The following is a 144,179-nucleotide window of genomic DNA, read 5'->3' on the forward strand; positions in this document are numbered from 1 at the left end:
ATGTAATGGTGGTCTTCAGTGGCACAACACAACTCAGAACACTGTCAGAATGAATACTTGTAAAATAAATGGCACTGACAAGCCCGTTATATGGGCTTTTTTTTTGTTTGTTTGTTTTTTTGTTTTTTCTTGAGAGATTATGGAAAAAAAAATGGCATTTCTGGTAACTTTTTTTGTCATTTTTTTTTGGTGTTTTACGTCTGCAAATGGGCATTCTTTATTGGTCATAAGCAATCAAGGCACTAAGATATATATTTTTTTTAATTCTTCCTTAAATTAAATTTATTTTTATCAGCTATTTCCAGCAACAGTATTCAACTGGGAGATATGAAGCTACATTGCTCTACGGTAGGTGAGTGAGACAGAGCGACTGAAATAACCAGTGAATGCACAGCGTATGGCGTATTTTATTTTAGACTTCCAGCATAAGCCACAGTTGTTTCACCATTAATTCCCATGAAAAGGTTCACTAATAATTACTGCCACCTATGTCACCTGACAGATTCTGCATATGAAATACATACATGGTTCAGAATGATTGTTTTGTAAAAATTTCCCTTAAAATGTTTCCTGTTCTGTGTTTCTATTAGTCAGAATGGTGACAATCTTGTTTCAGTTCCCAGTTACATGAGAGTAAATATACTTCCTACATGGGGAAAAAAGTGATATGCAGACCATTATTTCCATCATTGCCAGAAATGCTTTGGCACTTGGCTGCCCTGAGGAATGTGAACTTATAGGAAACAAGTGACTAAATTTACAGGTTGGAGGGAATATTTCTGGAAGTTTCTGCCAGCCTTTTCTAAATACCAACAGAGCTTAAGTGATTTACCTGGCCTTTGCTTCATGTTGTGACAGGTGGAGGAGAGGGTGAATCTCATGTGCCCTGGTAGTCAGCACAAGAAAATTTTAGCAGCATGAGATTACTTTAACATTAATTCTACAAACTTTTCCAGGGGTATGGTTCTCAGAAAATCTACTGTGAGCTTGCATATTTTAATGTGCAGACATATGCCTGTTTAATATAATAGAGATTTTTAAAAATCTATGAATTGAATTACATAATATTGCCATTATTTGGTTTTATCTACGAGTTCCCATGCAAAATGTGTCTCTATTGTACACTAAAATGGCCCTTTTTAGTAGTTCTCAAAAATAAATAACAAAAGCAAATTTCTATGTCTTGATTTTATATATAATCTTATATGAATAATACAAGCCTCACAATATATTTTAAAAGGGTATTTCTATGGAATTTTTTTTTAGAAAATTAAAATTACTTATGATTGTGAAATGCTGTGTCAAAAATAGGCCTACCTAAAAGCCCTTTATCTCTCACTGCAGCTACACCTACAGTTGTACGGTAAAACAAATAAGATGAATTTTAGCAGCACCAAATCCTAGGTAGCACTAGGTAGTGATCCCCATAAGAAAGGTGCAGATTGTCCATAATGATACGAATGGTTTGACCTTTTCTGCTTAAGTTATCTTTTTTTTTTTTTTTTTTGGAGGGGGGTGGGGTGGGCAGAGGGGTGAGGAACAAACAAACAAACAAAAAAACTCTAAAGAGGTATAAAAGTATTTAAAATAATAATTAGAAAATCTAAGTGGTCAGCTGTTCAAGTCTGTTGCTTCTAGCTTTGTAAGTACCCCTCTGAAGTTCATGAATAAATTATTCATGAATAGTTGCCAATCTAAAATCAAATAACCCAGTAGGTGCTTGCAAAAATATGAAAGGATTATCAAAAAAAATGAACAAAGCAGTAACGCAGATTTACCCATCCCTAGCACAATACTGTAACTCCTCTATCTAGAAGCAGTTTTTAAAGTAGGTACTACACTATAAACTAGAAGGCAAGTAAGCACAACTATACCTCTATGTATACCCAGAAGTGAAAGTGAATGAAATATTTTTCAGTATTTATAAAGTTTTTCAGTAAAGACAAATTGTTAATGTAACCTGCGTTTTGCTTTTGTTTCCATTTTTAATCCTGTGGGACAGCAACCTGTGTCTTCCAGTTAAGATAGATATATTCTTAATACATTTTGAGAAGATTAATAGGTCTTTTCATGGTGTGTTTCTTGATTTCACCTGGTTTTATAAAGGATTGTATGATATCTTAATGCAACAAATTTCTTGCTAAAAACATTCTTTGGAGCTACTATGAAAGTTCATTTTACTGATAATGTTCTGAAATTAAGTATAATCACTCTGCCCAGCTCACTACAGACAAGTACACTTCCCCTTAAGCTTATCTGAAATAATTAGTTCCTTACTTAGGTGCTAACGAGGTACATTTTATATAACCCAACTTCACCTCATCTGGAAGCTTTTTCATTTGCATTACAGGCCAATCGAAAATGATATGTACAATTCCAAAGTAGTGCAGTTGCATTTGACGTGTCAAGAATTAACCATCAAAGTTTCCCTGTTAGAAAAGAGAATACAAGAAAAGTGCATTCATCTCCAAGGTAGTGAAAAAAATAGTAATTTTTGAAACCAGTGACAAAACGATATCATTAGGTATCAGAATGAGAGTGACTATATCCTTGCTGTGATATAAGCAAAAGTGCATTAACATACTAGATAAGTGATTTAAGTCTATTTTTAACTTGCCACAATAAAAAAATCCTTCCACTTATTCAACTAAGCACAGAAGTTTGAGGTTCAAACCATTACACTGATAGCAAGCAGTATGCATATTTTGAATAAATAGTCATTTTTGTGTAGGTGTTTGGTAGTTTTGTTTGCTCCTAAAAATAAAAATAGATTGTGTTTTCAAAAAACACTCAGCTTTGATCTCAGTCATGTCCAATTATGTCCCTGATAAACCTCTGCTTATTTTAATGGAGAAAGTGTAGCCGATGGACAAATTTTGACGCAAAATCTATCAATCTAAGATGCTTATTTCATCATTATATTGATATATGGGAAAGAACCACTGGTTGCATGGTTGGAATTACTGAATATGTCTGCACATAGATGCAATGTTTTAAAATGTGAGTGGGGCATAAAGGTAACAGCAATCACTGCTGCCACCTAGGTTGTAGGTATGGGGCCGGTCCAGTCAGCCCTGTATCTGCACAAGTCCCCATGTAAAGTTACTTCAGGCAAGTATTTTGTGTGAATTTCCTCTTCTGTTTCCAAGTTGACATACAAGTAAAGCAAAACGTTAGAGACTTGTGGGGAAAAAAAAAAAAAAGTCATTTTCTTATCCCTGTCTGCAAGAGATGGTTATTAAGAGACCTTACGATTATTTCTTATCTTCAGAAATGCGTTGGCATTTCTCAGATGGGAAATAGTGCTGCCCTGCTGGAAAACATGTCCTTTGTAGTGGGACAAGGTTTTTGCATATTCAGTAATCTTGTGTAAGTGGAGGATGGAAGAAAATGTAAACTAACACATCTAGAGACCTAGTTTTAGATTTATATTTGTAAAATAGTTTATTATTGAGCACTGTAGGGACATATGACTTTAATCACTCACAACACTGATTCTAAGAGTAGGTGTGAATTTCTGTATACCATGCTGGCACTGTCTTTTGGACAAGGGGTCAACAGAAAAGTGCAAGGAGCACACGTGTGGTCTCTCCCTTTTCTTCTCTGCTTTCACCCCACTATTCCCTTACCACTTGATCTGATCTGGGGAGGAAAATGTGTTTGCCTATGGGAGAGGTTTCCATATGCTGCAGCCTGCAGGGACAAAAGGATTTGTGCTGGGGAGAAGATGGAGACACGTGCTTTCAGTCGTGTCGTGCAGGATGGGTTCCCTGACCTTCTCTAAGCTTGTGAACTGAGAAGCTCCTCATGGGGTGGAAGAGGAAGAAGCCCTCTGTCCCACTGGCCCGGTGCAGATGCATGGTAGGACCAGGAAACTGCAAGTCACCAGCCCAGCCACATGTCCCCCCTCTCCATCTACCCCTACACCCGGCAGATCATGCACACACTGCAACAGAAGCAATCTGAAGTTGAGTGCGTGCTTTACTTCAGATACAATGAAATGCAGTCTTACAGAGTGAAAATGTGCCAGTTGTTGGGGTGTAGTAAATACTGTTTAGTTTTAACTTCATGTTTTGGCCAGCAGACAACCTAGCTTGCCGTGGATTGCTCTGTGAAGGGAACTGTGGTGTGGTATCTGGAGACTGTAAGGAGCTTCACGTAAAAAGCATCCTCCTGACCTGAACTGAAAAGTTAATTTACAGGTACCCATTGATGTTAAGATAGGGTTAGTAGCTAATTAGCATAGCAGGGTTGGTGATTGTATACATCCAGAGCTGTGATGTTATGAAAACAGACAATTATCCTGGCTTCTAGGGGGTTGTAGCTAACAGCTATTAAAAGCCCTTGGCACACCTGATGCTGGGTGCTCACATTTAACCCATATGTTTACATGATGCTCTCTAAATGCACAATTATAGCTAGCCAGAAACATCTGGGGTTTTAATTTTATCGAATCCCCAACAACAAAAAGAAGGTTCAGAAACACCAAAATAAACTTTCTGAGTCAGAGAGATGAACCACATCCAGCCTGGGTTCAGATGCAGGAGACACCTACCTCCCTACCCATGTGTATAGCTGTGCGCACAGCTTCAAAAAACAGCCAGCACGATACAAGTAGAGTCCCCTGTTTCCCAGAGTGTTTTTTGTTTTGTTTTGTTTTGTTTTTTCTGGTCAGGAGTGTCAGTGATTGATTTGACAGCAGTAGACAAGAATGAATCTTTCTGCTACAGGGTATAAATAATTGAGAGAGAGATTCTAGCCTTGAGTCAGAAAGCCATTCAACACCTAAATGGTTTTCCTGTGCAGGAAGGCTTTCCGAACAGGGGCCTGGTCCACACATAGTGAACAAAAATGTAATGAGTTTATGTGAATTATAAGGATTTCATTAAAAAAAAAAAAAAAAAGACAACTGGAAATCTCACCCACTGTTGCTCTTCCAGGAATATTTGTTAAAAGAGGAATTGTGACAATTAAATACTGAGCAAAAACAGATGATATAGGGTTTTGTTAAAATAAATAAATAAATAAATAAAAATAAAAAAATACCAGGAATGTTTTTATTTATACTGAAAGATATTTATTGCCGTTTTTATGTCCACAAAGATGAAGTAAGCAAATTGGTTTGTGATGAGTTGTCATCAAAGACAATTTTTTAATCACATAGAAATTGTTCATCCAGTTATTTTGAGTTGCTTAACTGAGTCTCCATTATGATTTACTGAAATTATGAAATTTGAAATAAATGGTTTGAAAAGCTAGGCCTTAAATTAGAGATTACTTTTAAGAGTGACCATTTCAAATGATAATCATATACATACAAGGGAATATGTAAAAACTGCTGGTTGCAAGATTAGACCTTAAAATGCACTAATGTGAATAGCACATATCTTTCTTTATAAAAGGATTCAAGAGTACGGTTAAAGACCTTGTCATACAAGATTTGAACATGGATCACGGGACCAGAGGGAGCAGGTATAATAGTGCACCTTGCATATTTGCCCTGTAACCTACGTTACAAGGGGAAGCACACAACAATCTCACTTTCCTCCCAGCAATTAAGCAGCATTTCCTTATGTGTCACGGGCAAGACTGAGTGAAAGATTCAAACGACTAAAGGAGTAGTTTATGAATACCAAAAACCTTGCACTTAAAAACATTTTAATGATGTATGTGCAACAATGAGAGGTAACAGTAACAAGGGAAACGAAAGTAACTTGTCAGTTGGCTGGAGTTTGGACTCTGAGGAAGGGAAAGGTTTTGTGGCAGTTACAGACAAGCCTGTAGCTAACACTTGCCAAAAAAGAAAAAAGAAAAAAATAATAAAAAAAAAAGGTTGGTGTAGATAGTTATTGTTAAAAATGGGCCAGCATGGTACAGACAAGTGAGCACATGAGAAGTGTCTTTGTCTCTGATCCTGTCTATTGTACAAAGAAATGAACAACTCTTCTGTACTGAGCTGTTTGCTTATTTGTCAACATAGATGATCATGTCCATACTGTACTTCTCTACGGTTTTTATTTTGTAGGGAAGGCTGTGGTTTGTTGTTTTCCTTTGTCTGCAGAACAGGAACAGAGCGTACAACAGATTATTCAGTAAAGCATATTACATACTGATATACTGAATATTCTGAATAAAACATGAAACATCTCAGAATAAGGAAGCCCAAATAATTCCCTCTCTAAAGATACTGTATTTACTGTAGATATTTAATACTTATCTCAGCAACTTAAGCTTTGGTACATGAGATTCTTAAATACAAAAAGAAACCCAACCAGATAACCAAAAGACCTTGATAATTTACAGTTATCTTCTGAGACAAGGAGTGCTCATGAAAGATTGTGTGGCTTATATCTTATTTTAATATATCCTGTTTTATTCTAAATGCAACCAATATTGCCTCGTATATAGAATAGTCTAATGTTTCTTTTTGCATCCTAGAGAGCGAATTCTACATTTTAAAAGGTACTTTAATAGGACTGATTTTAAATATATTACTTCATAGTTTTAATGAGTTTCTGGTCTGCAATACCAGAGATAGGGGGATTTTTATTTTATTTTATTTTTTTTTTTATGTTTTGCACAATATAGAGCGTTATGTCTTCTAGTCAAAGTCTTTCCTAATCTGTTTTCCATTCTAGGTACAGAATTCAGCTGCTTGGACCTTGTTTCACAGCTGCTTTGTAGTCAACAGATTCGTGACAAAATTGTCCTCCCTTTTTAGAAGATTGCCTAAAGCCCTTCCTGGTGTCATTGGAAAGAAGCCATGTAGCAAAGGTACCTCAGAGTCTTCAGAAATAAACCAATGCAGAATTCAGTACTGCTGTGCTCCGCAATGCCATTACTGGTTATTCTGGTCCCCTATCCCACCGCAATTGAAAATGAGAGGTGGAGCCCTGGGCATGTGAGCCGTGGTGCCTGCCAGAAAAAATAAGGCCGTGCAGCCAGGAAAATGATCAGCTACTGCTGCGGGATACGGCACGCTCCCTTCAGCCAGAGCAAGGAGCAGAGTCTGGGCACTTAACACAACTGTTTGAAATTCACTTTCATGCCTGTTCCTCTGCAGCAAAAACCAAAACCATGTGCTCCCCTGTAGCACCAATTTCCAAATTCTTTTTCTACCATTAAAAAGCTCAGCAAATGTTTCTCGCTAATGGTGACTATATATTAATTTCAAAATAAATACTTTTTTTTTAATCCCAACAATTCTGATATGTTGTTCCATAATCCCAACAATTCTGATATGTTGTTCCATACACTTTGATAGTTTCCAATGTCATTGATAAGGTTAATCTAAACTGTCACGACTCAAAGGAGAAACAAGAAATAAGAATAGCTTTCACCATCTTTTTCAGACAGGAGGTAGTTATTAAATCTGATTTATATTAATTTACAGGGTAAACTGTGATTATATTGATCATCTTTTCCAATAAGAATTAAGAGAATTCCTTCTGTTTTCATGAGTATAAAAATTGTCTGCTTTAATGTATGGAAGGAGACAATATATGAATTTAAGGTTGGCTGATGCTGTAGCCAGTCCCTACAAACTCTATTTTCTAAAAAGAATTTCTACACAGAAGTAATTTAGCAATCCCAGAGCAGCAGCAACACAAAACATAACAATCTATAGTAGTTAATTTCCCAAACAATCCCAAACAGTGCTTATAAAATCTGTTACATTATAGTACCAAAAAATCGGCATTTATTTGATACTAAAGCAGTGTATAGATACAGGCAGTCCTTCAGCATTCAAAGATGTAGATGCCAGAAGTCTGAGCTTTGCAAAGTCAAATGTCAAATAAATGCAAAATAAAGGGAACAATAACAATAAATAAAGGAAGATTACTGCATAGTAAAGTGCTCTAGTGTGTTGGTACAAAGTAATTTTGCACATACATTCACTTCTACACCTATCATAACTCAAGAGATGATTTCAGCCTCTAAAGCAGTGAAGTGAAACATGCAGACCTTCAAAGCACCTTTAATATTCATCACGGATGCCCCACGATAATGATAAAACAGTAATGGTGTCCCTTCTACTTAGGGAGGTGCACCTGCACTAAGTTAGCGTTTCGGTGACTTGGTTGAGGCTCACGCTACAGCATCATTATCTGTGCCTGAGGTAGAGTTTCGCATTGTTAATTCTGCGGTAATGAATTACCTCCTCTGTGACCCCTTATTTCATAGCCCATAGCACAAGATGTGTTTGGACAGGACGAGCGACAAAACGGTTATGGAACATAATTTGGCATAAAAGCTCAAAATGAGGACAATATATAAATCAAGATGATTAAACTTTCAGTTGTGTTGCTCAATATCTGTTATAAATAATTTGCAACAATTAAAACAAAGATAAAGAAAGAAAGCAGCTTCACATGGGATCATTGTTGGAGCTGTGCCATCAGTAAGGCTGAGCTGTAGTATTTGACAAAAAGCCCTGTGTCACAGCGAACTAATGACTATTGTTTGGCAATTAAAGCTCTGAAATTTGAGGCAAAATAACAGACCATTTTTCTTATTCTACATGCACATTTTATTTCAGCTCGAGAGGATAAGAGAACAAAAATATCTACTGTTGAAGGATTGCCTTTTTTTTTTTTTTTTTTCCTTCTAATTTCCCCTTTGGTCTCATTTGCATTACTCCTTCACTTTGGCATCATGTTCTCAGATCAGCTCCTCTCTTTTCTCTATTGTTTCTTCCCCTCCAGCCCACACATATGCTTAAAAAAAATACAAAGACAAGAAAAAACAAAAAGCACTAGAGGCTGGAGCTAATGCTGTTCTGGAAAACTTTTCAGATCAGCTATTGCCAGCCACTTCCTTTTCCCTAGCTGCACCAATTTAAGAACACCATTTACCAGAGTTCTAGCAAAATATTTTAAAAGTCTGTCTCCACATCTCTAAAATCATCATCCTATCATAATGTTTTAATAAAATAAAAAGCTGTCACCCATATAAACATACTTACTGAATTCAGATATTAGGAGGTCTCCAAACACCTCTCTAAGGAAAATTCCCCAAGCTGAAATGAATTGTCTTAAAACAGACGTTTGCTAATGTTTTATTGCATTATTTATTCACAAACAAAACAGAAATTCCTCTGTAGGGCTGTAATACTAAGATCAAATAGAAACAACAACATTTGTCAGCATGAATACAGGTCTGAGTTATGAAGGAACGTCTACTCTTGGAATGGCTCATTTTGATAGAACAGTCAGGAAGTTATATATAAACATAACTGCAAAAACGTTTTTTCCTCTTGTGGTACGCCTCTTATACAGATATGACTATCAATACCCAAGTTGTTTTTACTAGAATTTAAGAAACCTATTCTTGCCTTCTCTCAAGCTGAAGAAAAAGAAAGTAATCTTCTCAGAAGTGAAGAAACTCTAAAGTAGAGGAAGGCATCACTTAAAGAAGCAGCAGCATTCTGTGTGCAATCACCAGTCAGTCTCTGCAGCACATAGCAGCAACCAGCCTTCGCACAGAAAAGGGGCGCCTGGGAAGCGCGAAGGATGATATTCAGTATGGTTGCTCTCTGTAGGCCAACCAGCGCATGATGCAGGGCTGTCAATTTGGTTTTTGACCTACTTCATAGTATCGATTAATGAAATCGGCTGGGTGGCAGTGGTTATTTCCATTCCGTTATCTTCTTGAACTTGGAGATAATATTATGTATGCAGAACTCTACAATCTCCAGATTCAGTAAAATAGCACAGACGTCTAGTAAACTCCGATGCATTTATCACTACACGGAGCTCGAACGAGAGCAGGGTGGTACTCGAGAGTCATCTCTAATAAGCAATACTGAAACTCTGTATGAGGTCAGATTTAAAATAGCAGTATATTTACATATAGTTTAGAAAGAAAGAACAAGCCCACGTTTACCTAGTTTCAGGAACGCATATATGAAAATCTAAAACCTGCTCTCCTCTCTTTGAGTTTCTTTAAAGATGTTTTGAAGGATATCTTTCAAGGATCCATTCTCACAACAACTTTTAAAGTTTAGGAAAGTGTACATGCTGACTGCCAGTCACACCAGCCTCACACGTTTTCCCCATATGCTGGTTTGCTATGAGGTGCGGCCCAGCTGTTAGTAGAACAGAGCAGTGAAGTGAGGCCTGACAGCAAAGAGCAGTGAGAGTTCCCAGTCTGCATGGAAAATCCCTGCCTATTTAAAACCACAGCGTATTCAAGCCATTCTCTGGAAAGACCTTCTTTGTTCACACTGTTTGCGGGCTTGGAATTTAGGCCAGGCAGATCAGGCTCCTCACCATCCAGCTCTCCCTCAGGTTGTGCAGTGCACAGGGCAAGGGGATATTTATGAAGGGGCTAGTTTCAGTCTGCCAGAAGTCAAAGGGCTGTTGTGTACTGGGCTGGGTAGGAACTTGACGCACCCACAATGTGCTGGGGATGGCAGCGTCTGCTGCCGAGAGCCTGCGAGGCCTTGCTCTGCAGAGTGCCGATGCCCGCCTCTGCCTCATGTGGGTGACGCTGCACCGTGGTGTTGTGGGCAAACCGGCAGAGTGTGGGGCATGGATCTTCACAGAACTGATCCTTGGTCACTTCTGAGCGCACATGAATTGATTTTTGATGAATAGGGCCAGATATATTTCATATATGGTTATGAAAGAACGTAGCGAGCAGGACTAGGGAGGTGATGGTTCCCCTGTACTCTGGTCTGGTGAGGCCGCACCTCGAGTACTGTGTATGGTTTTGGGCCCCTCACTTCAAGACACCAAGGCCCTGGAGCGTGTCCAGAGAAGGGCTACAAAGCTGCTGAAGGGCCTGGGACACAAGTCCTGTGAGGAGCAGCTGAGGGAGCTAGGGGTGTTCGGTCTGGGGAAGAGGAGGCTCAGGGCAGGCCTCATTGCTCTCTACAGCTACCTGAGAGGAAGTGGCGAGGAGCTGGGGGTCGGCCTCTTCTCACAGATAACTAACTAGTGATAGGCCTAGAGGGAATGGCCTTGAGTTGTGCCAGGGGAGGTTCAGGTTGGAAATGGGGAGACATTTCCTCTCAGAAAGAGCAGCCAGGCACTGGGATGGGTTGCCCAGGGAGGTAGTGGCGTCACCGTCCCGGGGGGTGTTCAAGGAAAGGTTGGTAGTGGTGTTTAGGGACATGGTTTAGTGGGTGATGCTGGTGGTACAGTGATGGTTGGACCAGATTGTCTTTACAGTCATTACAGACTACCCTCCACACAGACTGCCATATAGTGCCCACGATCCTCAATCTGATGTCCTTTTAAGCTAAAATACCTACAGATTTTTTTTAGTATTATTATTTTTATTTGATGAACTGAAGAACTAACGAACTGATACAGGGCTGTAACTAAACACCGGGGCGAGTGGCGAACAACTCCCGTCAGGTCTCCTTGTCACGGACCCAGCCCCTTGCCCTCAGCGGCCACCTCACAACCGCGCAAGGCTGGGGACGGGCGAGGCATTAACGGGGCGGGGCGGGGCGGCGGTAAGGAGCGGGGCGGATCCAGGGCCGGTGCCGCCGCCACGTGCGGATCCGGGGCGCCCCCACAGCGCTGCCGCGGCCCGGCCCCGCCCCGGAGGCGGTCGGGGGGCCGGCGCCAGCCCCTTTAAGGGCGGCCGGGAGCCGCTCCGCCCGCTCATTTCCTAGCGCACAGGAAGTGGGGCCGCGGCTCGGCGGCGGGGCCCGCGGGTGAGTAGGGGCGCCCCGGCACCGCACCGCGGCCCCCCCGGCACCCACCCGCGCGCCGCCTGCCCGGCCCGCTCCCTGCGGCCGCCCCGGAGCCGGCGGCTGGGCTGTGCAGCGGGCAGGGGCAACGGGCAGCCCGCCGCGCTCTGCTCGCCCTGCGCTGGGGCCGGCTGGGGCTGGGGGCTCGGGGCGGAGGCTCGGGCTCGGGCTCCGTCGCGGTTGCGCCGCGCTAGGCTTCAGCCGCGGTCCCGGTGCCCCCGCTCCGCTCCGGGCCGGCCGCTGGTGGTGGCACCCCCGAGGTCGGGGTGGGTGGGTGGGGGGCGCCTCGGGGTTGCCCGGCGGCATCGGCTCACCTCGAGTCCTCTTCGCCCTGAAACCCACTCGTGCATCGCGGGAAGGCAGAGCAGAGCCGGGGGGTTGCGATCGGTGAGGTAACTTAAAGCTGGGCATGCAGAGCGTTGAACTTAGATCCATCTGCTCGGTGAGGAATCATCTAGATCTGCTTTGTTAGCACTTACTTCAGTCTGTGGCTCCGTGGCTTGTTGGGCTGCTTTTTCTTTTCCCAGTGCCCTGTCAGGCAGGAACCGAGGTGCAGGTCTCTCTGCAGAGCTGGAGCCGTGTGCTGTCCTGTCCTGCCCCGTGGGCAGTGAGGGTGGCTTAGCACAGAGGCAGCGACCTCCGGCTGAGGCTGTGTACTCAAACCCCTTCTTCTTTCTCTGAGAGATTGTAACCGCCATGAGCAGGACCATTCCCTCCTTCCCAGCTTGTGCTGGCTGTAAGTTGCTGTTCTTTCAGTGTGGTGGAAGGAGATTTCTGGCCTCCCTGTATTTATTAGCGAGATAGCAAGTCCCCAGGCACTGTCAGAGACAGCAGCCTGGATGTGTTCCCAGCAGCTGTCAGGGGAGGTGGATGGCTCTTGCTGACAGGGTGTTAGCCGAGGGCCTCAATTACACCCACAGGCTCTTATGGGAGCCTCTGGCTGGTAGGTCTGTATCGTGAGCATTGGGAGACCACAGAGGGTGGTGCTATGAGAGCCCTGTCCCGAGCCATCAATAACGTGAGAGGAGGATGAGGAACACATTTATTAAGTGGAGGGCTGCGTGGCACAAATAGGAATTGCTTGGCTTGCCTGTTCCTGGAGGAAACCCACAAAAACTTGTGATTAAGATCTGTTGAGCTTGAATGGTTCTTTGTCTCTTCCATCTGTGAGTTTGTTTCACTGTCCTCCTCAGGCTTTAAACAAAAACAAAAAATCCAACGAATGAGTAAACAGAAAACCCCAAAGGTATCATTGAGGCTTCTGTATCATGGTATAAATTGCATCAAGTTATTTGTGAATTTAAATTCTTTGCTTTTGAATTCCAGCCCTGGGATATCGGTCTTCCCAAGTGAGTGAAAAACCTCATCTGAGGGCATAGCTGAATGATAAGCAGCTGTGGTCTGTTGCCAGGAAAACCCACATCATATTTGGTGTAACAGTTTCTTCCCATTCACCACAGTCTGCTATTTTCTTAATTGTCAGAAGCGTTCAGTTGACCTCTTTGTAAAAATGGACCACCAAAATGGCACCATCTTAAATAAATAAAACTGAACTTGGGGGAGGGAGGGTGTGGGAAATACGATGCCATTTTTTAACTGAATTGCACAATGTTTGTCTTAACTCTGTAACAGTCTGTTATTATGAAGCAAACTTCATGACTTGCAGTATTTTCTCATTAAATAATGTTGGAGCAGGGCTGTGGAGGTGGGATGGTGCTCAGATTTTGGGTAAGGATTTGGGTGGTGTTGCAAGTAATAATATGCTTTGCTTTCAGTTAGCTCATCTGTCTTCTGCTCTCGTAGAGGAGTAGCCCTCCAGAGTAAACAAACATGAAGGGGAGAGCATAATGATCTGGGTTCTGGAGAGATGAAATAGCAAAGAGACAAGGTTTTCAACTAGAAGATTATTTCTTTAAATATTTTTTAAAGAAGAAGGCTTCAAAGGGCACAATGAAAAAATGTTTAAAGAGTGTAGTGGGTTTTCTTAAAAAATACTTGTGTTTTATCTATGCAACTACTTACATTCTTGCAAGTATGGTGCTGGACATGGGGGGAAAATGAAATCATAAATCACAAAATGTTCACAAAGAAATGTTATGCTTTTGTAGAAGAGTGGGAATATAATATTACTTCTGAGTTACAGCTGCAGCTTATAAGAAGCATTTGCAGGAGGGCACTCATAACTGTTTGCCAGACCAGCTTCGATTTGTATGATTAAAAAAAGCCCAGCACTCCCATTTCTAATATTGTTTATTAGAAAAGTCTGGAAACATGAGCTGACCTGTGTTCTTAATTTATTTTTTGTGAACCTATTCTTCAAAAATAATAAAGGTGGGAACAGTTCAGCAAGCTGTGGTTCTTCGTGTTACAAGTGTCATTAGGTGTGAAAGGACTGGAACCTTTGAGGCCATCTAGCTGCTCCTGTCATCTAAGCCTGTTATAACCACCTTTAAAGTAGACCTGGTATTTGGCATCTACTAAAAAGTGTAGTCAGGTCAGTTAGTAGTTTTTAGGAGTCTTAAACTGGGCTGTGTGTGTGTTTTAAAATCAGTTGTACTGTTTTTTTTTTTTAAGTAAAAATAACTAGATAGTTGATGGAAGCTGTAGGAAGTCAATATAGATCAAATGCTCAAGGGGAAGAAAAATGGGCTTGTTTTCCTAATCCTGGAGGACTTTGCTGCATTGAAAATACAGCACATTAGAGTAGATGTGAGTAGCTTGTTTCCTTGGCACTATGCTGTCCGTGCTGTTTGCATTTGGCATGTTGGGAGGCCAGCAGGAGATGCTTGCTTGATAGCTATCGCTGGGTGGAGTACAGTGGAACTCATACATATGTGATCTGTGTTATACCTTAAGAGTTTTTAAAGGCTTATCCCATTCACAAAGTTCTCTAACACTTTGTTTTGGTGTGTTGGTAAAGCTGGGAAGCCGCTGTGGGTGCTGTGAATGCAAATGTGAGAGCTGGAAAGAGCGTAAATGGCGTGTTAGTGTTTCAAGGCCAAGTATCCAAATAAGACCTTAGGTGAGGAAGCTATCGTTTGAGGAAATCTTGCAGATACTTTTTTTATCTAACCACTTCCTGCCTCAATCATCTCCAACCGAAATTTAAAATAACCATGGTGACTGCTGTGTTTACTGGTTGACTTCTGCCTGTGGCACGAGCACCACCCAGCCCCATGTGTGTCGGGCCTAGCCCCCTGTCAGCCCCGCTGCACTCCTGTGGGGCTTGGGGTCTCCAGCCCTCTGCTGCCTCTCCTCATGCTGCTGTGGCTGCTGGGCCACAGTTGACACATGGGAGGCTTTTGTTGCTGGCAGTGGTGTTGGCAGGTGACACAAAGGGCAGGTCTGTCCCTGCTTTTGTTTCACCGTCTTCCTCATTTGTGTTAAATGTGGCTATCTTACTGGTGAGGTGGGTGGTAAAGGGCATCTCTGTTTTTCTTTTCCCTTACTTCCTTCTTAATAAGCAGTACTGTTTTGCTGGTAAAGCAGCTTCGGGAAGAAACCCTTGGAGCCTCTCTTCCAAAAAAATGTGGAATAACTGCGCTGTTCTTCCTCTCCCTTACTGTGGGGAATTGTTTCTAAATGAAATGAGTATTCCAATCATGGAACAGAAATAAAACTCTTTCATGGCTGATGAATCCTCTGTAGATGTATGCTGCCATATCCTTAGTGGCTGTCACAGAAAAAAAGTCATGCAGGTGAGCATTGTATAAAATTTGTTTTTGTGTTTTGACAGTTAAAGTTATACAGTGTGGGACAGCTATGATCTAAAGGTAAACTTAGGATGCAAGACTTGCACATAATAAACACTTCCCAGTGAAACCACTAAACACTTCAGATTTTTTTTTATCCCTATATAGATACTTGATTCTTGTATTTAATTTTGGTGGCTAACAAATATCCACCCAAGAAAAAGGTTTATGTGGCTGCACTATTAATCCTTCCTTTTTGGCAAGACAACAGATGAGCATGTTCATGAAGGGTCAGAACTGTAGGGTGCCTTCAGAAGGTTGTACATGAAGCCATGCAAGTTTTGTATTAATATTAGTATTTGGGAATTAGGGTGACTGCTGCCAGATGATCTCATAGGGGAAAAGGACCCTAATAAATTCTCAAATGCCAGTTCTGAAAGGACAGTTTCCAGCTTGTAGGTGTCCAGCTGCATGGAGCTGTGGGTTTAGAACTGGTGGGTGAGGTGCTGTTACACAGAGGTGCTGTGGGTAACTGTCTGTAGATGTTAGACGCTTGGTGTGTGGGGATATCCTGTTATGGTTACTATTTGATAGCTAACAAGGCAGATTTTCTCCTAATTCTGTGTGCAATGTCTGGAGTTCGCATGCCTGTATCTTCTGTGGAGAAATAGCAGTAAGAGGTGGGTGATTGGCCTGGGCTGTTTCTGCTGCTGCGGGGCAGGTGTTCAGAAGCAGAGCACAGTGAACAGGGCGTTAAAGCAGTTGGATTGTATAAAAACAGAGGATATGAGGCAAGCTAACTCATGTTTTTGAGCACACTCCAAAAATACAAAATGCTCATCTTGAACATAGTTAAGGAGCTCTGGAGTTACACGGAGGGTGAAGTCATTAATTTCTCTATAATGAAGCCTGTCCTGCAGGAATGTCTGGGGTGGTAGCTTTCAGATGAGTTGCGGTAGCACTTCCGTGGTCTTACAAGGTTTCCCCAAGCAGTGGTGTCAGAAGTAATAGGACACTTGTCAGTAGTCTTGCTGCTTCTTGCAGCCCTGTGGGCAGCAGAGGGCTTGCATCTTCGTGCTGCCGGTGCTCTGTTAGAGTGGAAATTAAGCTGTTTTCACTTAGCAGTCTGGGTCCATCTTTCCCATGATGTGGGAGCTTCTGACACAGAGAGGCTTCAGACCCACGGCTTGCAGAGCAGAATGTGCTGGGCAGCTGGTGGCTGGGGCTCAGTGCTGCCCTGCAAAGCATTGGCAGCGGTGCTGAGGCTTTGCCTCCAAAATGCTCTGTCAGTTTCTGTTAGGAAGTGCTATTGAGCGTGTCCTGCAGGTTTTTTGATGTAATCCAGTGACCTTGAATTTTTCCCATTTAACCTTTCAGTACTGCTCTTTAGTCTTGCAAGGTGCTGAGCCTCTGTTCGTTTTACCTTGCTAGATGAAGAGGTGAGAAGTGATAGAGGTTTAAGTGACCCTCTGAAGGAACCAGAGGAAAAAAAAACCCTGGAGGTGTTAAAATAGCTTAACAGAAGTTGTTGCCAGTGGTACAATGTGTCAAATGTCACTTTGAATAAACACTTTCTGTTAAGTGTGTGTAGTAACATCTTAATCTTTCCCTGCTGTGCAACAAAACCAGCACCAATAATTGGAGAATATCAGTGAAGTAGATAAACTGCACAAAGGACGTGCAAAAACTAGAGAGGCTTACAGAAACTCCTAATGCCTCTCCCCTCTAAATGGTGATCTGCTGTTGATGGGAATACGAGGGAAGATAGTTCAAATGTCCCAAAAGCTCATTTCAGGCACTTGAGAAACAAAAAGGGAAGGAGCAGGGTAATGTTAAGTGCTGAGAGAGTTCTGTTTTTTCATACAGATGTCTTTTTCCAGTGCAAGACAACATTTTAGGGAAGAAACACCAAGATAAATAGCTCTGACAAGCTGCTAGCTTCTCTGCTTCAAGTCCTTTGAGAGTCAGTTTCTCCTCAGTTGTAATGTCAAACAGAGATGATAGATGGTACGAGCGCATCTATCTGTGCTTCTGGAAGGCACCAGATGTTTCTCAATCATTTGGCATCCAGCTTTCATTTCTGGTGACATATTCATGCCTGACTTGTGCTGAAAGCAGAACTTAAACCACTCTAGTTGTTAGCTGTCTTCAAAATACTTGTAGGTTGTGTTCCCCTTGCTGTAGTTCCATGGACTGAGGAACAGTGAAGTCATCCCAGTTTTGATACCATGTGTCAACTCAAGCTATCTGATCCCATTTGTTTAAAAACAAAAATAAAAATCCTGTGGAATTGTTCTTTTCCTCGGAATTGCTATACTATTTTGCACTTTAAACAGGTTTTAGGCATTTTGAAGGTCTTAAGAGCACTTGGACAGAATGGACATAAATGTCTTCCAGTCTTCCAGTGGGTGGCTGTAGCAGTTATATTGCTCTTCAGACTCACAGTAGAGAGATTTCTAGGCAAATATTAGTTCAGGGTACTGCATACTGAATTCACTAATAAATCATAACTTTGAGAACATTTGTTATATTACTTAGCTCTCAATTTTCCAATTAAACTTACAATGAAATTTAAATCAGTGCTTTGATACATATCTGCGTATAAGGCTGATATTAATACAAGTCTGAAGTCTCTTTAAGCAAGATTCAGGTGCACTTGAGAACTTAACCTTACTCTCCTCCTTTTAACTGCTAAAGCTCCCTCATAGCTTCCTCATAACTTGGATTTGTAACTCTATGGAAACAGTAATATGGCTCCTATTGTGGAAAAATTATTAAACTCAATCCTGGGGAAAAGTTGGGTATTTTTCCTTGCTGGCTATAATCAACTGTGTAACTGTCAGAAAGGCAAGCTTGGCTGAGGACTGTCCTTTTCAGTCTCATCTTTTGGTGGGGTAAAAAAGAAAACAGTGTATGATAACTGCCTGTTAGCTCTTGAGAGCTTCAGAGAGGATCTGGTCTGTTCTCAAGCAGTTCCTTTCTGTTCTACAACTGTAAGGGAACAGAGTGTTTGACTTCTACCTCCCACAGTAGGAAATGTTCCACTGGTGCTGTGTATGAACTCAGATGACAGCTATCCTTTCACATAGCACAGGAGTTCCCATGTGTTGGGATACATACATTTTACTAAGCCTAACTGACATGTCTAGATCTCCATGCAAGGAGAACTGGATGATGATTAGGAGAAGTGAGAAAATGGAAGAACTCTTCATTTTGATAACAAATTCTTTTTGCCAAAGTGTACCCCATTTCCAGAAAGCACGTGATTTTCAACTTTGTCTGCTACAATTCGCACAACTAACAACTTCAGTCATGGTGTTTTTTATTTTTAATGTACTTGTACTGAGGTGATTTTTTGTGTGGGTATGCTGTGCCAATACTATGTTCTTGGGTTAGATGTACCTTTTAGGGTTCAGTAGCACTTGCTGGAACATATTTGTCTTGTATGGGAGGAATGCTAAGCTGTCACTACCTTAGATGCTTGAAGTGATGCAATGTTTTCAGTGTATTTTACTTTTCCTTCTTCACTGTAAGATGATGTGATGAGAGTAACTGTTTTTTCTCTCCCTAGATAGGCTGTTTTCCTGTACAACAAGCCTTCTACAGCATTTTATTTTGAAGACGACCAAATGTTGGAAGTTTTATTGTTGTTCCTTGTGGCATCTGTTGCTTCTTCATACTGAAAGGTGTGTAGAGGTTGCACTGCATGTACTCAAACAGACTGCTATGCATTCTTGAGGACAAGCTGAAGTTGCTGTAAAAAAAGGTGATTTAGTTTTGCTTGAGCTATCTTTTCTGGTAATGCACCTGGCTTTTTATCCTTGATTGACTGTGTAGTGTTACATGTACTGTTATGAGGTAGTGACTGTGAAGGATGGCAGCTTTCAGCTGGTAGAATAATGTTTCTACTTATAATCTACTTTAAAACAAATTCGAAGAATTAACAGGTGCATCAGTACTTCTGTAGTCTTTTCTGCTAATTATATACAGTATTACTTAGAAGAATTATCGGTCAAGTGTAATACTTATTAATGAATTATGTAGGTATCAATTCAGTATGTTTAGAAAATGTTGAGGGTAGTGAACCAAAGTAGGTTTTTCATGTAGCACACAACTCAGTAAAAAATCATGTTGAAGGCTTATGTAGACAGACTTCCTTGAATTGCTGTGGGAATGTTTGATGGCTCTTGTATAATCAATAGTTCTGGTTTTGAATGAAGACAGACAGCCCTTCCCAGCCTTGCCCTTACCATTGGAGTTTCCAGAACCTGCTTTCCAAAATACTGATTCTAACTGGAAGCCTTCAGTGAACAGGCCTGAGCACTGCGTTTGAGTAAGCTGTGTTTCTAGACCTGGAAACCAACTTGCTGTGATGTTAGTTCCCCATGCAGCTTATACAGTCCCTCATGGAGAATAGGTTGTTAACAAGGTTCTTGTAAAGCACTTGGTACGAGTGGGTCAGGTTCTTGGCATGTATTGCTTAATGCTCATGTAAAAAATGAATTGCTGTTTAAGATGTTAGGAATGACTATAGAAAGTGCTTCAGTGATGTTTGTACTAAGGTAACGACTTGTATTTCTGTTCCTGTTTCTAGGTTTAAGTGTAATAACACAGGGTATGCAAAATGAGTCTAGTAATGTAGTGCTGCTGTTCTTTGAATCCCCTTGCAGTAAAAGTAAGACAACTTGCTTCTCCAAGTTTGGAGTTCGTCAATTTTAAAAAGGGGAATAGTGTCTATGGGAATGCAAAAGCCAACAAATTAATATGAACTATAGGAAAAGCTATGTAAAATAAGTTTTGGGAGATGGTGATTGTTTCAGGATAGCTACACAATAACCAAAAGCCAAGATAAAAACCCATGCCCTTCAGCTGGCCTTACATGGGATACTTTGTCACTGGCATCTTGCCAAGAAGATGCCTGTCTTCATTGAAACAGCTAAGCAGTAGTTGATTCCATTTCCAGGTGTTATCTGCAATGAGGATTATAATGAACGGGTCATTTAAGGTGTAGCTGTTTGGATTTTGAGTTCTGATTTCCATTCAGAGGTTTCTGGATAAATGGGCTTGCTCTAGCCTCTGCTGAAGCCAAAATAGGACTCATTTTCATGAGTTTGTTTATTTTGGATTAGGTATAAAGTAATGTGAATCAAATTGTTCTTTCATTGTCCACTTAACTATGTAATGAACTGTTTTGTGTAGGCGCAGTAGCTGCCAGGGCAAGCAATAATTCATTTCCTTCTATCACCTAAGGAAGATAAAACCATGTTATCAAAGGGCCATTTTTTCCTTGTCATTTCACTGTAAGTCGTGTAAGAATTGGGTTAAATGGTTTCAATACAGTTTGCACATCACTCGTCTGAGGATGACAGCAGGCTTCTTTTTTCTTTCAGGGACTGTTGTGGCAAAAGTAGCACCGTTTCTGGATTGGATATTATCTTCTTGTTTTTTTTTCTGCTGTTTTAGCTGTAGCAGTGAGAACTGACACTATGGAAAACAGATTTTCTGTTCTGTTGGATTGGCATGCTGATTTACCTTCTGTCTGCCTGTGTTGGATGGGGAAGGGGCAAAATGTGGTGTAGGACAGGTACTTCCCAGCTGTGATTTTTCTGTATTGACTTGAGACAACTGAAAGTACATCGAAGTGAACATACTGAAACTCAAGTGGAAATGGAAGAGATTCTTGTGAAATGTGTGATGAGTAAGACTTGCTTGTTTGTCCTTCATAGGATAAATGTAAGTAGTCTCTATGCTATGATAATTGAACTTGCTATTAAGATGAAACCATACTCTATTCTGTTCTATTTAAAGAAGCTTCTAGCTAGTATGAAGTGCCCTGCTTCAGTTGCATCTCCCAAAAAGATGCTATCAATATACAGCATCTGAACCTTGTTTATAAGTGGGTAAGGGCAAAATTTCTCAGTGATAAAGCCTTGTGTGTTGGACATGAGTTCCTCTGCTGTATGAAAGAAGGGAAGTGAGACCCCATACATATTCACTGTGTATTCCAGTCTGTGAAAGGGAAGTAGAAACATGTGGAAGGCTAGTCTTAATTTTCAGAGATCAGTGTCTGCTCACAAAACATGGTGTTGCTTTTGTTCAAGTAAACCATTTGCATAGGGAATGTCCATGGAAATGTTCTCCTTAAGCCTGTATTTTTCAGTAACAACTCCTGTGATTGTCATGTATCACTGAAGTAACTTTTTCCTAGTGGTTCCCATGTCTGAACTTTTTGCAGGTATGCTACTAGTACTACTGTGATCCTTGTGCCAAAGGTCTGATATTTTCCTTCCTGTTCAGGAAGTAAACAAATGTCTGAGGATAGCTATTGTGGATACACTCAAGCACTTAATTATTCATTACAGGCTTTTCATAATGTATGCAGTAGCTTTTGTTGCCTGGGTGTTTTCTTCCACTTGTTGAATTAAAAATGAGGGAAGATCCTCTTTGGTGATCACTGTGCAGTTGTCATCTTTCCCCTGAGGGACTCTGGATTTGCCAGTGGGAGTTTACAACAAAGAAGTTTAAGGGAGACTATAAAACACCTGTGAGTGAATGGGTGGTGTTAAACTGATAGCTCAGCATTGTCCTGGATTGTTAGCTGATGAGTGGCCAGGTGATGCTGCAGTACCACAGAGGTTAAGTATCTGTTACTGCTGTGGGTCTGTAGCATGGCTCATGGCTTCTAACTGAATGCAACCACTTTTATTTATCAGCCAAGTGGAGCTGATGAGTTCCTAGGAGTTAAGGTTTACTGGTTTTAGTATGGAGTTTGATTGGATTGGTGGTTTGGATCTGCAGTGTCCAGAAAATAACTTTCTGTAGAAGCTGTACTGTTTGGTTTAGAGAGTACTGGTGTGTGCTTTTACACATTTTGTTTTATACAGTAGTATCCACATGAGCATACTGAAGTGATATGACCCAGTGGGAGTGCTGGAAGATGTATGAGAGGTCACTAGTGTACTGGGTCTGTTTGGATGATTGTAAGAGGTAACATGAAGAAAAAACACTCGAATGCTGGTCAGATGACATGAATTGCGAAGCTTAATGTCTGTGCTTAAACTAAATTTGCCTGTTGTGGTGGATTGGAACGCTGTTAGGCACTAAGCTTTCAAAATACTGCAAATGAGCTGCTGCCCACTGCAAGTGACTGCGATGTACATGGGCAGTGGTTGTGATGTGTGCAACTTCCAAATTCTTCAGGATTTTCTGGTAAGGTGTAACCTACTTGGTGGTTATTTTCACTTTCCTGCTGGCTTTCTTTCTGTAAATACACAGTGGTTTTCAGCTTCTTTCTTGTCTTTGGGCTGCCTGGAGCAGAAACATAGCTGGAAGCAAGTCAGATGGTAGTGATGGTGGCCACAGTTAGCCCAGTGAGGGTGGGTGAGGTACCAGATTGAAGATCAGTTTCCTGAGAAAGGTGAGAACTTATCACTAATTCCTCTTGGATGTGTTCCTCTTTGATGTTACCTTCCTAGTAATGTTCCCAACAACAGAAAAGCCTGACTTTGGTACTCATTTGACTACAGCTGTACAACACAGCCTTTGAACAACTTCCTCCGTCTTTTCTGAGGTTGTACCTCAATGGACTTAAGTGCACAGTATGTATTTCTGCATACTGGAGGTATGGTTTGAGGTTTCTCATTCTAGGGTTTTATGCAAAGATTCTCTGAGGCAGCAGAAACAGTGAACTTTTTGTTGGTTTCAGCAAGACAGAAATGAACTGATTGTGCAGTGTTTCTTCAGTGTTCACAGGCAATGCTGAGAGGAGGGAGTCACTTAACAGGGGAAAAAAAAAAAGAAATACTCAGGATGATACTGGACCTGAAGTTTTCATTATACAACTCACTAAGGAGTGAAGTGTTTGTGTGGAGGGATTTAAGACAATGTCCTTGGCATCTGGTGAAGTTACAAACAAAATAACTATGAAAATCAGCTGGAATTTCATAAGCAGCTTAACTATGACCATCTAGGGCATGCTGAATAAAAAGGACATGTCTGAAGTAGAACATGTTACAATGAGGAATGTCCGTACAGTCCAGCATGAAGGAAGCATACTGAATTAGGCTGCTGCTCCAAGTGTGAATGTTTCCACTGTTTAGAAAGAAGTACTCATCCTCTGCAACAAGGAACCAAAACAGAGCGCTAATACAATAAAAAAGCAATTTAAAAGTATTTTCAATTAGCATGCTGGTCTATCCCCTTGTGCTTAGAGAATCAATGAGCTCTCTTGTAAGGAACAGAAGCATTTCCATAGCTGAATATACATAAGGCCCTGGAAAAGCAGGAAGAATAAAAAAGTTGCTTCTAGAAGACTTGCAAATCTTCATGAGCATTGCGTAAGCCTCAGAGGTCTTGTTCTTTGGAGATCATGGGGACTATTGCAAATGTTTTTGTTTGGAAGAATTGAAATGAAGTGAAATACCAACACATGCAATTTATAGTTTTGGATTTTGATGTTTAAACAGTAGGATGCTGATCACAGGAACTACCATGATTTGCTTTTTCAGGTAATCCTATTCTTTTATAAACTTCAGAATGTACCATGTTAAAACTGAATTAACTTTTCTAATTTAGTACTTAGTGTGTTCTATGCTTTTGCTACTTTCTTGGATAATTTTTCTTAATCTACTTTCTTTTGTAATGATCATCTACAGCCTGGAAGTAATTATTGAAATTCTTACATCAGTGCTGTTGCAGACCTAATTCCAGTCAAATTTGGGTTATAAGTACATGAAACCAGCCCTCTTCTGAGAAGAGAGGTTAAAGGATTGTGAACTTTGCATTTCTGATGGGATACAAATTGAAATTCTTACTGGCATTCTTTCACTCCTTGAAGAACACAAGATGAAATGTGTTTTTTTTTTTTTTTTTAGACTGTTTATCTGCTTAGGACAGGTGGTATCAATGATTACAGATGTTACTATTCCACTTAGGACACCATCCCCATGAACAGTGCCCCACAGTATTAATAAAGTGTTATTGTGTGAATCTGCTCTATTGGCAATAAAGCAAGCACAGCAAGACAGGGTGGTGGTGGGGGTGTGCTCAGTCTTGTTACTCATTAGTAGGTATTAGATCTTTGGAACCTTTTTCAAAGATGGCAGCAAGCTTAGAAGGTAATAAATGAGAATTCAAGCCCTTTGAGGGGAAAATGTCAATATCTGACTCCTGATTCGCTCAGCAGTAATGGTACCAAAAAAAATAAGAGGACAAAATACCTGGATAGGCTCAGTCCCCCACCATTTTAGCAAACTAACTTACACCTTCAGTTCTCCATGTGCAATTTAAAGTCTTAATGTTTAACACAATCAGTTGCACAAACATGGATTGCCTTTAAAGGCCACAGGGAAACAGTAGTGGGGAAGATGTCTGTTCTTTAAGGTGTTGCACTAAAACTGTTGAAGGTAAATAGGTGAACTCCATCTCTATGCAGAAGTCTGTCTTAATAAGATTGTCACTAGCTCACTAGAAAAGGCTTTCAATTAATGAGGGGATAATTAAAACCAATAAGGAAAAGAATTGGTGAGGTCCCTACGGCCCACCACGAGTGCCTTCTGTTGCTGCAGGAGGGTTTATTGTTTCTCTGCTTTAAATACCCCTAAAGGCAGTGCTCCATGAAACAGATGTCTAGTGCCAGTAGGTAAGGCTGAAAAATGTGTAGTTACTCAATCTTTTGTTCTTGTGTTGATGATGCAATGGAAATGGCTAGTCCCTGTGTAGGCATGCTGACTCAATTCATGATTGCCATAATGATGTACATTTGGCCACAGTAAAGGAACTAATTAAGGCCAGACTTGTTCTTTCATGGCCCCTCGCTATTGTCTGAGGGAGCCTTAATCTCCTAGTATACTTTGTCCTCTTGCTACCACATCAGGCAGTCTGTTTTCACTTGCCTCTAAGAGAAGAATAAGACCTAAGAAACTTAGTGACTTGCCAAAATTGAACACAAGGCAGCTTAGTGATAGATCAGAGAACTGAATGAAGGCCTCATATGCTAATGGCCTAGCTTCAGGGGTTTCTGTGTATCTCTTAACAATAATTAGTGATTATTCGAAGCCTGTGGTGGTAGGAGGCTGTGTGACTTAAGCAGTTTGAAGCTAGAGGTTGTGATGAACCAAATCTAGCAGTGGTTTACAGCTGCCTGCACTGCCCATCATTGAACTGTACAATGGTAGGTGATTAAGACAGTCTCTTCACTAGAAATATTAGCATCTAGTTTCTACTGCATGCTTTCATTTTTTCAAATTATCCTGTGGAGGGGAAGAGAAATGCGAAGGGTAAAACGTGAAGTGCTCTTCATGTTCTGCTAAGCTGTAAGGCTTAGCCATGTTTCCTACCCTGTCCCCAGTACCAAAAGCATCTCTAAAAAAACTGATTGCTGTGATGATGTGGTAGCACTTTGTCATCATTGTATATACAAACAGTTGTTCTTGACAATAGTAGTGAGACTGTGCAGTGAATAATTGGAACTGGATTTTCAGTGTTTTATGCATTGATGTAACTGATGTAAGATGCCCAAGCTTCTGCATGGAATGGCTTTGCTAGTCTAGCATTTATGTGTATTTGAAGAAATACATGGTTCTTCATGTTACCAATTGTGGCTTCACCTCTTGAATTCTAATGGAACAAGAATTCAAGAGGAAATGTGCAAAAACATCATATGGGCATATAAAGAAACCTTAGGGTATTGCGTCACTTCTGTTAACTAGCTTTAGCCTGTAGATTATTTTTTTGTCTGCCTTGATTTACCACATCTGGACCCTAGTCAGCAGTCTGAGGATACATCTGGTACTGATCACTTCACATAAATGCATGTAAAATGCCTTAATGTTTGTTCAGTGAGAAGTGACTAATGTCTATCTTATTTGGCTTAAAGTGTCTTCTGGAGTTCAGTTGACATAGCTTATTTTGTACCAAAGTGTACAGTAGCTTCACATGAGTAGAACAAGCTCTGGTTTCAGGTAACTATTGCTTTTCAACTGCTTATACAGAATCACTACATAAAGTATTTAACTTATACTTGTGACTGGGCTACAGATGTGGATGCTAGCACTAGAAGTACTATAATGGTTTCAAGCAGTACCGGAGGCTTCATCTGGATGACTACAAGGTGTGCATCTCTTGCAAGACTTGGTGTGCGTGATATGCATGCAAATTTATGATCAGTGATCAGCAGTATTGGTGGTATAAATCAATTACTTAATCTCTCAGGCTTTGTCATTGGAATTTGCTTGCAAATGGTGGTGCTGAATATCGTGCTACCACTGATACGTGGTACCCGATACTCACTGAAGCACTATCCTGGTGCTGGAAGCTGAATGAAAGTGAGAAATATTGCAAGGAAATGTCAGAAACATGTTGCAAGGATGTAAGCTGTGTTGTAAATGCATGAAGCGCTTTGTGGCACTGGCTTTATTTGGAAGAACGGTAGAAGGCTGGCTGTACAGTTTGTGGCAGTCAGATAGCCACCTGGTCAATCTAAGTATAAGGAGTATTGGAGTAAGCTTTTTTCCAATTTGATAAGTATACTGAAACAGAATTTGAAGTTAGTCAAGTTCCAGAATTTCCCCCTGAAAAATTATACAACATGGTCCAAAATGGAGGTAGAGCTAATAGATCCCTTGGGTAAGTTTTCATGAGATTCAGTTTTTTTTCCACAACCAAGTTTTAAATAGAATATTTTACTAGCTTTAGGAAGTAGAATAACCTGCTTCAAGCTTGGTTCTGCTGCATCCCTCCTGTTTGTTGTTTCTTTAAACTGTTACTGAAATAGGCCCATGAACCATTTTGCTGACTGTCATTTTGGATATCCTCCTCTTACCTAACTGTGACCTTTTCATGGGTCTTCAGTTCATAATCTGCTCAGTCAATACTGGAGGGAGATGACCAGCTCAAACTGTCAGTGCCTCTTTACTCAGCCTATCCAAACTGAAAGGTAGAAATGTTAGTGATCTGCTTGTCTGAGGCTCCCTTTCCTCACTTGGGAATCTAGATTTGAAATCCAAATTCTGCTCTGTGTACTACTCTGAAATGTGATTTCTGCCAACTTCATAGTTTAAGTCTGCAATACTTTATTAATATGTGAATAAGTATTCCCTAAAATACATTTACTGACGTAAAAGCAAATAGAAAGGCAAACTTCTGCCTCAAAATATTTTTTTGTATTTTTATTTAGAGGGGTAAGAAGAGTATGCTCCCTTGTGTTTTTTCTTCCCACAGTGTGAGGGGGGGAAAAAAGGAGTGGGGGAATTAAAATAATGAGACTAGAAGAACCATTACTGCTTTAGCTAGCTCATAGCTAGTTACATGTATGTGAAAAATCCACTTCACTGGGCTGTTTCTACTGCTGTTTTCCAGACCCTGTGTCAAAGGGGATCACTTGGTATTACAATGGAAAGAATTTTTTTCCTTTTTTCCCACCCTTTCCCACTGTTATCCTTTGCACCCATATGTTAAACTTTGATCATGTATTTTTGAAATGACCAGCTGCTTTGTAGTTCTAATATACAACTTTCTTTTAATTTTAGGTTTTGTCTTCAATTTGCTGACTCAAACCACAGATTCCAAGGAAAGGAAGGAGAAATGGAATAAAATACTGGAATGCCAGGGGAAAATGTCAGACTAGCCAATGACGATTACTGTTACTAAACAGTAGACTGTTCTCACAGTGGGAAAATGAGATGCTGTCAATTCAAAGTTTATAAAAATGACTTTTGCAGACTTCGCTTGCTGAATTTCAAGTAGGCTAAAAACCCTTTAAGTGTTTCTGTTAGGAAATGGGAATATGATTCCTTGCTGGTGTCTTCCTCCTTCCCCCCATTTTGCATTTCTTTTTGTCTGGGGTAGGAAATCCTAGACAAATTGCATGGAGTCAACCAAACATACAGTTGATGGTCATGGCTGATGCAGGAACTTCAGATTTGTGTCTCTGCTATGACACCTGATTAAGGAAGAGGTTGAAAACTGGTCATCTGCTACTTTGTCAGAGTAACAATTAAGGTCATGCTTTCTTCCATTTCCTGAGATTTGAATTCTGAGGTGATGCTCCCAAGAAGGCATGAGCAGATAACTTATGTTTTTTGTTTGGAAACGGAAATAACACAAGAATGCCCAGAAGAGGCTTAGTAATTCAAGCCAGGACTCGCTGGCTGTTAGTGGGCCTTGCCTTTCTATTCAGTTTGGTTTTGCTCATGTATTTGCTCGAGTGTACCCCACAAACAGATAATAATGGATCTCTACCTGGCATTATAGGTGAGAACATGGGTAAAGAGTACTATCAAGCTCTCTTGCAGGAACAGGAAGAGCATTATCAAAACCGAGCTACCAGTCTGAAACGTCAGATTGCCCAGTTAAAGCAAGAGCTTCAGGAGATGAGTGATAAATTGAAAACCCTGCAGGAAAAAAAGAGCCCCAAGGTCAATGGTATGAACTACCAGGGCACCAAAGAACAAGCATCGAACGATCTCCTAGAGTTTCTTCATTCCCAGATCGACAAAGCTGAGGTGAGCATGGGGGCCAAACTGCCTAGTGAATATGGCGTCGTTCCTTTTGAAAGCTTCACGTCCATGAAAGTATTCCAGTTGGAGATGGGGCTCACTCGGCATCCAGAAGAGAAACCTGTTAGAAAGGATAAAAGGGATGAGTTGGTGGAAGTCATTGAGGCTGGCCTAGAAGTTATCAATAATCCAGATGAAGAAGATGGTCAAGAAGAAGACGATGGAGTAGGAGACAGGCAGCTGTATAGCGAAAATGATTTTGTAGAAGGTATGTGTATTAGATGCTTTCCAGCCAGTTAACAGAATAATATCACAATGGGCAATTAATGATGTTTCTATTTTTATTTTTTACCTACTTGAAGATAGTCTTGAAACAGTAATTATACAGCAAGAACTCCTGTTTCCAGTGATGAGAAAAATACCTCTCCATTCTTGTTTTTTGAGTAGGTAACAAGATATTAATTTCAGAAGGTGGGTTTTTCAAAAGGAGGATACAGGGAAAGTTATATCTGCTTAAAATAGAGGCCTTTGTAACAGATTTTAGCTTAAGTCTGTGGTGCAACTGCATATGGTTTTGAGTAACTGAAAGACTTGTGGAGAAGCTGATTGAATCTCTCTTGGTCCAGTATAGTTAAGCTACTTGGTTAAGAAGGTACAGGTTTTTTTTCTTTAAGTATCCATATACTGCCTTGAGTTAATACTTAGGCTTCTGACTTTCATCGAGTTGGCATACTCATGTTGGAAGGTAGATAAACACGGTAGCATTGTCAGCTGAAGAATGTGGTGCTCCGAAGAGACCCTTTGTGATACACTAGTCATGAGGTCTGTCAGGCTGTGCATCTTTGAACTGGGCTTACTGGGGAAAAGCATGTAATGAAGTTGCACTGAAGCGTGGGACTGTTAACAGAACTTGTTTCAGTTCTCTTGTGTTCTCATCAATTCTTCCAGTGCTTGTAAACTTAATTACACAACATACAAAAACAAATAGCATTTATGCTTTCAGCTCTTACTGGCATGCTTAAACACGTTAGCAATAATTCCTGTACTAGTTGGCCTTCAAGGTTATAGTGTAATGCTGGTGGAGATGAGTGTTACCAAAAACTGCCCTAGTACCTGTTTTTTGTGTTTACAGTATTAAATACAGTTCATGCTGCCATAAAAAGGTTGGACTATGTTATAAATGAGGGAACATTACTCTAAAAGGGACTCTGGATATCAGCGGTACTGATGTCTGCACTATTAAGCAAACATGCTGGAGAAAGGTACCATTGGCCTTGAAATAATCAGTTCTTTCAGTCTAAGATGACGTAATTAGCCTGTAGTTCAGAAACAGTCTCTGCTTCTGACGGCTACTGTGTTTTAAGTTTAATGCCAAGCTCTTTGTTCAGGAAGGTGGGGCTGGATATAGAATCTACTTCACTCTCCGTATAACACAGCCAGTGCAGTGTTAGACTCTTACTAGGGCTTTTATTTAAAACTATTTTGTCTGGGAATTATTCTTGCAGTGTCTTATTTTTAAGCGTGCAGCTGCTATTCCTTTGTTTCAGATAATACATAGTCTCTAGTGGATTTTTAACCAGTACTGAAATAGATGTTCACTTCAGTTAGGGTACTACATTTCATGGTTGGAGATGCAAAAAGCAAGCAGATGTAGGACCTTTGAATTGTACTTTATACCTTTGTCTCTGTTCATACCAGTATATTTATCACTTTTCTTGGAAATTGAACTAGCTTCCTGTTGTTCTAAAGGCAGTCTCTTCAAGCATAGGTTATTGCATATATTTTCTACAGTTAGTGTACTTAAATGAAAATATTTTCATGCTGTAGCTCATAGGTGCGTTAGCAGCTAGCTATAGTGATATATACCACTGTACTGTTTCAGACAAGCTGTGGGCTGTGTGGGTGTTCAGTGTTTGTGTATGTGAAAATACTACTAGCTGATCTCAACACCGGGCCAGGAAAACAAAAGCTTCTGAATTGCGTTATCCGTTTGAAAACGTAGAGATAAGAAAAGGAACCAGCTGGTGGCAGATCCTACGGGTCCCTCGCACTATAGAGCTGTGACCAATGCTCTTCTGTTACTTATGGCATCTGATAGAAGTCCAGGTAGACAGTTGCTGCCTTCCCATTTAGAAAATACTGCTGCCTTAAGCTATCATAAACTGCTTGGTTCAAATTTTGTTGCAGACTCAGTGTGTCAACTGAAGTTGTCACAACAATTTGTGTAAATGTGCAAAGAGCACAACTTACCAATGCTAATCCAGCAACTATTCCTTTAGAGACAGTTTGTTCAAGTTTATTTAAACAAATGATAAGTCATTTAAGTACTGTATTCTCATCCTATTTGCTGATAGGAATAATTTAAGATAAGTGATTTATGACTGAGACTAGAGTTTTATGCAATTTGTAACAGGAGGCTGAGAAACTGGATTATTTCTTGCTCTAGGACAAAAGAAAACAGACACTGCGTTAGTTAATACATAACCGTTGCATTTTAATGTAGGTGAGCTGATTGTACTTGAGTTTTGAGAAATACCTGCAAGGTTGAGAAACTTCAGCAAGTTTAGGCCAAAAAATAAAATACGTGCTGATGGATGGTAACCTTTTTGCTGCTGTTTTCCCCTCTGTGCTTAGGCAGAGTTGCTACGAACACATGGCTATTGCCAAGCTTAGTGCAGTGACATGAAGTTTAAAAACAAAATAATAAAAGTTGCAAGTATGCATTGCAGCTATAGAGGTCCTTTCTGAACGTTTGAAATGATTTTTGCACAAAGCTCAACTGACTTGTTTGAGGGAAAAAACACCAAATTTCTCAGATCTATAGGCCTTTGTTTTTTCCATTGTTACCCTTTTTGCTTTGATCAAATGCAAAATGAAACTTCTAGAATTCTGATATTAACAAAGATCTGACCTTTAAAAAAACACACTATTTCTGCAGCTGCTGTTTCAGAAACATTTTGATCTAAGTATTTTTCTTATTATTACTGTTAAGTCTTTGAACTCTTGAGGGTATGAGAAAAACCAAGAGTACACTTATTCCCTTTATATGCAAAGCACCCCTAAAGAGGATGAAGTTGCAATACACCCATGTTCACAAGTGAAGGGGTCTGCAACTACAAGCAATGAACCTAATTCCTGAATTGGGCATTCTAAGGTAGTGCTTAAAAATAGACAATTTGAGACCTATGTTTGAATATGGTTGAGAACAGGGTGTTAGTAAGATGGGGAGAGCATAATGGTATTGATTTGGTGCATCCCTTTTCTTCAGGTGCCTGTGGGATTTGAATCCTGAATAGTGATGCAAAACTAAGCCTTCATGGTCATCTGTTTTTGAGTGTTCAATCTGATGCATTCCGAAGAAACTAGTGAAGTTTATGTGGAGTGCTTAAAGAAGACTCTTCCATCAAGTAGCCACTTATAAATAGCCTTTGGAAAACAAGAGCTTTATCTTACTTTCAGAAGTTAATGAACACTTTGTTAGTATCTAATAAAGGTCTTGCTACCAAATGCTTGCCAGACTCGGAGTGCTGTTGTGGCCTGCTTTTCTTGTTTCTGTGTTTCTGGTTAGGACAGGGCCAAGGACAGAAATGGGCTTTTGATTTGAAACTCAAGGGAAGACTCCCTACACAATGTTCTCTGCATGTAAAAGTTGTTTATCCCAGTGCTCTAAGCTGAAAGTTGAAACTCTTTGGGAATCCTTGTTACACTGAGCTGTTTGTTATACAAACAACCCCTTTAGTATATTGTAAGACCAGAAATAGGCCTGTACTCAGGGGCTGTCAACAAGTAACTTTAATACACAAAAACCAAGACATGTGTCTTGCATTCCAGACAAATACCTGGTAGCTTTCTTCATAGATGTGAAACAAGTAAGGGTGTTTAAAGCAATGGAAGAACACCTTTTGGCTTTGATTAACAATTGATCCCCCATATTCATAAGATTCGATTTGGTGAGAAACACAACTCTGTGAAGCTGATAAAGCTGATTGGACCAGGAGAAGCAACTGTTTAAATACTTCTGCTTTTTATTTCTTTGCTTATAAAGCTCTGTTTTTGGATGGCAGCCAGAATGTTAGTTGGAAGGTGAGATAGTGTATTCATTTTTTTTAACACCCAGGACTGACTCATTATGTAATAAAAACTAAGTAGTAAACCAGATGTTGTTTTTCTGGCTGATCTCAGTTCTGACTTCTGTGCATGGAAGTTTTAATCCCGTAAAAATATTCACATTAGTAGATTGCCAAAGGAGGTTAGCTCATAGCAAGAGGAGTAACTCTAGGATCACATACTATTAAAAAAAAAAGTGGAACTCATGAGATTCAGAAGTTAGGAATTTGATATTCTAGCAGTTGAATGCTAGAAAGGCAATGCTCAGAATTAGGCTTTCATTCGAGTCTTTGAAAAAATGCTGCTGTAACTTGATGAAGTTACTTTAATCTAGAAATTTTAATTCTGCCCTACACCAGCCTTCTGTTGTAGTGTGTCATGTAAGCTTATCCTTTAGATTAAATATAAGCTATTGGAAACTGCTTTTTTAAAAGCTTCACTTACTAGACATAATGTACTTCGCATCTTTATGTAGCTATTGGATGCTAGAAAAAGGTATATAATGTACAGAACTGAATTTTAACGTGCAGGAATAGTGGTATAATGCTTTTGCTGCATATCATGTGAGAATGTGACATGAAAATACTGGTGCTTCAGCTGCTGCATAGCCAAGAGGCTGTTTTCCAGCTACATTGCTCAACTACTAGGCATAAAGGATTGGAGTGAAGTAAGACTGAGGGATTTGTGATCTCTCTGCTTCTAGTAGTCAACATTAGACTTTCCTTGTTCGTTAAACCTCCCTTTTTGCTACTTCCAATTAATGTTGACTTGAAACTGTCACATTTTTGTTCCGTGGTAAAATGTGTGTATTTTTACATAGCTCAGCTCAACGAGGAATAAATGTGGATTTGTGTCTTAAAGGAGTGTTTTTTTTTTTTTTTTTTTTTACAAACTTTGTACAGTTAATTTGTAAGGTTAGAGAAGTTAGATTCAGTTACCATTTACTTTCAGTTGTAGCACCAGCTTCTGCTACACCCATCTCCCACAGTCCCTCTAGGGTAGTAATGGGCATTTCCTGTGAATTCTGCTCGTGCCCACAAGCACCTGCAAGAAAGCATTCTACAAAAAGCTGAAGGAGAGTTGTCTGATGGGAAGCTGAATAGGTCTGACAAAAATTACTGTTGAATAGGAATTTGTTATGAGACTGGTTGAATACAGAACAAAGGCAGCAGGAGGGGGAGTTGGTAAATGAAACTGGATTTGGTTTGGGGAGGGAAACGGGGGTGGAATAACAGATGAAGGTTTAGGGCAAGTCCTCTAGGCAGCTGAGAGGGAGGTAAAGGGAGCTGGGGGTGTAGAAGGAAGAAGTTGGGTAAGATTGTCTACATGTTGTGTGTGCAGTTCTGGGCCCCAATGTAGAAGAAGGATATAAAAATACTAGGATGCTTCTGAAGGAGGGCTCTGAGGAATTGGTAAAGTGCCATAAAACCTAATGTGATCTCTGAGAAACAGAGGGACACAGATTAATTAGGATTGTTTTTCATACATCTTTTAAGAAGAGGATGAGCATGATTTGTGTTATTTTAGCTTGTATTAGGAAAAAGCAGAAACTTATCCTCAAGAGTTTTATCTTTCACTTCATAGTTCTCAGGAAAAAGTGTTTCTGAAATAAAACTGCTGGCATCTTTGACTTCATAAATACTTGTGTGACTTACTCTTCAGGTTACTATCGTACTGAAAGAGATAAGGGGACACAGTATGAGCTGTTTTATAAGAAGATGGATGGCATGGAATACAGACATGTCACGTTGTTCCGACCTTTTGGACCCCTCATGAAAGTGAAGAGTGAAACGGTTGATATTTCTAGATCAATCATAAACATTATTGTACCTCTTGCTGGAAGAACTGAGGCATTTGCACAATTTATGCAGAACTTTAGGTAGGTGCATGAGATTATATGAGTGATGTTGGAGACTTAGTATTTTGTTTCATTTTCAGAATGAATTTGTGTTCTGATGGACTTGTGACAAAACTAATTGTGATGTTTTATGCAACTGCCTTGGTATGTTTGTCACTTCAACCAATTGTTTGGAGATGTTCATTCCAAAAGGAACTGAGAGCTTCTCAAACAGCATGCCTTTTAGAGTGAATGCCAGGGCCACTGTGAGCCTGGACTCACATGATGTTGAAAACTTTTTTCTTTTTATATGAGCTTTCAAGCTTCTGTTTATAAATAAGGTGTGATGGAGACGCATAGTATTGGAGCCTTCTGATTAAAATGAAAAGATGTGAAAAGTGGGGGAGATTTTTTTTATTTTTTTTAGGTTTCTTCAGAAGCTATTTGAAGTCTGACCAGGATACTTAGATCTGCTAATACTTCTAAACACAATAGCTTTAAAATACCTGAAGTTTGTTGTGTTGCAAGTAATAACTAATACTGGCTTATGCTTGTGTTTATAGGGATGTGTGTATTCATCAGGATAAGCGTATCCACCTCACAGTGGTATATTTTGGACAAGATGGCTTATCAGAAGTGAAAAACATCCTGGAGTCTGTAGCTAGGTAAGTGTGTTGATACGCTGTTTGTCAATACAAATAATATTGATTGCCTTCTAAAATATGTTTCTAAAAAAGGTTGAAACAATAAAAAGAAGAATCTTAGTTTAAGGCTAAAAGGAAAAGTGAGCCTTATACAGTTGTTGTTTGGCATTTTACACCTGAAGTTGTGGAAGTCTCCTGAAAACTACTAAAAGTCATCTTAGATGCCAAAAAAGATTAACAGTAGTTGCTTGGAGGTTTCATTTTGATCCCAAAAAAAAAAAAAAACCCTACAGGGGTAAACTTTGCCATGAGTATTCAGTCATGCTAATACTCTGATAGGATTTAAAATCCAGCTGAACTGGGTTCTGTGTGTTGATAGTTGTTTTACTGGAGAATTGGTTTTATTTAATGACAAGGAAGAAAAATGATTGGCTTCTGTAACCAAGGGAGGTTGGTGGGCTGCTGAGTCTGTTAAAGGAGTTTAAGCTTTGCCCTCTGTTCTCTAGGTAATATGTAGTGAGTCTAGCACTTGCCCTCTGCTGTAAAAACAACTTGAAACCAAGTGTTTTTTATGACTGTCACAGCAAGTAGCATTACAGCAGCTTTGGTACAAAACTCTCCAATGTTGCTTTTTTGGCTCCAGGAACAGGTTTGCCCAACTAAACGACAGATACCTCACAAACAACAACTCACCTTTGGTTTGGGCAATAGTGTCTGTAAGTTTTGAAGGAGTTCATGCTCTGCCTGAGCCCATGTTCTTAAGCCTGTAAGCCCATGACATTGGTTAGCCAGGAGTGGGCATGGACAGCTACGCTGCTGGCTTAAAATTTCATGGTCGGTAGATCTGGCATGCATGGAAATCTTCCAGGAAGCAAAGAATGCTTTTGTCTTACTCCTGTAAAGCCTCCATGACACACAACTTGCTGACTGCTGCCTTCTGTTCCTGGGATACTTTCTGCCACCTGCTACGCTCCCTGTGAGACTTGATTTTCTCACAATAACATCTAGTCAGGCTTAGAGCTGCAAACTCACTGGGTCTTTATCATAATCCTCTTAGTGGTGCTACTGTTAAATATATTAATTCTATTCTTTGAGAATTATCCTCTAATGTCTCTGAATTAGACACTTTGCCTGAAGGTATTCCTCAGGTATATTTCCAACCTTCCTTGGCTACTATTCCTTTCTTCTACAGTGAGTACGTCCGTGTGTACTACTGGTGTGAAACAGTGAAGAAAGTCCAATTGACTGGATTATGGTGGCATAAAGATACAGCTGGCCTTTTGCCATGTGAGTTTGGTGTCAGGCTTTGTTCACCCTCCTCTCAGACTTGACGAAGGCTTCAGAGGAGCAGACAGTTATTGCCTGATGATTTTAATATCAATTGCCAGGCCTTTTTGATCTGTTTGAATGATTAATTGCAAAGTGAAGTTCTGGAATAATACTGAGGTGAATCTCTTTGCAATGTCTAAACTCTGGTACTTGAAATAGACAACAAAGTGGAACTGATATTTTTTTCTCATCCTGATGATATAATGGGACGTTAAAAAGCTTCCGGAGTGGCACCACTGTAAAATGCTGAAGAAGTATAAATAGTCCCTTCCGCTCCACACATGGATTTATTTTGGGTTTGGCTCTGTTTTTCTTCTAGAGAAACTAACTTCCACAATTACACACTCGTCTCTTTAAATGAGGAATTTAACCGTGGCCGGGGACTTGACATGGGTGCCAGAGCCTGGGAAAAGGGCGAGGTCCTGATGTTCTTCTGTGATGTTGATGTTTATTTCACAGCTGAATTCCTCAACAGTTGTCGCTTAAATGCTGAGCCTGGTATGTTCCTTTAAAGTTGCTGAAATTGAGTCATGTATTCTTGTTTGGCTTAAACTGATCTGAGTTGTGTATACAGAAGGCTAATCTTGGTGGTGGAGTTCATTAATCCAGTGTACCTAGGAAAATGAAATATACTATGTGCACAAAATAAAATAGTATTTAGACTGAGAAATGACTTCTGTCCAATTGTAACTAGTCTTAAGAACCTGTATTTCTGCACAATAGGTACAGTTTTAACATTCTCTTAAGATTGGGAAGTCTAAAAAAGCTGTACAGCTTAATTGTTTTAACAAACTGTAAACTTGTGTAGCAAATCTCAGTGCAGCACTTCTTACAGCAGGTGACTTGTTGCAACAAAATCTCTAATGAACAAGTTTGTTTTACATGTTCTCACACTTGCAATTGCGTGGCTAAGATTCATCACAGGAATTGTTTTCAGTAGAGCTAAAAAAAAAAATGTGCTCCTTACAGAGATCGAGCTAGGGTCCTATATTTTCTTCCCAAGCTCAGAGTTCTTCTGACCATTTTATTCAAGCTTATGAAACTTACTTGTACAAGATTGTGTAACAGTGGATAAAGCTTTCTTGAGTTAACAAGCGTGCTAGTTAAGGCCTTCTTTTGTCAAACACTTGTTTTATTCCTTAATGCATACTCTTATTCCAGATTTGTTGCAGCCAGGAAACTTTCTCCAAATGCCAAAACAAATTCTCCAAATTCAAATTAGTTCATTTTGAATTATATTTTTCTTCACATAATAAACAGACAAGAGACTGCTCTAAGGCAGATATTTTGGTTCTGTTTATTTCTTTCTATTATTTGTCTCTGCACTTCATGAAGTGAGTTGTGTATGTAATTGGAAAAACTTTAGAAGATGAGTGTTTTGTGAGCTTGTACAAGGAAGAGTTTGAGGGACTGCTTGGCAATTCATGCTGACAGTTTGTCTCCTTTGCTTCAAGTGAGATCTGGAAACACTTGACATATGTTCCAAGCTTATACACAAATCAAGGTACTGAGTTTTCTCATGGGCTATCGCTGATGCATTTGCACTACTGGCATAGCAAGAACATTATCAGGCTTCTGGAACAGGCACAGAACTGATGTCACAGTATAATGAGGGTATTCAAGGTGCTTTATGCTCTTGCTGGGCATCCTGGATGTACATACCTTTCTGCATCTGGAAGGAGGCAAGGCTGTAAAACTCAAGCTATGCGAGTGTTTACTTGGACTTGGGTATTCTTGTTGCTTTTCTGGTTAACATTGTTGCAGGGGTTTTTCCACTGTCTTCTAATGTCATATCAATATATACAAATATAATGTGGATATATGTAAAACTGTATATGAATATATATGCTTAAGAATTATGTATTCCGCTCTGGCCCACAAGGTGCTATGGCTTAACTGAATGGAAAATCCAAGTGGTTAGACCTTTTATTTGTTTTCATTAGGTGGCTAATAACTATTACTTCAGTTAGAGACTAGTTTCTAGTTTCCTCTTTCCTTCAGAAAGGATGCCTGCAGTGAGTAACAACTTCCTTTTTGAATCCTAGGGAAAAAGGTTTTTTATCCAGTGGTATTCAGCCTCTATAATCCTGCTATTGTTTATGCCAACCAAGATATACCACCCCCTGTAGAACAACAGTTGGTAAGTAGTGTGACTTACTCAGAATACAACTAGTTGTGCTTTGTATTAAAAGAGAATTAATTGTAACTTAATGGTTTTATGTGGGATATCATGTAACTTTTGGCAGTGTATATGTAAACACTCTTCTCCCTTATAGGCAAAGCAGTTTCGAAGACCAACTTAAACAGTACCAAATTCATTCATAAATAAGCCTGGAGTTCTTTTTAAATTTAAAAAATGTCTAGCTAAACAAATGAAGTTGGTAGTTCTTAGTCAGTTCTTAATCTATTGCTTAATTCTGAATTCTGGGTTGGAAAGCCAATATTTTAGGAGGATGGGAAATAACATGGCAGCAACAGTGATCCTGTGTTCCATCAAACAGTAATTGAAAGGAGAAGACTATGAACACTGCTTGATAAGCTTCTCTAAATGTAGACTTCTGAACCACCATTTAGGTAGTTAGCAAAGGAAGTGTGCCATGTAACTGAAGGTAGGAAAAGGTGTCAGTGGCTTTTTTTCAGACTGTATGCAGCTGTACTCTGCAAATTATTTTTCTTTGCTATCCAAATCTACAAAATTGGGTGCTATACCATTAATTTTTTTTTGAATTAGAAATGCTACTTTACTTCTAGGGGAACTCTTAGGCAAAAAAAAAAAAAACTCAAACATTCAATAGAATGGATTTAAGGATAATTTGGAAGATAATTTTGAGTCTTTGTTGGAAAGGCCACACTGAATATCCAGAAGTACACTCTTTAAAGAGGCTGTGTAAGTGAAATTGGGGTTTAGCAGCTGGGACTGAAGTAATAAGTTCAAAGGAGCAAAAGCAAAAAGCAATGCAGTTACTAAACAATTCTCTCTCCCTTCCCTGCAAGTTCTTTGCTAGAATGCTGTAGGAGGGATGCTTTTGCATATGGCCTCAGGTAGTCACAGCTGAGAGAGAAGTGAACTTTTTGCCTGAAGGCCAAGCTATTGGCGTATTCGAATCCAACAGTTTTATGGTTTTTGAGTTAATAAAGCGTATTTTTCTTATTGTATCTGAATAAGGAGAGGCAAATGTACTGTTAGAAACTGGGTAGGAACTGTATTACTAAGAACAGATGACTTTGCAATAAGCTATCAAAAATGTAATGATTGGTCTGAGTAGATGACAGAAAACAGACGTGGTGTCGCTGAAAGGTAAAAGTGCTAACTTCAAAAGGAGTAAGTACTTGAAGCCAAATGGAAAAGGGCAAAGTGAGCAAGTAATTAGAAAGGCCACGTGCAATATGTCACAGAAATACTGGAAATGTTATATGCTGTATCCTGCATTGAGCAAATGATCAGAAGAGTACTAAACCAAGTGAAATATATGTCCTTGGGTGTATCTTGCATTTCAAAAAACTATTGTTTTAAAATTGTAGGTACACAAAAAGGATTCTGGCTTCTGGAGGGATTTTGGCTTTGGGATGACTTGTCAATACCGGACAGACTTCCTGACTGTTGGTAAGATGAAACTATATCATAAAAAGTGTGGAGAGGTGTTCAAAAGATATTCCCTGTGTACCCTGTTATCTAACTACAGTGAAGTAATGTTTTAATTTTTATTTTTCCCAAGTCCAACTTGCTGATTACCAAGTTGGATGAACAAATGAAATCATTTTTTTGTAATTTTTGATGTCCCCTCTGACGAGTATTTGTTAAAAGCTACAGTATTTGTTAGCATTAGCAAAACTTACTCTTCCATTTTTCATATTGTGACTGTCTGGAGCAAATGAACAATTTAAGAAACATGTTCCTCAAACTGCTAACAGAAAAAGAAACATTGAAATTCTTTCTCTGAAATAAGCTTGAAAGTTTAATATAGTTGTTCCAATCCAAGGCTTTACAAATATGCTTTGGCACCCTCTTGTGGCATGTTACTAAAAAAGAACAACTGGATATACTTAAATTTGGAAGATGCTCTCACAGATGATCTGCCAGAAGGTATAATGATATAGCTCATGTGCCTATATGATGATTTGAATGAATGCAGGCTGCTTTTCAATAGCAGACGTACTGCCTGGCATCTGTATGTTATATGCTAAACTAAGACCTCAATTCTAGAGTTTTGAATCTATACCTAAATCTAAACTGATACTCATTATGGCCCTGGGAAGTTTCCTGTTAAAACTGGAAGCCAGCAGTGCATGATCTAAGACCTCAATTCTAGAGTTTTGAATCTATACCTAAATCTAAACTGATACTCATTATGGCCCTGGGAAGGCAAGAGAGACCTTAAAATGGTGCAATAGATTCCTCTTCTTAATCGAGCTTTTTGAGTTGTGACCTATGGAGTAATTGCTGACACTTCTAGAGAGGGCTTTTCATGTGGTACATGACTGCCTCATTTTCCAGCTGCTAAAATCCATTATGATTGCTAAAAACACAAAAGCATACCCAGTATGGTTTGCCTACAGTTTCTTGCAGCTGTCACATGGGGTGTCATGCGTAATGTGATTTAGGTGCTCTCTTGTAAGAGACCCTCTGAAGCCAGCAGTGCATGATCTATGTCCTGGACAGCTCTCACTGTAGAAGATGTGGAACGCTTGAAGCTCCTCCCCCTCAATTTGACATGCTTTGGCATGCAGTAGTTAAACTGAATTGCTTCAGAATATCTGGTGTGGCATATATTGTCTAATATTTTACGTGAGGAGTCCTTTTTACCTTGGATCTACCTTGTATGCCAACATGCTTTCTGATGCTGTTTTTATAGGAGGTTTTGACTTGGAAGTAAAAGGCTGGGGCGGTGAGGACGTTCACCTTTACAGAAAGTACTTGCATGGTGACCTTATTGTGATCAGGACACCAGTCCCTGGTCTGTTCCACCTCTGGCACGAGAAGCATTGTGCAGATGAACTTACTCCAGAGCAGTATCGCATGTGTATCCAGTCCAAAGCCATGAATGAAGCCTCTCACTCGCACCTTGGGATGCTGGTCTTCAGGGAAGAGATTGAGACTCACCTCCGTAAACAGGCTTACAGGACTAACAGCGAAGCAGTGGGATAAACGGAGCCCTGTGACAGGGCAAAACTGATGACTTCACATTCACAATGAACCAGCATCATTTTACAGCCTTAATTCAGCTTAAAAATGCAGTGCCTCTTTTTCAGTGAAGAAGAGTTTAGGGTTTTTGGTTCTTGTGTGTGTTTTTTTTTTTTTCCTGAGTAACTCTGACTGATGTACTATTACTTACATATCTTGCAAGTTGAAGCACCTCAAATAAGAAATAGGAAAGCATATGTAGTTCAAGGAAAGTGTCTTCAGTGCTGATTGGAGAGATCAGTGGAATGTACAACTCAACTCTTCTCCACGTGGTACACTTTGATTCTTAAATTTGTTATTTTAAGAATTAAGTCTTGTGCTAAGTGTTCTCAGTCTGTATGGCTCACTGCACTGTGATGTTAGAAGGCTATTATACTTACACTCCACTGTGGAAATGAGGTGTGAAAAAGAATCTTGCTGTAGAAGATGTACAGGATATGCTAATTGGTACGTGGTCTGTTAAGGCTGACTTCACGGTGGTAGCTTGATGATGCATTTGCTGTATTAGCAGACATGCACATTGTTGAATACAAAGAAATTCATGTGAAAGGATGGGGGAATGATAATGTTAAGTGGAATTTTAGAGCATTTAATATGATTTCACACTGCAAAAGACACCACCACCTTAACCACCTTATCTTGGTGATGGATCAAAGAAGTTGGGAATGTTCCAGTTGGGCATTTCTGGATGTAGTCTTTTCCCACAGTGCATACTACATCATAGAATCCTTTCTGTGAACTGAGCTATGCTATTAAACATTTTTGTTTAAGGATTTTTGGCCCCACTCCTTATTCAGAAGCCCTGCTTGTGCATCTCAGCCTTTAAGCTGAGGAACCATCATTTCATTGCTATGTGAATTCATTAGAGACCCATTTGCTGTTATGCCAATGTCCCTTTCTTTCCCTCTGTCATTTTCCTGACATGTTTTTGGAAGCAAGTCACATACTCTTAGCTGTTTCACAGACTGGAAAAGCAAGTGCTGTTACAGTCTTTCTTCACATGATACTTTCTGTTCTACTGATTTATCCCAGTAGCCTTATTCTTCACTTTCTCAATTGTGTTTTTGTGTTTTTTTTTTTTTTTTGGGGGGGGCAGAGGAAGAATGGAAGGGGTCAAGCATGCATGAACAGAATTATGCTGCGGTCTCATGAGTGTCTTGTACAATGGCACTACTACTTCCCAACTTCCCTTTTGGATATTCTGGGATGCATAAGCAGTTTAAATGCAGGCAGGTCACTTTTCTCCATGTTGTCTTATATACTACAATATGGCATGCCTCATTTTTAATACATTTGTTTTTAAAATTAATGGTGAGAATGCAAATTCAATGGTTATACCATTTGCATGGTCTCCACAGAATTTAGAAACTAGGCAAAAACCCTTCTCAAACCTTTTCAAACCAGGTAACTGAGTTTTGTTAATGAATTCAGTTTGCTTCAAGAATTCTGAAGGCAATTAAAAATTTAAATGGCTGATTTTTCTGAATAGCAGATATGCTGTGCAAATAGTTCCGGGCACTGATCCTTTTATATGTACATAAAATTTGCCTTTATGTAACTTATTGTGGAGAACAGTTTCCTGTATTGTACTTAGAGTGGTGAGAATGCATTGCAAGACTTCTTGCAACTGATTCTCTGTATAATAAACAGAATATCTGCATTTTAGAAATTGTTTTAAGCTGTTTCTTTTGAAATAAATATTTATAATGTTTTACCAGGTAGATGACACACCAGATTGAAGTAATAGTATTTGCAATGAGAATTTTAACCAGTGCACTTCTGCAGCTCAAGTGAACATCTATCCTGACTAGATATAAAACTTACATATATACCAGATGTTTTATTGTAAGATAAACATCTTGGTGGTGGGTCCTTACAGAACAAGGTACCAGTGAGGAAAAAAGTATTTAGGCATGATGACTTTTAGTAAGATTTAAGTGGGAACTTCTACTGAAACTCCAGCCCTTAACACTTAGCTAGTGTTGCCCTGGCTGTGCTGGTTCAAGAATAAGCATCAAAAATGCCTCTCACTACATCTCACTTCACACACACACACACACTGGCATGACTGTTGAGGTTGTACAGAGGTGTTGAGCACTGCTGCAGCTTGGCTGTTATCACTCTACCAGTTTAGCTCCCATGTTTTGCACACAGCAGACTGCTGATAGCCAGATCTCATCTTCTAGTATTTCCACTGTGTGGTTGTGTTTATCAAAAGTGGCTGAAATGAGGAAGGAGAAAAATGTCAAGTGTCCACATCTGTGCAGTCCATACTGGTCTAATACAGATGCTGGAAGGCAATCAATAGGAACCACTTCTGACAACTTTCCGTTCATTGCCTCAGAATGTGGAGGTGGAGGCATTGAAGTTAAATGAAGTCGGAACTACGAGAACTTGCTCATGCCAGGGTTGGGTATAGACACAAGCAGTCCAAATCATCATTTGAGCAGTTGTAAACTCTTTGGAGCCCTTGCAGGCCTGGCCCTTTTTCTTTTCTATTCTGTACAATTAGTTCTGCTGTCCGCAGTAAGTGCTTGTGTGAGAACGTGTGCTATGACATATCAGCTCATTAAGAGTGTGTTTGTGCTATGTCATGAAATCCAGAGAGATTAGTATTAACATAGCTCTGTGCTATGTTAAGTCATTGCATCGTGCTTGCTCTACAGTGGTAATAATAAGGATATGGAATCTCCTCAGATATGTTTTGCTGCTGCACAATAGTGGATACAGTACACACATCTAACAACTTGCTGGTCTGCTGTTCTGCAAGATGACTTTACTGCTCACAATCTGTAGAGCATTTACAGCAGGCAAATACTCAATTCTAATAGTGTAAATAGTGTTTTATGGTACTTCTATAATTTGTTGGGGAGCTTATTAACAATGGTGACAGTGGAAATTAAATCAGTTACTTAAATTAAAAGTTATGATTTAAAGTTTATACTTCCAGGGAATTACTACTAATCATGTATACACCTCATGTTCGCTAATGATTTGTCACTTAATTTTTCTCATTAAAGTAATTAGATTATAAATAACTGCTTTAAATGTGCAGCTTTTAATTTAACCTTAAAATAGGCCTTTTCCTTTTTTGTTCTGAAGCATTTTGAACATTGCTCTTGAGCTTACCTATGTTTTAAGTAGTTAGTTTTAACAATGTCATACTTCAGATATTGTTTCTCAGTGAATTAATGTGCATTTTTCCAAATGGCCTTCACTGAATGGAGTCAACTGATGAATATCATACAGATACACAGATGGATTGTTTTGTCTATCTTAACAGGGATTCTCCAGAAGAGGACAAGATATGTGTCCCTAGTAATCCCAAAATAAAACAAGAAAAGGTTGAGACTTGTGGACTGTAGAGAGAACGATTCTGTTCAGTGTGTTGCTTTGAAAGTTACTTGAACTTGTACAACTATGTCAGATCACCCTCTACGTGCTGCTTTCCTGGGTCTGTTCTGCTTTTAGTCATTCTTTGGGACACTCTATTTCCACAGAAGTCCATTGACTACACATTCTGTAGAAGTGCTTCACTACTTCTTCTGCCTTAGTCTTTGGGAAACGCATGAGTGAAGCCACTTTCAGGGCTCAGATTTTGAAGTTAAGTTACCACTGCATTATCACAAGCTAACAAGTCAACTGTCTTCTATCTGGCTATGAATGTTACTGGCACTTCAGTTATGCTCCCGAGCAATTAACATAATGCTTTGTCACTGCCCAATAATAGGCAGAAAAATGTACAACTCTGGAGAACAATTAGTTTTCCCCAACTCCTTAACATACCTGAAACAAATTACATGTGCTGTATAAATAATATGACCTGAAAAATGGGATGACTTATTTTTTCACCACTTGGTCTTGCATCAGGTTGTTCTGTTTTTCATCACAATAGTGTACTTGCTGCCTTCCTTATTAGCCCAGTCCCTCTTTCTCTTTGATGTGGATTTTCTCATTTCTTAAAACACTGTGCCACAAAGCCTTCAGCCTTTCATAAGCTCCAGTATTGGCTTTTGAGCAACACAGGAGCCACTGGGAGTTGGAGCTAACTGAGCTGCTGGGAGGAAGAGTGGTGATGAGTGGCAAGGAAAGTCTGGATCCTGTAAGCAGGACAAGAGCAGCAAGGGTGCACAGGAATTGCTTTCTGCCATTTACCAGCTTTGAAATCTGTCTTAAAACCTTTTCTTCCTATTTCTGATTTGTCACAGTATTTCATGCTGAAATACAGTAAGGTGGTATATTATGACAACACGTGGTTCAAGGCAAAGATCAGTAATTTAAGAGTTAATGCTCAATGTTAGATTGCACATCACTGGTTTTGTTCTGTAATGAAACTAGAAATAGTAGGATATTCCTTCATTATGAAGTGATCTTAAGTGATTTCATTTGTCTAAGTACGCTGAACTTCAGGCTGCATTCAGCAGTTACCAGGCTGTGATACAAGTGCATGTGTGTGCATTCAGCTGTGCAGATGAAACAGATTTGCTCTTTCCCACTAAAACATGCAACTCTTCTTTGAAGGTGTTTCTTTACCTCATCCAAGAAGGGGAGGAAATTAGTCATGTTTCGAACATGAAATCTCTGCATGTTGCTTTAGGCATACATCTGGCTATATGACTGGAAAATGTTAGCTAAGTGTCTAGTCTTGATCTCATAACTCCTGCCGTGGGACTGAAGAGACAACATTGCAGTGTGCTTCACAGTCCCGTTTAGCACTTCTGGAGTGCAGCAGCCTTGGGCCCTGGCAGAGAGCAAAGCTGCAGGGTCATGGGCTTTCAACTCTCCTCTGCCTGGCTATGCTGCAGCTCTACTTGCCTCCATGTTGCTCCTCTCCCTCAGGGCCAAAGCTGTGAGCAGGCTCCAGCAGCAGTACAGACAGGGCCAGATGAGGGCGAGGTGTGGTGGTGGTGCCTGCCTGGCTCTTCATTGCTTTTTTTGCCACAAACACATACCATTGTTAGCCCATGACCCATCTGGCACTGGGTCATGGCTATGAACTGGGTCTGTGATATGTAACGTGACTGAGGTGTGATGGGCGCGATAGGGTGGTTTGAAGCTGAACGGTGTACCTGGATTGTTGACTTGTCACAAATATACATGCACTGGGCCACGACACAAGGAAAGCACAGCATGCAGTTCTGAGCCAGACATGTGCCTGCACTGGGCCACATTGGGCCATGGTAGATGATATTTATGTGACAATCAGGTTCCCTTTTTCAAGTTGTGGTCTGGGTGTGGAAAGCCAGCTGAGTTTTCCTGGAGGAATTGTTTTATTGTTGGAGCAGTAAATATAGAATACCAACATGCTCTGCTGGAAGGAGAAGTAATGTTTGTGGTGTTTTGTTTGTTTGTTTGTTTGTTTTTAACTGTTACATGTTATATGCATTAACTGTAAACATTCCCAAGGACCTTGCATCTGCACAGGGAAAAAAGGGGAAGTGTTCTTGATTAGGGAAGTCGAACTGAGATTAGCTTGGGACACGCTTTCATGTTAGACCCAATATAAGAATGAGTTCAGGATGTGCTTTTGAATTTGCAAACTTGAATCCGCTTTAAAATATGCCAACCAATGGTACAAATAAATGTGGTTTTGAATTAGAAAAATAAATAATCAGAAAATAATCAGAAAATATGGAAGAAAAAACAAAAAGCTACAGGGAAATACATAGTTCTGTGTTCCTTGTGTTCAGGAGAAAATACTTAGTTGCTTTATATTTGTATTGATTCACTACATGAAATTCTGTGATCCTTTGGTCTTTGAGATACATGTACCTATGTTATTGAAACATCTTTGAATGCTGGTTAGCTTGTGCTGATGAGTGTTAGCGCCTCTCAGCATTTAACACTGAAGAATTACAAATGAAGGGAAAAAGAAAAGGTGGTGAAGCACTGTGAGTGCGGATGAGCATCTGAGCAGCTGTTTTACTGCATGTTCATGCGTTAAATTTAGAATAAAATGAAACATTTTCCTTTGTCAGATCAGTAAATTAGAGGAAAAGAACTGGAAATAGCTGATGACTCAAGATAAATGCGGTGACTCATTGACTCCAGTATCAGTGTAATGATAAAAGCTTTTTGTTCAGCAAAGGTGGTTTAAGCTTTAGTTTGGCTGGGGTGCACTAACTGCACATGATCCCCCAAATCCACCTGAAGGGCAGTAATACTTAGGACTTTACCCTGCTGTGCCATTCAGTAAGGAACACAAGGGCACAGCTGAAACTGAGCAGCACTGGTTTTGGATTAAGTCTTTCTGCAAATTTATTTTAAGAATCAAAACAAAACTTTTTTTTTTTTTTTTTTTTTTGGTGAATTATCTCACTGTCTGTGCAGCCTTATTTAATGGCTACAAAAGAAAGCTATGAGAGAAATCTGCTCCCATATGCTCCTGTTTGTAGGTTTTTCCAATTAGTTGGGAGGCTGGGGTTGCCCTGATAACCCGATATATGTTGCAGGCTGGAGGGGAAAGATTTGTTTGTTCATGTCCTCAGAAGAATTATTGATTTCCCTTCAATAAAGCTGTACTAATATCTGTTGTCAACTGAATTTTGCTACCTGAGAATTATTTGCTGAAAGAAAGCGTTTTCTTGGGAACTTTTAACTTGATAAATGAAGTTGCTGCTAGCACCGCTAAAAATACCATGCTGGCATTGAGTTGCTGCTTATCATAGTTTGTACTCTGATGGAAGTAAAGTATATGGAAAGAAATTTTATTGTTTACTCTTACACCTGAGTAAATAAGTAACTTATCCTAATGACTAGATGGGACATAATTGGAAGTGAGTTTTCAAGGATGTAAAATATGCGTATTAATTATGAGTGTGAACTGACCATCAGAAAGACTTTTGGCTGCTTGATTCTCTTAACACTTAGCATCATTATCTTTCCTCATGACCCGTGATGACTGATAGTAGTACTGTTCTACTCCGTGAGGCTGTTGTGGACATCTGGTTACCAAAACAATATCCCCAGAGTTTTAAACTGATTAAAATGCTTAGGGTATCTCCAGAGCTTCCACGATTGTAAGGCTCATTTTTAATTTTTTTTTTAAGGCTTATATCCCAGATAAAGGAGGTAGCATGGGTAGGACTGGGACAATGCATTAGGAAGGCTAGCTTTACCTCACAGTGCGGTGCTTGGCCGGGTTGCGGCGTGATCTCGGGGAAGTGGCTTTGCTTCTGTAAATTAGGGCAATGAAAAAGGGTAGCAGTTGCAACCAAAGGTCCTGGAGTGTTGAAATGTTAACAGAAACCTGCTACAGGAAACCCCACAGCATGCTGCAGCCAGCAGCAAATGTTTCTGTGCTTTCCTCTTTAAAAGGTAATTGTATGGGAAGGGGAAAAACAAAAAACAAAAACAAACAAGCAAAAATCAAAATCCAACTCCTAGGACACAAAATGCTTTTGTTCAGTGGATTTGTTAACCGCATTCATTGAGGTACTGAAATATTCCAGAGCAGATGCGCTGCATCAGATCTGTAATACTGGCACAGAGATAGCACATCAGAACTGGCAGCATGTTGTTGGCTTAGTGTTGTGCTCAGATTTTGCTGGAAGATATTTAAATATTTTATAATGCAGCCTTAAGTCAGGATTTAAACTTAAGAAACCAGTTTGTTCACTGCCACTTCATTATCTTCTACAGTTGGTTCACTGTGTTCAGCCACTGGCTTGTGGTTTGGTTGGTTTGCAAGTGAAAAATAACCATGGAAAAAGTTAAGCCTGGTTGAAGCGATTTTTTTTATTAATGCAAGCACATCCAGTCAAACACGGAATATCCTGCTTTATGGTACAGCTTTATATTTAGCATTTCAGCTCAGAATAGCAAAACACAGTATTTAAGGAATGTATCAAACTGAGGGAAGAAAAATAAAAAGGAACCAATGTGGATACTGCATTAATTTCAAGTATATACTAGGACTGATTGACCAGTGAAGTGCACATTCATGTGAAAGCTTTTTTTTAATACATTTACAGAAAGTGTTCTAAAGTTGCATTTCAAATATATATTTTTCTTAAATTTTAAGCATCCCTTTTAAATCTCAGTTACATAAACAAAGCTGATATACAACCCCTTTTATAGTGTCCAACAACGTTACTAGCTAGAACATCTCTGAAAGTGCAAAACACTGTAATAATACAGTATAAATATTCTCACTCTAGTCCAGGGCTGAAGGTCTGTACTTCAGCACAGGAAAAATAGCAGCAGATCATAAGAATTATCCTGTCTCCTTCTCTGGGCTGTTCTTGTTAACAGTTAGTATTTCACTTCTTCCTCCTTCTCCATGGCCTAACTCGCTTTTGGTTCTCTTTGATTTCGGTGCTATGGGAATAGCAAAATGTTATCTCTCTCCCTTACCCCAACTTTCTGTTCTGATTTTAAGTATTTGTCAGGGAGTAGGAGGGAGAACAGGGAGAGAGGGAAGGCTTTTTAATATTTCACTGTACTACTGGGCCAACCAACACAGCAAGCAATTCCTGTGAAGTGAATGCTGATGCTACGTGCAACAGTGGCACTGTTCAAGGTTGTAGGCACTCAGCAAGAAGAGTCTGCTGGACTGGAGTAAACCTGACCCTCAGTCCAGCGAGGCTTGTCCCCGCTTCAACACAGAGCAGGGTAGGATACCAATTGTCTACTTGAAGTTGACCGTTTTTAAAGAAACTTGTGCAGAGGTCCTTGGTGAGGTTCTATGAGAGAGGCTGAAACCACTGCAAGCTTCGGAGTGCTTTCTTTGGAAGAAAAGTTCTGATACAACTGTCTGGCTCAAGTCATTATCTTTCCAAATATCTGGCCTCAAGTCATTATCTTTCCAAATATCTGGCCCTTGTGCCTTAGGAGAACAATTACTGGAAAGGCTAGTAAATGTTCATGGCTAATAGTTCATTAACCAAAACAGTTTTAAATCTGAGCCTGTTTTCTCTTTTTGTGAACTTTGTGGTCAGGGGAGAATGAAAATCCTGAAATATATTATTTTTTTTTCCTGAAATTGATAGCTTGAATCTTAACCTTCTCATGTGCTCATTTGGACAGCTAAATTAGGTGTAAAATCAAGGTTTAAAGGAGAAGTTAGAAATGCTGAGCATCAGTGGATTTACAGATCACCTCTGATTCTGACCTGGGTTCAAAGGCTTGATCAGTTTCTTATGTTGTTTTCCAATGTATTTCAATGGGTTCTGGGTCAGACTGTCAATCATGGCTTGCAAAGTACTAGAAAAAGTTTATGATGCAAGTTGGTCTCTGCTTTAATTGTTTTGAAGTCCAAGCTAGCATTTTCAAAGGAACCAAGGGATTTAAATGCCCGAGTCAGTAGAGATGAATTCTTTGGAAATTTCAGCCTTAGTTTCAAATTGGACATCTGAGTATACTTCCCTCTCCCTAATTCATGTATTTTTTTTATTTTACATAAACTGTTTGCAGAAAGACACAATGAACCTGTTTTGCAGAGATAATCTAGGTTAGACATCCTTCTCTTAAAGAAAAAAAAAGAAAAAAATCCCTGATTTTATAAAGGAAAACACAAACTATTCTGACAGCCAGAATTTAAAGGATAGTTCCCAGAAGTATTAAAACTTAGACGTGTGCATCTTCACACATGCACATACATACACACACACAAACGCACATCCCCCAGCAGTTACCCCACCTTCTCTTCAAGTCACGTAACAAAAATATGTTTGCTGCACCGTCACTGTTATAGGCAGGTATACTCTACCTCATGTGCCATATTCTCCATTTTATTTAAAAAGTACATTGTAGCTGGTTTTGAGACATCCATATTTTTATTTTCTTTGCTTCCAATCCAGCGTAATAGAAGGTACACTAAACAATACCAGTACCTTGTAAGGCACTATTTCTGATGTAGGAGAGGAACAGGCTTACTGCAGATGTCTAAGGCCTTGGCTCTACGAACACTCGTGTATGATCAGTCTCGCTGATTTGAATGAAACCACAAGGGTAGAGAGACATGTTGAGTATTCTGTAGGCTCTTGGTCCAGTGGAGTATGTGACCTGAACACTGGCTGTAGCTGGGATGTGTTTTAATTTTGTTTTATTTTGGTGGAAGTAATAAAAAATAAAAATTTGGATGCTGATAGAATAAGATCTCCCCAGGGATCCCACCTCCCGCAATACACTTCATCTCTGAGAACAGGGCCCTGCCCTTTTTTCTTTTTTTTTAAATAAAAAACAAAACCCTTCACTTAAGTGCCTTAAGGTTGACATGTGAAATATTTACCACATTTTATTTCATAAAAGGTACTGTATATACAAAACAGACCTCAGCCAGTGAGGTCTTTCTTAGCTCAGTCCAAGTCTTTCGGGTTGTAAAAACACATTCATTCTGTGTGCTTCAAAGTCTGCAGATCGGATCCAAAAATCTCAGGCCCTATTAAGCAGAGTTGTCCTAGAAAAAGTAATAAAAAAATTTCTATCACAACCACATTTTTCATAGTTTTGGTAAAGTTTGGCAATAGAACTATCTTGCATCAGTAGCTGGAAGTCTTTCTTCAAAGGACAGACTTTTCAACTGCTATAAGCTGGCCTAACTCTAAATTCCAATAATAGTGCTGCCTTTAAATGAAAATGTAACCTCTTTAACCTTCGAGCCTTCAGGACGCACTCAGACAAATAACAGAACAGCCCTGGATTTAGCACGAAGTACATAAAGAGCATAGGTGTCTGAAGTGTAAAGTTCACGTGGCTTTCCTAGGAGACCTGGGACTGCTGTCTCCTCATGATGCAGTTATGATGTAGCTCGACTGCAGCTCAGGACATACTGGATTCTTCATTCTTTATATGGTGTAGATACCTCAGATCTAAATATGTAATGACTTGCGGAGGTCTAAATCTCTTATCTGAATTAACTGATCTCATATATGTGGAATAGGTGTTTCCTACTATAAAAGAGTGAGGAAGAATCATTGAGAACTTCTTCCTTAATAAGAGTGTTTGTATAAAATTTAATCTTTTTACATAATCTGTAAGGACTTAAGTATGATAAATGATAGCACCTTCTCAGTATCTGTATTTAATTGTCCCCCTGAGAAGAGCATGCCTAAAAACTGCTATGAATGTGGACTCTGTGTTTGATAGCCCAAACCGAGCGTATTCTCCTTAATAGTCTCAGCAGTGATCCTGTAGCCTGCACTGGCTGGAAAAGCTGTATTCAGAATCCTACTGCATTTTTTTTCAGATTTGAATTCTGAAGGGGAAAAAAAAATTACACGTAGGTCAAAATGGTGCTATTTGTTGGGTTTGCAAACAGGAGGGAAGAAGCTGCCAGCTTTGTACCTGTGTGCTCAGGGCTCAGAGAAGACTGAGTTGAGTGTACAAAAGTACATATGTAGCAATCATGCCTGTGTATGTCTGCAAAAGCCCCATGTGCTAAAGAAGCTTCATACCTGAGTGTTTTCCAGCTGTCTTTTTCCATGTGGTTTTCTGGACCTTCACTTTCAAAGGATGCAATAAACAGAGCTAGTAAATACAATAAGGACAATCAGATAAATGGGTTCTGTAACTGAAAAAAATACACATACCTGCTATATAGCAGGTGCAACTTAAGCCTTAATTAATGAGGTCTATTCTCATCAGGAGCCAACATGGAAGTGGTAATACATGCTTACCAATTTTTATTTTGCATGCTAATCTGTTCAGCTGTATGGTCTATGCACTTTGAGTAGGAAGACTCGCTATAACATTCAATAAAGGATTTTACCTTCTTCACTGTAAATGGGTGCTGTGAGTAGATAACTCTGGATCTTCTTGTCCTTTTCAAAAGGACACTCAACCTGCTTCCATGTCAAGAAATCATGAATCTGTCTTGAAATTTCCCAGAATTTCTGCGTGAGGTAATGGAAAGAATGTTACACTTATTTTTCTTTCAAATACTAATTATTCTGTATAATTTCAGGGCCTCTCAGTCTTGTTCTCATTCACACTTCTACTCTGAGTATCCCTTCTTTCATCATCTTTGTTGTTAGCCTTTCAACCTTCATATTTAGGAACCCAGCATAAAGGAGGAATTTCTTTGACCTTTATGCAGCTCTGAAGGTTTTGGACTTTTTCCCCCTCCAAATGTGACACACGACACCAAAGAATGTACTGTTGTAGGTGCTGTCCCTTCCCCATTCACTTTCATATATCTCGAGATAGCCAAATGTTTCCATCTCTTGCTGCAAATAAGGTATGCTTGGTGATGTGAAAAACCTTTCATGTTTACAGACGCTGCGAGATTATTACTCTTCCACCATTTTTTACTCTGTAGCAACATGTATTGTCACCTTAGGATTAGCTTTGAATTCTAAAATGTCTCTGAATAACAATCTTTGAATAAACGAATCTTTACAACATAAATATACGTCACCTTATAAAAAAAATAGGGCATGAATTCCCTTTTGTTCACCTACTACGAGTCAAGCATGCATTTCTTCAGAGAGCAGAAACTCCCTCAAAGACCTGCTAAATATCATTAGCTGGTTGTGTGTGGTGTTGGTAGCTAGCTAACCTGATGAGAGCAACCCTGAAGATTTAGGGCGAAGTTTACCTATTACAATTTGATCAGGTAGAATGGCTTGCTGCCACAGAAGGGCTTACTTTCTCCCCCATACACACACATTTCCTCCAGTCCCTTTTGAACATAAGACAGGAGCAGGGCTGAGGAGTAACAAATCTCTGCCATCACTGCTGGTACATGAAAATTCTAGTACTTGATTTCAAGTTCTTACTAAATTTTCAAGTTTGTGAGAAACTTCCCAGTGGGCTAATATAAGACTATTTCATTTTTTACTTAAGTAACTTTAAAGCATGGGTTATGGCTTCGGAAATTCTTATTTTCTTCCCCGTCCTTTCACACATCAGTTTTTCTTACACATTAGTGTTATTATACCCAGTTCTGCTTATGTATATTTTATAGTTTGCAGTCCATTTGTCCTACTTCACATAAAACATACGAATTAATCTCTATTTCAGTATACTTTTAAAGCAATCTTTTAACTAAAGGCGGTTACATTCCAGCAGTTTTATGGACTCTCTTCTGTATGTGCAGTTGTGTGTGGATCTGCCGTATATATAACATACGTGGCAATTGCAAGCCCTATCTTTCACAGAAACGTGGTATTGAGACATTAAAATTGCTTCCCCTAGATAATGATATCACTTTGTCTAGATTGCAGCAATGCTGAAGAATCTGAGGAACTCAGCAATATAACAAGTTAAAGTTTAAAAGTGACAAATGTTTGAAATGTACAATGTTTAACTAGCATTACAGTTCCAACAAACAAAGTCCTACCTTGAAGTTTATCTGTCCATTGGGTAAGCGGTTCGTATGTATTTTGTGCAGAAAGTAGATATCTTTAATAAACAGATTGAAAACTGGGATGACTATTTTCTCTCGATTGCTGTTGGCAGTCTGAGATCGCTGTGCTGCTCCTTGCAGGGCTGTGCGGTAATTACAAAAGTTGCTGGAAGGATCCATATGGTGCTGTTTTTATGGGGAAAGAAGGCAGTCGTATAATTAACATTTTTTACGTTTAAAAAGCGTGTATCTTATCAGAGAGCATATAGTATTTTCAATATCTGCGCACGGTTTTAAGCTGTCAAGATAGTCCTTTATACTGATCAGGTTAAATCAGAGTTTCTGTAATTCCTATCTTGCTTGAAAGGATGGTTCTGCACTGGCTTGACATCTATGCTTTCTTTCAATGGCTAATGGGAGGTTGAAAGGAAATAATAAATGACTACTGGGGGAAGAAAAACAATTCCTGCTTGCTCTCACCAGTCTTTGATTTCAGTTGAGTTTTGTTTTGATTCAGTTGGCCACTAGATGGAGTACTCTAATCAGTTTTATGGTTAGTAAAAAGGCATTGCCTTGCACGAAGGGTGAAAAGTACTGTGATGTTAAATTGCAATAAAGACATAGAATGAAGAAACGACCTACAGAAAACCTGCATTAGCTCTTCTTCTCAGGCAAGAAGGGATTTTGAAATCTGGGAAATGCTCTGCCTAATGTTTATATTACTGTTGACCACTGACAGAGGTGTCTGTGATCTCTGACATTGATTCTTTCCAACATCTGCTGTGGAATTACTATTTGGTGGATTTCTAAATAAAGTCTGAACTTTATACATACCTCTAAAACATCAAATTTGGCTGTTTTGACCTTTGACCAAGTTTTCTTTAGCCGCGCCACAGGACTCAAGTTCATGCCAGCTATATATAGAGAGAGAGGAGACCAAAACAGAAACAACTGAGCTGAAAAAATACAGGGCTAATGCAACTCTGTGCTTGTATGTCAGTACCACACTTATGCTTTCGAAGGCAGTTCAGCTTGACAGCCACAAGTGGTAGCTAATGCTGCCCACCCACACACTGATCTGTCGCTGGAACACGCTGCTGTTGTAGAAGCGCTGATGTGGTCAGCCAGCTTCAGGCAAGTATGAGCACAGTCTTGCCAGTCAGGTTGTGAAATGAAGTGTCTTCTGTCATCTGTGTTGAGAATACTCACAGATAATAGCCATCATTGAGTTGAAGTTTCCGATATTGAAGCACTCTCTTGCCACATCAATGAAGAATTCCACCATTCTTGTACGCTGCTTTTTCTTGACAACCTGAAAAAAAAAAATTGTTAATAGGGAAGGGGTGGCCTGAAATTTGAATAGGATGTTCAGGTAAAGGCATTATTATAAAATGATTGAAGAGACATTTCAAGATGTTATCCAGTCAAGCAATCTGATGATGAAAGCCTAGGCATATTTTGTTAAGATCTTTTTTTTAACAGAAAAGTAGTATTTGGGGCTGCTATCAGTTATCTGCCCAGTTGTGGGGGAGTGTAACCTCTTGTTATACATGAAGTTCAGTGTCATAAGGAACTTGTATGATCAAGTCAGACGCTTTCAAGCAACTTCCTGTTACTGGAAAAAGGAGAAAACAAGAAGCGGCTATCAGAAAAATACAGGGGGGAAAAAAAAACACCAAGGAGAGGGGGAGAAGCAGTGAAGGGACTTGAGAGCAGGGCATGTAACCTGGATGTGAGGAAAAACTAATTGCCATGTCCTGATTTCTCACATTATGCTCTTAAATGACGTGTTGAGAGCAGGTAGGTATACCTGGATATACATTATCTTCATCCATGCAAACATGTGAGGGATCTAGCAGTGATACTGGGCATCTGCTTTGCAGATTTTCCTTTATAATTAGTGAAGCAAAACTAATATATAGTATCATCTCCAAACTTTGTTTCAAAAATCCATCAGTTTTATTTATTTTTGCCTAGATTAGTCATTCATTCCCATGTTTTGCATCTAGAAGTTTTGTCTGGGTTATACAAAATGGGTTCTGAGTGGTGACTGCAGACTACTTCACCAGGGATCTCTCAGAAGAAAATGGCTTGGTAGTCAATGAATTAGCTTACCCCTCATTATGCTAAAACCTTTTGCTTGGTTGTTTTAATAAAGGCATTAGTTACATCAGCCAGATCTAGAAGAAGAGGACTTAGTATGTTTTGTAATAAGTTCTGTGAGAGCAGGAAATCTTTTAAGATGTTAGGGTTGATAAAGGAGACAGCATGAAGCTGCTGCGGGCATCTGGGTTTCCCCCATGGGGTTGCCAAATGTGTGGGAATAAAGAGGAAATGTACCATTTGATACAATTGGTACCTATTACTAGCAATCTCAAAAGACAGTTTATATGTACAAGAAGGGTTTCTGGGGCAGTATCTTCCATTTCATTGCTAGTTGTATGACAAAAGTTACTTTTAGCCTCTACTAAGGCTATTCTCCTTCTTTTTGTTTTTAACCTTTCTCCTTCTATACTTCTGAAGAGCGAGTTTGTTCCTCATTTCTTTTTTTTTCTGCTATAACAAAACTGTACATATGGCTGTAGTAATGATCTCTAAGTACAGTGGAAGGAGAGCAGTTTATCAGTAACTCTGTGCTTCGGTAGTGAGTACCTGAACACTTTATGGATGTATTTAAGAGAAAAACAACTCCCAACTGAAATGCCACACAACTTCCATTTCATGGCATGACTAATGTTACTATGGAAGCTACACAAAACCAGAGAATACATGCAAAGCCAAATGTAGCTGTGAACTCTTAATCACATAAGCACACAAATAATTTAATGCTTGAATAATGCAATTATCTTCAATTGGACTGCTCATGTTTAAATCTGTTAGACCACTGCCTGCCATTTGTCCTTAAGGACAGGATTATTTTGCTATATTATCTTCTACCAGTAAGTACCCACCCTACAAATCTCTGTAGCCACCAGCATGCTGAGACAATTGAACCAGTTGTCATAGGCCTCCAAATTGTAGGTTTTGGTAACATCACCTCGGCACTGCAAGAGAAAAGGCCACATATTAATCCTATCCTGTATTATGACAACACACCAAAGGATAAACTTCCAGTCATGTCTTGATTGAAATCTTACTGGATATTTCTGAAGGCATGAGCCTCACAAAGATCAGAAAGTGGCAGCCTTTTTTGCACAGCGTATACTCAAATCCTAATTACTGTTTCTTTTCCCCTCTGTACCCCTTCCCGTACCTTGTGATTATCTAGGGAGTCCATGTGGCTGACAATCTGCATCAGATCCTCTGGGTAAATGTTGCTCACCCGTTCCTGTGTTCAGAGAGATGAGAGATTGTCACTGTACAGGCAGACAGGGAGATCAGTTAAAAATGCATCAATAAATCCAAAGCTGTGAGATCGTTTTGGTAACTTTCATCTCCTTAAGCTTTCTTTACTGATAAGTATGAAACATTTCTACAGAGTGTACCTTATTGTTTTTGTTCGTCATTTGGCATTTTTGGATTAGAACACTGGAGGCTTTCAGTGAAGCCTATAGCAAAATTCATACTGATGAGTATATTAATATTTAGTAAATGGAAAATGAAATAATTCACACAAATCGATGTCTCACCAGTTCAATATGGGTTAGTTGCTGTGCCAAGATCAGAGGGTCACAGCACACGCTCAGGATGTCCTTTTGAGTTGACTGTGGCTTGTTTTTGAGGATGGTGCCCTTGTCAGTAACAGGTTGCCGGAATTTCTCTCTGATTTCCTGGTACTGGCTCCGTGCAGAGAGGGCCATCAGGAGATTCTGTGTCATCTGGCTAGTGATCTTTTTCACTGTCCCATTTTCCTAAGCAAAAGGCAGAAACAAGGATTGCTAAAAACCTTTAACTCTTGCAGACGCATCACCAATTTCTGACTGGGAAAAAATAAATCCATTATCTTTCATCTTATATGGGCTGGGCATCCTGTGACACAGGAACTGCCTACACAGCCACATAATGATGTTGTGCCTGCCTGCCTTCCCAGCTGTTTCACTGCCTGGCTGGGCTGCTCCTGGCAGTTGTTGACTGGCACCCCATTTCCAAGGCCTTTGGGTAAACAGCTTATAAGTGAATTTACTGAAGGGTGGCAGAGCTACTTGTACAGGCGTTCTTGGATCCTCTGTGTACCAAGTGACAAAAGCTTTGTCATTCCAAGCAGACCCTCTGATGACCAGGCCTGTATAGCCCAACAGAATCCAGGGAATGCACATTGTATCCAGGAACATGCCTGCAAAGACATTTGAATTCTTTCTACCATGGCTTTTTTATGCCCTATACTTCCCTCTGAGGTCAACTCCAAAGAGCTAACTTGATCAAGTTCCTATTCCTTGGTCTCCCTGATTACTACTTGAAATGATACAAATTCATTGACTCTGCTCTCCCTGCTGCTGGAGGGGAAAAAAACAAAACAAAACAAAAACTAGTTCTATCAGACAGTCCTCCTTTCCACTAGGCTATCGCTCTCTTGCTTTCATGCAAATTATTTCTCTTGAAGTTAGCCACTAAGTTAACTGTTGGTTTACAGCACGCTGTGTTGGTTTCCACCAGTCAACTGGATGCAGTATGAAGATCTGCAATGGCTCTGATCGTTCAAAGAAGCCACTAATGTGCAGTGATGACTGAAATTATGTAGCAGATGTGAGAGACGATGACTACCAAATACTTGTACATCGCATGCTATAATTAAGCAATAATAGTGTCAGAATGTTGCTTTACAAGGCAATAATCTGACTCCCAAGTGGAATCAAATGAAAAGCTGAAGGCAGTGTAGCTCATCTTGATGAGGCAACTAGATTACCACTGAACAGCAGCTGGCTGGAGCCATTTCGGATATTGTGCTACAAGTGCTTAGAAATGCCGAGGGAGCTTGGTGGGGGGACTAAAATAGAGCGCTAATTCTGCTCTCCAGTATGCTGAGCTTTATGTTGTGAACCACTTGACTTCAGCCACTGTGCCTCACTTACCCATGCCTACCCCCTTACATTTCTAGATGCAGATCACAGGGAATCAAATGTGAGGGTGGGTGAGGCTATCAGACATTATTTGGAAGTGTACAAAGAAACTGCAATGGTATTAAAAAGTATGGCTTACTTAAGCTATTGTGATTTTATCAGTATCTTAATTTTCAGACCAAGCCTCTTTGAGAGTTTTAGCAGTTTCCTTTCCTTAGTGATCTTGTCCTAAATTTTCTTATAACTTCAGAAAATAAAGGTGAAAGTTTCAGCTGATCTGAGAGGTATGACTTCGAGTTTGGTTTCCAGCATCGGTGAGTTGACAGTAACTCATCCTTGTTTGAGTTCAGGTGAGATGTTTGTACTTAGCCCTGGCTGTAGCTATAGCTGTCTGTTATGCAGCCTTCTATCACTGGCACAAGCACCTGACTATTGTGTGTCAGTTCTTGATTTACCTCCTATCTTATATATGTGAACGGTATCCTAGGGGGATTTGGAAAAGCTTTAAAATACAAAATAAAAATCTAAAGTGTTGCCATAATCCCCTGCTGAAGCATGGCATGGGTAATTTCTTAGGACAGAAAGATGGTAACAAATACTGAGAGCAAGAGCTGCTTTTTGTCAGTGTCAAATTAAATCTCCTAGGGGTCAGATGTGGCATAGCTTTTCACTGATCAAACCTGACTTGTAGCCTCGCTAAGGGGATAAATACTATGATGCTGTAATTAAGAGATGTCATCAGAAGCCTCAGACATCAGAGCACTGAGCCATTGCGAGATGTTTTCTCCCAAATGACAACTTATACATAAGAGTAGGGAGGAAGAGGAAGAGAAAGAAAGGTCACAACTTCTTTCTAGATCAGAATAATAGACAAAATAAATACCAAGATACACGTGCTAAACAAACCCCCTGCAATTTTGCCAAGTCCCCTTTCACAGTATCTCTGCCAACGTACACCTCTCTGCCCTGTTTACAAAGGGAACAGAAGGTGCCTTATAATCCTATCTGCTTTTCCCCTCCTACTAAGGCACTGACATTTTCATAGCAGCATCCAGGTAAACAGCTGTGCTGATGTAACAGAACTGACACACTTCCTTTTGACAACCTGGTAACGCCTAACTGCTACGCGTCCTATCACTGATTCACACCGTGCTGTCAGACCTGCTATTCTTCCTTGTCTCTGTACTGGAATCAATGAAAACAGCACACAATTGTCTTCCTGTTTCCTGCTAATTGTTCTCTAAAGAATCTTGAAGTTTTGGCTTTCAAAACAAGAAGCTTCTCCTTGTATAGAAGTAACCCTTCGTGTTCACACAAACACCCCACAGTTAATTCCCTTGCAGTTCTCAATTATAGCCCTTCTTCCGTCTGTTGGTAGTTAGAGTGACTTTCTCAGTAAGGAAGAAGTATAGGCTTCGTCATTTTTCTCTTTAAACAAACAAACAAAAAAAAGAAGAGTAACATCTGTAGTTATCTTCTAATTTGCTTTATCTGATCACTTCAGAAACGTTTTTTGTGAGAGCTAGTTTTCTTCACAAACTGAAAACTCAAGGCTGCTAAGAGTGGTGACTGACCAGCTAGCAGGTCTCAAACTTCCTTTGCGGAAATACTTCAGGGGCACCTTAAATGTAGCAAAAAATAAAACACACAAAAAAAACAGTCACTCATAAGCATCTTCACCTTGAGCTAGAGTACACTGATACAACGTACTTGATAGTCTTTGAGTAGCAGCAAAGCACAAAGGATAGGACATAAGTCGTCATGAGAGTTAACTGTATTGTGCCATTATAGTCACTGTTCTTTCTGCTTCTGCAATACATCTACTTTTCATCACTGAATTTTCTGTCTCTTCATCTTATACTCGGTGATTATACACAGAGAGTTTCTGCTAATGGGCCATTAAGTTCATCCCTCAGCCTGTGTCCTGCAGCTACGCTGACAGCTTAGTAACTGCTGCTGTAGTCTGTTTAGAAAATACTGCATGTAGGAGCAACAGTTTCCAATTTAATACGATAAACTACATAGAGGCTGACACAAATATTACTTCCCCCCTGCCCCTACCTCATCACATTGTGTGATCCTGTGAGCGATCTCCTTCAACTCTTTCATGGATTTTTCATCTTGGAAATCATAGGGGAAAGTTTCAGTCCATTCCTTCAGGAGCTGAATGATTTTGGCAGCAAAGGATTTCAGCTTTGCCTAGAAAGAAGCAATGTGTTAATTACTGACCACAGACCTGTCTGACAGTAAATACTTGATGATGGTTTGCATAAAACTAGATGTCCTTGAATATACTTTGCATCTGTGGTAGGTCAAGGGGAGAAAAAAAGAGCATATTTAACAGTGAGCCAGATTCCTAAATAAGATGACTTAGCCCCCTTTCAGGATAGCTTGGCAATGTTTCTTACCGAACTCTTTGAAGATATTTTCAAGGTTAGCTTTATAAAGCCAGGAAGATGACAGGATAGTTTAAGCATCTTATTTGATTGAAGTCCGTGGGACTTAAGCTGATTTATGCCATCTGAGGCAGCGGTACCTTTACTGTTACAATTCAAATGCATACCAAATGCAGCCCTGTACCAGGTATCTTTCATGAGAAATGTTCACAAAGACACTTCTGTTCTACAGAATTTATCAGACCCTCCAGATTGAGCTGTGTATTAAAATGAATGAATGACAGGAAAGATGTGTGTGTTCTCTCCGTGAAATCTAAATCAAAATGGACGGAGAAAATAGTTCTTCCTCCCTGTTCTGTGGTTGATAGCTTTTTGAGTAAGGGCCAACACTTTTTTTTTATTTTCCAAGTTCTTCTGTTACTCATGAATCTTCAAAGGCTTTTCATCGGATAGACCTGAATTGGATGCCAATTATAGCAGTACCATAGCAATAGAGAGCAGCATCAGTAAATCTGAAGGAGCACCCATGCAAAACTGAGTGGGTGTGCTAGAAAGACTTTTAACAAGCCAGAATCAAAACTTTGTTCGAGTTATGTTTATTTTCTACCCAACCGGTGATGCACTGAGGGGAAAATGAGGAAGTTTTCATCTGTTCACCTTCCTACTTGTGTAAGCTAAAGAAGTCACATTAAACAGCTGTTCATTCTTCTCATCTGCAATGTAATTTCCTTATTGCACTCTCGATCAGAAACTTAGGGGCTACAGAAGGTGATTTTAGTATGGGAGTATTGCCACAGGAAGTTTAAGACAGATGATGCTTTACAAGAATTGATAGGAATTTCTGCCTCAAAATATCATCTGATCATAGTATCTCCCAGGATGACTTAATCAAAACCTAAAGTAAACCAAACTAAACTATTTTTTCACTCCTTACACGTCACAGGTATGCAGTCAGAATATCAATAAATGGTTAATAAGAACTTTAAACCACGCACCCTGGAATTTTCACTCTGACAATGAACAAATGCTCCTTGCAAGTCTGAAGGGAATTTTCTTGCCTTTTTTCCAGAGTTGCAAACTGCACTTCACTAGCATGCTTTTCCTAGCTCTTTTTATCGACAGTAGTTAATTGATCCTGCTAGCACAGAATAGTTGGGTAGTAATGGCAACAAGGAAACATCCTCTTTGCCAGCAGTCGGCATTCCTGCAAAGCACACAGATAGGTGAGGAAGGCTCTGACAGTTCAGTTTCTGCTGGTGATGATGTGGAGCCCAGCTTCAAGGTCTTTCTAAATAGAGGGCAATACAGCTCCAGATGGGAGTTGTCTGTCCACTGTCACCTGCCTTGAGGAAAAGACAATTTAGGCTCCTTTGCTAGGAAATGCATGGAGCCTTCCATTATTAAAAGAAGAACCTGTAGGTGATGAGAGAACTAATTAGCCAGGCAGTATGCTTCCATTCAATCGGAGTTAACAGGTACATGCATACTCCCCTGTTGGTCACCCAAAGCTGCTATGGAACTGGTTTTGGTATTAGTTAACCTGACCTTTTCTTTTAAACTTTTGAAATTTAGCATGGAGGGATGGGGGAAGGAAGGCTCCAGAATCCTTAGGCTGTGGTGAGCAGCTCCACGTGAACTCTGACTTCCCATCCCATGTATCTGTACTTGGGAGTCGCTAGCGTTTGCTTTCTGGTAGAAAGCTGGGCATCTTTTGCAAGACAATGTCAAACTATTTTTGTCTTTGGGATTACAGGTGTAAAAAGCCTATTGTTTTACCAGATGCTTTAATGCTCAAGAAAAGGAGGCGTGCTTTGAGCACAACACTAAAAACCATCAGCACAGCAAAACATGAGATTCCGGTTTCACGTGCGCTCTAGTGAAACCCAGAGCAGCGTGACAGGCTGGCCGCACGTGGTTTGCCATAACCTAGATAGAAATTGCACAGATACATGGGCAGCAGCAACACGCGTTCTCTTTTTTTGTCATGCTTGCAATAAACCCACCAGCCTGCTCTTTCTGTAGTCCTGCCCCAGATGTCAGCCTCTCCTTGCAAGGCCTGAATTCTCTGGAGTCAGTGGGAGCACCTCTCCCATAAGTGTTCGAGAAGAAAGATACTTCTGTTAAGTACTTGGGACAGCCCTGTTTTACATGAGGCAAAAGACAGGCAGGCCTGAGAACCAGCTCCCAGTTAGAAAGGAGGGCAGCTGCAGTAACTGGCTGCAGGAAAGGGAGGCTTAATGACATTGACCTGGTTACGAGTACTGTTCCCATTTTTTGGTTTAAAATCTTACTGCTGACAGAAACTGAGGGCGCGATTAGTATTTTTGAAGGGACTTATGTATTCTGAGACAGGTAAGACAAGCTTAATAGGAGCTAACTTTTACTTTATACACAAGTGCTTTTTTCTGTGGCCATTTTCTTTGAGTCTCCAATTTCCAGTGTGCTTATGGAGGGTTAAATTTTATCCCTTATGGTCAAGCTCAACTACTTGTATCTATAGTATAACTGGCATTTTAAACCGTGAAACCCTTTTTTTTATGATTGGCCAAAAAGACTCTCAGCGGGCTCTAAGACATCCCATATGTCTTCTTAATGTACTTTTCTCTCAGCTTGTTTTCTACAGTTTGCCAGAAATGTCAAAAACAAAGGAAAGATCAATATTGTGGTGCCTAACCTAAACACCCATCTCCTTGCCACTTTTTCAGCTCACACAGTACCCAGGCAACAAGTCAGGCAGCTTCTTGTCTTAGAGTTTGTTTATGCAAATCTTTTATCAGACATGATCAGGGCTGCTTTAACTACTTTTGCCAGCTATTTTCTGCTATGAAGTCCCCTATTAGAAGGTAAGGTCAGCTGATGATGGGTTATGAGTGTGAGTAGGTAGAGTGCCTTGAGTTGAGAATTTCCACGCTACCTATAAAATGAGCTTTGACTTGTTGCCAGATAGAAAAACAAATGTTTGCATATGCTAGTGGCCAAGTTTTTGTGTAAAAGATACAGGTGCTTGTAGTACAGGTCTGCAAAGTAGTCATTCGAGAGGGATGTTAGAATTTTTATGTAGTGTTTCCCAAGAATGCTGTGTTCAGTGAGCTGGAAAAAATTACAGTTCATATTAAGGGGGATGGAAGGGATCAAGGGCGTAGTAGGAAAAGCAACTAGAAAAGCATGTAAATTACAGCAGCCTCCCAAACACTCATGTTTTATTGTCACCCTGCTGTTGGTTTTCCTGTAGGCCCATTTCCAAATTGTCAGCAGAAGGTGTAAGAGTGTGGGTGTTTGGAATATGAGCAGCTCTACTTCACATCCTGTTGTTACGATGTAATGCTAATTCATTTCAGTGTGGAAGTCATGATTTCTTAAATGCATCTGCTGAAAAGCCAGAATTGTACTACTTCACCACTAGCACCATATCTTTAACAGTCAAGTGATTTAGTCTCCAGCTACTGTTTGAGCTTAAAAAAAAAAAACACAACTCATCTAAGTGTATTATTTTTCACAGAAGAGTTTCATTTTATATTCCATTATTTTTAAATCCAAGCATTTCACGTACATATTTTGACACTAACTACTGACAGCAGTCACTCATCCTTACCACGTATCTGTAGACAGCTTTACCCCATGTTTCAGACATGTTTCAGTCCCAGCATCTCTTACAACTTCCTACCTCTGATGGTTCCTCAGCTCTGTCTAACTAAACACTACAATTTACAAAGGAGCAGCGTGGGGTTGCTAAGTCATGAACTAGTTCAGGGGTGGTGATGGGAACTGTTAGCACCTCTGTACAAAGATGGATGCAGTAGTCCTTACATCTGCCTTCCCTGAGAACCTCCAATTTCCCAGCACCAACACAGCTAGTTACACAGCTGTTTGGTGAGTGGAGCAGGGGACTGACCTGGATGCAAGTCACCCTGCACCAAGGGGTTAGCTTTCCCCGTGGAGGAGTGTTGTGGCATAATATGAGACTGCAGACCAGGAATAGGAAGGGGGAGAGAAGCCCTTAAGCCAGTATTACTGTCAAAAAGCCTGTGTTGCCAAAGCACAGGGTTACCATTTGTGCTCCCCATTTGGACTCCTGACGCAACAAGGAGAAAAGGAAATGGGATTATCAAAGTGTTGAGAACTAGGAATGTGAGCCTCTAATTTTGCATTATAGAAGAATGGATCTAAAATATGCCCAGGATTTGAGCAGTTGAGATCATTAAGTATTTGCTGACTTCATCCTTGTTTCTGCCGCTTATATTTGCATCCCAGCTGGGACTATTCTGGTACTTTGTTTTCAGTCAAGTCCTTCAATACATGTTTTCCATAATGGTGAGACTTAAATGGATTTCAGTGCATATCATAAACTGTCCCCGTTACGTCTAATTAGTTGTAGTAAAACTGCATATTCATATGTGCAAGCATAGGCTACCATTTCAAGTAGTGCATCCCTTTATTTTCATGAGAGGAAAATTCCTGATTTACTGTTACACCAAGCTATGTGTAACACCCCAGCAATAACGGGTTCCTAGTGTACCTCTAGCAGGGCTCGCAGCTCTGATAGCGTGATGACGGGACTCAGATTGCAGACAGACCTAGCCTGGCAAAAGCCCAAAGGTGCAAAGCGAGTTGCTGGCCAGGTTTCATGGCAGATAAGCATTGCTCCAGCATGCAGCACTGACCTGGAGCTCATGAGCAAGGTTGTGTTTCTGGCCACTGTACCAGGCTGATAAGGTACTACGTAGCCTACAGTTGTAGTCAGCAAAGAAGCAACAGTACTTCAAGGAAGACAACACAAATAAAAGCACATTCAGTAATACATGCTGATCGTAATTTCAATTTATTCTTTATCTATCTATTTAGCTTTTTAATGAAAAGGAGAGAGTAGGAAATAAATGACAGCAGCACAGCCAACTGCAGGGCATAAATGTTCATTTACCTTTTCTGCCTCAGTCCCCGTTTCCAGCTGCTGCTTCTGTTTGATGCAGATCTGCCCCACTTTAGCCAGGAGCTCATGGGGATGAATGAAGACTCGGGAGCTCAGCAGGAAAGTGAAGATGTAAGTCCTCTGTGGGAGCAGAGAGGGAAGAAAGCAAGTAGAATAACTTTAGCAAAATCATCTGTCTTCCCTGGAGACTAATAAAAAAAACCTATTCTATAAAATATAAATGTAGCTTTACTTCTAAACTTTGTGTAATTCTTCCTTCCTCCAGAGAGGTTGTGGTCTTTTCTAGCACTGTTAAGAGGAAATGTAGGCTTCAAGGCTACTGTGGTGTTGTTTCCAGATTGCCAGATTATTTCCCTTTAAAATGGCCAACTTAATATGCCTAACTAGTCATCACTCACCAAAAGACAAATGAAATACGTTCAGTGTAGGGTGTTATGTCATTTGAACACTATTATTTTTGCCACTTGGTTTCTGCAGGAGTGACTGTTTTTCATTGAGCTGCAGAAAACTGCTTCATGTGTATTCAAAACCACAGCTGTAATTTCTTCATGTATCTTTTTTCTTTCCTTTTTCCCACAGTCACTGACACAAGCTTGAGCGTAGATTGAGGCCATATGACAGTAATTCAGTTTTAGGCTTACTTTTACCTATGTGGGCCTGTTTCAGACTCCTTTCAGCATGAATTCTACCAGTATGTGTCAACAATTATTATTTCTCATTAGAAAGAGCCTCTTCACTTGCTCTGTAAAAGCTGTAATGCATCGCATTCCAAATCATACTCTGGGCAATTACACGAAGGGAGAATGCCTTTGTGCCCTGGTCCTGTTTTGGTGTTTGAAACTTGGCTTCTGTATTTGGATGTAATCACCAGAGTAATGTTGTTAGCAGCTCTTAAGGGCTTCTGTTGAAGCTTTCTGACAAAAATTGTAGTAAGGAAATTGTAGGGGATCTCCTTCGCTAAGGATTTCAATTACCCTATGCTATGTTTGCAGTGTGTACTGTTACTTTGCACCATGTTTTTAGAAATGTGATTTGGCAGGCCACAGCCACATGCGCATATAAATAACCACTGTGCACATATGTCACCTTGGATTGGGCAAGTAAATTGAGACATCTAAGAACTTAAAGCCAGTTGTCTAAAATATGGCATCTTTACAGTTTGCTACTGAATTTTGCTGCTTGTAGTCTCTAAAGCATACTTGCAGCCAAACAATGATGGCATCTTCAAATCCAAAAAGATTATGGAGTTTACCTCTCTAATTACAATAATGTGTGCTATTAATGAAAAATGTTTCCACTTCTCTAGTATCCAGAGTGCCCTACATTATAAGTTTAGTATTAAAATACTTCCAAATATCAGAATGGGAAAAAGGAGTGTTTTTAAAATATAAATGAAGTTAACTAGAGGTCAGTGTGCTGAGAGTTGGGAGTGTTGAGAGTGTGCGAAGTACATAATAGGTTAAGTATGTATCCATGGAAAATCCAAAATCCAACTCTTTCCCAAGCTTGCAGAGGAAGCTAATGAAGGAACAGAGTGAAATGTGACACTGCAGAGGCATTTAAAATACAAATTATGATTTTAAGGCCTTATAAGCACTGGGGTTCATGTATTAAATTAGGAATAGCATTAAATCTGTGCAATTAAAATGAATTCATTTGTAGGTTTTGCCTCCTCTACAGCTTATGAATAGATGAAGAGAGGAGAAGAAGGGCTAGGTTAACTGGATGGGCACTTTGGGTTGGGTTCTTGAGAAGCACTTCCATGGTCTACCAGAGACAGACAGCTGGGGCCACCTAATGACTTCATAATTCATAATGACTTCAAGTGGGTGGCCTGGACAGTGGCAGGACACAGCAATTTCCCTTCATGGTGGCATGGCTGCAAACATCCCAAAAATGGACATAGTGATAACTTAAACTGGGCTTCTGCCCAACAAGCTTATGTGTCTCTTCAGAATTTTCAGAGTTACAGTTACATGACAAAAAAAAAATGTTTATGAACTTTAACAAGAAATTTAATGTAGCTCTTACACCTGCATCTGGAAACAGTTGATGAGATTGTGCTAGCTTTGGAGAAATTTGATATATAAAATGTTGAGTAGTGTGCATGCAATGTGTTACAGGCCGAAGAGCTGACTTGGTTACAGACGGGGACTTGGTTATGTTATGGGGACAACATATCACTTGTTGTATGCTTATATATGTGAGAATGATCCTTAAACTGATACACTTATTTTAAGAATTAAAATATGAGACAGAATGCTGTTGGTTTTGGGGGGTAACCTATGCCTGGTTGTCCTCTCTTATTTTTTGTAGCCAATTCCTGTCTTTGTTTCTATCAACACTGTCCCTGAACTTAAAACTGTAAGTCTGGCCTATCTGGGAAAGGAATTTAGCTGCTGGGTGTGTCGGCTGTCACAGGGTTGTGTGAAGACTTTTATTCTGGAAATGTGAAGCAGCTATTGCTTTTGCTTTTACCCTATTTTGCATTTAAGAGAGCTGGGGAATAAAAAAAAAAAAAAAAAAAAAAAAAAGGAGCTCTGATACTTTTTCATCCCTTCCACACATTCTTGTTCTTTGGAAGTCTGGAAGCCCACGAGAAAGTTGCCTGTACGCATAAGTGGCAAGGAACCAAAATGCAAGCCACGCTGCCCTGTCAGTGACCTCCGCTCTGATAAGCTGGAACACATTCTTTTAAGGAAAGATATAATTTTGCTTCTCGTACTAATTCTAGTGTAGGTCTCATTGGTGGAAGTCTGTGTGATGTGGGACAATGTTTGTCCAGAGTGACTTCAAGAAAGCCCCACTCAGAGTATCATTTTCCTGATGTTATACTGCAAGAGAAGAGTGACCCAGATGACCTGTACTTGTGTTTGGTCTCTTCAGTACTGTTTTGTATGAGGTTCAAGAAACTGCTGAAGTGGCAAGATACAGGAAGATATGCGGCCGTAGAAGCGTGTGCTTTCCATTTTAGGTTTGCTGGTGTCTCTCTGTAATCAGCAGTATCTGTACCGGACCTGTGCGATGCTTTTCCAGACAACATTGAACTGCTAAACTGTAGAAACAAATTATTCTTCTTCTGGAACCCATCTGCTGTATTTATGCCGCTTCTTAAGTCACTTAACCGAGGCTGGTTTACAATATATGGGTATCTGGTCTTACTTCTTAGGTTTCTTTTTTGATACTGCTGGTAGAGATTTGAGACTTTTTGCTTATGCTGGCATAGACAAGGGAGTAACTGCAAGTAAACAATCCTGTGTCTGACAGCAGTGCCGAGCCCTATCTCCCTGCCTCTGCTAATAACCACTTCCTATCCAATGGAGAGGATCGAGGTTGAACCAAGCTGTACACATCAGCTTAGCGGTAGGTCTCGGTGGTTAGGAACCACTTTTCTGGATAGGAAATATTTCACGCTAATGTCAGATGCCTTCTCCAGATGGAGCATTTCTGTGATTTATTACACCTATACCCCTACACCCGTATAGGCTCGATGCTGTAACAGACTAAAGACCCCCACTCTCTCATATGCAGTCCCCCACATATGAAGAAGATGGTTTGGAGAAGGAAACTTAGCTTTGAAGCTAGCTGGTTTGACAAAAAATGATTAAAAATGCTTCCATAATCTTTGAGATTGAAAGTTAAGCTCCTCTTATCCTACAGAAGTGACAGGTATTTGGGAGAAGAGGTAAAAAAAATATCTATATATATTCCTGTACTTGGAACAACTTAGATGACACAAAAGGGTCTTGTGCTTTACAAGAGAAAAAGAAGCCAGATTCCTCTAGTGCCTAAAGTTGTTGCTAAGAGATGAGCTGAATTATATTAAAAAAAAAAAAAAAAAAAAAAAGAGGCAAGCACACAAGACTAAAGAAGGAATTGTTACTCTCTGACCCAAGAATGTACTGATGTTGTCTTGAGGAGGAGAAAAAAAAAAATACTTTCTTCATGCACTCACTGCTCATTCTGGAACTTCTTGTTTGTGAAACATTTTCTTGAAACACTTTCTTGCTTGGGCACAAGGGTTGCAGACTGGTACATTCCATTCCTAACCTCCCGAACTCCTCCGTCTCACGAGTATACGTTTTCCTGTGTGCTGAACAAGTCCCCGTACACAAACAAACCTCAAAAGAGCATACACAAATGTAGGCCCTTATCTTTCCTGTCCTCCCTTGTCTGTCTCTTGTTCTGCCAACATGGCAAATACATTTTTGTTTTGCCTCTGTAACCGGCACAGAAAGATACTGTGTTTGCTTTCTCCTCCACCCCCTTTTTTCCAGCTGGAAGGTTACTGCAATCTTTAGCTTAATGTCGACAGAGACAGGAATGCTTTCTAAGCATAATGCTTAGATGTACTAATCGAAAAATTTGGATGTGTACAGCAACTTGTAGATGTGTCGCTCTGAAGCTACAGGTAATCTCTGCTAACGTAACCAATAGCTTCTCTTGGTGAGAATTAATGGGTGATGCCTTGTCCCCTTTCTCTGCCTGTGTGGCCAGAGACAGGCAACTCGGAGGTGAGGTGCTTATACCTTTCTCTTGAACAAACAGTGTTGGTCCCTCTTCTGACAGGACATCGGCATTAAGTGGCTATCGCGCTAACCTTTTGTGGCAACTTCCCTAAAAATAGAAGTGGGCATGAAGTTAAGCATAAACATGAAACTGAACTGAAATGCAAAACTTGCATCGCCTCAAATACAGCTCCCTCTTCATGTCACTCAGAGCTTATTTATCTATTCGTCTTAAAATGAATCCTTTTAGCTGAATTGGGTGATCTGATCTAACTAAAAGAATGTGTCCTGCTGTAGAGGAGATGGATTTGTCTTAATACTGTTTTCTGTCTCCTTTTCCCAGGAGCTCTCTTGATTGCTTCTGCTGTATCTCTCCCAGCTGTCAGCTCGCTGTCTATTTAAACTGCAGCCTCACAGGGTGGGGTCTGTGCCTGCATGGTTTGCGATGCTCCCTTGCACAGGGTATGGGATAGCACCATGGAAACCAGCAGCATTCCAAAATAAGTCACAGACCCCTTAAGTAATGCTCGCTTTATGGAACCATTTTCAGAGTGACTGTGTTATAAATAGATCCTATATTGCAACAAGGGATGTGCATTAGCAGCTACTTAAACTTAACGATATTCCAGAAATCCAAGCAGCAAATAGCTATGTTCTAGTATTAAACAAAATCCAAGGAGCAGAGTCCTTGGAAAGCTTAGCTATTGCAGCCTGGAACTATTTCACTGGTATGCCATGTTTCAAGGTTCTCTTCAAGCCCAACTTTCTTCTTCATCTGCTCTACATTACGTGTTTGTGTGGAGTGCAACTGGAGTTTAATGCCTAACTACGGTGATTCCCCTGTGTCTTATAAAGGACTTGGTACTTAGCATCCACTGAAGGTAGTGCATATTGAAATAAGAGGTTTAGAATAGAATTGGAAAATTAAAACATCCTCATTTTGCTTTTTCGTTTTAATCTTTCAGTGATCATTGCTGGAAATTCTGCTGCTTCTACCCGCTAAACCCATATGGAGAGTGCCTTTTTTGTGCGTGGTAACTGTAAAGATGTGTGGTGTGTATGTGTGAGCTTGAGGGGATTTTATTGTGAGCCATGTGAAACCAGAGTAAAAAGTTCTAAATGGATCTGACTGAAAGACATAGTGCAAGATATAGATTCTAGCATGGCCCACTAAGACAGTGGAAGTTCAACATACCAGTCAGTACTGAATGCAGTTTCCTGTTGCCCTATCAGTCTTAAAAAGAGTGGGATTGCTTCTGCCATATCTGCTGTTTTTTCACACTGAGATAGAATATAACCTATATAACCTCTTGAATCTTTGGCAACCAATTTAAATAACATCCTTCATTAATGGGTACAAAGGGGCAATTTAAGTGATAAAGCGATCTCTTAATAATATCCTAAGTTCAGAATCTTACTGCATGCCCTACAGTTATCAGTAACATTTACTTCAGGGGACTGCAGTGAGGACATTTAATCAGTTGCAAAATCGTTTTCAGGCTCAGAAACATTATTACAGCACTCACCCATTAAATGTATTGAGAAAGACAGCATTATAATTACAATCTATTTTTTTTTCTGATGGTCTAACTAGGAGATGCATAGAAAATTAAGTGGTAAAAAAATACTGGAGCTGATTTGAGCTGCAAGAGCTGGTCTATTTCTCTACATAGGAGCTGGTTAAAAGTTAATCTTGGCTGTGTTAGGGGTAAAGCAGCTTAGAAGGATTGAAAATGATGGCTAATGCTGCTTTTAATTGGTTCTTAAGGCACCCATTTGGGTTAAACATGGCTTTACCATTCTAGCAGGCATCCTTATTAACAAAGGAGAGTATCCCCCATTGAGCAACGTATTTATGGAGTAAATATTGCAAAGGAAATCAATGCATCTTTAGCCTACATCTTAATCTCAAATCAGGGGGAGGTAGAATTTCTTGAGGATGCACCAAGCTGGATCCTAATGCAAAGATACCGTGAAAAGAAAAAAAAACCTCTTCAGTGCGTACTTACGTCTGGATAATAGTCCATGGTGGGCACCAGGCGCTCTATCAAGGCCTCCAGAGATCCAGAAACAATGTTCCCATCCTGATAAACAGGGTCCACGCACCTCTCTCCCATGTCTGGCTGCACTTGCCCACTACAACTGGAACCAAGCATACTGGAAAATATTGGCGTCTGGGGCATAGTTTCCTGCAGAAGTGGGGAGAGGAAAAAAAAAAAAAAAAGGGTTAAGCTTTCCCTGAGTGTGTCTTATGCACGGGTATCACAGAGGCATACATTGCACACAATTACATATCTGACTGCTTGCAGCCTGGGCACTTGAGCTAAGTTCTGCCTCCAGCCGCACATCCCGGAGTTGGCTGCTGGCTTTGAAATGCACGTGAAACTCTGTCACTGAGGCCGTAGCCGCGGAAGCGGCACCAGCTCTGTTCCCTGCACTTGATTCCTCCTTTCTCTCCAGTTTTCCCCTGGCTCCTAATGCTGAACACTGCACGGGGATGAAATGTAACATGCGTTCTGAATTCTGCCTTGCTGAACAACCAACAGCAACTCTGGCCTGATGCCCCTCTTTTCACTTTTCCGAAGCCGGATCTGTGGGTGCAGTACCGATGAGCGTGTGGTGACCAGTCCTTTGCCACTCCTGGCGCTGGATGCGAGCCAGGGTCCCTGCCGAAGGGCACCTCCTGCTCGGCCGTGTCCCTGGGACCGGGGGGCTCACACCACTGGAGCCCAACTGCCTGTTTTTGGCCCCCCGGGGTGTGAGGGCGTGCTGCGGCACCCCCTGCCCCGCGCAGCGCTGCGAGCAGTCTCTGGGCGATCTCCACTCAGGAACCAAACCTGCTGCCCCTAACGCCGCAACCGCACAGCCTCGGGCTTTCCCCTTCCCTCCCTCCCCTCCCTCCCCTTGGCCCTGCCCCGGAGTTGCGAGGCTGTGGGGAAAGCGCCCCCCGCCCCGGGTCCCGCCGCGGGTCCCGCCGCTCACCCTCATCTTCCCGAGCCGCTCCGAGCCCAGCCGCGCCGCCGGCCCCGAACCCGCCGCCCGTGACGTCAGCGCCCAGCGCGGCGCCCGTTGGCTGGGCGCGAGCGGGGCCCGTTCAAACGGAGCCGGGACAACGGCGCGGGGGCGGCCGGGGCCGCGCGCGCGCGTGTGCGCGCCTCCTGCCGCGCGCCCGCCCGAGGGGGCTCGGGGCGCGCTTCCCCGCGGCCCGGCTTCCCCGTTCCCATGGCGACCGCCGCGGCAGGGGGCGGGGCCCCGTGGCGCGCGCCCGCGGGGCGCGCGTGGGGACCCCAGAGCCGAGGGAGTGAGGCGGCGCCGAGTGTGCGGGCTGCGGGGCTCCGGTAACGCGCCCCGAACCTGCCGCTGGGCGCGCCGCCAGGTCTGGAAACGAGCACACGGGCACACAGACACACAGACACGGACACACAGACGCACACACCCGGGGCTCACCGCGCGCTGGTCACATACATATGCGTATTTCATGTTTATATATATATATACATGTAGATACGTGTGCTTGTACACATGCACGTGTATATATATATATATATATGTATTGGCATATGTGTCACAGAAAGCAAGTGCAGGGAGGTAGGTGTACTGCTCCTTTTCTAGCACGCACGATGCTCTTTTTTGGGGCACTGTATCGTGTAGTCTTGGGAGGTTGTTGCAAAGGTAACATTTACAAGACAGAGAAGCTGAGGACCTAAATTCAGCTCATGTAGTGTGCAACAGATGAATCACTTTATCATTTCATTTCCATTTCTTTTTCTGTAAAGCCTGGATGACGACCTTTAGTTATCTATATTCTGAATGTTGAAATCTGTAGGTACGGAAACTCCCTAAGGTTTAATTCTTTTTTAAATTATTTTGTTTGCTTGCTTGCTTGTTTTGCTGGAGTTATGTAAGTTCTGTTCCTGAACAAATTGCTTGCATTTTGGAGATGTTTTCATTAGGCACTGCCTCATGTTACTGGTGGGCGGGCCCTAGAGCACGGCAACCAGCGCAGTCTGTGCTTGTTCTGCGGCTTGCTACAAAAACAACTTGAGGCAACGCCGTGCTGGTTCAGCCGGGCTGGCCGGGGAATCTCTTGCTGCAGCGTGAGTCAGCAGAGCAATGCCTGCCTGTCTCAGTCTCCTCGGCTGCTTCAGCCTGTCTAAAACCAGCTAACATCAGCATACACAGTATAACACCTTCTGCTGCCTAATGATCAATGAACTGGACTGGCATTTGCACCACTTGGGTTCAGTTCCTGCCAGTGCCGCACATTTGCTGTCCAAATTGCCTGATCCCACTGAGCCTCTGTGTTCATCTGTGAGATGTTGATAAGGATGTGTTTTCACACTGTTGCATTACGTTGTCCATTTTTATATTTGGATAGTACGTCCTTGTTTTACTGTTTGAATTTCCTTATATAGTCACATCTTCTCTTGGGGAGCTGTTAGTCGATGACTTGGGAAAAGTAAGGAATATTAGCAAAAAAGGTGGGGTGAAAGTGAAGGAGAAACTGACTTGAGAGCGAAGATTGTAAAACAACAGTCAGTTTCCTTCAGTGGTCATATAAACCAGCGTTTTGGAAACTACTGACTCAAATGTGCCTTTGTGTATGTTTAAAACGTAACTGTACTGAAGAGAAGCAAGCAATTACAAATACCATTAATGCTGATCTGAGACTATAACTTCAAGTGTAAAGGGACTCTCCCAGAAATGCTGTCTTTGTAGCTTTCGTTGTCAAGCTAGGCTTGTTGGTCACCTTGCACAGGGATCTAGTTGTTATTGTCTGGTTTCACATAACCCAGTATGCCGACCTGATTTAAAGGCCCAGCATCTGCAGCGAAGGAAATAAAGAGGCACAAAAACAGAGAAGACATGGAAAGGGAACTTAACTGAGCATGGCATTCTTCACAGTGCTGATTAAATAACAAAATGGGACAAAGCCTTCATCTTCTGAAGCAAGCCTGAGTTAGTGTGTAGCCTTGTTTCTTACTCTGAGGGTGAACTGTTACTTGGGGATCTACATGGTGATGAGAGTGGCCAGCGTATAGAGAGGAGCATGTTTTGTCCCTCTCCAGCAGTGCATTACCCCTGCAGAGCTGTATGATTTCAGAAACCATTTTGATATGCCTGTTACAAGCATAGTTATAGCAGTATATTCTTGGTTCTTACATTTTGGAAGGCTTTCGTGAATAAAGCCTAATATCATCATTTAGAGAATGGAAAAAAAAAAAAAAGGTGAATTAAAAATGCACATTATTATACATATTTTTAATTGATCAGTGGTCTTGGTTATAGACTAATCAATTTTAACTGGATCTGAAATATGGAATTTGTCCAGGAAATGTCATCAAATTCTACAAGCAGTAATGATAGTGGCCTAGTATGGAGTGTAAGAACTTACAATTTCAGAAGCAGAGTGGAGGTGCAGCTTCAAAGCCTCAGGCAAATGTCTTCGGGGAATAATAGGTTTTTAGACTTATTTGTTGGGCTGCACAGATGTTGCAGGATTCCTTGTTGCACAGAAATTTTAAGACTTGAAACCTATTCTCAGGCAGCTTTTAGATGAATTCAAACTGCTGAATTTCAGAGATTCATGCTGCAGAATAATTTGATGGCACGTTAATAACTTGGCAGCAGATGGGAGTGGGAGACAAGTGCTTCAAATTGTGGTTCTGAACTCAGCAAGGCTTTTAAAGCTTGGGACTTGAAGTGGGATTGAATGCTGTAGCTATCAGTCTGTGGTTACTATCAACCACGCTTCTCTCTCTCTGACCTGGGACATGATGAATATTTCCACACAATGGTTTTGTCAGAGCCAATGAATTTTGTAGTTTGGAAATGGCATTTTCCATTTTAAAAATGTGTTGAAGAGGTCTTGACCAGCTCTACACCTGAGATACCCAGCAATTTTCAGAGCAAACCAAGCTGAAAATATAAGAACAACTTAAGATGTGTTTCATTGTTGTATGTTTTCAATGCTACCTGAAATGTTAGTTGTGAAAATTCACCCACCTATCTGGGGGACAAACTATGTTTTTATTGCCATGAGGTCAGCCCTGTGACACACCATTGAGAATAACCGTTGAGCACTGTGAAACTAATCTTTTGCTGATGCTCAGGACTGGATCTTGCCGTTGGACTGAAAGAAATGCTCTTCCCCAGGATTCAGAGAGGGCATGGTGCTTATTTCCAGCTATTTGTGCTGGTGCCAACATAGCAGACTCTTAACATAACATGACACACGTTGACTGTGATACTGGGGTGTGGCTGCTCAGTACTGACTGAGATGCTAATGCCTGTTTTGGCACAGTTGCCTAAAGAAGTTCACTAATAGTAAGTTTGGTTCCCAATTTTCATATGTGTTAGAATTCTCTTCTTTTTAGGAATTAACTTGCCTGCTAATTGAGATTTAGGGTATATTTAGGGAAACATCGCTGTAATGTGTCATGGGTGTCCTTATGTTCTTGGTGGTGCGGATGAATCAAGTTTGTTTAAAAAACAAACACGCATGCATACAAAACAGATTAAAAAGGGGTGATAAACTTCCTTGAATCACTGATGTAGCAACAGGAACATCTTACAAGTCTGATGATCTCAGGTCATTTAAACGCATAGAGAGCTAGTCAGAGAGTGAGTGACAGAAAAAGATCTCGGAAAAAGATAGTTGGCTTAGCCTGGTCTGCTTAAAGGCGCTGCAACATGTCATGCATAAATGCCAATTTAGGCAATCAGGGTGTAGCTGAACAGCTGCTTCTACTACAGTTGTAGATTTGTTCCCTTCTTATTCTTGTATGTTTGTGGAGATGTTGGAATCTGCTCGGTTTTGCTCGTGTCTTGTTTTTAAAGAAAATACATAAAAACATATAAAGGCTGTTTTTAATGTTTGTGAGTGCTTCAGTGTGATTTTGACTATAATGTGAAAGAACAGAAGCATGTCAATGTAATATGCACTATTATTTTTTTAGGGTCTTTTTAAGCTGAATTTTTAAAAGCAGCCGATGTTCTATTTTAAACAGGGTCAAGCTTGGGTTCAAAATGAAGGAGTTCTGGTCTAATCCTAGCTATTTTGTCCTTCACTTGCATATTCATGCTTGCTGCGACACCAACTATTCCAAGAATTTGCCACCGTGCAGAAAGCGAAAATCAATTATGCCAAGAAAGGAGCATGTACATACATCAGCAATTTGGTGCCCAGGGGAAGAAAAAATCTGCATGTGTGCTGATGTCAATCTTCCTGATATGGTATTTTTGTAAATGCACGTGGGTTGCTATTTTTTTAAACCATCTCAACAAAAAAGAAGTTTATTTTTAGTGCTATAGGCTTTGGGGTATCACAATTAGCAGATCAAAACTGCCAATCTGAGAAGTCAACCCTCTGTTTGCTTTAGCAGAACCTATAACAACAATGTTGTTAGCATTCCCACAGGTATTTTTTTTTTTTTTTTTTCTGTTTTCAGTCTCTTTGGTTTTACAAATTTAATTTTACAGCTGATGGTGAGAATGCTGACTGGATGAGCTCACTTGCAGTAATTTGTTTGTATACCGGTACTGTTGCAAGCAAATTTCTGTTGGACACGTAATGTATCTCTTACCTGAATTACCGCTAGTAATTTAGTTCCTGTGCACATCTATTGCTTGGATTCTTTTTGCTGATACCAGTAACAAGTTCAGCAACAATTATTAGGGAAGTTTTAGAGTGGCCTAAACTCTACTCAGTGTACAGGCAGTTAACAGCTGTTGGTTTAATTCCGATGATTTTATTTGGGATTGAACCAAACTAGGAACCTCGAGGTATGCATATTAATATCTTAAGTAAAAGGTAAGGAGAAACACTGAGAAAATAATTCTGGATTGATTTTAGAAACTTGTCACCAAAATACTAAGCATTCAAAAATGAATTTATTTTTAAGAAAACATTTTGATGAACAACGGGAGCTGGCAAACAGATGGTTGAGTCCTCAAGCCTGCTTAGAAATGTGTGTGTAGATGTATTGGCTACAGTGTGTTTCAGTATAGTTTGAGGCACATGGGAAGGACTTGCCCTGTTTTATCACAAGCATAGTGAATAAACAAATGTATACTGAGTTGATGCTGAGTAGTATAGAATATACAATTTTGTCTCATCTACAAGTGAATTTAGCCTTTCTATTTATCATGGGATGCAGCCCCAGACTATCCCAAAATAAACTTCAAACATGGAACACTAAGACATGATGACCCTATGTGGTCAGTTTTTGCACGGGATAAAACTGAGGACTGAACTGCTGATGAACACCCCCTTACTATATATGCATAAATGTTGAGAGTAAAACAAAAACAAACTATCTATTTTTCTTCCGTGAGTGAAATTAACTGAACAATTACTTAGTGGTCTGTTTTGCTAAAGGAGCTTGGCATGAATTGGTCAAAGAATTAACATGACTGAGCTGCTGTGCCCAACCCTTTATGACAATATCTGCATAAGAGAATAAATGCATGTGAACTACAAATAAAAGAGATTTATTCTCTCCCTGGAACTTGCATTTTCCCTGTGCTCTGTATTGACCAGGTCACAAATCAAATAACTGACGACAAATAAACAATGTGTGCCTTGAACTTTTTGGCTTTACCATTCGGGACTGGCAGTCATCCAAAAGTTAGCTATTACGCAGGCTACCTAGTTACGGTAGTCTCCATATTCATACGTTGTCTTTTTTTGGTGAGGTGGAACACTTAGTTATTTTACTGTCAGTAGGATAATATTTTATCAAATTTGTTTCCCTTTCCTTTGCCTTTTTCAAATTAATTGCACCAACACTAAGGATCTTTTGGGGAACTTTGTTTTTATTTTATTAGAATGTTATCATTTATATTCTTCCCTCCTCCTTCCCCCCTCACCAGAATAAGGAGGACTGGTGGAACCCTGTATGTTCTCTGATGTGCCCAAGACGGAACCTTACTGCTGCTCTTTGCCTCGCTCCAGTGGTGAGAAACAGATGTCACTTCAGCTAGCGACTTCAGAGGGGGTTCCCCAGGCATGAACATGTGGGAAACTTAAAGCTGATGTCGTTTCCCCAGAGGAAGCTTGTTCTTTCTTGTGCTCACTGGTGTTCCTCATCAGACAACATTCTTAGTGTGTGAAGGCTGTACATGCCATGAGTAAAGCCTGTTTTACTCCTAGCTCTCTCCTAGTTCAGTTTTGGGGATTTTTTTAAACTTATCTGGACATGTGCTTTTTTAAATACTGTCATTTGGGTGGGGATGACAAATCTCCCTGAAACAAACAGTCATATCGGAGTCAGGAACTTGAGCTTGCATCTGTAATCTCTGTACAGTTCACAGCACACTCTCGTGATTGATGCAGCTTTCCTGACCACCTTTTTTTCTCCAGAGCTAGACAAACCAGAAATAGGTCCAGATTGTGGATGTGTCTGGGGAGACAAGCTATATAGAGAGAGAGGCTGGGCTTGTGAAACGGGTAGCCATCTTTAAGAGATGGCTGAAATGCAAATAAATTTCATGAAGAATCATGAAGTAGTGTTTGGAAGAGTGGCCTCCACTAGTTTGGGAAAATGTAGTTATTGTCTCTGTTATTTAGTTTTCTTTCAGTAACCTTTCAAAACAAATTGACATCACTATACATGCAAAATATGAAATGTTATGTAAAACTCATGCTCATACAATCATGTATATTGCATGATAATAATAATAATAAAGGTAACCAAAAGTAAGTTTTAAATTACTTTGGATAGTAAGAATGGAAGTGTTTTTTTTTTTTTTTTTTTTTTTTTTTTTCCTTCCCTTGTGCTGGTTTGCCTTCTGAACTGGTATGTGGTTGCTTACTGTCTGAGTGAGACTTGAGCTGGTGGCATAAAAGTAAAAGCTTTGTATGCTCTTCTGTGCTATTGCAGATTTCCTGGACAGCCTTAATTTTCATAGTTGTAAGGGAATTTTGATCAGACAGTACTCTTACATTTCTGTAAGATCTACGTGCAGGAAACTGATGTCCAGATGCCTTGCGTTCAAATGTAACTATTTAAAAATAATTACTTAACTGTGTTGCACTAGTGATTGATAACACTGATAATCAGATTATTTTTTCCTTGTGTAGGAGAATAATTCCATATAAGCATTTTCTAGTTTGCTCTGTTTTCACTAGCTTCTCCCACAGGATATGTGCGTGGCGAAGATGAGCTAGAAATTCCAAACTGACAAGCCACTCCGCTGGGAGTTAGTTGTGCTATAGATCTAACTGAAAGATTATCAGGCAGCCTAATCCTGAAGTGAAAAATGCAACTTGGTTCACATGAAGTATTGCAAATGCATTAATTTACTTGAATAGTGATCTTTTCAAATTCATTAATGAAGTCTAGCCTATATCTTAATCAGCGAGATGCAGAAATGCTTTATGTGTTCAACCTAAGTTTTTTATAAACACTCTACTTAACTGGAGACACTATATTCCCTTGTTTTATGGTTTTCCAAGGATGGTTATGAGCATAATATAGAACATTGTAGGCAAATTACTCCTATGATTACACAGCAATCTGTTTCACATCACTGAGATACGTAGGCTGTACGATTCCTTGTTGTATTCTACTTTGCGCAAGACAAGCCCAGAAAAGGAGATAAATGGCATTGTGCTTACTTCCATGCTGCTTATTGGATCTGCTATGTTTCGTTGGCATAAAAATTGGGTGATGCAGGAGGAATTGCTGCATGCTCTTGTTAGAGGGGTAGGTGTTTGACGTCATCTACCATCTACGCCTGGTGACATAAAGGAGGGTTTGTTCAAGTAGAACAGTTTGGTTCTGGGAAATTGAATTGAAATTTTACGGCAAAAGAGGAAAAAGCTCTCTGTACACTAATGGTTTGTATTGGTGGTTATTTTCCAAAGTAAATGAAAATCTACAATTGCCCTGGCATTACATGATATTTGTGGAAAATATTTCATACTAGCTGGTACATTAACTAACTTCTATAAGATGTGCTACAAATTTGTTTGTTGAAATATGTTCTTTATTGTTTTGTAATCCCCAGTGAGTCTGTTGACTGATACAATTTTTATTGTTGCTAAAGCTTGTTTACTGCTAATAAAACCTAGTGAATGTGGGATTGTTTTATACAATGACTTCATTTTTATGGTTTGAAAACCACTAGCAAACTTAAACTGAAGTCAGTGAAGGAAAGCAACACAGGATGTCAGCAAGGGCATCTGTAAATAACGGTACAGATAACTTTATATGCAAAACAAAGAAAAATAATCTCTGGCCTGTTGTCAGATACTCTTATCAAAGATGTGTGGTCCTTATTGCTGACCATGCCCAAGTGGTAACCATTGCCTTACCAAAAAGGCTTCCTTCCAATTACTCAAAAAGAACATGAGTATGTGGGGTAATGAGTGGAAAACCAGGTTTCTTAGAATGCAAAACCAAAGAAGTACCTATATTTATCTTCTCATTCTACAGCCTGCACTCTCATGATCATCTTCTGAGGTTCGATCTTTTTTCACAAAGTCCACAAAGAAGAATTGCAATAATAGAAGGCAATGCTGGAATACCTACTGGGCATCTATCTGGTACATAAGGTAGACATCTAAGCAAGAACAGCTTGTCTATCTAGAAGCTTTTCTAACTGGAAGTAGTTTATTCCTTACTTAAAATACTAGATTTTTAGCAAATCGCTAAGTTTGCTGAAATTAATGGAAAGAGACTGCTTAGCACCCTTTGAGGATCTGTCTCACTGTATTGCGGTACTGGCTAAGAAGCCTCCCAGGATACACCTTCTGACCAGGAAACAACTTCTAGCCTGCAGTGGCAAATGATAATAGGTCTGACATGGTTATTGCTTCTGAAAAGCCACATAAAGAAGTTAGAGGAGGTTTCACTGGAAAGATAAGCTTCCAGTACTACTCTGAAAACATCAGAAGTGCATTTGAAAGCAATTTATAACCTGTCACAAAACTCTGTTTTGACATGTTTTGTTAATTGAACTTCTGAGGATGTGCAGTTCCAAACAGCTCTGTCTAAGGCAGCAGTGCTGCTTACCTGTTTCACATATTCACCTATTTCACATATTCACAAGTAAGATAAACTTTCATCTTTATTCTACTCAGCATAGCTGTTTTCACTAAAACCTAATACATTATTCATAGCTGCTTCTAATTTTGGCCTAACTTTGAACTGGAGATAATTGGAATGTCTCCAATTGTCTCATACGTTCACACATCAAAGAGTGTGAAGTCGGCAAACAGCATCATTCTTGCAGTGTATGTATGCATGTGTTTTAAAGCATGAGGAGGTGCTTTTTTTTGCTAGTGATGTTGGGACATTCCCCATTCTTTCAAAAATAAATGATTTTTTAAATAATCACAATGATCTCATTGGAGTGGTGAACTAGGTTATCATGTCCAATGCTGCATATCTGGGTCTTGGTCCAAAACTCCTTGTAGGCAACAGAACTAATTTAAGCAGGTTTTAAGTAAATCCCCGAGTCAAGGTAGGTCATCAGAGTTACCTAATCACCCCTTTTCCTTTGGTGCTGTAAGACTGTTAGCAGGAATCATCAACACCTCCACGTATCTGTTATTTGTTTTAGTTCTGCATGCACCTGTTTCCTCCTTGCCTCTCTAAGCTCAGCCCAAATTCAGGTGGACTGGTGAGTAGTGCAGTGAGAATCAGAAGATATTTGCTTTTCAAGCTGTGGGATTTGCTAAGTGATCTGCTTGGGACGAAGCAGAGTGTGAAGTCCTGCTTTGCCCGATTAGCCTTTGATGTGCAGAAAGTTTATGGCTTGAAATAGCACTTGCTGCCCAAGAAACTCAGAAAGTAATCAGACGCATGGGTTCTCCTGCAGGAGTGGGAGATAACCGAGCATCTGAAACTTTGGGGAGAGCAGGGCTTAGACCTGGGCTAAGGATGGCTGCTTGAACTGCTTCGTGTTGTGCTTGGCGTGATTTTGATCACATCAAATGAAGGAAACTTGTAAAGGCTCAAGTACATCACATGCCTAATTCCTGTTTGAAGTTTTCTAAATATTTTATGAGTACAGTTGTTAAAATCTGACTGATTTATATGCTTCATACAACCTCACAAACGTTACAGCGCGCCATTGTCCTGCAAGGTAGTGGCAGTTACGAGCAGCCTCTCACTAGCATCTGCCTCCTAACATTTGCAATGTATGAAATGTTGAGAACTGGTTTGGGTGGATTATCATATTAAGCACTCAAGTGCTCTACTGTATAATTTGTAATAACCCATATCATTATTTTCTACAGTCATAGGTCTCCATTTTCATCACTGAGGTAAATGGCCTCATCTTTCTTCATTACATTTTTTCCTTCTAAAACATTTCTCTTAGTGATGACATGCTCGACCCTTAAAATCAGATTCTGTATGTATTTTGTTTTAAATGTGGACACAAACCGTCTCATTAATGTGCCTAGAAAAATAAAATAAAATAAAATAAATAAAATAAAATAAAATAAAATAAAATAAAATAAAAAAGATTTTGCTCATATTTTGTTACTCCCTAGATAATATTGTCTGTCAATGTGACTTAATATCCTACACACCTAGGAGTTCCACCAAACTGAGATCATAGCACTCCAGACATCACAGCACTGAACCCCAGGTCAACACACACAGGCAGTGCTTAGATTTATCTTGAACTTCCCATTCAGTTTCCCACCAAGATCTCTGCTCAGTTTAGAAAGTAATCAACAAAGTGATTGCAGACTGCAAGAGGTTGATATATCCTCCTTGGCAGCTGATAAAAGCTAGCAAAATGCTGTTTAAACTGAATGCACACATCTATAGACACCAGTAGTATTAGCAGATATAACTGAAAATTTAATCCCTTGCTTTATAAATATGCCCCTGCTCTTCTCTGTGCCTTTCATTTTTTTCTTATTGTTGATAAACAAATAATTGAAAATATGTGTGTTTGTTTTTTTTGTCCTTTCCCAAGAATGGTTTGTACCATACCTTTTGGGCAGTAAAGTACTTGCTTAAAAATCACCTACTTGTTTTTAGAAAGTAGTTATTAATTAGCTAGTTTTACTTATTCCTATGTAGTACTTTGGTTTCTCATTTTGAATAAAATGAGATCTTTTGCAATTGGTTTTTGGAGCACTGAAGTGGTTAAAATGGAAAGGGAGGGATGTTTAATCATGCTCAACTGTTCTCAAGTATGCTTTTGAAAATGGTAGCTCTAGTTTTTCTGTGACACTGTTTTAATTCATGTAAATTATGTGTCATTGTGGGTTTTATCAGACTTTGAGCTCAATCCTACATGTATATACACAAGCATCTGTGTGGCCACAGAGCTCCAGTAGTTAACAGTTCAGCTTTTCTTTGAGAGCCATGTCTGAGAAGACTCTAACTTTGTGCATTGTTGTGTGCTAGCTGGGGAGCCAATGAGGTAAATCCATGCTGGTTTTATAAATGCAAATAAAATTGTATCCTCAGTTGGGTTTGCAAACTCTGGTCTGAGATGTGGTTTGGAATGTCACAGGAGGTTAAAATAATGTAGAGTTTGTCTCTGGGGAGGACAATAACCACTCCCAGAAGTTCCCATTATGGATTGGTCCAAACACTGAAATAGCGGAAGACTTTGGGCTTCAACAGATTTGGCCACAAGTGAGTGAGTTTAAAGCATTTTCTGTAGCTATATTGCTTTTGAAAGATTTGACTACTAAGTTAAACACTAATAACATTATACCTTGTAAAAGCATCAACTGGGTCTTTAAAATTGAATACTTTACACTTTGCGTCACAAAGGAAGTACTGGAAGTACTTGCACTGCTGGTATAGTCATTATAATGACATTTCATATTATTTTTAATTTAGGCTCTTTTATGCCTTAAATACCTTAAAATCCATTGAGGCAATTACGTCCAAATTGTTTGAATACATGACTTAAGATTCTGTCCTTCTAAAGTAAATGTCAGTGCTTAAACACACTCTGTTGCAGCTCACTTACAAACAAGTAAATATCATGGACATGTGCAACAGGTGTGAATTTGTTTCAAGTGTTTTTTGTAATTTTTTAATATAAAATTGTAACCTTCAACAGAAACAGCTATCTGGCAGTACAATCCTCAAAACTGCGCTAGCTACTAATCTGTTCACATTCCTGATTGCTTTGAGGAGCATTCCTGTATATTTATGGCAAATGTCCCAGCACCATCTTTCATATCCTTTTTAGTGATAATGTGTGTTCAGCTTTCAGCTGCAGAGGACTAAAAGAGCATTTCAAGCCCACACAAAGTCTGATGAGAGCTCACGGCTGTGCACAAGTCAGAACAGCAAGCTGCATGTTCCCTCTTGCAGCAGTGAAGATGATCAGGATTTTATTTATATATGTATATATTTAAACATTACTCAAATAGCTTATATCAACTAGGCAAAATCTGAAAATCAGCATTTTTCTCTTTTTAAGTTCAGTGCTAGCAGAATAACTGATTTGATAAAAATGATGAGAAATTAGGAGGCTGAGGATGGATTGAAGATGCAGAGAAGTTTTCAGTGAACAGCAAGCAAAAAGTCAGCCTGGGCAAGGCGTCACTTACCTTGTAAGTTTTTAACCTTCCCCCAGAGACCCGTCCTGCAAATCCCTTCAAGCCCCATGTCCAGCTACCAGCGCTTTTGCTACCCATCTTTTCCTTCCCCTCCTCCAGCCATCGCGCCCCCCCCCCCCTCCTTTCCCCCAGCTCCTCATTAAAAGGAAAGCTTCCAGGAGCTCTTGAGCAGCAGGCTCATGCTTTCAATCAAAAGAGATTGCTGAATAGCCCTCCACTCGAAGAGAGCTCAGTGGATCCAGAGTCAGGGCCCCTTCATTAATGAGAAAGGAATCTGTCCACCTTCTGAAACCTCTCAGCACTCCCCGAGGCTGCCTCAACCACACAACTTGCATTTCTCATAAATTTCCCCCCATGGCCACAGTTCCGTTTCGCTCTTTCCCTCCTTCATCTCTTGAAAATCAAACGCTCAAAGGTAATTTCCCTGCTCTTCTTGCACAAGCAGATCCCAAGGTTTCTGATCTTTATTTCCTCATCAGGAGGTGCCACTTCAGATTAATTCCCTCCTGTCCCTGGCCCCCAGACCCTTGTTTACAGTGAAAGCTCTTAGGGTAAATTAGTTGGCTTAGAATTACAGACAAGGAAAATGAACACTTGCGTCAGGCTTGCCAGGCGTGTGCACAGCACAGGCCCAAGTGCTCGTTTTGGCTTTCAGTCTCAGTGGTTTCCGCCCAGTCTTTTCACTCAAACCTCTTGTTTCAGTCCACACCCAAGGAGTTTTGTTTTGAGTTTTTAGGGGTTAAAATAAACCCTGAAAAATCTAATGCAAAGCTCCAAACAGAAGAGCTGCTGCTCTTCTGGTCCAAGCTACTTTGCCACCTAAAAATCATCCTTAGCTCCTGAAACTTTGCTCTAGTTTGGTAAAAAACTTCATTAGCCTAACATGCTTCATACTTGAATGAATCATGATACCTGCTTAGTTTGGGGGAATTTATTAGCTGATTTTTTTCCCCCCACTAATTCTTGATCATAAATATTAATCTGACCTCAGCACCCCACCACATCAGCAATTATATATATTGTCACACCATGTGTTGTCAGAAAAGGAAAGGCAGTCTTTGTCAGGATTTCAAAACATAAACGTATATTTTTACTATGACTATGTCTAAACTATGTCTGTGATGTTAAAGAAACTGTCAATGAGACTGTCAATGTTACTGTCAATGAGAGGACAAATCAGTGAGGAAAGGTATTATGTGTAACATCTGTTGGCTGGGTCCCAAGATGCAGGGAGCAAGTACCCAGCTGCTATTCAGTGGATGATCTCATAAATAATACCTTAGCCTAGGGACCAGAGTTTTGTTAGCGTTGCTGCTATGGTCACATGTGAACATAAATGACTTTGCCTGCAACAAGTAAGGGGGAAGATGCTTTGTGTGTGGGAATGTGAATTGATGAGGAACGCATGCTCTATAGACTGGATGTAGCTGACTATCAGCTAGGTTTTGATAGTGCCTTGACATCAGACAATTTAGTTCTTGTAATATGTAAGCAGCTATGGTGAATGGCTATATTCAGGCTTCTGTCAGTCTTTAGATCCATCCCACTACAAGTTAACTTTTTCTGGTGTTATAGTGAATACTTTCCATTTGTTTCCCTGGTGGAGGGAGGAGGAAAAAGTCATACATAAGAAAGAGGAAAATAATATTTTGATTGTTGAGCTGTGTATGTTATTCTATGTTAATAGTATGTATGCCTTGAGGACAGAATAACTGAAAGTGGATGAGTGAAAAATACCTAGAATTCTTGAATTAACAACAGATAACTTGCTAAAACAAGCTGCGTGGAGTGAAAATTTCCCTGGTAGAAAAGAACATCTAGAGGGTGTGCATCTGAGCTTCTGCGCCCGTGGTGTTAATTCCTGTGGGTGCTGACTGCTTACTGATTTAAATAGCTCTTGTGAGTGCTCACAACCAGGGTATGAGGTGCTTGCAGGACCTTTCTCTGCCTGTTAGTTTTGTAAAAGAATGCCCTTTCACTCCCTGCCATCCTTTCATACCGAAGGAGTGAGCTGTGGCCTGCCGCCGCTGCCTGCCTCCCTGGGGACTGCGTGCCCCTCGGCTGCCCAGCCTCGCTCTCTGCCTGTGTGCTGCCCCTTGCAAAACACGATGCATAAAACTACTCTCTTTGCACTGCCAGCACAGAGAAACAGACTTGCTGTTCCCCTCTACTCCAGGCAAAGTGCTGAAACAGCGAGTGCCCAGCCCTGGCTGGCATTGTGGTGGCAGTCGGCAGCCCTGGCTTGGTGTGCGGGCAGAGCCAGCAGGGACAGCGCACGGGGTGGAAGGAGAGCATGGGTGGCCCTGGCCTTTGACCTGCTGCTTCTTGCTTCCCAAACCCCGGCTTTATCCCAGCATTCATCACCCATTTTGCAGTCTGTCTTGGCTTTGTGCCTCTGGAAGTGCAGAGGTTTTTCAGGCCCTGACAGTGCAGCATTGTGCTTGTCTCAGGGTTTTTCCAGTTATCTCGCCATGATGAACAAACCTCCTAGGCACAGCTGAAGCTCCTTATGGTAACTAAAATGGCACTGGTGTGTCTCAGGGGTCCCAGACCCACAGCAGTTCACAGAAGTGTGAACTTGTTCTCACACAAAACTTGTTCTCCTATTTCAGTTTTCTAAGGGAAAAGGGTTCAGGCTCTTTTAAATTCTGCCTGGTAGAAACTAAACTGAACGCTGTTGTTATCTCCCTTCTCTATTCTCACTCTTTCAGAATTGATTAAAACTCTTTTACTGCCATGTGGGCTGCTCTGGATTTTCAGGTTATCCTTTGAATTACATATGGTTGTGTTGGATCAGTTACCTGCTTGCTTTTTTATTACTCCTAAATTTGAGAAAAGGCTAATGGGGATCTTTGGGGTTGGGGAAAGGCCTGTGTTTACTCACACGAACAGCTCTGCAAGGTGTGGTACTGCCGCACAGGAAGGTCCTTGCTTTACACCAATCCAAAACTTGGGCTCTGCCAGCCTTCGCCTTCTGTTCTGCTGCTGCAGAGATCAACTAGTCAGGGGTCAGGGCATTCGCCAGTGACCGTGGTGCCGAACAGAGCTGCTCAGTGAGCGCACAGTGAGAGCTGGGCTTGCTGCTGCAGGGGCACAGGGCCACGAGCAAGGCCGCGCCTGGAGGCCGCAGGACTCTCACGTCCCAGGGTGCGCCTGCTTGTGGCCTCTGCTGCCTTCCCCTCTGCCGGCCTCAGCTCCCTGACAACGGACGTGGTTGTCAGGTTGTTGCTGTGTGCTGAGGAAGTACCAAGTGGCTAGGGCAAGCTCCAATACCCAGAAAGTCTCTGAGATGTTATCTTTGTGCAGTGGTAGCTGAAGCTCTCAGTCCTGCCCTCGGCCCACTGACAAGTCGCCCTTCCCTTCAGTGCAAGCTGCCTGTTAAGAAAGGAGCTGTGAGCGGCTTTCACAGGGCGGCTCTAAGTCACGGTGCTGGAAGGTGCTGAGCAGATGCAATGCCTGTCAATTTGCCATGATTAATTACCAAAGAGATCTGCCTCGTGCAGATTCTTCCCTTTCATACACTCAAGGACTGCCCAACTTCTTTGTTTGCTTTTTACTGTCTGATCCGCAATTAAAATGTGAGGATTCTGCTTTTGTACAGATCTGTCTAAATTAAGAGATGATTATTTATTGGTTTAGGCTACACAAATCAAATTTGATGTTCTCATTCAAAGCAGAGACTCTTTTCTCCTGGGTGTCATTAATCTACAGAAAAAGCCATCACACTCTAATATAATTCCTGAACCATTATTTACGCTATTGTTTTGCAGGAGGCAAAGTTTTATTTGCTTCTAGTCTGTTCTTTAAACTTCAGCTATTTATTTACTGTGCATCCTTACTCTTCTGTGAAGACCTTTAGAGATGCAATGTCTGGAGCTGCTCCTTCCCTGTCCCAACTGCCCTCTCCCTATGAACAGCACAGACTTGCTCTTCTCATTGCAAATGAATATCAAAGCGAGCCGTATGTGTTATTCCACACTATCTCTGCAGGCATTGTCAGCACATGAGATAAATAATGCTACCCGAGATGCATTATGGCTGTTTTTCCAGATTATTCTCAAAAAATCCAGTTTGGCTAAAACAATTGTATGTGTTACCGAGAGACTTGTTTTACAAGGTTAAAGCTTCAGTTGCTCTGCACTATAAGGCCGTCTGTGTCTTGCATAACAAATGAGCGGCGTTCATTCCCGTTATTGCTTGGTAGCAGGAACAGCAATGGGATGCCCGCTGTTGATGGTGAACATGTAGTCTCTGAAAGCAAATTAAATTTTGGCCAGACTATTCCTAGCATGTGTTTTCCTAACTTCTTGCCCTTTAGTGGCTAAATCGTATTGGGTTTGGGTTTTGTGAATTGTTTTTATTACATTTTAAGGCCTGTTTCTCGTTTTAAAAAGAATTAAAACTTGTATCAGAAAATCAGATTTATTTTCAGCGTTTCAAATCTGGTATTTTTCACTGTCAGTTTCCTAACCCATTTCCTTCCTCAAGAGACTTAAATATATGAACTTCTAAATATGGAGATGTGCTTTTTCTTTCCTTCTCCTGTTTCTTTTCTTTTCAAGGGATATTTTAGTGCCCATGAGGCTGGAACTTTGGAGATTTCAAGCCTCTTTCATCCTCCAAAGTGTCAGCATTTTCAAAGAAGTGGGTTCCTGTACACTTCTTTTCATGTGCTCTGCTGTACTCTTTAAACTTGACTTGCAAGCTCTCTGCAGGTGAGAAGGGAGCGCGGGCAGGGTACATGCTTACACCTTGGACTGTGTGTGGCAGAAATGGTCACCGGGGAGCGGAGGGCATCCCACACAAGTGAGCTGCTCGTAGTCCAGAAGAATGACATTGCTTTTTGCATCTCCACCCTCTTTTTTCTGGCTTCCTTCTGAAGTATGCTAGTAGCAAATTGCTGCAGCGGACTGCCAGCTGAGTTGTAGGGTGCCTTAGCTTTCTGTTATTGTAGCGGAAAGCCCCGTTAGAAACTGTCAGACAGAACCAACTATGTCAAGTCCATTTCTGGTTTAGTCTGTGATCTACAAACCCGAACTGCAAGAGCTATCAGTCTGCCTTCAGCTAACATTTCTCATTCCTGGGATGCAGACCCCCAGCTGGCAGGAGCAGCTCTGTCAAGGCTGTGTGCATGGTTCCAGCCTGACCTGCCCATGCAGACCAGCAGAGGGGTGGGCAAGGAGCAGGGGTAGATCCTGCTCTTGTAACCAGACCCAGCAGTGGTGATGAGGAGGTCAGAGACTGATAGGGAAGGAATGGAATTAAGAATGGGACACAAGACAGCATGTCCAGGTTAGCATGGAGAAGAGGATGAGGCAGGGAGAGGGGAACATGCTGTGAAGGGAACGGCAGGAGAGATGGATGAGCTGGGGAAGGGTTGTGTGTAAGGAGCGGGTGTGGAAAAGAGGATGATGAAGTAGGTCATTTAAACCTTGTCAGAACTTCTTCTCTCCACCCACACATTGGCCTGGTTCTTTCTCAGAGGAGAGAAAGGTGCTTCCCATGTCAATATAAATGATGAGTTTCAAGGCAGTGTCCTCTTAGATTGTGGGTCTATTTTGTGCAAAAAGAAATGACTGTTTAAAATGTACAACAAAAAAATTTTAAAATTATGTATTGTATCAAGGGATGGTCACTTTTCTTTTGGTCTACACTCAGAAAATTTTTAATGTGTAACTTTTAAGGGCTGTGGCTGCTGTACTACTTTTGTTTAAAAACAAGGGCAAAAGTGTAAGTGGAACACGTTTAGTATAATTAGAGAACGTTGTCTGACAACTCTGGAGAGGATCTTCTGAACATATTTCTTTGGGACGTAACCTGTACCCTTTCGAGGAAAACTCTAATTCTGGCTGAAACCACCCTGCAAAGTTTTCAGCCCTTAAAGTGGAAAAAATTGACCACCTATCTGTCACCAGGCAATTCTTAGAAGTTTGGTTCTTTCATATTCTTAGGGTGCAAACCATAGTTTGAGGATGTGAAGGCTTTCACAGAATCTTAATTGATGTCTGCACAGTAATAATAGGCAAAATTCTGAAAAGCAGTTGTTTGAGCGTCTTGTAGATTTAATATTAATTTAATATTAATATAAAAAAATCTAGGATTTTATTAAGAAAAGTTATGCTCCTTCTTTCTGAGTGAAAAAAGTACGACCAGGTTAAGAACAGGGCAAAACAATTTCCTAGACTTAATTTTGAAGAAAGTTTAACAGCTTTGAAAAGGATCAAAATAGCAACCTGAAACATATACTGCCACAGGTACATTAAGGTTGCAAAGTTTTATAGTTTTATGTAGAGGAAAATTACAGGTTTCTTTTTTTTTCTTTTCTTTTTTTTTTTTTTTTCCCCCACTCCCATGGAAATAAAATAAATGCAGGATCTAGCTATAACACCCTGTTATGTTAATCATAACAGTGCACGGCTTGGTCTGCTTCATGTTGCTGCATCCTTCAGAGCATGCAGAAGCTGCTCTGGACAGTGGTGGTCCGCAGCAGGCTGCCTGTCAGCTAGTCTTGGGCTTTGTTGCAGGGCACGATGGGTGTACTGCAATTTCCCTGCTGCAGATAGGAATGTTTATTTTACTTACAGGGTGCTAACTATTTAGCTGTGGTATTTGGTACAGCAGTATGAAGATGATGAGAAGGGGAACACTTGGACAGAGGAAAAAAGAAACCATCGTGGCGCTGTCAGAGGAGTGGGCGCTACATGTGGGAGGTAAAGGCATGGGGAAAAGGAATGACATTTACTGAACTTATTGCTCAGGCTCCTTGTAGTTCAGATGTGCCTGCCGATGGTATTTATAAGGGTAACCCCCACGTGAAAGAGAAGAAAAAATGATCTCATGCTTAAAAAGGAAAAATAAAAAAAACTCTCTCTGGTGTCCATGCTGTCCAAAACATGAAGCATATTTAGCAATTCAAAGTAGTCCTTTGTGCCTTCTGAACTGTCAAATCTGCCACATACAAAGGCTACATCAATGAAAGGGCATGTGTTACATTGGAAATATTTAATGGCAGTAAGTATAGCCTGTTGAAAACATGAGAACAGACATAAGGGTGCTTAGCTGTGTGCTGCTGTGCTTGACTGGGTGCCGCACAGCTCAGCTGCACAATTCTCCAAGCTGAAACATCACCAGCTATGCTGCATGCAATATAATAGCTACAACTGAATATCCTGCAGAAGACAGATGATACACTATAAAGCTCCACAGAGAGAACACCTACTGCTTTTTATTTGCTTTTTAAAAGTTTGGTGGTCAAAATGATCTATGCAGCACTTTGTTATTAATATTTACTCCAGTGAATGAAGCAAAAATATTTAGTGTGTTCTTCTGATGTTATTGAGCTCCCAAAAGCTAACTACTGTGAATGAGATGATAACATAATATTTAGTTGTCTAGTTGGGGATTAATGGATTAGGATGCATAGTTAGTAAAAATCAGCACGTGTCACACCAATGTCAGTCCCATGAGCTGTAACCATCTTGAACATCTCTGTTGTTCTAGTAGTTTTCAATTCTGTTTCCCACTCCACAGAATTTCCCTAGAGATGCGATGGGTCAGCAGCAGGCCAAAGATGGGCTTCAGACCTAATCTAATCAATATTGTGACAAATGTAATGAAAGCAGCTGTGTCACCTTGGAATCCCAGTGCATTTTATCAGCTCTGCTCTTAATGGGATGTGACAGCGAGGTTGATCTGTGCCTCCTTAGGACAGGAGAGAAGTTGTGCAAGGGCTTGTGCGAGGATGGCTTTGTCACAAAAGGGTAATCCGTCTCCATTTGGATCGCAGCTAAAGGTTGAAACTAAAGGTCCTTACCTACGCCTCAAACATCAAATAGTTATTTTAGTTACCTTCATTTTCATGTGAACAGTTTGTTTCATTTAGCTCCTCTAACTTGTCGTGTGTATTAGGAGAGCTGGTAAGGTTGTGAAATTGGCTTCATGACTTAGAAAGCAGTAGTCATTGGCCTCATATGTATTCCAGGCAGAGCACTTTAACTTTGGTCCTCTGTAATGGCTCTTTATTTTATTGTGAATTGCCTCTTTTTGCTATCACATGCAATTAGATTACTTGTTCCACTAGTTGCTCATAAATTTAGCTGCCTGGTTTCTTCCCTTTGCTACTTTGGTCACCTTCAGTGATGCATTCTGTTGTGCAATCTCAAAAGCTTGTGTTTTTCTAGTTTTGAGATGATGTCTTTGCTAAAGATTCACTCTCTGCGCTCAGGGTTTTATATATTGTCATCAAATTTGACCATTTCTACCTTCAATTCTAATCAGCCTAGTATCTCTACCCTGTTGGGTCTGCTGAGCCCCTTCATATTTCGACTCCTGTTGTCTGTTGTCTTTATGTTTTTTCTGTTCTTACGTGTTGTCCACGTATTGTGATGCTCCTGTACCAGGTTATTCTCAAGGTGTTTGGTTGCTCTGCCCCTTTAGCCTTAACTTTCCACTGCAGGATGAATGGCAATTAGTGTCAAAATGGTCTTGTGTAGAAATCTTGTGAGCTTGTAGTTTGGATATCTACAGGCCTGCAGATTGATTACTATCATAGCTATTACTGTTGGTCAAGAAGCTCTCATATCTTGTTCCTTTTACCCTGGGGAGATGACCTTTAAAGTATCTTGTGAAAATTTACCATTCTTCTCTACACATTATATTTTAACATGAAAAATAATTTTGCTTGTCCTTTAACTTGAGATTCAGAAACAGCTTACTCTTATTTTCAATTACTGAAGTTTTCTGTATGAGGATTTCCATAAATTACCTTGACGTGTAAATAGTGGAGCAAAGCTGCCTTATACTTTTTACTAATCCTGCAATTACGTTGCTGTAGAGCCTTTTTACTTTCCTTAATATGAAACTAAACCCTCTTCTCACCTACTCCTTTACACAACCAGTGCAATAAGAATTACGGACATGACAGCTAAATCCAACTCTTAAATCCCAGGCATAGTAGCTATTAGTATTGCTGCTCACTGTTTCTGTCTAATAAGCTATAAGCAGTACAATATCTTATTAGTTAATTTGAAAATCGTTTCTCAAGGGATTGCATGGCTTATGTGCATCAGGTCCCTACCAATCCACTTAAAGCTTAAATTCACCAGACTGAGAAACTCTGCGCGGGACCTTGCTGGCTGCAGCAGAACCATCCCTCCCCTGTAAAGCACTAGGATAGCATTTTCAATCTAGCAGAAGTTGTTCTGGACAACTTCTGTCCCATGAACAACATCTTCTGGGGATGGCAATTCTCACATCTGAAAATAAGCTCTCACTTTCCAATTGTTTTCATTTTGTTGTACCAAAACCTGCTATGTCTTGGTCTGAAGGAAAATATTTATTTGGTTGTACAAGCTGACAGAAGGATTACTTCATTGCTTGCTGTTGCCCTTCATTTGTTTAATTAATTAATTAACCAGAGGAAAAAAATGGGGCTGAGAATGAAATCTTTGTCCCAGCATACCGAACTCTTACTTGAATATCTGAATCCTGCTGGTTGATGCTCCGGGTCTGGGATGGACAGACCCCCGAAGGCAAATTGAAGCACCCCCGGGAGCTAAACACCCCTTGAGGTACCGCATGGCTTTAAACCTGCCTGTGCAATGCTGACCCGCCACACTCAGTGAACGTCTGTTCACACCACTCCTTCTGTCTTTTCTGGTATCCCACACTGGCAGCAAGAGGAAGAAATACTTATGTACCACAGTAGCACAAAATATCAACCGCTGTTTTTTTTTCTCCACAGCAATATTGCACAAAGCCAACACCACAGAATCCTTACAGATTCCCTTCGCCAAGGGTCCCTTCCGACCCGAATGATTCAATGATTATATACAATCTAAGCATAATATAACACACAGAACCACCAATAAATATACAAACTGCATCACATTTAAAATGTACTTTCCCTTTACCATCATATTAAACACCCATGCATGGCTAGCCACCCAAGAGCTCGCTGCCATCCCCGCAGGAGGAGGATCTGCTCTCACCCTCATTTGCCCAGAGACATTTGTGTCCCCTGAAAGGGGAGCAGGAGGTATGGTGCCGTGCTGAACTTACCGGGGTCGGCAGGAGCATCTCTGCTCACAGCTGGGTCTCTATGGGTGCCCAAGGCCCTCCCTGCCGTGCCGCCACTCCGCGTCCCCTCCGCGCTCGGGCGGAGTGTGCTGGTGGCTCTGGCGGGTGCTGTGGTTTCCATGCCAGTTATACCCCAGGAAAACTGAAAGTGCTGCTGAGGGTTGCGCATGAGAGGAAACTCTGACAGCCCCAGCCTTCCACTACGTAGGTGTCATGTGCTGCAGCTGCTGGTGGCTGGGCTGGGAACTTCCACGCCGGCCTCAGCCTCCCTTGAACTCCAGCCAAGCCACTGCTGCTCTACTATCTGCCCTGCACATAGGTCCGTAGGAGTTCATGTGCCGGGTAGGGCAGAGTTTCAATGTGGTCAAGGAGAGGAATAAGGTTTGGGGCAGGAATTTCTGTTTGTCCCACTGCTTATATCGTTGCTGCTAGAATCTCTCTGGCTTTGGTTTGGCTTGGTGTGATTTTAGAGCAATATTTCCCAGATGTTTCAATTTGATTATCTTTAGGGGGAACACATAAAATTCCTACACATGTATCTGGCAATTAGTTGCAGTGTTTCCCATGGAAATCTGGCAGCTAGGAACCAACACTCTAGAACTGAGTTTGTTGGGATTTTTTTTTTCTTCAGAATGAATTTTCAGTTGACCGCTTATTGTACTTAATTTTTGCCCAGTAATATCCGCAGTATTCCAAGTACTTTTCAGAAGCTCAGTTAACTCATACAGAAACAATACTAGATGTACTTTGATGGAAACCTGAATGGGTTTCCTGCATGGTATTGTATCTTTGCTAAATAAAATAACAACGAAGAGTGAATTCTCTGTATACACATATGTCCACAGTTTGAATTATTGCAAGAAGAGGCAAAGCAGAAAATAGCAAAAGGAATTTTCTATAGAGGTGATGCTAGTTTGTGGTTAATGAAGATGGCATGCTATTGGCTTTGTTGTTGTTGTTTGTGTTGGATTTTGTATAGAGATATAGAAATAAGTATGTAGAAATAAGGAATATGGGGAAACTGTGAAATTGTCATAGGAAATGAGGAAGAAGGTCCAAAGGTGATTGCTGTAGAGGATGGCATAATTTATGGAAATGGATGGAATTACTGGTGTAAGACTGCCCAGTATGACTTCTGAACAAAATAAATCTCTAACTAGAAATTAGCCTATGCTAGTGCTTTCACATATGAAAGAAACTTTTACATAAAAATCGTAAGAAGTAAAATAATACTTACTTTGCATTTCTTTACAGCAGCATTGCACAGTAGTTCTGCCATCCAGCCTTTCCCAGTGAGTGGACTTCCAGCTATTTCACTCTATGATTTTTGTCATGTGTCTTGCCTCCTTCCCCTTAAAATGACGGGTGCAATGGATTACTATTCAGAACAGACTGTTATTTTAAACTGAAAATGCATTATAGAATCAGAATAAGATCTGACGTGTAGCTTTAAAGAGGTGAGGTTCGTAAGAAGGAGGAAATAGTACAAATTCTGGTATAGCAAAAAAGGCGGAATTTTAGATACTAAGTGCGAGGTGAAGAGAAATAGGAAAGGAATTGGGAGCATGTTTGGGGTAAAACAAATGCCTCCCACTGTCCCTGGGAAAAAAAAAAAACAAAAACAAACACCACCACCAAAACACACTAGTCTTGTAATAGTCCTTGAAAAACATTATCTAGAATAATATCAATAATATTTACATTGTTAAATTGGTTATAAAAGTATGTGCTGAAAAACGATTAACAAAAGCTGTGGAATTTAGAATTCTATTCCTTAGCACAGTTATGGTGTTAGAAGAATTATAAATCTTTCTTCTTGAGAAGTACTATGGCAGCACAAAGGGAAGTGACAGCACAATCATATCTCATCAGAATGATGGATAAATCATTAACTATATATTTTTAATATCTGCTAAACTGTCTTTAATGTGACATAAGAATAAAGATACAAAGAAACTGGTAACCATTCTCTTGGCACCTGAGATAAAATGTACTGAAGAGAATCCAAATTTGAGTACACAATATACAGAGATAATTTGCCACAGGCCAATTTTGTAACAGAATCCCATAGGCTTTTAGTAGGACTTAAGTTTTCTTGAACTTGAAGTTGTTATTCTGAGTTGGGTGCTGTTGTTTGTGGCTTTTTATTTTTATTTTTATTTTTTTTCCTCAAAATGAAATTAAAATAGCTTAGCTTTAAGAAAGGCATGATGAAAGGGGGGAAAAAAGCTCAATTTACTTCTGTGTCAGAGTAATCTCAGCTTTTTTGCCTTGTTTTTAGGGATAACTTTTTCTTTTGTTCTCTCCTGATCCAAATAACTGACGGGTACTGAACTGCTGTGGCTGAAAAATTAAAATTTCCCTTCTTAAGGAAGCACAGCTAGGAAAATGTGTTTTAAAGTCATTTATTTTTAAAGTAGGGCACAAACTGGTTGTGCCTATAGCTGCAACCACTGAAAAGGGAGATTGAGGGTTGCTGTCAGATGATCCCTGCTGTGCCTACAATGTGCCTGTTGTACGCATGGTCCTTACTGGTACTGAGTGCGCATTTGCTCATATTAATATAAGGGTTTAATGCTGTGGTAGTGACTTGCCAGCCATAAGAAACTAGGGACAAAATCTTCATACGCTTGCACCTTCAAGCCTGAATGTTTCACAGTGGTTTGATGTCACCAGTTAATTTTGCTTTCAGGTAGTACTTGTTCGACCTCCTTTACTTCAAACCAACTTTTGCAAAACTTCTAGGACTCCTGTGGTCTCAATTTTGGCAATTTTAATCTAAAGTAACTCTCTGTTTTCGAAACAAAATGTTATTTCTTTGATTGTCATTATCTAAACATAAGGAAATACAGGAAGTAAGCAAGTAATTAGAAAAATGCAATTTGAGTTGGACAGAATATTGTTCTGTTACTTTTATATGATGCAAGGCTTCTCCTTGTTCAAAAGATCGATACAAAAATGCTGCTCCAATTCCATGCTAACAGCTCCAGATTTTGTCTGAAATTGAAGTGAAAATGTTGTTTTGATTGTAGTACTTAAAAATAAAATAAAACAAAAATCAATGAATAGCTATGTTCCTGGTTTGGAAGAGCTTCTCTAAGGACTTTGAGGACAAGGATGACTCCATACAGGTAACTGAGAGCTCTGCTGGCAGGCCTCTTTAAGCCCTGCTGCAGAAGCTGTCAGAACATAATACAGTAAGAGCACACGTTTGTATTTAGGTTGCAATATTAGTAAACACAGTTTCTGGGAAACCAGCTATGTTTGTGCAGTTTCCTTGTCAAGATTTCTTGTTCAGTAAAGCCTGCAGTGCCGTAATGCCACATGTACGGACTTCCCAAGGAAGGGCAGCTCTTGCTTTTCCTTCATACTTATGAGGATGACAAAAAGCCTAGAGAAGGACCTATTGCCTGAGAATCAGAGAAGATCTATTTTTCACCATAGCTTAAATGGGATCCACGTGAAGTTCCTGACCTTCAGCCCTAGCGATATGTGACCTGCTGTAGTTGCTGAGTTATGAACTGGGCGCATGTGTGGCTGTGATCCACGCTTGCTCTGTCTTTCCTTACCCTACTTCTCACAACCACATCTCACCCCTGAAAACACTGGATGGGCTCAGTTTTGAAGGAAGCCGGATTGCCCATATAGGGTTAAGCCAGGCTGTGGCTTCAAAAAACGCAGGCAGCCAGCTTCCCTTTTTGTAAAGAGAGCAGTTTCCTGCCAGCCCCATACTGCAGTACAGTCCTGTGCAGAGCATGGAAACCCCCATCCCCCTCAGTGCTATGTAGTGGAACCTACAGCAAGTGTAAAAACACAGCAAACGGTGTGTCTATTTTTGGAGAAGTGGGAAACTGCTGTGGGAGTGAAAATTTCTCTTTTTTTTTTTCTTCGTCATCCTCCCACTTACTTGAATATAGTTGTTTGGGGGAAAGGACAAAAAAAAAAAAAAAAAAAAAGAAAGAAAAGAGAGAAGCTAATAAAGTCCCAAAGAAATTGCTGAATTTTGGGGGATATTTTTGAAGAACTGAAGATCATACTTGGTATTAGAGAATACAACAGCGATGTCTCTTATGCTCCATCTTCCTTCCTGAGATATTATGATGCCAAGATAAAAAAATAATTTCCCAAATACAGTTTTTAAATGAACTAGTGCTGTTTATTGTTGAGAGTAGACAGTTGTGATTTTTCCTAATATAAAAGACCCATATATGCTGCAGGTTTAAAATTAGAAGAGCTTTACTTCCAAAGAAAGCCGCTAGTCATTGCACATGTTGAACAAAAGAGGTGCCTTATGGAGGCAGGTTGTGATTAGTGTGTCGAGTTGCAATCACAGAGATAGCCTTCATTTGTCATTGGAGGTGACTGCCTTTGGGAGGAGACGCTTCTTTTTCCCTCTGTTCTCATGTGCGAAGGTCGGCTCCAAGTGCTTGGCGGCAGAGTCCCTGTCTGAAAACCCTGCAAACTCTTGCAGTTTGGTTTTGATGGAGTGTGATCTTTAAGTAGTGTCAAGGCCACAACAACATAAGAATATAGATATCATTTCACTCCTTTGTACCTGCATAGTGTCTGTATTTTGATTTATAGTTCGTTATGCTGATAAAAGTTGTCTTGGTGTCACCTCATGCTCAGTACCGGTTTGTTATTGTCACTCAGTACCATTGACTCTGCTGTTAGCAAAATGGAAAGAAGGTAAAGCTTTACAAAGGGATGGGGAATCCACAGAGCTTAACAGTTTTGTGATCCATAATATCTGAGGGTGATGAGTAGCTGGCTAGCAAAAGATACATAGTTTGATGTGTAGGAAGCTGTCATGGTGTGTGTTCTTGGAAAGTCCACCATCAGGTTGAAGGACAGAGTGGTCACAGTTGGCTGGCTGCTACTGCGGAAGCCAGTGATCCTTCAGAGTCTACAGCCTTCTCTGTGATGGAGTTGCAGTGTTTGTAATGGGTATGTGCTATTGCACAAACGAGAGCTGAACCTGTTTTCTGACTGTCGGGTGCCCATGGCACCAGCACCAGCAATGGGAGTGGTGGCAGGAGCAGAGCAGCAAAGCACCTGTGGACAGAAGCATGCTCTGCTGGTGGCTGCTGCTGCGTACAACTGCCAGCAGCTGCAAGGAGCCCCAGGGAAAGTCTGAGCACGTGTGGTTCAAAAAGGTCCAGATAGATATAGGCCTGTACCTAGAGCAGGAGAATTTTCTTGTGGCTGGGCTGAACTGTGCCACTCCTTGTACACATGGGGCTTGTTCCATGGCAGCCTGCCTACAGGAGCATGGTCTGATATGGGGTGGGCAGCAACACAGCCTGCAGAAAGTGGTGGCGGCTCTGTTCTTCTGCTGCTCCACCATTGCTGTAAAATACGGCTGCCAGGACTGCAGGAACAGTGCTTTTACTGCGCATTACTTGATGTTGAAACTTGTATCTTATTTTGAAAGTCAGCTTGGGAGAGTTAAAAGTGAAAGAGAACAGTCATGCTTTTTCAATATGCAGGAATTTTAGTATCGTCTATTTCAAATGATTAATTTAGTAGAGAAGATTTTGAGGAATGTTTGTCATCTCCTCTGAACTATTTCTTGTACATGATGAATAAAACTGTTCCCTTTCAGTTTTATTTAAAGTAGGAAAGAGGAAGCACTCTAAAAAAGGCCCAGAATATCATCACTTGATGTCTGATTTGTGGCTTTCCAAAGATTATCTTTGATTACCCAATGTAACTTCTTGTTTCAGAGAGAGTTTTGGTGAGAAAGAGAAATTTTGAGCTTGAAACCAGCATCTGTGTTTAAAAGAAAGCCTCTTTGTTACTTCTGATAACCATAATAATGGGATCTAAACTAAGGTTGGCTGTGTTTGTAATAAATACAGAACATACACTAAGGCACATAAGCACACTGACAGTTTATATATATATACCGGTACTATAAACCTGATTACAGCAGTGTAATCTTGAGAGTGTCTGAAGATGTAAATTGGGACCGAGACCAGATTCTGGATCCCTTTGAGGAATGGGATAGGCCAGTATGGCTGTGTGTCAGCTTCCTTCTCTCTGCTTTGGTATGTGTATGGCTACACTGGCACTGACTTTTTTTTTTTCTGAAAAAATCTTGGAATATGTAATATATATATATACATGTATATGTATATTTCTGTTTCTTAGTAACAATTCCATCTTCATCCACATCCTAATGAACATTTGATTTCATTTTCACTTCGAAAAGTGGAAATGGGCACTTGATTGGTAAGGCTGTGCTATACCTTACTGTTTCACCATGTAGGAGTCATTGTGATGTTGAATATGGGGGTTAAATTACTTGTACTAAGTCTGCTGATTTTATTGTTTAAAGGGATTTCTATTTGAAAAACAGAAGTGGAACTTCTGGCCATAGAATTGCTGTGCACTTTTAGGAAATAAGCTATTTACTGGGGATTTCCTTGGTGAAGCGGATTGCCTGGCACAGGCTCAACATTTGCAAGATTTGAGCCAAATTTTCAGCGGACACTATCTTCATTTTTGATCATCTTTCATAGCACAAATATTTATACTCAGATCTCACTGGAAGATTATTTTCCTCCAAAAACAGGTGTCATAACCAGTGAATCACTTCAGATTTGCATTCATGATGAACCATCATTTGTCTACTACTAAACACTATCTGGTTGAAAAGTTGTCTTAAAACGAATTGGACTTCTTTGCTTTGTGTTATTGTAAGGGCAGTGTTTGAGCTGATTGGTATTGAGATAGCTCCCTGTAGCCTGCCTGTTCAAAGGGAGCCATCAGTGTATGACCTGATGTTTTCAGCTACTCCCCGTGGCCTCAGTCTTGTGCTTTTGATGTCCCCCAGTGTGTCCGAGAATAGAATGAGGATCCTCAGAAGAGCTTGAGGCCTCAGGCGGTCACCTCATGTGACCAAAGCAGAAGCTGCGGAAAAAACAGCTATCCCTAATTCTAAAAGGAAATGCCCAGCAACTCAGCTAAAAAAAAAAAAATCCAGCTTGGAAAATACCAAAAGATTTCTCACACAAATCTTCAGCATTTTTCTTGCTTATAGGCAACTCCAAACTCTTTGCTGGCAAAGTGGTTCCTACAGTCAACATATGGGAGTTGTTACAAGAGGTGTTTGAAAGTGATCATGTGAAAGGTGAACAGGTTTGAGAAGCAGACTTTATTCCAAGAAAAAAGGCAATTTGAGCTGGAGAGATGGAATACTTCTTGGAAAAAGAGGATGGCTGGTGTTGCAGCCAGGATGCTTCATGGGATTTAGGTGAAAAGCAAGTGAAGAAAAACTCGGGCTTGGTATGTGCAGTGTAGCCACAAAACGCCTGACAGAAATTAGGAGTTTGAAATTCTCTGCTAATAAAACATTGCCCTTTTGGTAATACAGACGTACAAAATAAGCATGGATACTCCAGGATCTGGGCTGAGGGCCAGCAGGCGGTGACCTTGGCTTCTGGAATGAATGGCGGTGTTGTTGGTTTGCTCAGTGACATGTCGTTTTCTTGGTAGATGCAAAAGGCCGCTCTGTGGAAAATTGACTTGAATTAATAAGTTAAGCTTGCTGTGACTAATGGGACCAAAGAAATGAACAAACCAGCCCTGCTGCAGCTTGGTCACCATGTCACATTGCTCTGTAGAAAACATTCAGGGAAGGCTCAGCCAGAAGCTCCTGCCAGGTTCTTGTCTTACAGCTGCGTGCTGTGTAGAGGCGAAAGCCTATGGCTCATTTGTCAGGGTGAGGTGGTAAAGGTAACGTTAGACACTTGGCTTCAGAATACCGGTGGGTTCATATTATTGATCATATCCTTTCTTTCCCAAGCATTTGCTCGAGTGTTTTTTTCCTTTGTTACTTAATACTGAGTAGAGGCATCCTTGGCTTTTCACAAGTTTCTGGATGGAGATGTCAAGATGTCAGAACAGAGCAGGATGGTGGGAGAAGACCACTGCTAGCATGCTTTAGCAAGGTGCGAGCAGTGTTTCTTATCAGAGGCTCCCCAGGCAGTATTGATATTGGCAGGAGACTTGCCGTCTGCAGCAGTGATGGAGCCCTGAGCTGTGGTGTGCTGGCCAGGGGCCGTGTGGCATTCTGCTCTCCCATGGCTGCAAGTGTGGAGAGGCATGGTGGGAGTGTTAGTGGGTGAACATGTGTGTTCCTGATTATGTGAGAAGTTAGTTCAGATGATGATTTTGTTCTCGTCTGGCTTCCAAATATGTGAATTGCTTTAGGAGGGAATGAAACCGATGATAAAGGCTGGCAGTGGTTGCTATCTGAAGACTGATTGGAGACATTTGTTATGAGGATGTTGTTTTCAGTTGCTTGGGGGTGAGCACCTATATTAAAATGAACCAAATGAAGGTGACAGTGGTGTCATCCACTATGAAGTACTCTGCCTGCAATCCTGTTTCCCAGAGAAGAACACTGTGCTCAGAGCATCATGGTTAACACAGAGGGGTTTTTCCTTGCCAAAAGCCCAGGCCACCTCTCCTTCTTTGAATAGTTTAAGTGTCCCATACCACTGTGGTGTTTCATTTATTTATTTTTTAACAGTGAGTGTTTGGCTGTGCTCCAGTACTTTGGGTGTGGGCATCACACACAGAGAAAAGCAGAAAGAATAGGAAACTCTGTCCCACCCTATTGCCTTTCCTTCAAGCAACTCTTCACCTCTCCACCCTCTTTTTCTCATAGTTGGTGGGCGACAGGGTAGCTGGTGATCTGATGCTGATTGTTGCTGAGCCTTTCTCACTACTGAAATGTCTCCATTCTAGTTTACAGTTTGAAAAAATGTCTGCATCTATTTATTGGAAAAAATGTCTCACGTATTAAGCACTTTCTGTGATGAGCAAAAAAGTTGCCCTTGGTGATTAAAGAAATAACAGTCATCCCCACAGGGACACAGGAAAAAATAAATAAATTCGCAACTGGGTGCTGCATCTGACCCTAGAGGAAAAGACCTGCAATTTTGAGTCCCTTGTCCTCTGTTGCAGCCAGCAACAGCACTGTTAGCAGTTCTGTGCTTTTAGGATTCCCCACAGTGCCAAGTAAAATCTTTTTGGGTTTTTGGAGTGTGTTTGGATTACACTGCTTTGAGACCCAGTGTTGGCATTTAGCTGAAACTTAACCTGGTCAACTAATTCCGGTGGCCAGAATGAGCCAATGTGCGTAGTGCTGGAGACTGCCCTGGTCCCTGGAAAGTGTCAGGGGATAAAGGCAGAGCCAGGTGAAGAACCCAGCTTCCACAACACCCGGTCCTGTGACCCATTCAGCCCATTTGCTGGTACCAAAACACCAGGAAACCCAGAGCAAAAGTATCTTGTTTGGCCTTTTATCACTGGTTTGCAGGTGCATGTGGGTGAACTCTTCTCCATGCAGCTTTCCAGTAGAGATAGCACTAGTTTGTACAAAAGAAATCGTTCCAGGTACCCCTTTGCTTGCACTGAATACAAAGGAGGCTTCATAAGGGAAAATAAAATAAAGAGGTCTTGTAAAGATAATTCATAATTAATCATAGCCCTACGAAAGTGAGTTCGGTTTTCTTCTAGATAGTTAACATAAGCATATGATCTCCTGTGGAAAGTCTGATTAGTCTGTATTTAACAAGCCTAATGCAATTCCATCTACTGAGGTCAGTGCCAGAATGCCAAAATATTTTCCAATACATTTATGAGTATTAAGTCCTTCCTTATTAACATTCGCAAATCCTAAATACATCTCAGCTGATTTGGAAGGCAGGTAATTATATTCTTTTTTATTTTATTTTTTTTCAGTATCTGAACAAGATTTCCCTGGATTACTGGATGTTAAAATTGAATTACTAGCAGGGTTTTTTCCTCTTTTTATTTTTATTTATTTATTTATTTGTAATTTCTCTGATTACTGTAGCATGTAGGGATACTAGCAGTGGTTGTTCTCTTAATATCAGGGGTAGAACTTATGTGATTTTTTTTTCTGAATTATCTTATTACTGTGCATGCTTTCCTTGACAAGAATGTTCCAAAGTTCAGATTAGATATTCACAGATTAAATACGTTTTTCATTTTGACTTCCGAATTATAGAGATAATCTCATTAAGTTGTTTTCATTCCCAAGTAGGTAGGAGACTGTCCGCCTTTACAACTATTTTGTACAATGAATGCTTTCAGGAGAGGGGTTTGTTTCACTTACTGGAAGAGCATCATAGGAATGGGGCTGGAAGAGACCTGAGGTCTCTTAAAAGTGAGGTCTCTCACTTAAAATCCACCAAAGATAAGGTGCCCAATATCCTTGGTGCATAGTTTTGCAGTGGTTCTTGAAAGGTTTTAATAAAGGAATGAGGGATTTCTATCATGAACCCTTCTGTTTTCTGCTTTGTGTGTGTGTTGTAAACAAAACAGTCATGGTGTTTGCCTCTAGGATGTCTTCCAGTATTTTTCATTTCTCTTGCTTTTTCCTGGGCACTTCCTGGGTTTTGTAGTTTGGAGCTCACATTTGGGCACTTTTCCAGCTGGAGAGATGCCAGTATTGAAACCAGTGGAATCATTGCTGCCATTGCTTGCATATAACATTCCTCTCATCTCTTAATTTTATTTTTTTTTTTTTTTTTTGGTTTTATTTTTAGCAGTCGCACTGAGTAACATTATTGGCTCCTATCATGATCCACTGCACCTCTTGCCTAATGAGTTCTCCTGGCTGTGTTAGTGCATTTGCTCGCAGTCCTCCACTCATTGCGCACATGTCTAATCTGAATTTTGTCCTGTTATTTTGAAGTTCTGGTTTGTTAGGAACGCTTTGAATTTTAATGCCTTCTTCCTGAGTACATCTACACCCACTCTGGTAACTTCCCAAGTTTCTCATATGTCGTTGATGCCGCTGACAGTGGTTTTAATGGACTCCTGAACACACTGGGCAGCACACAGCACAGCCCCCGTACTGTCCCACTGGACACAGCTTGCTAATAGGGCAACCAGACACTGATCACTGTGGCTCCATTAGGATTTTCCAGCTGATTGTGCATCCTGCTTGTGGTCATTCCCTGCAGAGGAAACTTTCTCTGGCTCCATTTAAGAATGCCCTCTGTGTCAGACCAAATAGCTTTAACCTAGTTAAGATGTGTCACTCTGACTGCTCCATCCTAGCCACCAGGCCAGTTATCTTGTCAAGGAAGGAAATTAGGTTGCTTTGACGTGATCTGTTCTTGACAAGTTCGTGTGGGCTATTTCTCATGGGTTTTTGTGCTCTAGGAGCTTACAGTTTGACTGATTTTTTTCCTGGGTCTGCAGGAGCATTACAATTAATGTCCTTGTATTTAACACAGGGAGTCCTTCCCATTTACACCTCCTAAAATACTGCGCTTGTCTTTCTCCAGTAATTGAGCGTCTCCCCATCTATGCGCCACGATGCTTACAAAACAGAACTTTACGGAGTTGGCACAAATGGAAAACTAATTACGTGTTTATTCTCACGAGCTTCTCATCTGAATACTGCAGCTATTAGAGGATTAATTAGCTTGAACAAACATTAGATGTTTACAGCTAACAGATATTTCAGCTTTACATCATGCACAATACTATTATGCTAAACTTGGTGTGATTTTTGTCCACGAATTTCAGCGACAACCAATCCTTGGTACAATACAGCTGGTTTCCAGGAAACCTTTTGCTGGTTTTGCACACACAAATTAACTGCCCTGCTCCAAGTAGACACTTGAGCCCTTTCAACAACTCCTGAAAGAAGTAGGCCTGCAATCCACCTTAGCAGCAGTTGCTCAAATATGTCTGCATATCTTTAACAAATGCAGTTAATGGCCAAAACTGGCACTGATCCATTTGCACTCCTCCAACCTAAAGAAACAGAAAAAATAGAGCAAACCAGGGGTGTAACTGAAGTGTCAAAATCCAGGGGGATCCCCCTTTTCCATAGTTACATTGTATAGGCAAAGCATTCGTTGCTGTATCTGACATCCTTTTGCAGATCTTTACAAAATATGTGTGTAACCATTTAAAATTTCCTTGATGTCAAAGAGATTATTCACGAGCTTAGCATTAAGCATACTTCCAAGAATTTACACGACTGCAAGTATTGCTTCCAGCAAATTTTTTTTTTTTTTTTTTCCTGAGCATTATCACAAATTCAACTGATGGCATTTGAGAAAGCAAACTTCTCTGACTCTCTTTGCTACCCACTCATGGTTTCCTGTTTCTTGGGCTGGTACGCCTTCTTCTTGCTTGCCGTTACACTCACCCACAGTCTTTAACCCTCAAAATCTCAGTGTCCATCTATCTCAGGGCTACAGGTTATGACAAAAGACCCTTTGGCTGCATTAGTTCTAGTAAAACTATTAAGGTATTCTCTGGATGTAAACTACTTGGGTTATGTTTGCAGAAAAAAAATCACGTGTCATTTAGTGTCAACTCTATTTTAGAATTGAATTTGTAGAGGGTAGCCATCAGCTGTCTTCCTAGTACCTTACAAGCCAGCTGTGAAAAACCCTGTCCTGAATACAGACAAGTACAATTAATCATTGAGATTGTGTATTTTTAAGGAGTCCTTGTCAGCCAAGGAGACATGATCTCTTGTTTCCAGAGGGGAAGCTGTTTATGTTGAATATTGAAGCATAACAGCAAAGCATCTGATTCAGAAAAAATGAGCAAGTTATTCTAATCTTTCATCTCTTGGGTTTAGATTTGGATCTCCTTTTGAAGTTGGTAGGGGGATTTCTATTGATATCAAGGGAAACTTCATCAGGTGTCTCATGAACAGATCCTGTTAATAGTCACAAATTTAGCAGGATTGTTGTGCACCGAATAAAGTTCATGTAAACGCCATCAGCCTATGCTAAGTGGGGTAATCCTTGGCCTGTTTGTGATTTAAACACAGACAATCTCTGTTCTGTTCTAAGTGTTTTTCCATATAGGGATAATGACCAGAGCCATTAACAACAGACGTGTGATGACTTGTTTGCAGACATTTTATAACATCATTCCAAAATCTAGAGAGCAGAGAAAGCTTTCTAGGGTACTAATACATTTTTAGTGTTAACAGGAAAAAAATGGATCATTAATCGGAGTACTCTGAAAATAACGATGAGCTTGCTAGGAACCAAAAATACCACTGTGCGTTATTCCCCACTACGTTTATGGATGAGTACTTCACCATATGTACTATGCAAGGTAGGGGAACCTGTGGAAGCTGGCAGAGCTACTACATAAAATACTGTGCATAAAGAGAGGTATTTTGTGCTTGGTGTTGCAAATAAGCTTTTGTCTTTCAGAGATTGCAAATTCCCACTCTAACCTTTTGGAGCATTGCTTTAGTGCACACTTAATCAATTCTAAGTATAACTTTCCATATGTTCAGATCTAGATTTATTTCTTTATGTGATAAAGCTTTTTGTAATTATACAGTTAAATGTCTCTCCTTTTTTGTCAGCTTAGAAAAGAAGCATTATTTGTTTGGAGATAGTTGCAGTCTAATTTGACTGCATTTATTTCAATGTTCTTCTCCATGGAAATTGCCATTATATTTTATTTCAGAAAAGTTTATTTGACAGTTTGGAGTTTTTAGCTTGCTAAATCAGCTGTAAACCTTAATCACTGTGTGCTGTAGTAATGATGATCTTTAAAGGTAAAAGCAATTAGCTCATAAACAGATTTTTAATTTATTTTTCAATTAACTCTTTGATTTGGCTCACAATGATTTCTTGATTTATTTATCAATCATTTTTCATGATTTATTTATTTATGGTACAAAGCCATAATAATATTTTTCTTGGTCACCTTTGGCAATTTTGATGCTTTTGAATTGTAAATAATGTGCTGAGGAAATCAAAAGGAAGAAGTCATTGATGAGATTGTTCATACTTCAGAAAGCAGGAGGCGGCATGAATATATTAATTCTCTCACTTAGATCCCTGTTCGCAAACACATCTTAAGCATTGCCATCCATTGGGTTTATAACTATACGGTTCTGACCTGGGATACCAGGTTTATCCAAACTAGTATGAAGGTGGCCAGTTTATCTTAACAGATGGTAAGGGTACTGTGACAGCTTAGCGCTCTGGGATCTGAGAGTTAGAAAGGACTTTGAAGAGGAGCGCTGTTGTTAAAGTACTGTTGTTAAAGTACTGTTGAGCAAAATGTGCAAGGTTTCAGTTCTTTATGCTTCTTTAATACTCTGTTAGAACTTGTGGCAGAATAATAATTCAAAATAACATTGCTGTGAACTATAAAGTAGTGCCTCCATGCCAATAGCACCAGCTAGTATTGTCTTACTCCTGGTCTTTTCCAGTCAAGCAGAGACTGACTGGCCCCTTGAATACAGAAGATTCATTATTGTTAGTAATAGGTTGGTGTAACAAACTTGCTTGTTCTGTGAAAATTGTATGGATATTGATTTGTGTATATATATGCATATGTACTTGTGTTATTTAATTTAAAAAATAGTTTTTTTGTTTGTTTGTTTGTTTGTTTGTTCTAGTCTGTGTAGTGCTTGCAATAATCTCATTTAGATTACTTAATTGTACTTCAGTGGTTTTGCATGTGAGATGCTGGTGGTGATTAGGATGTGTGTGGGGGGAAGAGAGGCTGCAATAGATACTGAAAATATAACTTGAGATGAGCATACCAGCAGCTGTAGAAATATCTAGCAGTAAGTTAATTCTCTAGGACTAGGCACAACTCGAGCACTAGAAATAGCCCACAGCCTGTGGTTGACTTGCTCTTTGCCAGCTCTTTGCCAGCAGCTCCGTGGCTGTGCTTTGGGAGGACAGGCTGCACACCTGTCCGTCAAGCTCAGTGGTGGTGCAGGCTGGGGAGAACAAAGAGACACATAGCAGGGCAGGATAAGAGGGGTCTCTGAAGCTGATCTTATTTGCCTTTTGAGGACTGTCATGCTGTGGGGCTGTAGTGGCCTCTGACTGTAAGGTTTCTGTCACATAGATATGACGTTGAATACATGTAACCATTTTTCTCTGCTAGACACTACAATGCAAATGATCAAGCAATGATTTTCCAAATGGTACAGAGAAAACCATCTGGATCCAGAATTCGAGCTGCAGCTTATTGTATTTCTCTTAAAGGAATGTTAATTTTCTTATTATTCCTGTGTCTGCCTTTGGTGGATGTTTACCGAGTGGCTCTTGTTTGTTGCTGTTTCCCTGGTCTTCCAACCCAAAGTCCATACCCTGTGCCTTTAGCATATATCCTACTATAGAGACTCAGTCACTTTGCTTTGCTCTTCTGTGTATTTCATTAGGAAAGCTTAAAAACAAACATAACAACCCACAAACCAATGCATACTTTTAGCTTGCAATGTATCAAGATATGCTCTCGCATTTTGGTTCTGTAAAACGTATTGCTACCATACCTATTTTGATGTTTTGTAACAAGTAATGAATGGTAGATGTTGCTTAAGATGCTTTGAGCTGCTCTTGATAACTGTCCGAAGGAATAAAATGAGTGAAAGCAATCTCATTTATTTTTATAGTTCCTGTTCTGGGGAATGCCTCACTGCTGAGTTGCCTTCACACCTAACAGGCCTTCGGTTAGAGCTGCTTCACAAGGTAAGTGCGCTTCCCACTCTTCTTCTGCACCTGGTGCCATAGGGCGGGCAGGAGGAGGAAGGAGGAATAGCCCTGTGTTCAGCCTGCCAAGAGGGAAGATGAGCCCTGGGGCACAGCTTGCAGCAGTTACAACTCAGATACCTGACCTGGAATATCTGCATGATTTTTCAGATCTATTCAGTGTTCATTGTCGTCACCCGATATTGTGAGAAAGTTGTCTGATTTTTGATCATTTGGTTAGCTTCCTACAGACTTTGTATGTTGACATGGATGGGTGAAAACTGTGATCTGTGCTGGGAACTGATGTGGAAAGAAGGGACAAAATACACAGCGGGAAAGTATTGGGATTTAGTGATGTATCTCAAATCCCCACTTGCCTGAGAGTTTGGTACAGTCCCTGTATGTGTAAATCTTGATGTGACTTTTGGTGCAATAAGAATGCAGTCTGGAAATGTAGGCAAAGAATATTGATATTTCCAGTCCTATCCTAATGTTCCATTCAGTTTTTAATCCTCAACATTTTTGTCTAGATGCTCCCAGTTATATCAGTGCATTTCACAGATATGCGCAATAATTTTAGGGGATTATTGGCTTGCTTTTCCATCTCCCTTTCTCACTTGTTAACTGTCTCTGCAAAGATATTTTACTTGGAAACTTATGAAAGTAAAATATCCGACTTTGCTGTTACTGAAGTCTGATTTTTGGCTGCCTAGTAGAGTTGGCTGTAGTATGAAGCATATTTTTCCTTCAGCTCAGACTGATGAATTAGGCATCATAGCTTAGTAAATTAAAAGAAGCTAAGAAATGCAGTTTGATTCAAACTAATGTAACTATTTTCAAATAAAAAAAAAAGTCTGGCTGCCATTTTGCACTAAAACAAGAAAATATTAGATTGTTTACCAGTAAGCCAGTTTTACTTTCTGGGTTGGAAAGCCTATTTGCTGTCTGATTTCTATGTGCCTTTTCTGTCTGAGGAGACTGGGTTTGGGAGTAATGGGTTCAGTCGTCCGTGGGTGGAGAGGTGTCCCTATCGTCACGGGCAGGAGGAGACCTTTGCTCATAGTCTCGGCAGAGAGGCCACGAGTAACGCTGCATAGACCCAGAATATCCCCTGCCAACTTAGAGGTGATCCTTTCAGGCCAGTGGGAGGGCAGCATGTGTAAGGGAAACGTGCCCTTGGGATGCCTGTGCTGCGTCTGTCATTCAGATAAACAGGCTGCTTTACTCCCAGGAGCCATCAGTTTGTTGTTCTCTACGCATATTAAAATTCATCTTGAAATACAACAACAAATATTCTTATCAGCTCTGGAAAATTCCACAGGTGTGAAAGAGAGAGAAGTGCAAGAACATTTGATATGTTCTGTTCTTATTAAAAGATGCCATAGAACCACTTCTGATAATTTTATGTAATGCCTTTACAAATGAAAATTTGTAGCTAATGCAAAATAAACACTGACAAGGAACCTCACAGTGATTTTTGGTGTTCCTTGCTTCACAAAGGCATTCCACAAGCTCATCTAAAAGGATTTCGTACAGAGCTGATAAGAATGTATTCTGCAAATGCTCTCCTACTGAAAACAACATTATACTTAGGTTTTATTAATTAAGAATTTCCCATAAACAACACTATCTGTGGTTTTAATATTGAGACCTGTGAGGGGAGCCATAAAACTAGTTACATGATGACAGTGTGGATAGTTTAACCCCCTTTTGTCTGGAGCTTTTAGAGGCAGCGTAGCTGGATGATAATGCCAATTATTATAAATGGTTTGCAATTTGAAGGAGCTGTGTTTTGCCAAGTTGTGTGAGTAAGTAGTGAAAACATAATGCACTAGTTCAACCGAGTGCTGCTCTGTGTATAATTTTAGCCTGGCAAATCATTATATTGTGCTAAAAGCTTGCTACAACCTTACTGTTGTAAAGCATTAACAGTGACTGTAGGCCTCCACCTCCATTAAGTCAAATTCCATTATAAATGCATCTCTAATGACATGTGTTTTGCTGTGGACCAGGAAATGCTTTTTCCCCACCAAGCATTTCACTTTGACATGGAGGGCAGTCCACAGTAAATAAAAGTTATTTGAATTAGTACAACGTGGGAGATGCTCAAAAATCTGTAGCAGAGTCTTCCCTGTTACTCCCAACACCACTGCTTTGCCTGGAAACCTTACAGATTCATTCACTGAACTCAGAACCATCTGGCAGTGATAAAGCATGCCACATACCCTGCAACTTGCACACAAAGCAGTAATAGGAAATGAGAGATAATGCGGAAGTCATAAATCTCAAAAGCAACACCATCAGCTGAACATCTACATAAAATTACTGACTGCATCTGTGTTTCAGCTTTCTGTTGTTTTCTGTCATATAATTTGTTCTTTTGAAAATAAATGAAAAATAGAGAGGTGTAAAATAGGTGTTAAACCTAATACTGTGTGTGTAAATACATAAAAGCCGAATGAAAACAGGTGCTCACAGAAACTTTCTCTTTGCAAAGTGATCTATCTAAAAATAGCTGCAGCGGAGTACAATAAGTACAATAACACATGGAGCTTGATGCTTCACTTGTGATAACTTCATAGACAAGAGAACCGCTTGTGACGCGTGCAGCTGTAACTCTTAGTGTCAGGGCGTATTGGAAAATGGCTTCAACCAGCCACAGGAGGCAGCACATCAACAGCGAGCTGCTGAAGGTCACGCACTGGTAATGGATGCTCTCAGGTAGATCAAACGGTAGCTATTCCTGGCGCTCTTACTCCTCTCAGAGCTTCATTAAATCATTGCAAAAGTGTTTTCCTGCAAAATATGGGATGCCATCCATTCATTCACTGCAAGGGGAAAAGGTCTATTTCAGGTAGGCGTGAGAGGCACTGATAGCCAATTTACCAGCACCGCTTGGGGGACCTGCGTAGGAAATGAGGACCGGTGCAAAATGTCGAGATATTTTAAAGTAGCAAAGGAGCAAATAGTTCATTTAGAAGCTGAAGCAGAAAACATGGGTTAGCAGCCAGAAGCAAACACTCTGCTTCTCCAGTTGCCCAAATCCTTATAGAAGCTGGGCAGGAAGCCATCGAGGATCACAGAAATACTGGGCAATAATTTGGCTGAGGTGACCACCTCATGGCACAAAAACGTTGTGGCTATAGGCAATGTATTAGTTATAATAGGATTGGGTTTTTGTGGCTCTGAAATGCAGCATAGCATAAGGCAGTCCTAGGAAACATACCTGCTGGGAAACCAGCAACTTACATGCAGCCTGTTTGGCATCTGCTGCTGTTCTGTACTTTGAGATAATCAGGAATTTAGAAAAAGGCTAAATTTTCCTGCAAGCCAGATTAACCTAATAAACTAGCTCTTCTTTGGTTTAAAATCTTTCGCTGACTGGTTTCGTTCAAGGTAAGGAGTAAAATTTAAGCCATATAAAAAGGCAAATATGTTAGCCATAGTGCTTGACTGTCTTATTTCTGAAATACTTTAAATTATGTAGATTATTTAGTCATCAAGAAAGCAAACCAACCAAAAACCACATTAAGGTCTCCATGTTACGGCAAAGTTTCATTAGGACTTGAGCCTCATTACTCTCTTCCTAATAACCTCAGCTAAAGCTGTGCACTAGGTACTCTAATTTATTCTTGAAAATGATTTTTTTCCTGCATCTAAAAATAGAATAATAGAAAGGAAGGCTTCTTTTTCCCCAGGAGATTACCTACTGCAATACTATACACTGAGGAAGATAAGATTTATCTGCAAATTTCCTGGTGGATATTTTTGGAACTATTTTCAAATATTAAGAAAGTACTGTATTACGAAAGGTTGTTGATCATTTTCATTTAACTCGGGGCTGTTTTTTTTTTTTTTTTTTGTTTGTTTGTTTTCAAGGAGCCTCTTCCTATTGCTCACTTTTCTTCCCCCTTTATAATGTCCAGTGGTGAGTTCATTTCTGTATTGTGCAAAGCTTGCACTCTGTTGTCTGACCAAGACTTCGTGAATACCTGCCGTGATTGAGTGATACAGTAAGAATAAGTCAACAGTTTCACAATATTTAACCGCAGTGCTTCTTGCTGAAAATTCTTCAGAGCCTTCTTTTTCCTCCCTTTCCCAACCCCCAGTGTGCATGGTCACTGAGAACAATTAATACTGTAGATTGCATGGAAATTTTTTATTTATTGGAAAATGAGGATCAGTGCTCTTTAAACAAAATAATCGAGCTGCATTTCTTAAAACATTGTTTCATTTCTGCTTGCCTGTTCTGGGCACCTCACATTGTCTACATCCTTTCCGATGGGAAGAACTCCAGTTAAGCCCAGTATCCCATTTGAACATACTAAAAAGAAAGGCATAATTACCTCTCCTATCTTGCATACAGCATATAATATTCCTTTTATTACCTCCCAGAATGGCTTTTTTTTTTTTTTTTTTTTTTTTTTTTTGTGTGCAGTGTTATATAACTGACTCAACTGTGATTCATATTAGCACTGATATTTTTCAGCAGTGCTGCTGTGTAGGCTGACAACTCTGCAAATCTTAATTCTCTACATTTTAAAAATGGATGCTACATTCTGTCCTTTAATCCAATTAATCACATTTACTTTGCACTCTCCACATCCCAAATTTGCAGATCTCAGTAACTTCTTTGTCCACTCCTTTGAGAATTGTAGGATAAATAACTTCAAGTCTTCCTGGCTTCAGTCTTATCTATGTCTTCAGGATAGACTCTGAGTCACATTTTTTTCTGTGTTAGTTTTGCTCTTGACCCCTTGTTAAGTTGGCCACAGTAAACCTTTTTCAGCACTTGTATAGTGATTACTTTAGTTTTTTAAAGAAGCCATCAGCTTTATGACTGCCCAGCAGTAATAATCCCCTTAACAGAAACAGTGTTTGTTAAAGCAGCCCCCAGGGCACAAACATCACTCATAACACTGTATTCCGCAAAGTTATTTTTGGAGAGGGCTTTTCAAGCTCTGTGTTATTGCTCTAGACAGTGCTAGTTACTGGTGTTATGGGCATATTTATTTATTATTCATTTTTAACCACAGGGTTTTGGACAGGTTTTTAAAAAATTGCTGTATGGGTCTTCAGTCCCAGTGATTTGTTAAGCAATTTATGGCTTGTGATGGGAACGTTTGGAGGCTTTTAAAAATATTAATATTACAGAAATGTCACACCAATTTCATGTGAATGTTTTGCCTGATCTGTGGGAAATCTTTTTCTCCTTAGATAACCTTGAAAAAGCATGCACATCCTAACATTTGTGTGCAGGTATTGGTATTCTTTCCAGAACTTTGAAACCCTATACCTGCCAGCATTTCCTTTCTTTTGGAAAACTCAGACATTAAAGGTGCATCTAGGGGTATCTGCTAGTCTTCCAAGACAAACTACTTGTAAGCAGTAACATGGACATAGTTAGTTTTAACCTGAGTTGTAAAATAAATGTGACTTTTTGTTGCTATTCATGTTAGAGGTATATGTGAGTACAAGGTCAGCTGAGCTGCTTTGAAAACTATTGAAATTACTAAGTCTTGTTGCCGTAAAGTATGTTGCTGATTGCCTCAGCACTGTTTGAAAGGTTAGGAGTTTGTTCCATAGATTACTGGAACTGGTAGCTTTATCATAAAATTAGATAGATGCCAAAGATTATGTAGATCTGGAAGCTGAGTTGTTATCACTTAGAAAGATGATCCATTTAAGCTCACACACATTCCTTTAACAGAGTACCTCATATGTATTTCAGTTTGTGCTGGAATGTCTTGACTTACTGCTTTCCTTGGGAAACTGTGTTACTGACAGCAAAAGTACCAAGCAGGTACACAATTGCTGCTTCACTGCAATTGCAGAAAAAGGGCAAACAGGTTTTAAGAGTTCTTGCTTGGAGGCTTATTATCTGTTGCTAATGTGAATGTATTCCATTAGCAACCACTTGACTAATTTTGCTGCTTAACTTGCTCTGAAAATTGGACCTAGTATGTTTAATCTTGTTGCTTTCTTTCTCTTGAAATACCTGGTTGCCCAAATGTTATATGGCGTAGTGTATCAGCAAGTGACTTTGTGTTATACTGCTTGTTTGAAAAATATCCTTTTAGCGTCTGTCTACATTAGTAAAGCATGATTTATCTTGATTAGGGTACTAGTATTTCCTGCTCAAAGGATAAAACCCCTTGGATCATTGTACACCAGAGAAATCTCTGTCCTTTCACAATGTCAGCTATGTAAACATGTCTTCTCTGAGCTCCCAGTATCTAAATATTTTGGAAGCAGTTCTGTGATTGCAATAAACAAAGAAAAGAAATATGTAAATTGTGCTGACATAAAGCCAATTCCAGGACCAGGCTGAGGCCACCAAAGAATTGTTCTACTCTGAAGGACTCAATTTCTATCCTCACTATTTATTTTAAATGCTCTTGTGGCTCACATTGCAGATAGCTTTGCTGCCCTTGCTTTTCTGAATCAGTGTCTCAGTAGTGGTGCATGCTGCAGAAATATGCATCCCAGTGTGTCAATTCATCCATAAGAGAAAATCCTGCCCCTGTCAAGAAGGCCTCCAAGATGAAAGAAAATCTGGTTTGCGAAAGCAGCTTACTCATGTTGCTGTCCTAGGTTCAGGAACAGCAAGATGTTTTGGGGAGAACTAAACTGCTGTAATGTGCACCAAGCGAAGAGAAACCCGTGCTCCCTGAGCTCAAGTAGCCACGTCAGCTGAATGGCCTGATGACCATCCAGTGCCAAAACAAAACTGGTTGATCTAGAACCTGGGTTAAAAAGGTGGAATCCCTACCTTGTTTAAAAAATGGCAAAGGACTAAGTTTGTAGATGCATTCTGCCCAAATATTTCCTCACTGAGAAACTGAGAATTGGATAAAACAAAATATGTCACAATTTTTTATTTTATTTTCCTGATAATGTTGGGTCAAACAATTTGACTTTATTTCCTTCAGCAATGCATGAATACGTAAATAAGTTACTTTTACAGCTCTTTTGAGGTGTTAGAAAAGTTAAGGTACATCTCATATTGTCACATATAGAAAGGTGGGAAAAGCCTCGAAAGAAGAGAGTTCTGTGTCCTTCAAAGGGATTTTTACCTTTTTTCTCTTCAGAAAGCTTTTTCCTATCCTTTTTCCTTTTACAAAGTCATTCAACAGATTTTATAATAAAACACTGAACAAGAAGATGTGCTGAGTAAGTGTGGCTGTGCTCTTCTGAGGTACCAGTTGCATCCTTCCTAGTCTCTCAACAACACATTTGATGTTTTGGCCATGAGGTGTTTTTCTGTAAAAAGGTTGGGGTATTTTTTCTTAAAGAAGCATTGTGCAGTTTTCTCTGTTTATTTAAACTGGGAGTAACTTGTCAGTTTCTATTTATTTTCTTTATATTTTTCCAGAGGGAACAGTTTTCTATTAAAAATGCTTAAACCATTTGATTAAAATATTTAGCAAAAGAAGGAGTTACAAAGTACTAAATCTAATGCCTTCAGAAGCCTATATAATGTGCTGATGTTTTCTTTCTTTTCTTAATTCTTGTTGGATTGGAAGCAATATGAAATATACAAAAACATGACAAAACCTTTCAGAATGGAAGAGGAGAGAATCAAATCTATTCTAAACTTATGAGCAAATTCAAGAATAGTTTGTATGATTGTCCGCCAAGTCCGTTATAGTCTCCTTAATTTCAACCCAGTATGAAAATGAAGAGCTTTGAAGCAGATGTCTGAGACAGGACAATTTAAGAGAGAACCATAAGATTTACTGGGTCACGCAGGTTCAAACCGATTTCAATGTCCCTGATTCTATAAAGGGTCTGTAAATATTTAGGGATGAAGCTGGTTTAATAGCAGAATAGCATAAATTAAAAAAAAAAAAAAAGGTTTTTATTTGTGGAATGTTGTAGTTGATGCTGCCATTGTAACAGAAACAGCCTTAAGAGACTTTCTATGATGAATCTCAAAGTTGCAGTGCAGAGTTTGATGCAGAGTAAGAAACGTTGTGCCCCCTCCCAGAGCAGGCTGCAGTGAAGACTTGGGGAAGAAGCCGGATGCCGAAATGATGGCTATGGAGGGGCAGCTCTGTCTTAAAACAGCTTTTAGTTAGTATGCAATTTGTCATTAACTCTTACATCAGTATGTGGCATTTTACACCAGACAGAGAGGCTGAACCAAAGTGCTAATTGACAACTGGTTCACTGAGCACTGCTGGTTGTGTATGCAGCAAGCAAGGTATGGTTGCACTGTTAGAGGACTGGTTCATAACACAGAGCATGAAGTCAAGACTGTACAGACTTGCTTAATCACAGACTTTTCTAGTTTTATAATACTTCTACATGCAATGATTAATAAAATCATTCTGCAGCTTTAATAACTGTCTCCTTAGCAACTATCTTTTGATTACAATTTTATATTCCATCTCTTCTTCATGCAAAGCATACAAAGGTACATGTTCTATTTTGCTCAATAATAACTTAGTCCAGATTTCCCAATGATTTTAAATCAGAAAGAAATAGTAGTCAGGGAACGATGACTAAAAACATACAAAAAATATTATAGAAGATCTTGAAGTATTTGTATATATTCTTGATTCAGGTATATATTTGCATGGACAAGTAATCAAGAGAGTAAATCCTCATTAGTATGTATTATTTCAGTCATTGTAACTCGTCATCTGTCTTCTTCCTCTCTCTCCTGCCCTTTCCCCCAGCAACTTTTGATTGCTATGGAATGAGAGATGTCACTGAACCATATGTAATGTGGGAAGCCATCAATGCAAATTCCTCACATTTTTCAGGGGAGATTTTTCAGCATGCACCATCAGTTTACACAATGTCTTTATCTTTCAAAATGCTATGGTTTGTTTAATGGTTTTGTTGTTTGGAATTGCCTGCTGAAAAACAAATGCACGGTACTGGTCCTTACTGATGTAGTGTTACTATTCCTGCAATTTAACATAGAGGTTACTGATATTTAGTTGTTCCCTGTACAAAATGTGCTATGGAAGGATATCCTCTGAACTGCCTGAAGACCAATGGCTGTAGCCACCATGCAAAAGCATTGGAAATTCAATTCAAGGTTTTAAGCTTATTTTCTTAAGTTTCTGATATCTGGGAATATGTATTAATAGGGTGGAGTTTCTGTATTGATTGGTAACATAAAATGGTTTCTCAAACAGTTAGTTACATGTAGGCAGGAGCAAGGGGACTCTTAAATGCCTGTGTGATGTTCTGGAAAGGCAATTTCTTCTGAGGAGAGGTAACACTTGGTTCCTTCTCTAGGCTGTGATGTGCCACAGGGTTATCCCTTTGATTTATCCGCTAGGGATTTGTTTCTTGCTGAGCCTCAGCTTTTAAAAAGGATCAGATCCAGGTGTATCTGAAGGGGAAAAGAGAAGTGTTAATGGTATAAAAAGGCATCTTGTGTGGAGGAAAATTGTGAGGATTCTTGGGGCACTGGAGGCCAGCACCCCAGTTTGCAGGGAGAGAAGCCAGAGCAGTTTTCACTTCTCCAAGTCTGTTTCTGTTCCTTTCACATGTAAGCCTTCTTCATCAACTAGCTGTCAAGGTTTCCTCCTCCTTCCTCCTCCTTTTGCTGCTAGATTTCTGTCTATACTGAAACTTCTGGGAGAAGTGCTCAGTTAACATTTCTGTTTTTATTGAATTCCAAGACTGCTTTTGTGTTTTCAAAGAATGAGATGAAGTTATATTGCTATTCTGCTGTATCTCTGTGTTCTCTGAGGCAGCAAATGCATATATGAGAGCACATGGATGCAGAAGAGGTCTGAGACTTTGTTCACTGGCTACTGCTGTCTGCCTGTTGAGGACCATGTCCATTGCTGACAATGAAGTTGAGTTGTTGTTATCCTGCTGAAGTGAAACAGGAAGAGGAAAGCAGCAGATCGATGCTGCTTTCTGGTCTTACCGAAGAAAATAGTTTTAGCCTTGAAGAGAAAGTTAAATTCCTTTGATCGGTGCCATATGCTTGAGTTTATAATGGGCCTTTGTGTTCCTTCTTCGCTGGATCAGATTGAAAGTGGAATAATTATCAGTGAGGGGTAGAAATAAAATAATCAGTTTGCTGTGTCAAAATATCTTAATTTTTATGTCAGTCATGCTGTCTTTCTGATACAGTGAAAATCAACTGCAGGTTTAAGAGCAACAGAGTAATAATTGAACTTCAGCCTTTTCCTTGCAAGTGGTGGCAGATTTTGCCTTGTGGACAAGGGAATAGGGCTTGTGTTTCTAACTATGGCCAGTATTATGGTATTAAAGTTAAAAGCATGAGCAAATGCTGCTAGTCTTGCCATGTGCCTATTCTTCACACCTACTGTGAATTTCAAAACAAAACCCAAACCCCTAATTTAACTGTTTTTACAACAGGATATATATATTTTTAACGTACATGCAAAAGAAGTGAGAACAGATATTTTGGTCTTGTAGATATGGTCCTCTGCTCTGTGTAGCTTCAGGAAGAGTCTACACAGTTAATTTTTTTTTCTGAAAAAGTGTGGCAGTATTGCATGGACTTGCATCTAATTAAAGAGCTTCTAATTTCTTAAGAGATGTTGTGGCCCAAATGCTCTTCAAGAATCTCTAAGACACATAAAGGAAGTAATGAAATACCTATTGTGAATATATTCTTTGTAGTGTATTTTATTAACTTATTTTAAACAAAGCTCCAAGAGTCAATAGGTGTCGAGAAAAGATGATGGGAGATTGTTACTATAGATGATTGGTATTGCCATGGAAATACTGTTCTTCAGAAGTAATAAGCCTCCTTCACATTGTACATTATGGACTATCTAAAAAAAAAAAAAAGAAAAAGAGAAAGAAGTAAATGAACTTATTCTAGCAATAGGCAATAATAAACGTTTTTTTAGGATAATGAAACAAGATATTAGGGTTGGATGGCAAAATTGCTTTTGTTTTACAATGGGCAGTAACACAATTATCAGATGATTAGATTTTGACTGGTTTCCAAAATTTAGTTGGTACAGAAGGATAGAATTTGCTTTTGTTTTTGGCACATTGTGATTCGTTTCATAACATCAGTGTGTGAGAAATCTGTTTTCAATACTGTCTGTTTTTTTTTGTTTGTTTGTTTGTTTGTTTGTTTTTGTTTGTTTGTTTTTGTTTTTGTTTTTGTTTTGCCCCTGAATTTGAATTGTTCATATCAGATAATATAATAACTGTTGGTAACTCAAGAATCTTTCATGATTTGTATAGAAATGGCCTATTTGTTCTTCACTCTGGTTTTAATTTGCATAAGAGTAGATAACTGTAGTTCTACAGCAAATGAATAATAGAATCAATGCTAGTGTGAAAGTGTTTGGGAAGTGCTCATTAGTGGAAGTATTCATTATTTTTCATTCTTGGAAATTACATTTATTAATAGCTGAGAATAGAGTCCTTTCCCTAATTTTTTGTTGCATTGCTCAGAAAGCCTAAAAGCTATTTCCAGACAATTCTTAAGAGTTTTATTTTCATTTCACTACCAGTTTTCATCTTAAAATACCAAAAGAAGGATAAGAGAGGAGATGTGCCCTATCTTATTCTTTAATCTTCTGGTCAGTAAGAGCCTGTTGGTGGTTTGAGCTTCCCAAAATGGAAAAAGAGACTTTTTGGATGGAATGGAGACAAAAGAAGGTGTATATATAAACAATTTAGAGTAAAAAAACATTTCTGTAGCTAACTGGTTGAAAGCACTGTCGTGAGATGTTACCTAGGGTACATAATTTATCTTTGCTCAAATAAGAATTATAGAGACAGGGCTGTTTCCTCAACAAGGATACCAACAGAAGGGCAAGATGGTGCCTGCTAATGGTGTAGCCTCTTTTCATGGACACCAGTCTGATTTTGACAGCTCTTTTTTCAGAATAGTTTCTAATCTCAGAGGTTCATTGCTAGCATTGCTACCAATCGTGTCATGATCCCAACAGGTATATTAAATTCTTAACACTACAGTGATAATTTCTAATATTTTGGGAATGAGAAAATCTTCTGCTTTATTGTGGTTGGGTAAGAGAAATTCTACAGCCTTCATCCATACTTTGGTGAAGGGAGTCCTTCAACTATCTATTCCCTCCCTCCACAAATATGCAGCATTCCAGGTATGTCATCTTTTCCCTATATTACTCTGTTGTCTTGTACACCTGAGGAGAGGCATCAGCTGCTGGCATACAGATAAGATATGAGAAGGGCAGGATCCTGAACTTTGAGCTTTGCCACCCGAAAAAGAGAAACCTGAGTTTCCATACACTGCACTTCCATAAATCCTACATAAAATCACATTTAGAAGATGAAGAGATGTACTTGTACTTCTGCCAGCTCCCTTAGGTGCCCTGTAGCTTTAAGAAAAAAACACTGGGTCCTGTTTTGCAGTCTTTCTCTTTATTAGAGTTCTAGTCCTCTAATTCTATTAATGTAGGCTACAATAACATTCTTTTGTTAAAGTGGGCAGAAAAAAATAGTGCTCTGTAGGCTTTGTTTTCTTCAGCCAATTTTTTTAGACAGCTTTAAAGATGTTTAATCCATTATAGAAAAAAGAAACAAGTCAGTTGTACCACAAACATTATTTTAGATACTGTGAGGCACTGTCTTACTCTGAAGCACTCCGATACCCTGGTTGCCATGGCAAGCGTGAGAAAGAATAAAAAATTCCTGCAGCGAATACCTTTGTAAGTCCAAAATCATCACTCAGCAGGGCTGTGTGCTTAATAACTCATAAAAAATACTGTGGGTTTTTCAGAATGCAAGGAGGGAATTTCTCCACTGATTTGGCTCGTTCTGTTCAGATGATTGCAGATGCTGCTGGAGAGCAGAGGTGACCGGGAGGGGTAGCTGCATGACGGTGTGATTTTGAGCCTTGGCGTGGGTGTGAGCCTGCTCACACCTTCTTGCGGAGAGACCTGAGCTCCCTGGCACTGCGGTGGAGGGCTGTGGAGTGGGAGGGAGCCGTGCTGCTGCAGGCAGCGTGGGTGGTGTGAGCAGGCGGGGAGGCTGCAAGCATCCCTCATGCCTTCCCCTCTGCCAGGAGGAGGAGGAGAGGCTGGCAGCACGTTCAGGCTGGGGATGATTTTGCTAGCTGGTGTGTCTGAAAGCCCGTGCTCATGCCCCCTCATACTGGGTGAAGGCCCACAAACCCATGTGCCTCATGGCACCGGGAAGGCTGAAGATGCAGCTCGTGTCTGTTGGCTGGCACCTTCCGCAGCCATGAAGCATCCTCTCCATGCCAGGCCCCACCTGGCAGCCGTGCACACCTTCTGGCATGCTTGTGGGCTGCAGCATCTCTGTTATGCCACGCAGAAATATTGCCGACCTCCAAAAGCTGCCAACTTTATGCTGGAGGTAGGAGAACAGTTTTGTGTAGTGAATATAAGGTACAGCTCTCCAGCATCCTGGCTTTCCTAAAGACATCCCAAGTTCTCCAAGGCTATAGGAATGTAATTTTTGAAGCTTTTCCAATGAAGCCTGACCCAGAGGCACTTGGTACCCAATAAATCATATTCATACTCGGAGCATTTTGCAGAGTTCAGGTTGAGACCTGCAGCAGGGTGACAGCATTTCAAGACTTCCCGTGATAGATGAGAGTGCCCACAGTCATAACAACTTGGTGCAGCATCCCACTGCTAGCACCATCTGCTGCAATTTTTAAATATAGAAAGGGATTTTTCTTAGTCAGCATGTTTCTGTCAGAACCAGCTCTTCTGCCTCTGCAGAGCTTCAAACTTCATCAGCTTTCTAATGGCATAACACAACACAATCTGATCTCTTCAAAGTGTTTGCCTTTCCTTAGCAAAAGGAATCAATTTTTACTCATCAGTAATTTCTGTTTCTGTGCCTGCACTTATGTCTAAAATGTTTCCGTCTTTGCATTATAATTTCTGTTTCTATCAAGAATGATTTTAGGGTTTGAGAAGCCATCAATTGCTGAAATATGTGGAGAGCTGCTTTCTATCTATCTATCTATCTATCTATCTATCTATCTATCTATCTATCTATCTATTTTCTTGAATATTGCTACCATAAAGAGAAATCTGTGAAAATGCCATCAAGCAGCCACCTTCCTTAGTCAGCTTCAGCTTAGTCCCAGCTTTTGTATAATAGGTACCACAAAAATGTGTATTAGAGGAATGCTAAATAGCCATGGCAACTGTCTGCAGAAGGGGGGATAACTTTACTGAGGTTGTTTAAACATCTGTAAGCTGTGTGCAGAGGCAACAACAGTAAATACTGTAGGGAAATCATTTTCTTGAGCTGACGGGGCTTAGGCCAGTATAAGACATCAGGCATCACTTAGGCAGTGGCAGGGGGTGGGCTGCTGTGCTCCTCGTGCTGTAAGAAACCAGTGACCGTGTGAGGAGTGCACAACTTGTCCTTGCTTCCAGAGGCTTACTGTTCCTCCTGCCACTGGCCCTGCGGAAGGTGTGACACAATGGGGATGTCCCGAAGGGCTGACACCCGCAGGATGCTTCTTCCTTCCATTGTTCCCCCACAGCTGCTCTGCAAACACTTCCTTCCCTTGCTGCCCCTGCAGAGTGGCTTAAGAAACACAACCTGCAAGGAATTGTCCCCTGTGTAAATAAAATTTTACATATGTGCATTGCGCTTGCATGTTTTAGGACTTTAGCCTGGTCTATTTAAGAAAGGTTTTATGGTTTTTGTTTGTTTGGATCCTGCTAAGCAGGTGGTTATTTTGCTGAGAAGGGTACCTGCCCATCTCAAAACATTTTATGGTATGGTTGTTGTATACTGACCTGATATGCAGCAATAATTTGAAAAGGTAAACAGATGACTAAGAAACTCGTATTTCTTTATGTTGCAGTATATAATGACCCCTTCTGAGCTGTTAGCTCATCATGCAAACATACACATCATTTAGCTGCTGAACTGAGAATTTATATGTGTATTAAGTGAAGATCCACTTGAAAAATAGCTACAGTAATCATTCTTCATAGCTACATATCATGTCTGACATAGAATGAGAGAACAAAGTCACTAGCTGAAGCCTTGGACAGCAGATGAAATGTCTGGCTAATAAAAGCTGAAAAACAAGATTGGTGACAGACATTATGATCATCCTGACCGATGTGAGTTTGAGAAGCCTGAGATTATTTTGCTTGCTTTTTCTGTGCCTGCTGTTCATCAAATCCCTTCATTCAGCTTTGGCTGCCCTGATTTAGTGCTGTGTAGAATGCAAGTAAAGCAGTCCAAAACAGGAGATTATGGGATGAAGTATACAGGTAGCAAATGTGAATGTAAGAGCTAATCCCTGAGATTTTGTTCTTATTTCAAAGTTTGAATTCAATACTAGTCTAATACAGTACGTGTCTAACACAAAGCAAGGCTCTGTGTCTATTTATTTTCAGTAAAAGTTCTGCAGCTAGGTTTCCTGTAAGGGCATTATACTTATGTATAGGACTAGTACAAAGGGCTATGGGAATGATGAGTTCATGGGATTATGGGGTACTTGTGGTAGGATCTCAAGCAGTCATCTAGTCCAGCCTCCTGCTCCCTGGTTCTATTCCTTTGCTTTGCCAGATTTCTTGTGTGCTTTCAAACTCTCTGTGCCTCCCTTTTCCTATGCTTCAACTGAGGAATAACATAAGAGCATCGAATATATATCCTGAATGCTAGGTAGCTTCATGAAATCTTGTGAGAACTAAAATAAGAAATATTTCTTTAAACATGCATGCTGTTGTCAGTCTATCTAAATCATATATGGTACCAAACAGTTAGCTGAGTAATCAGAAACAATTTCTGTGGGCCTACATGGCCACAGGCACAGTTCGTGACAAGAGGAGGATATCTGACTCTGGTGGTCCGTCACACTTCTGTGACTGCAGTTCAAGAACCATAGCAGTAAAGTGCTCAAATGAATTCAGAAATAAAATGTGCATTTTGTCCATCTCTGAAGCAGATCATACTTCTTCTATAGCTTTCTTACTCACATTGTTAACTTTAATAAGATATATTTACCACATAGAGAAATGTTGAGCTCTGACTAAGGTTGCAATGAATGTTGAATTTGCAAGGAACCCAAAGGTGGCCGAAGAACAGCCAAAGGTTTTGTTGACAGCTATGTTAGTTCTCTGACTTCCAGAGCAATCACTACAGAGCCTGTAATGATGCCCTGGGGGATCTGCCTCAATCCTGGCCTGTCTCAGGCCATGGCATCATCGAGGTACTGGAGTCAGAGAGCTGACACTGGCTCACACAGGCGGCCACATCCCAGGTGCTGTCAAGTACACAACTTGCAGCTCCAACTGCTGATGTGGCTGCGGAAAGCTGAAATTCTCTCAGTGGCCTCAGGAAATAAATTTCTCTAAAGCCACGGAACTGATGAAGAGACATGGTAATACACTGGTTCCATGTAGCTCTTATCAGTAAATTACAGCTCTAAGAAAGTTGCTAGGAAGATCATGCTGGATACTGAAGTATACCTATTTTTAAGCAATTTTCAGAAAAGTAGCAGCTAGTGTACCAACTATCTTGATAGCTTCCTTTTGGCTAGGTGATATAAAGGTAAAACCACATGGGGAAAAAAGCTCTTATGCCTGTTTATCAATAGGCATCAGCAAATGGCCTTTGAATAGCGTCACCTTAATTTCCATAACACACAGCTTGTAATTTCAGGCACTTAAACTTTTCTTATTTTTATACCTCTGTTTCTCATCTTCTGTCCCTAATTGCCTCTAAATGAGTTCAGTGCTTTAATACATCTAATATAGTAGATCTAGTGAGCATGTACCATTTTTCTATGCAGTTTATGGCTCAAATCAAGGCTTCCAGAACTCTTTCAAATCACATTTAAGGAATATTGTGATGGAAAAGGCTGGTCCCTAAAACCCCTGACCTCCTTGGACATTTAAAACTCTAAAATCACAAAGATTTATATCAATTTCTTAAGAAAGCGAGCAATGACAGAAATTCTTAGGTGTTCAAGTTACTATCAAGTAACTGTGCACAGTTATTTGGGGAAGAGCTCTAAAACACAGATACTTCCCTAAATTTTAGACGAGGCTTTCATCTCCTTTCTTGACTAGAAGCCTCCCAGCATTCCTGCTCTCTGCTTCTGGTTTTACTATACAAGCGTGGAGCTAAATCACTCATTTCTTTTCTCCAAGTTCGGCTTGTGCTCTGGTGTGGAAACTTCAATTAGTTCATAGTAGAGCATATTTGTTCCTTCATTGCAGATGTGCCAATTTATTGCTTGGGTAATGACTATTAGCATGAGAAGTAATTTTTATGTTGTAGATCTCCATGCTATATATTTTTAATACAAATTTGTGGAGCATTAAAAATGTCATCTTGGTATTACCCGGTGAACTCTAATAGAGTCAGATTAAGAGCACCTACATTTTTTAACTGCTTACTTGGAAGATAACGTGTCCATTCAGCAGACTTGTCTCCCAAAGCCACCGGAGTGATTGACAGATCACGTTCCCTTGGAACTCATCTGCACTTTAGGAATCTGTTCATGAATGCTTATCTGTCCCCAACAGATATAATGAATTTTTCCCCAGCTATTCAAGATCCTATTATTCATAGTCACTTTCTTATGACCAGTATTATTAAAAGCAACCTTTTCACTATAAAATTTCTATTCCCAGATAATCACAATATAATGATGAAGCATCAAGCTTATAAAAAGTGGATGATGGAAAATGTGTATTTTTTTTACCTTTTAATTTACTGTTGAAAATGGACATGGAATAGAGTCATAATTGGGCTCATGACAATTTTCTTAATCTAATTCCCTTTATGATGACATCAAAAACTCAACTTGGCAAGGGGAGTTTTTACAAATGGGTCTCTGTGTACTTGCTAATGGACAGCTTCTACTCTTGTGATAGTTGTTATGGGTATCATTGATACCAAGATCATCAACACCATTGAATTAGTAAAATTTACAGACACCTCCTATTACAAGTTCTTAAGGTGTTTTTTCTTTTTTTTTTTTTTTTTTTTCTGACTTGTGTTACTGTTTTGTAGAGTGCTTACTTTTAATCTCAGCTATTTCTCATAAGAAATTCAGAAACAAATACAGGGTTTTTCTTCTGGTAAAATATTCAAGTGTCCATTTCTTTCAATATTAGCGTGCTTTGTAGCAGGCCTTTATAATGCAGCAAGAAGTTGGTTGTTGTCATATTTCCTGGGGATTTCCCAGATGGAAATGTATTTGTTTTTTTTGAGGGGCTGTGGGTTCACATCCTGCACCTGATGAGTTCATTAAAAGCAGAAAGTACTGAGTTTGCTGGGCAGGTGCTGCACAGGTAGTCTGAGCGACAGAGGGACTTTGTGTGCTGCAGAGTGGGTTTTTGGGAGCACCGTGGCACTCCTGGGTGGCTGCAGCTGGGCTGTGGGATGCACACAATACACAAAACCTTTATCTTGTGCCTGGGCACAAGAAAATAAATGTGTGTTGGGCATGTGCTAATCCAAATGTTCCTTACTCAATTCCAACCCATTTGGGGCCACATATGGGTCCAGCTAAGTGTATTTTTATCCCCTTGAAATAATGACAACAGCTCTAGCTGCCTAGTTGCCTTTGTAGCCTTTGTAGTCAAAATGCTGTATTTTCCATTAAATCAGAAAGGGTTGCTCACAGTAGGGTTTTTGGTTTGCTTTCTTTGATATAAATTGCCGTCTAAAAATGAACTTTGGAGAAAAAAATTCATACTGAAATGCTTTTTTTTTTTTTTTCCCTTTGGAATGAAAGGTTTCTGAAATTGATTTGTTTCTGTGGAGTTTTACAATGGAAGTAAGTTATCAACATTTTCAACAAACTGGTTGATTCTGCTGCAGACTCACACTGGTGCCAGTATAGAGCCAGATGCTAAAACTCCTTTTTTTTCCCCATTTGTTCTAATGTACAAAGGCTGTATTTTACATGAATATTATTAGATGTGCAATGTCAAGTTTTAATAAATTGAGAGCTTCCATTCTGATGTTGCTTTTAAACCTTTTGCAGCTACTGCCTTTTTCCCTGTATTATTCTTTACTTCTTAATTACTGCAGCGTTTTTCACAGGTTCTCTGGTTCAGTTAGGTACAGGATAGCTCTTTCTAGTGAGCATGGCAGTTTTGTGAAACCTTTGTCTCATGTGTAACAAATTGGAAATTTAACTGCCTTGGAGAAATGCATGGAAAAATGGAATGTTTTAAGCTATTGAATGCTATCTTGGAAAAAAGGGTTTTCTTTATCACACAATTCCTAACGTGACATATATGTAGAAAAGAACAAAATTCAAGTGGTATAGGTTTTATTGTTGTTTTGTTTTTGTTTGGGGGTTATTTGCTTTCTATTATATTATGTTGCACTTTCTAACTATTTCACTTGGCCTTCACTTCACTATAGTCAAGTTTTCCTAATCTGTGCTTTCTCATGTTGTTCTGGAACTGGATGATTGTGCTTGTAAAAATTTGTGTTGCTCTCTTTTTGTCTGCACTTGAATCTCATTTATTCATTTGTCTCAGTTACATTGAGGAAATTCTTTCCATTTTGCAATAAAGTCAGAGGATGAGCGTGTGGCTTCTGACAACATTCTTTTATTAACCTGAGCAGCTTACATATACAGTATGTCCTATTCTTGTGTTGCTTATTGCTTGCAAAAGTTTCAGGAATGCTGATTTCCTCTAGGTGCTTTGTTCAAGCAGCTATACAAATAATTGCCTTGGTTGAAAGGAAACAGAAACTGTGTTTTTGGAAAACATCTCTGTTTCAAAAGGCTTGATACAAAATCTGCTGGAGCCCATGGAGAGTAGTAGTAAATTCCTGCAGGTCAGTCAGCTCCTTGGGGCGATGGTGAGCTATGGCAAGCATGGGGAAACTGGGGCCATTGATTCAGAAATGTTAAGATACATATGGATTTTTTCAGGAAGAAAATTAAATTAGAACTGGTTGTTAAGAATGTATAGGTTTGGTGTAAGGTGCAAATACCCCAAATAATAATGATGAATATTGTAAATATGTATATATTTGCCAGTAAACAAGTTGCTGGTCCACTCTGTTCCCTTTCTGCAGTGGTGTTTCTTAGCAACTGCTGCATTTCACAGCTAGGGTTTCCTTGACAATACTCACGGCCTATTGTACATGTATATAAGGCATTTCATTCAAAGGACTGCACAGTCCAAGAACATATTTGTAAAGCATCATTGAAATGCAGCTATTGTTTGGCAAAAAGGAGAAGTAAGCAGGCACAGCACTGTTGCACAGTTTGGTAGAAAGAATGTGAAAATAGGGGATGGGAATTTTGGCTAATCATGACAGGGATCTCTGTAGAGGTAACAGAGTCTGTTCTTTGGCTAAAACTCATGCTTTCCATTTTCAAGGTAGCAAGGTATCTTTTAGACTTGTGAAAGAGAAAGCAGAGGGATAGCCTATCTGCTAGGGCAGAACAGTGAAATTCATCTGCATTGCTCCTGGGGAATTTCACAACCCCCTTTTCCTTCTGTAGTGAGCCTCTTCACATGCTTTGGTAAAATTATGAACCTGCTTCCTGTGTCCTGTCTCCACACTGTGAGTACCAGGCCCTATGTTTCTGTATTGCCAGGCAGTGGGACCTCACCTCAGCAAGCTGGCAACCTGTAGCTGCAGCAGCATGCTCTGGCTGCCTGTAGCTGTGTCTCACGGCACAGGCAAGCTGCTAACCTTGCTTGAGATTGAAGTATCTCAGTAAAACTCTTGTATGTAGGGGATCTCACTAGGCAAAGTTCCTGTATGTCTGTGCTCTGATATTAAAACAATAATGTTATTGCTGTTATCTCAAGATCTGGTTAAAAGTTGGCACCCATATCCCAGTTCAGGGAAAACATTTTTTGTTTGGGGTAACCATCAGGTCCAGCCAGGGAGATGTTATTTTCCAGCTCTTCAGTTATAATCTGTCATTACTGCTATCTATCTAGCTTTCCAGACAATCTGTTCTGAGGAGGCAGTAAAGGACGTGAACTCTCAGATGCCTTTAATTGTGTGTTTGTTCCCATTTTTCATGTTTGCAGCTTTTGTTGCTTTCCATTTCCATATGTCTCATTTAATTTTGTGAGCAGAAAGAATTTGGAAGCTTAAGGCTATTGGTCTGGAACTGCTCATCAGTTAGACAAATTTGTCATGGATTGTGATTTAACATTTTACTTCATATATTTTTCTTTAGAGGATGATTGCAGTTTAATGTTATTTTGCATTCCAACTAGTTGTAGATTCTCTGTGTGTTATCAGACCACAAGACTTCCATCTGAGCTCTTAGAAAGTCCTTCAGTAACTCTTAAAGCTTCTGTCATTTGGGATGCTAAAAAGCAGGTTGAAATTTCAATGGTAATTGGTTACAGAGAAATCCATGAAATTTGAATAAATCAGCAAATTCCACTTCCCATTGCCAGCCCATTTTAATAACATGAGCATTGTTAAAAGTTTAGTTTATGAATTTATTACTGATTGCAAGCTAGTTTGGCACACTACCCTAGAAATGCTGACTTGAAATCAATTCAAGAGCTGAAAATAGGTGTGCAATACAGATTTCAATGGAAAATGAAGTAATTACAATTGACTGTTGTCTGATTAATCTACATGAAATGGATTATCAGTTTGGGGTGAGATATTGGGATTACTGAAGTATCTTTCCACCTTGAACAACAAAAAAAGAAACAACCCTGGCTGACATGCTTTGGAATATCAGCTGAGAAGCTAAGAAGACAAAGCAAGGAAAGCAATTGCCTGGGGAATCACTGCTGGCTCAGATGTATTGGCAGGACATTAAGAAAAGAAAGGCCACGGCTGCTTCTGCAGTCTGCTCTGCTGACTTTTGTGCTGAACTGTTTCCACCCAGTGATTAATGGTGAAACTTATCTTATGGAGCTGTCATTTTGGCATCTTTCATTAGTACAGTAATCACTTTAAGGGAAAAAAATTACTTAAATTGGCCCCTTTATTTATGTAATCAAGAACAGGATGCGCCAGCTTTGAGTGCAAACTGGCCCATTATGTGCACTTGAGAAATGAGTCACGGTCAGAACCTCTTAGAATAGGTTCTTGTTGGTGGGAAGACGGACAGGCTCAAATTCCCAGATATGAATGTGCCTCAGTGTTTTGACTTGGTAGTGAGATCCAAAGCATGGAGGGAAGTACTTTGAAGTTCCTTGGTTTAGAGTTCATAGATATGCTAAAGTGATGATAACTTTATTTGAGATGTGTTTGTGGTGACAGGGTGATGCCATTAGGTTATGTGTGCTTAGCTACTGAGAAAAGTAAGGAAGTTGATTTTGCAGCCTCTAGTGCACTCCATCTACATTTTCAGTCCATTCTTTTCAGAGCTTAGTGTTTTCACTTCATTCTTTCCTTCAAAACCTTTTATCTCTGTTTCATAAAAATATTACTAAATAACAGTGGTGCTGGTTTTGGAGAATGTTGAAGCTTAATCAGATTACATTATCTTCCTCTTTGTCCTTGTTTTGTTGTTGTTGTCTTTGTTCAGTTTTGTTTGGTTTTAGTCATAAACCAATGCTTCTGAAAGGGTCTTTGTCTCCTTTTCTATCTTTCTGCTTTCTCACTAATTTTGTGCACATGCTGTATTTGAACACTGCTACCCTTCAGAGTGAGACATCAGGTGTGGGCAGCCACAGGCTGGACAATGCAGATTTTCCTGTTCCTTTTTATGATTGACTCTGCTGCTTCATTCTGTGTTCTTCTCTGCCACTCTGAATGCCATGTCCACAGCTGTTTTTACTTCTTAGACTTCTTCACTAAAATTTGCACTTCCGAATGGAGCTTACACCCTCCACTGAGCAAAAACTGAACATTCATTTCAGTCAAAAGACTATCAGTAGTGAAGTATGGGCCTTAGAATCACAGAATCATTTAGGTTGGAACAGACCATCAAGATCATCAAGCCCAACCACCAACCTGACCTGCCAAACCCACCACAAAACCATGTCCCTTAGTGCCACATCCACACACCTCTTGAATACCTCCAGGAAAAGGGACACCATCATTTTCCTGGACAGCCTGTTCCAGTGCTTGACCACACCTTGCATGAAGAAATACTACATAATATCCAGTCTAAGCTCCTTTGGCTTAACTTGGAACTGTTTCTTCATATCCATTCACCTTGCCAAGATGAATGATTATGATTGTGCAAAATGGAAGAGAAGCAATATTTAGTTCCCTAATTAAAATTTGCTTTCCCCATTTGTTCAGAATCAATTCTGATTCTGTTATCAAAGCCCCAAAATATCTAGCAAAAGAAGCTACTTATAGAAGCAAATGTTCTGTGGCAGTTAGATTTCTGCCTTTTTTTTTTTTTTTTTTTTTTTTTAAAGGAAAATGCTTCTTGGGTGTAAGTTTAACAGATGAACTGCGAAGAAGTCATTTCTGATTTAGAGCAATCTGTTCCATTAGTTATGCAAAGTACAGGGTTTTCTGCCTCCTTCTGTTGTATACTAGAGCGACACTGTCATTTGTCAATTACAACTGGGGTGGGAAAAGAATTGCATTCCAATGTATTAAAAAACAAAATATCATATTACTCTTCCAGCTTTTGCTTTAAACCATGTTGTATTCTAGTCAGCTCAGTGGAATGATAAAGATTGTCTTTGCTATAGCATTTATTTTGAGCTTCCTGAGCAGAAACCAATTAGTTTTTGACTTATCCAAAATGGGGGCTTTTGGAAAGGGTGGTCCATAGGACAAAATATTGCTAGAAACTTTTTATAACTTATCTGCCTTAGTTTGTTGTCTGTCAAACTGAAGTTTGTATGAAACAGTGAGTAACTGTGCAAAATAAATATTTTTTGGCCTTTGTATATTGGTTCCTGTTCTCAGTATCTTCATAACCTTCAGAATCAACCAGAATCATTTATTTTAAGCTGCAATGTATACTAACAAGAGGTTTTTAAATCAAGTGTTGGTAAACCCCAACCAACCAACCAAGCCCACAGAACAAAACCCGTGTGAAATGGTTAGCTGTAAATCAGCCTTTGGAGTTGCAAAGCAACAAAACAAGTGTCTGTGCTAGCACAAGAGAAGAGTGGTGGTTGTGCAGGGGTGCAAGGGAACAGCAGTGCTGGAGATTGGTAGCTTGAAGTGTATCTTAGTTTTTGGCTTTAACATGCCCTGTTCAGGGGATATTTGATTCAGTGAAGGCTGAGATGTAGTTTCTGCTGTAGCAATTATTTATTCATAATTCATCGAATCCTATAACACTTTAAGTGATGTGAAGATTTTTATATATTGGTAATGGGTTTGGTCTAACTCTTTTTTTTTTTTTTTTTTCGGTCCTAGCTTCTAGAGTTACGGATTTGTACCTGTTTGAAAACAGGCACAGTAGACTGTAATCTGGGAAGGCTTGCATGAATGTGACTTGGTTGGTAGGATGATCCACAACTGTGGAAATAATTTTCAAAATTATCTTTTATTGCTGTCCAAAGTTATGGAGTTACCTGTTCAGGGTAACTCAGCAGGGCTAAACGTGCCCTCTTGCAGTTTTTTTCACCTAACTTTCCAGCATATTTATATGATATTTTTGTCTATTAATATACATCTATTTTAAGGTGCTTTGAAAGTTACAGATAAAAGCACAGTTTTTATAAGTGTTATGGTTAAGAAGTAATACAATAGGTAAAGGGTTGAAACTAATGGTATGCTAAAGACAGCAAAGTAGAAGAACATTCTGCTCAAGATGAAAAGTTTATCCAAAAGATGCTCTCTCCAATGAATATGAATGATGCTAGAGAGATTCAGGAACAGGAAAAGTCATTAAAATGTCAATAGGTGATGAGAAAGAATGACACAAAGCACATTTTTGCTTTTGTCACTACACACAAAAGGCAACTTAGCTCTGTATCAAGAGTAGCATTAGCAAAGAGATTACATTCTCCACTGACAACATTTTGTACAAGGGAGAGGGACATAAATTTCGGAGACTTTGTTGAGTGACAAATCTTAAAACCTTAAACATATGTAACAGGAAACAAAACTAATTTTATGGAGGTTGGCTGAAAGGCTTAATGTTGTATCAAGTGGTTTCACTAACAGATGTAGAAAATCAAGCTCTGAATAAAGCAGGAAAATCTAAATTAAATCCACCATGCAGATAAGTGAGATTCTGCTTGTAACTAGAAATGAGATAATACTGAAGCATTCTTGAAGAGCTAAATATGAAGCTGAATATTAGCAAGCAAATTCTCTATATAAAAAGATGCTGAATTTAGATGGCATCTTAAATGGTAGCAGTGAGTTTAAGATTCAGAAGAAGGAATTGTGGAGCAAAATAAAAAGCCCAGCATAAAGCACAAACCCTCTGATAATGCTGTCGTTACTAGACCAGAAGAAGGAACTGGCAGCTCTAGTAAGAAGAGCAGCTGGAATAAAAACATATAGATAAGCTGAAGTAGTCCAGTAGGGAAAATAATGAAGCTTTAACCCTGATTCTGATTCCAACCTTTATTCCTTAAAATTACTTACTGTTCTGTATGTTTTAAATTTTTCTTTTGCATTAATTGTTGTTTAGGAAAGATTTAGACCTCAGAGATATAGCAGTTAAAATCTTTGACTAACATGGAGATGTCTGCTCTTCTGCTCCCATTATCATATGACATGCATGGTCTTTCAGGGTGAATAATCTACATTTGTTGGATTGGTTGCAGTAAATAACTCGTCACTTCTGCTAACAACACAACTCTACCAAAATAATTCAGTTTTGTCCGACTATGTTATCTTAGTCTATAATTAATTCAGAACAGCGTGCATGGTCTCATTGTGCTTCCTTCTCCTTGTGAAGATATAAACTTTTTCATAAACATAAGTACAAATATCTGTTTGTTTTGCTTGTTTGTTTGTTTTTTCTAAAGTAGAAATTTTTGAAAGCCTTCCCTTGGTGTTGATTTGTGAATGTGATAATCGTGTATATAAAAATGAATATCTGGGGACAAAAGTAGGCTGCTATAATAATGAATGTTTCTGATTACATGTTTTAAGGATTAAAGAAATAGTTAGATACTAGGATAAAACTTGCTTTTAAATTTGACTTAAAGATTTTCGTCTTGGTACTGAGGGGTAAAGGCCTATGCGTAAAAAAAAATAAATCCAAAGAGTTGTTAAAGCTCTCTCAAATCCTTGATTTGGGTTTGCCTTTGTGAAAGCTTGCCTGAGATATCTCATGGTGTTTGAGTGAGGTTGAAGAGTCCAATGGATTTTACTGTGTTTTATTTTGTCTTGAAAAAAGAAAAGACCAACTGCAATCAGGTACCAGGGAGACTGCAATTTGGATGATAGTATCCATAGCAAGAAATTAAAATAATCACTAGTGTTAGTAAATACAAAGTTTCTGTGTTAGTTAATTACAAATCATGAACTAACTGCAACAATATTGCTGAAATGTTAGTTACTTCTCGTGAGGTGTTGGAGGATGGATGGGATCCCAGCCAACCAGAGTGCAAGCATAGAGCTTAGAAATGTGAAAAGTGGAAAAAGATGCAAAAAAAAAAAAAAAAAAAATCATAAGTCTGTTAATCTATTGTACACTTTATAACTGTGGTGTTTGAAAAAAGCATGAGAGCAAGTTTCAGCAATCAGTTGCTGATGCCAGGGGCACTACAGGCCTCGCTGACCTCCCACCTCATCCTCACCTCAGCCCCTGGCCTAGGACCCCAGGTCCGCCCAGTTGTGGCCACACTGAGACAGGCCCACCTGCGGGCTGTCACCACAGCCTGTCCCTGTCCCCAGCGAGGTGACCAGTGCTGGGGCTGCCCCAGCATTCCCAGATCCTGGCAGGGGTGGGATGGGCCCTGGCTACCGCGCTCTGCCCTGCCCTGCCGCCACAGGGAGCCCCAGCTGTCCTGGTGGCACGCGTGGACAGATAGGCAGCTGGAGATTAATCCAGCTGTAAGTCATACACTCAGGTAAAATCAAGATTTTTTAGTTTTCTATACTGACAGGATAACTTGGGCCAGTGCAAGAAAGTGAATTAGCTGATTTTTTGCCTTGATTTCTGTTACAGTTTTGACTATTCCACATGACGTTGCCACGGCTGAGGAAATGGGGTTCAGGTTGGCAGATCTCACATTCTTCTTATTTTAGCTTCCTCTGAAAACAAGGATTACTTCATGAGCTTCACTTCATATATGTCTTTCAAATAAACCAATGGCATTGTGACTGAGTAGAAAGTGGCTTATAATACTACTTAGGACAGGAATCTGTAATTTGAAGAGCAGTGGTGTCTGCGAACTTTCCATGAGGTGACTTACCAAGTGGCTGTAGGGCACTTCAAAATATCTATCTGTAAAATTCATCAATGGGAAGATCATTTTACCTGATTTCCCCAAAGGGATGAATGTATTTCCAGGTCACTTTTTACTCCTTATTGTTTTAGATATCGTGACTGGGGTTGTTATGCAAAACCTTCAGCGACACCAAGCTGAGAGAGGTCAATTTGCTTGGTGAGAGCAGAGCTTAGCAAATGGCGAGACAGTCTGAGGCCAACACGATGGAATTCAGTAACACTACGGTGAAGTACTGCATAGAGATACAACACCACAAATTCATAAAACAAAACAAAACAACAAGAACAACAAAAAAACAGGAACAACTGGCTAGAGGGCAGTATGGCACAACAACAACAACAAAAAACAAACAGGAACAACTGGCTAGAGGGCAGTACGGCACAAAGCAGTATGGAAGTTTACAGTGGATGAAAAGTTAAATGCGACCCAACAGTGTGATGGCATGGAGAAACAGCAGTCTGGTTTGAGTGTGATAGCAATAGCAGTGTGTGTAAAATATGAGAGGCAATCATCTGCCTCTGGTCGCTTCCAGGGCATGCAGGCGGTGAGGCTGATCTGATTACGGGCACTGCATATAAGGGAAATGCAGAGAAATAGGAAAGAGTCCAGGGAACTGCAGAAAAATTGTAGCTTTAGAAAATTTGATTTGTGAGGAAGGGCTTGAGGAGATAGCTTGACTGAGTTTAGAGAAAAAAGCCCATCGGTGTTTGAAACATCTGAATAATCTTGCCATAAGGATGGCAACTCTCACTATGAACAGGCCAAATACTTAGTTACTTAATTGTAGCAAGGGACATTTAAGCAAGAAATGATGAATGCAAGTTTTGTACATTAAGAAATAAACTGTAGACTTGTTCCCTTATGAAACTGCAAAATAGGTTTTCTTGAAAATATTTAAAAATGGATTAGATGGATATCTGTAAGGATACTAATTCAAGGCAGCAGTTAACTTAGATCATCTCTTCACTTTCCCCTTTCAGTTGTGCATTGCTACATTTCTATAATTTTTAGAAGAAATTGACTGCATTAGTTATTCTGATAGGAGTGGCTCTCTTCCATGTCCAAATGAAGCTATATGAAATTACAGTTTGTATTTCCAGACTGTCTGGGACAAAGCATTTGGTTTTATTGTTTAGAGACTAAAGTATAGCAGAAAATCCATGGGAAATCAATCATGTAAATGGCTGTTACTTGACAACATTGTGACAGTGAATGCTGGAGAAACTCAAAGTATTGGTCAAGCATTAATTGTTCCCCACTTTTTCTACTGAACAAGTATTTACATCAGAAATATCTACAGTAAAGGCAAGTAATGCCCAATAACATGTATAAAGGATAATTTATTGGTTTCAGAAATGGTCAGTATTTGCCATAAACTGCTGTATATAAATTTCTGATTTGAATGAAGATTCTTTTACATTTGGAGCACACTGCAGTGTTGCAAATGCAGAAGATGGATACAAGTGAATGATACAAAAATTGCTGACCACATTACCATTTTCTCAAATCAAGATGTCCAGTCATACGTCTTTGCCACGCTCATTTGCAGTAGTTGGAGAAATGATGAGTTTATACTACAAGTAAAGTCTGAACATCCCTTGTTGTGTCCAGCTTTCAATATTGTTTTAATAGTGCAATTCACATATAATCGTTATTAACTCAGGAGAAAACCAAATCAATCTCATTCTGTTTATTTCTCAGTTGAATAATTTTGAAAACAAACTGAAGTGACCAACCTGAATTCAAATGGAGTGAGCTTTAGCCGTGTGACCCGTTTAGGCTGACTGGAGCTATAATTACTATACAATGTGTCATTTCAAACTGATAAGTCACTGACTATTGATTTTCAATTTATTTATTTTCTTAATGAAATGGGCAGTTTCAGAACATGTTTGGAGAATATATGCAATTTGTTTCCAATCTATTTTCACCCTAAGCACATAATATTTGGGGAATGTAGGTTTCTCAAATGCTGCCTTGGGTCTACCCCAGTTAATACTTCTGTAGGTTGTCTGAATTTTTTTCAAATTTATCCAAAGATGGAGAAAGAATTACAGCAGCCAAGGGGAAACACTTATGCTGCTGCTTCTCTGCCTGCTTACAGATTTCTAGCTATTGAGAGTTAGTTATTATTCATCAGACTTTTAACAATTAAACCCCCTTCCTTTTCTGGCTTTTTCTTAGACTTACCTTCCACTATTTTCCTTTTCTGTAATATATATATATATCTTGTACTCTTGTAAATTGTATTTTCCACAAGTTACTTAGTTCTTTGCAAAGCTTCTGACTTGACTGCATGTTTGCTTGTGTTAGTATGCCCTTCCCTTTTTCTCAAATTTCCCATGTTTCAATCCTCTCTCCCTTTAAATCAACTCATTTATCTGCTACCTAGACAAAGGAAATATTTAATTTATTTTCTTGATTCCAATAGGATAGCAATCACAGTTTAGACTAGTAAGACTGAGGGGAGAAAAAGATGGAATTGATCTACAAGTAGATTATAATAATGTTATGGATTCTCACAAAGATTGAATCATGTAATGTTTTAGCTCAAACTAGAAATGACCATACATCCACAATTCAGTTCCAAACTCATGCCAACGCTGTACAAATTTGGAGAATTGTTATGTGTCGGAATTAATGAATGTCTTCTCTACCCTGGAGAACTGATTCTGTAACATCATTTTCCCTTTCCTCAGGAAGTATTTTGTCTTTGTTGTTTTAGGTGTCTGTAGGGTGACAGTCCTTGAATATGGGCCAGGATGGAGGAGAGAAGTGTAAAAATATGCTACTTTCAAATATTAAGTTAATAGACATTTGTGATGTCCACTTGTCAAATCTTGTAGACAAAAGGTGGCTTATGATAATTTACAGTCACAGTTCAGAAAAAAAGTTACACATTACTGTAGGACTTAAATGGTGTTATCATCCTTATAGCAACCCAACCTTTATATCCCCACAGTACCACATCCTCTTGCAGGTGGACATGACTGTAGTTGTTATTTGCAGATGTTGTATGCAAATCTATGCTTTCTGGCAAATGTAGAGTTTGGTGTACCGGTTTTGATTTGCCTAAGATTTAAACCTATGTAACATGGTCATATTGTGGGGGAGGGGATGGACGTTCTACTTAAGTGTAAAAACTATGTATGTTTATGAAAGAAAACAAAATAAAATAATTAGTAAGAATACCCAATGCCTATTGTACCAAATGTCAGGAAAACCCTCATCTGTTAGCAAAACAAACAAACAAACAAACAAAAAACAACAACCAAACAATAAAAAATAATCTTTCAATGCTTGTTAATTTGGCATCTCATAGAAATGAAATGCTGGTTAAGCTCATGTTGATTGCCAAAGGTAACAGCCCCCATGTTGATTTAACAAAGCAAATTAATCACCGTTAACATTTTCTTTCAAACTGACTAATGGATGGATTAAGCCAGGATTTACTAGTTTTTGCTATGTTGCTGCATGGTTAGAAAAGCTTTCAGTCTGCCCATCTGCACAGTAACTCAAGAAAGCACAAAATGTAACAGGTTAAAAATGCTTTTGTTGTTGTCTCCTTGTGCTCCTACCTACTTTTGGTCAAACTGATCATTTAGCATAATCAAGTCAAACTGACAGGATAATTTAATCTCAGCTGGCACTTAAAGTTACCAATTCA

At 40.0% G+C, this 144,179-nt stretch overlaps 2 protein-coding genes across 12 annotated transcripts; one reads left to right on the plus strand and one right to left on the minus strand.

The window, feature by feature from the left end:
- The first annotated feature begins 11,641 nt into the window (after positions 1-11,641).
- On the plus strand, positions 11,642-44,996 carry CSGALNACT2 (chondroitin sulfate N-acetylgalactosaminyltransferase 2). 8 transcript variants are annotated; one of them, XM_082764580.1, is made up of 9 exons: positions 11,642-11,668; positions 18,972-19,082; positions 27,924-29,160; positions 34,662-34,878; positions 35,400-35,501; positions 37,129-37,307; positions 38,855-38,949; positions 40,332-40,413; positions 41,663-44,996. In XM_082764580.1, exons 3-9 carry the CDS (start codon positions 28,503-28,505, stop codon positions 41,953-41,955), a joined length of 1,626 nt encoding a protein of 541 aa, XP_082620706.1. In that variant the 5' UTR covers positions 11,642-11,668; positions 18,972-19,082; positions 27,924-28,502; the 3' UTR covers positions 41,956-44,996. The 8 variants fall into 8 exon arrangements, 7 of the variants coding, with proteins under 7 accessions (XP_082620706.1, XP_082620707.1, XP_082620709.1 ...); XM_082764581.1 differs by having other exon boundaries at positions 11,644-11,668; positions 18,968-19,082; XM_082764583.1 differs by lacking the exon at positions 18,972-19,082 and having other exon boundaries at positions 11,651-11,668.
- A 4,712-nt stretch (positions 44,997-49,708) lies between these two features.
- On the minus strand, positions 49,709-97,868 carry RASGEF1A (RasGEF domain family member 1A). Of its 4 annotated transcripts, none has more exons than XM_082764430.1 (13): positions 97,720-97,868; positions 74,117-74,296; positions 67,591-67,719; positions 62,338-62,475; positions 58,909-59,130; positions 58,533-58,607; positions 58,231-58,323; positions 56,489-56,591; positions 56,114-56,193; positions 55,274-55,465; positions 53,702-53,825; positions 53,388-53,460; positions 49,709-52,390 (listed from the first exon to the last, which is right to left on the minus strand). In XM_082764430.1, exons 1-13 carry the CDS (start codon positions 97,735-97,737, stop codon positions 52,366-52,368), a joined length of 1,452 nt encoding a protein of 483 aa, XP_082620556.1. In that variant the 5' UTR covers positions 97,738-97,868; the 3' UTR covers positions 49,709-52,365. The 4 variants fall into 4 exon arrangements, with proteins under 4 accessions (XP_082620556.1, XP_082620557.1, XP_082620558.1 ...); XM_082764431.1 differs by lacking the exon at positions 97,720-97,868 and adding an exon at positions 75,090-75,269; XM_082764432.1 differs by lacking the exon at positions 97,720-97,868 and adding an exon at positions 74,714-74,846.
- Between the last annotated feature and the right edge of the window lie 46,311 nt (positions 97,869-144,179).

Source organism: Aythya marila (genome assembly GCF_965140915.1).
Source record: "Aythya marila genome assembly, chromosome: 7".
NCBI lineage: Eukaryota > Metazoa > Chordata > Aves > Anseriformes > Anatidae > Aythya > Aythya marila.

Bases quoted from the DNA above. Each gene is read 5' to 3' on its own strand.
- CSGALNACT2 (XM_082764580.1), top strand. From the start codon at position 28,503: ATGCCCAGAAGAGGCTTAGTAATTCAAGCCAGGACTCGCTGGCTGTTA. The intron at 34,879-35,399 runs GTAGGTGCATGA...TTGTGTTTATAG, and splicing joins CAATTTATGCAGAACTTTAG to GGATGTGTGTATTCATCAGG. The intron at 38,950-40,331 runs GTAAGTAGTGTG...TTAAAATTGTAG, and splicing joins CCCCTGTAGAACAACAGTTG to GTACACAAAAAGGATTCTGG.
- RASGEF1A (XM_082764429.1), bottom strand. From the start codon at position 74,455: ATGTGCGGCTGGAGGCAGAACTTAGCTCAAGTGCCCAGGCTGCAAGCA. The intron at 67,720-74,116 runs GTAAGTACGCAC...CTGCTCCCACAG, and splicing joins CCATGGACTATTATCCAGAC to AGGACTTACATCTTCACTTT. The intron at 62,476-67,590 runs GTAAATGAACAT...GCTTCTTTCTAG, and splicing joins CGGGGACTGAGGCAGAAAAG to GCAAAGCTGAAATCCTTTGC.